Source organism: Bacillus rossius, chromosome 2, assembly GCF_032445375.1.
Source record: "Bacillus rossius redtenbacheri isolate Brsri chromosome 2, Brsri_v3, whole genome shotgun sequence".
NCBI classification, from domain to species: domain Eukaryota; kingdom Metazoa; phylum Arthropoda; class Insecta; order Phasmatodea; family Bacillidae; genus Bacillus; species Bacillus rossius.
The window spans coordinates 125990188-126134366 of record NC_086331.1 but is presented as its reverse complement, the minus strand read 5'-3'; the positions used below and the strand labels follow the sequence as shown (position 1 = coordinate 126134366).

The 144179-nt window shown below is 39.9% G+C and overlaps 2 protein-coding genes across 3 annotated transcripts; both read left to right on the top strand.

Annotated features, from left to right (window-relative positions):
* Positions 1 to 34366: 34366 nt before the first annotated feature.
* On the top strand, positions 34367 to 70987 carry LOC134529789 (TWiK family of potassium channels protein 18). Its single transcript, XM_063364236.1, has 4 exons — positions 34367 to 35664; positions 63425 to 63693; positions 66445 to 66647; positions 70376 to 70987. The coding sequence occupies exons 1-4, from the start codon at positions 35226 to 35228 to the stop codon at positions 70683 to 70685; spliced, it is 1221 nt and encodes a 406-aa protein (XP_063220306.1). The 5' UTR covers positions 34367 to 35225; the 3' UTR covers positions 70686 to 70987.
* A 15168-nt stretch (positions 70988 to 86155) lies between these two features.
* On the top strand, positions 86156 to 110093 carry LOC134529783 (TWiK family of potassium channels protein 7-like). 2 transcript variants are annotated; one of them, XM_063364226.1, is made up of 4 exons: positions 86156 to 86732; positions 94706 to 94961; positions 100346 to 100943; positions 108168 to 110093. In XM_063364226.1, the coding sequence occupies exons 3-4, from the start codon at positions 100361 to 100363 to the stop codon at positions 109112 to 109114; spliced, it is 1530 nt and encodes a 509-aa protein (XP_063220296.1). In that variant the 5' UTR covers positions 86156 to 86732; positions 94706 to 94961; positions 100346 to 100360; the 3' UTR covers positions 109115 to 110093. The 2 variants fall into 2 exon arrangements, with proteins under 2 accessions (XP_063220296.1, XP_063220297.1); XM_063364227.1 differs by having other exon boundaries at positions 100325 to 100943.
* The last annotated feature ends 34086 nt before the right edge of the window (positions 110094 to 144179 follow it).

Below are 144179 nucleotides of genomic sequence, written 5' to 3'. Positions count from 1 at the left end.
ATAAGTCCAAACATAGCTTTATTTATAAAATTATTTTACTTGAAAATAGCCACAGCGAGTATGTATATATAATATATAAACAGGACTGGACCCAGGGATCCACCCAGACCCACCCTTGTGGCGGCCATGTTTCGATTACATAAAAACCGTCTATTTTTAGATACATAGAGGTAAATAACTATACACTGGCAGAACAACGTCTACCAGGCTCTGCCAATGATAGATATTATTCTGCACGCTTGATATTCAAATTCAGAAGACAATAACTGTCTACATCCCTTCACCCTGAGTTCTGCCCGGGCAACGGCAGGTACTGCAGCTATCTCTTGATATTTTGATTGTGCGTTTATGTTTAAAGAATGTAAACACAGAAAATGTCCTTAAATTTACCAAGATACCCGAACATTTATGAATATTCCTGGGTGATTTGTAAACATTGTTCTTCGTAGGCTTAAGGTGAATTTTTTGACGTGACAACGTCTAATAAATCGATGAACGCTAGCTGCACGCACGAAAAAGTGTCCCGTAACGCTCATTGTTCCGTAACGCTGTGTTCCGTTACGCTCACTGTACGCTTGCGCCGCATCTATCTCTCTTCCACTCGATTGGAACAACCATCGATTTGACTTTTTCGAGGCACATTGAACTTGAAACACTCCCATTCGTTTCCTATTTTTGTTATAATCGTCCTATCCTTAACAGAATAACACAGATTGGAAGAGTTAAATAGCAAACATGTATAAAAGTTATAGTTAAAATAATCTGTTCATTAAAGTAATAAACATATTTGAATTAATGAGTGCAAATAAAAGTAAATTTATCAATGAAATTGAAGATTTAATTTCACTCCTTCTTTGTATCCATACAAAATAGTGATAATTCAATAAAAATAATTCAATTTTATTCATAAAAGTATGCAATCATTTCATCAGTGTTTTGTTATGACGTTGTCACGTTGAACTATCGTTCGTAAACCGACTTTACAGACAACCAATTTTTTTTTATAGTGCAGCGATAGGAGCAAACTTTGTTGTTGCTACTTAGCTGTGTAAATCTGTTATTGCGATGTATCATTGCGATTTTGATACATTTCTACGTTACGTAGCTCACCAGTTGAATTCCATTAGAATTGTTATGGGTAGAGAAACTTTTCTCATAAAATGTATTACCAGAAAAGATGATCCATGCTAGTGGTCTAGGCGCACAGAGCATTTGTTGACGAGCATAACGATACGGAAATTGGGTTACAGTAACATATCAACCCTTCTAAATACATTTTCTCTATGAGCCAGCAAGTAGTGGATTTCCTAAGCTGCGTGACCGCCTGGAAAGAAACACAGAATGATGAACCTAACTATCTTCTACAAATAGAATTGTTATACATAAAATACCTGGGCGTAAACGCCCGATAAACAAATGGCGCTGCAACTCTTTCACAAGTTAGAGCACTCTAGGTTGCGGCCTAAATTACCATTTTCTAAAATAAATAAAATCGAATTCAAACTCTACACTGCGTTCCCGCCTTACTTTCCAAAGGAACAATTTGTACTGCTTTCAAACTAACAATGGCGAAAGCTCGATTTCAAATAAATATTATCTTCACTCACCGTAATAAATTATTACCTTAGTGATTCCACAACGTAAAACGAGCAAGTCCATTTCAAATAATATATACGATTCTCATTTCAAACCATATGTACATAAATTGACGTTTTATATTAAATTATAAATTTTCTTATTTACAATGTTTATTAGCGGATATTATTAAGGCTATGTTCGTGGGTGACATTATCTCACTGACACTTAGAACCACTCTCACGACGTCACTTGCCCCAGCGGCTGCCTGGACCGAAGCGACGACCTCTCTTGGACGTTCCTCCCGTCATGCGAGTTGTCCCTGAAGCTGAAAGTGCTGGTTCAGGACAACACCCTGGCCACTCGTCCTCCAGCTCGCGACTCCAGGAACAGCTGGCCTTCCAGGGACAGCTGGCACTCGAGGGACAGCAGGCACTTCAGGGACAACTGGCACTCAGGGACAGCAGGCTTCCAGGACAGCTGACACTCCACGAACAGCAGGCCCTCCAGGGACAGCTGGCCCTCCAGGGACAGCTGGCACTCAAGTAACTGCTGACACTCAAGGAACAGCTGGCACTACAGGAACAGCAGACCTTCCAGGGACAGCTGGAAATCAAGGGACAGCTGTCACTCCAAGGACAGCTGGCTCTCCAGGAACAGCTGGCCTTACAAGGACAGCTGGCCCTCCAGGGACAGCTGGCACTCAAGGAACTGCTGACACTCAAGGAACAGCTGGCACTACAGGAACAGCAGACCTTCCAGGGACAGCTGGAAATCAAGGGACAGCTGTCACTCCAAGGACAGCTGGCTCTCCAGGAACAGCTGGCCTTACAAGGACAGCTGGCCCTCCAGGGACAGCTGGCACTCAAGGAACTGCTGACACTCAAGGAACAGCTGGCACTACAGGAACAGTTTAAACTCCAGGAACAGTTGGCACTCCAAAAACAGCTGGCCCTCCAGGGACAGCTGGTACTCAAGGAACATGTTGCACTACATGAACAGCTGGCCCTTCAGAGACAGTTGGCACTCCAAGGACAGCTGGCACTCCAGGGACAACTTGTACTCCAGGGACCGCTGCTGCTCACGGATTGCAGGACACATTACTGTTTCACGCGACGATCTTTGACTCCGGCTGCAACTGGGAGATGCTTTACAGACAGATCCATCTGTTGACCTCTCGTTAGCACAGGGATAGGTCTAGTACGGTGTGTTACATTGTCGTATCAAGTCCCGCTTGGCTGCCACCTATGCTAGATAGAGTCCTTTCCCCCTTTCCTGGCTTGTCTCGCTTCTTGAACCGGACACTCACTGCTTCACGGCTAGTCGACGACGAAGTCCCTTGCTCGCTGCTTATTCCAGTGGGGACCGAGTATGCTATACCGTGTACCTGCTCCAGTCCTCACGGAGTTGGACAGCATGAATCCGGCGGGCAGCCGCGCGTAGCACGCACCCGTGTGAACTACCCTCGTCACTCCTCGGTGTTGCTGCCGACTGCCGGCCCAGTCTTGGCCTTGTTATACCTGGTGACAGTGAGATACAATCATATCCAATGGCTGCATTAACAAAAATCAGTAATGCGATCGTTTATTGGCGGGTTGCTCACCCGCCAGGGATTGCGAGTGTATCTTCTGCGGGCTGCCTACCCGCGCAGGGCAGCAGCTGTGTCTTCTGCGGGATGCCTACCCGCGCAGGGCAGCAGCTGTGTATTCTGCTGGCTGCCTACCCGCGCAGGGCAGCAGCCGTGTCTCTACGGGCTGCCTACCCGCGCAGGGCAGCAGCTGTGTCTTCTGCGGGCTGCCTATCCGCGCAGGGCAGCAGCTGTGTCTTCTGCGGACTGCCTACCCGCGCAGGGCAGCAGCTGTGTCTTCTGCGGACTGTCTACCCGCGCAGGGCAGCAGCTGTGTCTTCTGCGGACTGCCTATCCGCGAAGGGCAGCAGCTGTGTATTGTGCAGGCTGCCTACCCGCGCAGAGCAGCAGCCGTGTCTTCTGCGGACTGTCTACCCGCGCAGGGCAGCAGCTGTGTCTTCTGCGGACTGTCTACCCGCGCAGGGCAGCAGCTGTGTCTTCTGCGGGCTGCCTACCCGCGCAGGGCAGCAGCTGTGTCTTCTGCGGGCTGCCTACCCACGAAGAGCAGCAGCCGTGTCTTCTGCGGACTGTCTACCCGCGCAAGGCAGCAGCTGTGTCTTCTGCGGACTGCCTATCCGCGCAGGGCAGCAGCTGTGTATTGTGCAGGCTGCCTACCCGCGCAGAGCAGCAGCCGTGTCTTCTGCGGACTGTTTACCCGCGCAGGGCAGCAGCTGTGTCTTCTGCGGGCTGCCTATCCGCGCAGGGCAGCAGCTGTGTATTGTGCGGGCTGCCTATCCACAAAGGGCAGCAGCTGTGTCTTCTGCGGACTGCCTACCCGCGCAGGGCAGCAGCTGTGTCTTCTGCGGACTGTCTACCCGCGCAGGGCAGCAGCTGTGTCTTCTGCGGGCTGCCTATCCGCGCAGGGCAGCAGCTGTGTCTTCTGCGGACTGCCTACCCGCGCAGGGCAGCAGCTGTGTCTTCTGCGGACTGTCTACCCGCGCAGGGCAGCAGCTGTGTATTGTGCGGGCTGCCTATCCGCGCAGGGCAGCAGCTGTGTCTTCTGCGGACTGCCTACCCGCGCAGAGCAGCAGCCGTGTCTTCTGCGGACTATCTACCCGCGCAGGGCAGCAGCTGTGTCTTCTGCGGGCTGCCTATCCGCGCAGGGCAGCATCTGTGTCTTCTGCGGGCTGCCTATCCGCGCAGGGCAGCAGCTGTGTCTTCTGCGGACTGCCTACCCGCGCAGGGCAGCAGCTGTGTCTTCTGCGGACTGCCTACCCGCGCAGAGCAGCAGCCGTGTCTTCTGCGGACTGTCTACCCGCGCAGGGCAGCAGCTGTGTCTTCTGCGGGCTGCCTATCCGCGCAGGGCAGCAGCTGTGTATTGTGCGGGCTGCCTATCCGCGCAGGGCAGCAGCTGTGTCTTCTGCGGACTGCCTACCCGCGCAGGGCAGCAGCTGTGTCTTCTGCGGACTGTCTACCCGCGCAGGGCAGCAGCTGTGTCTTCTGCGGGCTGCCTATCCGCGCAGGGCAGCAGCTGTGTCTTCTGCGGACTGCCTACCCGCGCAGGGCAGCAGCTGTGTCTTCTGCGGACTGTCTACCCGCGCAGGGCAGCAGCTGTGTATTGTGTGGGCTGCCTATCCGCGCAGGGCAGCAGCTGTGTCTTCTGCGGGCTGCCTATCCGCGCAGGGCAGCATCTGTGTCTTCTGCGGACTGCCTACCCGCGCAGGCCAGCAGCTGTGTCTTCTGCGGACTGCCTACCCGCGCAGAGCAGCAGCCGTGTCTTCTGCGGACTGTCTACCCGCGCAGGGCAGCAGCTGTGTATTGTGCGGGCTGCCTACCCGCGCAGAGCAGCAGCCGTGTCTTCAGCGGACTGTCTACCCGCGCAGGGCAGCAGCTGTGTATTGTGCGGGCTGCCTACCCGCGCAGAGCAGCAGCCGTGTCTTCTGCGGACTGTCTACCCGCGCAGGGCAGCAGCTGTGTATTGTGCGGGCTGCCTATCCGCGCAGGGCAGCAGCTGTGTCTTCTGCGGACTGCCTACCCGTGCAGGGCAGCAGCTGTGTCTTCTGCGGACTGCCTACCCGCGCAGAGCAGCAGCCGTGTCTTCTGCGGACTGCCTACCCGCGCAGGGCAGCAGCTGTGTCTTCTGCGGACTGTCTACCCGCGCAGGGCAGCAGCTGTGTATTGTGTGGGCTGCCTATCCGCGCAGGGCAGCAGCTGTGTCTTCTGCGGGCTGCCTATCCGCGCAGGGCAGCATCTGTGTCTTCTGCGGGCTGCCTATCCGCGCAGGGCAGCAGCTGTGTTTTCTGCGGACTGCCTACCCGTGGGCAAGTTGCAGGAATCCATGGTTTAATATATGCAATAGGAGATAATCCGAAATCGGCAATTTGGATTAGAAATGAAACTCTAACTACGATGTTACTCTCCGGCATTTCTAATGAACATCATGTTTGCATGATCATGCAGATGAGGATGATGAAAATATACGTTATCTCATCCTATTTTCAATTCTCAGATCCTATTGAAGTACATATTGATAAGCTTAATTCAATATTGGATACAATTGGACATGAAAATATAATAATTGGTGCAGACACAAATGCAAAATCTTCTTTTTGGAATTCACCAGTGAATGACGAAAAAGGTGAGATCATGAACGATTTTATCATGGAAAGAGATCTATATGTTATTAATGATGATCCATTAACAGGAACATATCTATCACCAGCAACTAATACTGAGACTTTCATTGATGTGACATTGACTGATAACAACATGAAAGAAAGAGTCAATGAATGGAAGATTCATCTGGACAGTTCAAGTGACCACAGATTGATGACTTATGAAATCCAATTGCAAAGAACTGAGATGCCTCCCATAATAATAAGTCCACGGTACATACATAAGAACGCGGATTGGAAGAAGTTTGATGAATTAATAACAAGCAAAATAAATGAATTATCACATGAAGAAGATGTATATAACTCCGCAGAAGCACTCGCCATGAGATTAACAATTATATTACAGAATATCTGTGAGAAATGCTTTAGGAAACAAACGAAAATTATTCCTGGAAATCCCTGGTGGGATGTTGAATTAGAAGAAACTAGAAGAGATCTGGAAAGACTAAGAAGAATCATGAAGAGAGCGGCAAATGGATTTTATAAACTTTTAATTTTACAACAGTACAGAATAAGGAGAAAGAAATATAAGAAAGATATTTTATTAAAGAAGAAGGTATACTGGGAAAAACTTGTCCTTAACAAGGGGAATATGGACCCTTGGGGATATGTGTACAAGGTGATGGCTGGCAAAGTACGAAGTTCTTTTGAAATCCCTGGGATGATGATGGCAAATAGACAAATTACTGACATTACAGAAAATTTGGAAACTATTCTACATGATTTACTACCTAATGACAACCCAGATGAAGATACGAATATTCAAAAGATGAAGAGAGAAGCGATGAAAGAACTGCCTGATACAGAAGACACAGTTTCTTTCACCATCCAAGAGCTTGACAAGATCATTAAAGAGTTAAAACCACGAAAAGCACCAGGTAAAGATAATATAACAACTGAGTTAATTTGGCGAGCTTACCCTCGAATCAAGGAAGTACTGTTACATCTGTATAATTTATGCTTATCTTCAGGAACATTTCCAAAAATATGGAAGGAAGGAGTTCTCAAAATCATATACAAGGGAAATGCTAAGGACCCGAAATTAACTAAGTCATACCGGCCTTTAACTATGCTGCCTAACATGGGAAAAATTTATGAGCGGCTCATTAATGCAAGACTAACAGCTTATTTGGAAGTAATACAGGGAATAGATAAACAGCAGTATGGCTTCAGAAGAGGGTATAGTACAGAAAAAGCGCTATACGATGTAAATCAATATATTAAAAACCTACAAGAAAAATATGTGCTTGGAGTGACGATAGATATAGCAGGAGCATTCGACCACGCTTGGTGGCCTCAAGTATTATGGCGCTTAAAGAATCTTAACACACCTAAGAACCTGTATGCCGCCATAAGGGGCTTTCTGCAAGATAGAAAGTGTGAATGTCGATTGGGCCACATAGTTGTGGAAAAGAAGCTCTCCATGGGCTGTCCTCAGGGTTCAGTCCTTGGTCCGCTACTATGGAATATAATATTTGATGAGCTTCTGAAAATTGAGTTACCAGTAAATAACATTATATATGGCTATGCAGATGATGGCTTGCTCATTATACCCGCTACTTCACGCTACGAATTAGAGCAGACAGCAGAAATTATTCTACGCTCTATCAACACCTGGGCAAGCAGTGTCCGACTTCTTATATCATCTGAAAAAACTGAAGGCGTATTACTAAAGGGAAAATTACATAAAGACAGACCACCTTTAATAAGATTTCAAGAACGAATAGTGAAGATAAAACAAAAAGTTAAGTATCTAGGGGTACAAATCACAACGGGAACAGGATACCAAGAACACATACAAGAAGCATCACAAAAGGCCCTACTGTTAATGCAAAAAATAAGGAGTCATAAACCTACAAATGTAGGATTGAGCACTAATACTATGACAACACTGTACAATGGAGTATACCTGGGCATACTTACCTATGCTTGCTCAGTCTGGTATGAACTACTACGCAATTCACATGTAAGAAGAAGGTTAAACTCATCCCAACGAACAGCTCTAATTGCTGTAACAAAAAGCTACAGAACTACGTCTTTAGAAGCACTGCAGGTTATCGCTGGAGCCTTACCTATAGACCTACTAATACAAGAAAGAGCAAAAATTGTGATATTAAAGATGAACAAGGAATACACTGCTTCAAAATATCGCAGAATCCACATAGAAAATATTGAAATCTGGCAAGAAAGGTGGCGAAACTCTGACAAGGGAAGGCATACACACAATATATTCCCTTCAATAGAAGAACGGATGAAATTTTCATGGATAAGTACTGACCACTACACTTCACAATTCCTAACAGGTCACGGGAATTTTAAACACAAATTAAACTCTTTTAACTTAGTGGAAAGCCCTATGTGCCCTGTGTGCATGGAAGAAGACACAGTAGAGCATGTTCTAAATGATTGCGTTAAAATAGAAGACATACGAAACAAGTACACAAGGAAGATGGCTATGGAGGATGTTGATATTAAGGATATTAATCAAATTGTGAGAGATAAGAAGACTTATGACATATGGAGAAATTACACCTTTGAAGTATCCAAGAGACTGGAGCGTTTCGATAGTTGGATGCACGAACAATCTCTGATGGAAGATCTGCTTTCCGATACGGAATAACTTACTACAGAAAAATAAAATAACTCTTTGAATCTCCTACACAAGTTTCTTTGGCTGTTCTTCTTGTGTATAGTGTAATCGAACAGCCGGAATATTATATCAAATTAGATAAATGAACTGAAAAGAATTAATTAAGAATAAGAGAATTAAAAATATACACCAGATCTCTCTTTGAAAATAAGAATAAGAATTATGACAGAATAACGCCCTGGAAACCTGTATAAGCAAGCTAAAAGGATATGAATTATTATATAATATAAACTGTATTATATTATATAATATATATATATGTGTGTTAAAAATATAATCATGTGTGCAATAAATATAAATAAACTACTCTTGCAAACCTTATAAAAAGGATTATATCCAGAGTAGTCTTTAAGTAAACATACATAATCTATAATATGATTATTTTCTATAAAGCTACAAGATAATCTGCCTACCCGTGCAGGCTAGCAGCTGTGTCTTCTGCGGACTGCCTACCCGCGCAGGGCAGCAGCTGTGTCTTCTGCGGACTGCCTACCCGCGCAGAGCAGCAGCCGTGTCTTCTGCGGACTGTCTACCCGCGCAGGGCAGCAGCTGTGTATTGTGCGGGCTGCCTACCCGCGCAGAGCAGCAGCCGTGTCTTCTGCGGACTGTCTACCCGCGCAGGGCGGCAGCTGTGTCTTCTGCGGGCTGCCTATCCGCGCAGGGCAGCAGCTGTGTCTTCTGCGGGCTGCCTATCCGCGCAGGGTAGCAGCTGTGTCTTCTGGGGGCTGCCTACCCGCGCTTAACTTACAACCCGCTTGATTAGCTTCAGAAATATGTATTTTATAATTTTAAAAAAAATGCCGCCTTTTCACCTCTTTTGCATTCTAATATAGAAAAATGGTAAAGTTTAAAAATACGATATTAATTCATAATTGTAAACGTTATTCTTGCTCAGATTTTTACCTTCATCATAATCTGCTTGTATGTATGATTTGTTGCTGTAAAAACTAACGTGCTCCCGTTTCACTCCTTTGGAATTGAATCACAAAAGTTTTATTATAACTTTGCGTAATTATTTGTTTGCGTTACTTATCATAAGTTTCCTAAATCCAGCTTTATTTGCGATTGAGATTTTGTTTTTATGATAAAACAAAGCTTACTCCCTTTTCACACCCTTAAAAGACGAAATCCTAAAACCCGAAAAATGAAAATAAAAAAAAACAATTCGTAACTTGTTATGCTTGTTATCATTCTAAATTTCTGACCCTTAGAACTAGTATATTCGGAATTTTCCTTTTTTTTTTTTTGAACCAAACTCAAACCCATTATGTCCCTTAGGGCGCAATCTTGCATATTATTAAAATAACATTTTTTAGTTTAAATATTTACCATTAATTTAAGTCTTACTTAAGTAGTTGCTGTGATAAGATTTTTTTTAATAATTGAAAACTTACCTCGTTTTCACCCCCATTTATGGACGAATTGTAATAATTGCCAAAAATAAGCAATACGTAAATCTATAAGAAAGTTTTTTTTAGTTTCTCACTTCTGGATCTAATTGAATTGGAAGTGTTGGTTATTTGTTTTAAAAACACAACTTACGCGTTTACCAAACTTAGGGTTTGAAATTCGCAAAATGGTAAAATAGTGGTGGGTAGTTTTCGTATATTTATTATTGGCACCCAATAGTTATTACTCTTGATTTAATTCGAAGTAAAATTTATTAATCTTAAAACCATATTCACCCCTTTATCACCCCTTAGGAATGGAAATTCGCAAAATAGTAAAATAGTTGTTGGTAGTGTTTGTGTATTTATTATTGGTCCCTAGTATTTATATTTTGTGCTTTGATAGATAAGGAGAAATCATCAATTTTATTCAAACCATATTTATTTACCTCTTTTTCACCCTTTAGGGGTTGAATTTCGCAACATTGTGAAATAATGTTTTGGTAGTTTTCGTATGTTTATTATTGGTACACAATATAATTTATTAACTTAAATTTAATTCTCAGATATAATAATTATTCTTATAACCATACTTACCCTTTTTCAACCCTTATGGGTTGCATTTCGCAAAATGTAAAAAATATGGTTAGTAGTTATCGTATGTTTATTATTGGTACCCAGTATCATTAAACACAATTAATTAAATTCGGAAATATAATTATCAATCTTTAAAACATACTTATTCCTTTTTCACCCCTTAGTGGTTTAATGTCGCAAAATATAAATATATTGGTTTGTAGTTTTCTCATGTTTATTATTGGTACTAAAAATAATTTATTACGCTTACTTAAATACAGAAAAATAATTATGAAATCTAATATAATACTTGCCCCTGTACATCCCTTAAGGGATGAATTTCGCAGAATATAATATTTTGTGGTTGGCATTTTTCCGAAGTTAATTATTGGTACTAAATATCTTTTCTTTAGTTTAATTATTTTCAGAGATATAATTAACTATTTTAATACCATATGTAGCCCTTTTTAACCCACTTAGGGGCGGAATTTATAATTATATATAGCTTAGATTTTAAGTTAGCCAAAAGCCTAACTAATAAAAAAGGTTTATCTAAATCCGCCAAATAGTTTGATTTATGCTCGAACAAACAAACAGGAAAAAAATTTGAAATCTATATTTCTGAGTTCTCAAATATTTAAATAGCCATTTGCAATATTTTTTATCATTTCATCCAATCTACGGAATTTTTATCTAGAACAGTTTTATTATTAGTATAGACGTTATTTCTACCGACAAACTCCAGGTATAGGTACATAAAAATGTTTTTTATATGTTGCAATTAATAGAAAAAATCATTGTATACGGAAAATTAAGCGTCTGGATAATGTTTGAATAAATTAGGTTTTACAACTGCGCGAAACTTTTCGCTATCGTAAAATGATTTATTTGAAATAACAGGGGGAAACAACACGCCAGAAAAATATAATGGTGTCAGTCGTTCAGTGTTCCATCTAAAGTATTTTCACTATTATTTGGGATGAAGAATTTCCTTCTGTTTAAACCCCAAAGGCATAAATCAGCCTTAAGAATCCCAAAAGATCATAGTTTTTAATTTATTTAAAACTTATTACTTTAAGATTAACTTGTAGCCGAGTTTTTTTCTTCGAATTCGGGCTCAACATATTTACACAAATTCGAACACACTTAGGTCAATTACTATCACATTCGCAAGAAGATTTAATTGTTTTCATTCTAAATATACTTTCTATTTAAAGTTTCTCTCCAAATTTCAATTAAACATTCTACTATAGACGAGCAGTAAAATGATATCGATTGAGCAAGATCCAGTTCTATCAAGTTGGCAATACAGTGAAATATTACCGAATGTTAAGCTCTCTCTAAGGTTTTGACGTAATTTTTATCGAATATCTCCGACAGGAAACAATATTTAAAAAAAATTATTTATGTTACATAAACAGGATTTTTACATATTAGCAGAGTCATATGTGCTTCAATAAATTTTTGGCCAACCGGTAACACTAATGTAGCATGTACATCATATGTACATCAGAGTTAAATAAAGGGAAAAATAATTACAAACTATGTCATGTACGCCCGTATCTAGTCGATCGATTTTTTATACGGTAAAAGTCTCTTAAACACTTTCAAAACTATATTTCTCTGTGAGAACCATTAAATATAATTTGTTAGTTATATCTAAAATATACTTTGAAAAAATGTGATGTGTTGTAATAGGACAAATTAGATGGGAATAATGACTAATGTACTAATAAAAAAAAATAGTTGTCTGTAAAGTCGGTTTACGGACGATAGTTTAACGTGACAACGTCATAGCAAAACATTGATGAAATGATTGCATACTTTTATGAATAAAATTAAATCATTTTTATTGAAGTATCACTATTTTGTATGGATTCAAAGAAGGAGTGAAATGAAATCTACAATTTAATTCATAAATTTAATTTTATTTGCACTCATTATTTCAAATATGTTTATTACTTAAACGAAGAGATTATTTTAACTATAACTTTTATACATGTTTGCTATTTAAATTCTTCCAATCTGTGTTCTTCTGTTAAGGATAGGACGATGATAGGAAAAGTAGGAAACGAATGGGAGTGTTTCAATTTTAATGTGCCTCGAAAAAGTCAAATCGATGGTTGTTCCAATCGAGTGGAAGAGAGATAAGCGTACAATGAGCGTAACGGGACACAGCGTAACGGGATAATGTACGTAACGGGACACTTTTTTGTGCGTGCAGCCGGCGTTCATCGATTTATTAGACGTTGTCACGTCAAAAACATTTGAAAGGACAATTACAGCACTCATGTGTACAAAATTTACAATTAAATTTAGGCTGTTCACAATGTTAGTGTTTGCAGTTTTAAAACTGGGAAATTACTCATGAGTTATTTCCACGTGTGCTCATCCACAAAGATACTTCCACGGGGGGGCCTGCACTAAACATGCGGCGGGTGTGTTTATGCCACTTCCGTCTGCAATGTAATATACAGACCAGGCTCCAGAGGTGAGCCGCCGACGGAACGCATTATTCATCAGCCGCTCGGCGGAGCAGGCGTACACAATCCGTTCGCAAGTCGACGCGATCACGCGTATTTCCAGATCCACGCAAATAACCAGGTCTGGGCAGAGCGTCGACAGTTGAGCGCGGTCCTACACCGCCCTAGCACCTTCCTCTCGGCGTCAATTGAGCCTTCATCGGTGCTACTGAGTGAGCCAGCCGAGAAGTCACTGGGACATCACTTCCTCGTTGGTCGCGAAGCACGAGCTAAGGGCGATCTTCATCGGTGCTACTGAGTGAGCCAGCCAAGAAGTCACTGGGACATCACTTCCTCGTTTGTCGCGAAGCACGAGCTAAGGGCGATCTTCATCGGTGCTACTGAGTGAGCCAGCCAAGAAGTCACTGGGACACCACTTCCTCGTTGGTCGCGAAGCACGAGCTAAGGGCGATCTTCATCGGTGCTACTGAGTGAGCCAGCCAAGAAGTCACTGGGACACCACTTCCTCGTTTGTCGCGAAGCACGAGCTAAGGGCGATCTTCATCGGTGCTACTGAGTGAGCCAGCCAAGAAGTCACTGGGACATCACTTCCTCGTTGGTCGCGAAGCACGAGCTAAGGGCGACCTTCATCGGTGCTACTGAGTGAGCCAGCCAAGAAGTCACTGGGACACCACTTCCTCGTTGGTCGCGAAGCACGAGCTAAGGGCGATCTTCATCGGTGCTACTGAGTGAGCCAGCCAAGAAGTCACTGGGACATCACTTCCTCGTTGGTCGCGAAGCACGAGCTAAGGGCGATCTTCATCGGTGCTACTGAGTGAGCCAGCCAAGAAGTCACTGGGACATCACTTCCTCGTTGGTCGCGAAGCACGAGCTAAGGGCGACCTTCATCGGTGCTACTGAGTGAGCCAGCCGAGAAGTCACTGGGACATCACTTCCTCGTTGGTCGCGAAGCACGAGCTAAGGGCGATCTTCATCGGTGCTACTGAGTGAGCCAGCCAAGAAGTCACTGGGACATCACTTCCTCGTTGGTCGCGAAGCACGAGCAAAGGGCGATCTTCATCGGTGCTACTGAGTGAGCCAGCCAAGAAGTCACTGGGACATCACTTCCTCGTTGGTCGCGAAGCACGAGCTAAGGGCGATCTTCATCGGTGCTACTGAGTGAGCCAGCCAAGAAGTCACTGGGACATCACTTCCTCGTTGGTCGCGAAGCACGAGCTAAGGGCGACCTTCATCGGTGCTACTGAGTGAGCCAGCCGAGAAGTCACTGGGACATCACTTCCTCGTTGGTCGCGAAGCACGAGCTAAGGGCGATCTTCATCGGTGCTACTGAGTGAGCCAGCCAAGAAGTCACTGGGACATCACTTCCTCGTTGGTCGCGAAGCACGAGCTAAGGGCGACCTTCATCGGTGCTACTGAGTGAGCCAGCCGAGAAGTCACTGGGACATCACTTCCTCGTTGGTCGCGAAGCACGAGCTAAGGGCGATCTTCATCGGTGCTACTGAGTGAGCCAGCCAAGAAGTCACTGGGACATCACTTCCTCGTTGGTCGCGAAGCACGAGCTAAGGGCGATCTTCATCGGTGCTACTGAGTGAGCCAGCCAAGAAGTCACTGGGACACCACTTCCTCGTTGGTCGCGAAGCACGAGCTAAGGGCGACCTTCATCGGTGCTACTGAGTGAGCCAGCCGAGAAGTCACTGGGACATCACTTCCTCGTTGGTCGCGAAGCACGAGCTAAGGGCGATCTTCATCGGTGCTACTGAGTGAGCCAGCCAAGAAGTCACTGGGACATCACTTCCTCGTTGGTCGCGAAGCACGAGCTAAGGGCGATCTTCATCGGTGCTACTGAGTGAGCCAGCCAAGAAGTCACTGGGACACCACTTCCTCGTTGGTCGCGAAGCACGAGCTAAGGGCGACCTTCATCGGTGCTACTGAGTGAGCCAGCCAAGAAGTCACTGGGACACCACTTCCTCGTTGGTCGCGAAGCACGAGCTAAGGGCGATCTTCATCGGTGCTACTGAGTGAGCCAGCCGAGAAGTCACTGGGACATCACTTCCTCGTTGGTCGCGAAGCACGAGCTAAGGGCGATCTTCATCGGTGCTACTGAGTGAGCCAGCCGAGAAGTCACTGGGACATCACTTCCTCGTTGGTCGCGAAGCACGAGCTAAGGGCGATCTTCATCGGTGCTACTGAGTGAGCCAGCCGAGAAGTCACTGGGACATCACTTCCTCGTTTGTCGCGAAGCACGAGCTAAGGGCGATCTTCATCGGTGCTACTGAGTGAGCCAGCCGAGAAGTCACTGGGACATCACTTCCTCGTTGGTCGCGAAGCACGAGCTAAGGGCGATCTTCATCGGTGCTACTGAGTGAGCCAGCCAAGAAGTCACTGGGACATCACTTCCTCGTTGGTCGCGAAGCACGAGCTAAGGGCGATCTTCATCGGTGCTACTGAGTGAGCCAGCCGAGAAGTCACTGGGACATCACTTCCTCGTTGGTCGCGAAGCACGAGCTAAGGGCGATCTTCATCGGTGCTACTGAGTGAGCCAGCCAAGAAGTCACTGGGACATCACTTCCTCGTTGGTCGCGAAGCACGAGCAAAGGGCGATCTTCATCGGTGCTACTGAGTGAGCCAGCCGAGAAGTCACTGGGACATCACTTCCTCGTTGGTCGCGAAGCACGAGCTAAGGGCGATCTTCATCGGTGCTACTGAGTGAGCCAGCCAAGAAGTCACTGGGACATCACTTCCTCGTTGGTCGCGAAGCACGAGCTAAGGGCGATCTTCATCGGTGCTACTGAGTGAGCCAGCCAAGAAGTCACTGGGACATCACTTCCTCGTTGGTCGCGAAGCACGAGCTAAGGGCGATCTTCATCGGTGCTACTGAGTGAGCCAGCCGAGAAGTCACTGGGACATCACTTCCTCGTTGGTCGCGAAGCACGAGCTAAGGGCGATCTTCATCGGTGCTACTGAGTGAGCCAGCCAAGAAGTCACTGGGACATCACTTCCTCGTTGGTCGCGAAGCACGAGCTAAGGGCGATCTTCATCGGTGCTACTGAGTGAGCCAGCCGAGAAGTCACTGGGACATCACTTCCTCGTTGGTCGCGAAGCACGAGCTAAGGGCGATCTTCATCGGTGCTACTGAGTGAGCCAGCCAAGAAGTCACTGGGACACCACTTCCTCGTTGGTCGCGAAGCACGAGCTAAGGGCGATCTTCATCGGTGCTACTGAGTGAGCCAGCCGAGAAGTCACTGGGACATCACTTCCTCGTTTGTCGCGAAGCACGAGCTAAGGGCGATAATGGCCCGCGCAACTCACGCCTCTTCGCCCTTACGCACCAGTCTTCTCACTTCTATGACCCTACCCATGGAACATCAAAGATAAACGCTTCCAACACTTCCCCCGTGCCTTTATACGATAGCGTGTTCAGAATTTTTCATACCCAAAGACGTTAAGCAAAAACACACATTTAACACATTTTTCCACTGTCCAAAATACACGTTTAACACAAAACATTTTAACGAAACTTATTTGGGCAAGTGGAATGGCTCTTATATACAGCTTCAATAACGTTATTTTTGTGTATCTGATTGCTGCAATAATTATTAATGCACAGCTTAGTCTGTAGTTTTATACTACGTAGCTTTCATTTGTTACTTATAGTACAAATAAATAACGAAAGCACAACAAACGTCAACAAAAAAATATTTAATTCTTTAGTTAAAGTTTGACGTTTTTATGCAAAAGGTTTCCATATATTATTCGTGTATAAACTAATTATTTACAGGTACTACACTCCTGTTAAATGGAAAAGCGAGCTGGTTTTATTTCACTTCGATTTTAAGAATGATGCGTTTTATTTTGTCTCAGTTGGTAAGATTTTTGCTTACAATTCCTCAAGCTGGCTTAAAAGTAAGTAAATAATTAAATTTTTTATAATTAATTCGGTAGCATTTAGAACTTGTATCTTTAAATGAACAAATTATTGCTGTGTATTATCTCGATGAAGTGACCAATTCCATGTAATATCATAAAAAAAAACTTTTTTTTAAATCAGACCCCATTTCCACTTAATACATTTTTACTTAATATTATTGAATTTATACAATAGTATAGCAGGAAAATTAAATTATTATTAAGTCAAAAATTGCAAATAATTTTTTTTATACGTGTTAAGACAACTTTGTTGAATTTTTGGCATGTGAGGCACAGAAGAAAAAATAACAAATATCCACTTTTCAGGTTACATTATTTTATATTCCACTGCTGAAAGGTTCGTTTGATTTCAGTATTTGGTGAAATTATAGCAATATGTTTATTTCCACTCATACATGCTTATCTACTGATATACAAATTATCATGCCCACTTTTGTACCTTTGGGAATAACAAACGATATGGAAGAAACTTAACATCGTGTAGAGCAGGCTTAGTTGCAGCCAAAAATGTCTCTGCTGGCCGAAATGTCACAAAAGATATTTAAATACAAATATGAAATATGAAACGTGGTCGATAATTCCTTTTATTAGAATTATTTTAAATTGTGTGATTAATTTTTACATAGGTGGTATAACACGGAAGAATTAATTTGTGAAATAAGAAATCTAATTAGTTTAAGTTAAAAAATATTTTTTTGAGCGTTATTAGGTTGCCCTTTCCTTCTAGCGCTTGTCTGGTAATTATTTATTAAGGTCTCCTACACGACGCCTGCGGGGTTTTCTGCCCGCAATGCTTGCTCGCTAAGTGACCAGTCTAACATTCAGGGGAGTAGTGATTCTGCTAAGAATAGAACTGTCTCAAAGAAGGGGGGGGGGGAAGCTACCTATTAACAACACATGAAGATGACGACATACCGGAAAGGCGGCCATTGTTCCGACTACACAGAAGAGTGTTCTAGGCGCTGCTCCGGGTATATAACCCCTGGAGGGCGAGTAACATGTTTTCGGAGGCCCGAAGGCCAACGCACCCTCCTTCCGCCCCTCCCAAATGTGCGCCCTTTAAGGGTAGATTGGGAGTCTGCTTGCAGATCTGTATAGTCCAGAGCCCCGCCTTACTGAATCTACAAGATCCAGAAAACATGTCTCCTCCACCACTACAGCTACCCGCTGGGCTAATAGAGTGGCTTCACAGGAACAGATGGAGTCCGTCGGTGCCTGCCGCACCGAGGAAGTCACTTCGCCCGTCAACGCCCCGACTCGTAGACTGCGTCACTTCGCCCACCGACGCCTTGACTCTAGACTGCGTCACTTCGCCCGCCGAAGCCCCTGACTCGTAGCCTGCGTCACTTCGCCCGCCGACGCCCTGACTCGTAGACTGCGTCGCTTCGCCCGCCGAAGCCCCTGCTCGTAGCCTGCGTCACTTCGCCCGCCGACGCCCCGACTCGTAGACTGCGTCACTTCGCCCACCGACGCCCTGACTCTAGACTGCGTCACTTCACCCGCCGAAGCCCCTGCTCGTAGCCTGCGTCACTTCGCCCGCCGACGCCCCTGCTCGTAGCCTGCGTCACTTCGCCCGCCGACGCCCTGACTCTAGACTGCGTCACTTCGCCCACCGACGCCCCGACTCATAGACTGCGTCACTTCTCCCGCCGACGCCCCGACTCGTAGCCTGCGTCACTTCGCCCGCCGACGCCCTGACTCTAGACTGCGTCACTTCGCCCACCGACGCCCCGACTTATAGACTGCGTCACTTCGCCCGCCGACGCCCTGACTCGTAGACTGCGTCGCTTCGCCCGCCGAAGCCCCTGCTCGTAGCCTGCGTCACTTCGCCCGCCGACGCCCCGACTCGTAGACTGCGTCACTTCGCCCACCGACGCCCTGACTCTAGACTGCGTCACTTCACCCGCCGAAGCCCCTGCTCGTAGCCTGCGTCACTTCGCCCGCCGACGCCCTGACTCATAGACTGCGTCACTTCGCCCGCCGACGCCCTGACTCTAGACTGCGTCACTTCGCCCGTAGACGCCCCGACTCGTAGACTGCGTCACTTCACCCGCCGAAGCCCCTGCTCGTAGCCTGCGTCACTTCGCCCGCCGACGCCCCTGCTCGTAGCCTGCGTCACTTCGCCCGCCGACGCCCTGACTCTAGACTGCGTCACTTCGCCCACCGACGCCCCGACTCATAGACTGCGTCACTTCTCCCGCCGACGCCCCGACTCGTAGCCTGCGTCACTTCGCCCGCCGACGCCCTGACTCTAGACTGCGTCACTTCGCTCACCGACGCCCCGACGTATAGACTGCGTCACTTCGCCCGCCGACGCCCTGACTCGTAGACTGCGTCACTTCGCCCGCCGACGCCCTGACTCTAGACTGCGTCACTTCGCCCGCCGACGCCCCGACTCAGACTGCGTCTCTTCGCCCGCCGACGCCCTGACTCGTAGACTGCGTCACTTCGCCCGCCGACGCCCTGACTCTAGACTGCGTCACTTCGCCCGCTGACGCCCCGACTCATAGACTGCGTCACTTCGCCCGCCGACGCCCTGACTCTAGACTGCGTCACTTCGCCCGCCGACGCCCCGACTCGTAGACTGCGTCACTTCGCCCGCCGACGCCCCGACTCGTAGACTGCGTCACTTCGCCCGCCGACGCCCCGACTCGTAGACTGCGTCACTTCGCCCGCCGACGCCCCGACTCGTAGACTGCGTCACTTCGCCCGCCGACGCCCCGACTCGTAGACTGCGTTACGCCACCCGAACGCCGCTGGAACTGAGCGCCCCTGTGCTGCAGCGAATCTCTTATCTAGGTCGTAATTAAGTTTTAGAATCATTTCCGAGCCTGAGGCGAGAGTATATTTCTGTAGGAAGAGGTTGGAAATATTCTAAGGCAAGTTTGGACTTGGCCATTTTGGGAAGACGTTTCCGTTCGTCGCAGAGTTTGTTAGACACTTACTACTGGACTTAGTGGCTGGCGACGATTATGGTTGGAGTCGTAGAGCTGGTCGCTTAGCGCTTAACGCCTAACAAATGTTTGTCAAAACTGCCAATGTTATTTTGTATTAAGAATATTATCTTCCTTGTCATTGCATAATGAAATGGGCATTAATATTAGCTTTGTATTTATATTATTGTGTAGGTGAGGACTTGTATACTAGGAGATGAATTCAGATGGCGTATATTCTTTATGATTATCTTTTGGAGTATCGCAAGCCATATTTAATGACGATCTTCCCATGTTGTTAATTGCTTTGTTTGCGAATGTATAGCGCTTGTGAGGCACGATTAGAAGTGTTAGATTTATCCGTTCCAGTGCCATCTCCAAGTAACACCCGGTACTCGCTTCAGAAGCATAGAAGTATGAAATAAAGGATTGATGAATGTCACCATTTATGATTGTGAACTGGTTCGTTATAATTTTGAATAATTGTTGTGGCAAAAGTTACGGCGACACCTTCCAGGTTATTTCCGTTGTCATCTGGCCACTCAGTGACAACATTTTATTTGGTAAGCTTTCCTTTGAGCTTCAGTGTTCTGAAAACTACAAAGACATCGCTGCTGAACTGTTCACTGCAACATTTTATTCATTTATGTTTTACCGCGTATAGAGCTTCACAAGGATAAAGCTTGTTAAAACATTTTTTTTACATAACACATAACTTTTGACACAGCAATAATTATTTTACTTACACAAGTAAGTTATTATGCAACCAAAGCCCAATAGAGAAAATGTATTTTTTAATGTTTATATACATATATATATTTCCCCTTGATAAATTTGATGTTGTAAGTGGTTGTATATCGTATCTGGGTAGAAATTGCTGTAAATGTAACCAAATACTGAAAATATGCCAAATATGTGAGCCATTGATTCTAAAAATAAATTGTTACCCGCGGAATTAATTTTTAATACTTTTCTTCTACAAGTTTCTTGCAAAAAAATAATGCAACATATGTGTCATAGATTGAAAAAAATTATGTTCAGCTATGGACCAAATAAGTTCAATTTTTCCTTCCTGATGGGCTAGTCTAGAAATGTATTTATTTGATAATAATTTATTAAGCATACAAGAGAATTTGTGTTTGATTTAAAGTAGGAAGATTGCTTGCGGTATATACCAAATAGTAAAATAACATTCATTTCATTCATAGGGTTTGTCCACGTCCAAAGTAATAAATGTGTTCATCTTAATATTCAAATTATCAACGCTTCATACCTTTTTAATGTTATTTTGTATTAGTTTGTTACTGGGATGTATAATTTATTAAGCTTTTTGAATAATTGTAATTAACATTTTTTTTGTTTTTTAATAAATAACCTAGAAATAAGCAAAGTTAAAGATAAGTGAAGTCCTTATCATAAAGTAAATTCCTAAGTGAAAGAAAATCACCTTACATTCCTACCCGCTGTTCGTTTGAACACCAATAATATATGGACATTAACGTCCTTGGAAATTTCTTTCATTTACACAGTTTATATAAATTTATGACTTTTTAAATTGCTTTTGTTTTTTAATCAATTTTTAAACGTTTCTGTAGGCATCATTATTATGAAATAACAGAACAAACGGGCAGAAATATGTATTAAAAGTTATTAGAGAAATTAGAAAAATAAATATGGCAAAGTATATATAATGCAATAATAAAGTATATAACATAATCAAAACATAATATGCAATGACATGGTCTGAAACACGTTTTGTTGGCCTTCATGTTTCGTTCAATGGCACCGTGCACTTTACCGTTGCGCTACTGACACACATAACCTACAACTTTTTGACGTTACCTCATGAATATAATAAAGTCAGTTTGATCCCGTATTATTAAAGTAGCGTTTATTTCATGTTAAAATTATTTTAAGTTTGCGAAATATATTTCAAGGTAGTTTCACTACGAGACAGTTTCATTTACACACCAATATTTTTAGTAGATACGTTTCCCGATCTCAACAAACGCGAAAATATGAGCGAGTCCGCCATCTTGTCAGCTTTGGCTCGTGGGTGCAGCAGGAAAAAAAACGTCATTTCCCAGCATGCAACACTAGAGACACCACCTGTAGTCTGCGTCGCTCGGAGGCTACAAGTAGGCGGGAGTTGTGATGTCTCCTACCCGTGGTTATGTAATTTGAGAATACGGTTACTGAGGGAAGACTGGTTGTCATGAACGGGAGTCACGACAAGGCAAGGCTAGTGCATTTGAGTCTCAAGCCCCTGTCGGGATACAACTATTTGAGTTAATAGTACAAATAAAAAAAAATGATGGTTTTAAACCAACGTCTATCAAGTAGGCCTAAACATGACCAGGACAGCAACTACATCATTGCCCACAGAAGCCGACATTTCATAAGTAAAAGCCACACAGATGGACAGGAATAGCGTTGGAAAAATAAAAGTCGTGGTAACGGGTGAACACAGAAAGGCTTAATACAACGGGATCTACAAAATGATGTGGGCCGCAAGCCACTTGGGCGCAGCCTGAGCGGTAATTAATTATGAGAAATGTCCGGGGCTGGGCGCGCGCCAGCGCTCGCCGGCACTCTAAATAACAGGAGTGAGTCCCCTTAGCTAGGCGGCCGCCGAGATCCCGGGGGCGCCCTACTTCTGTTGTGCGGCCGCAGCGCGCGATCCCTCCGCCGGGCAGCTGCCACTGCGCTCTTGCAGGGATCCCTGCGCGTCTCATGTGCACGAGACGATCCCCCAAGAGTGGAATTCCACATTTGGGTTCGGTTCAAGGTCAAAACTGAAGAGTATCTCTGACAGTTTCAGATAAGCGCATGCGCGAGTACTAATCTTTCACCCAATGAGCAGAAGGTGAACCTGTAGACATCATTTGGCAACAAGATGGGAGGCCCCTCCCCATTGTAATCTCTTTGTTCGAGATTGGTCGAACGTTGAAGTCCCCGACCGTTGTGATTGGTCGTAATGGTCGAGACGACAGAGCTCTTTTTTTTTCCTGGCCTCCACGTTCACCTGACATAACGCCATGCGATGATTTTTTTTTCCCCTTTGGGGATTTATAAAAGATCGTGTCTACGTTCCGCCGCTACTTAATGATGTGCCAGAGTTGAGACACACAATTCAAGAGGCTATTGCTTCCATTACTCCGGACCTGTTAGCCAAAGTGTGGGAAGAATTGGATGTGTACCGTATAACTAAATGAGCACATATTGGACATTTGTAAGAAAAACTATGTTAGTTTACCTTCAATTTGATGTATGATTGTTTCAAATAGTCTAAATTAAACGGTTATAAAACACCATTGAAACTGGGAGATTATTTTTAGGGAAATCATATATATCTTGAACATACGCCATACATAATTTGTTCTGGTTGTCCTCAGGTATTGACAACCAATATGAATACATAACCATACTTGAATCAAACCAATATTAGCTGTTGCCGAATGTTAAGCACTTATATGACACGAAGTTCTGGAAAGGAAATTATTCAGAAAACTTGACGATGAGAGAATCGCAACCAGAAAAGTAAATATTTTGGTTTGTCTGTGTGACACTGTGTTGACCGGTGTTGTTTGTTTCTCTGCATTTACTGTTCTGGTTGCAACTGTCTTGTTGTCAAAATATTGTGTTTACTTGTGCTGTCAAATTTATCCAAGACGTTGTGTTGAAACAGTTACCAATGCTTTCTGGAGCCACGTTGATATTTGCATCTCCCCAAAACGACTGCAACTTTCATTAGGCTATAACACTGTTATCAGTTTTTCCAGGTAAATACTGTGCGCGACATTAGACAAAAAACATAACTCGACCAATCGTCTGAAAAAAAAATATTGATAGAGGTTTGAAAAATCTTTAAATACAAGTATCATAAAGTGCTTGAGTCTTAGTGGTCTCTTGTTTTAACGTTTTATTAAACAAAGGTTTTAAATGTGAATAAAATTTTTTGATTACATCAAATTCTTAAATATTAAAACTAAATGGTATTCTCTTGCTGTCGCGCCCATATGTGTAACAGAATCTTTCAGACAGATAAATAACTAACATGTTAAAATTGACAAAAATTATTTCCTTAGTGCAACACGCTCAAACCAAAAAAACTCACAAAATTCGTAAGGGCTAAACAGTACATGGTCTGACAAGTTTGCGACCAATTATTTGTTTTTCTATCTTTTGAAGTTTTATGATAAAATCATAGCATTTTACAATATTTTGCTTGATGTGTGCTTACTTCTGTCAATAACTACTTTAAATTTTTAAGCGTTTTACGTTACCTAACTCAATTTGTATTAATAAGTACCTAACAAATGTTGAATGATTTTATCACGGACAGTATATGTATATATTAAGACCAAAGGGTTATTTAAAATAATATTACCCTAACTTTTTATTTTTTGTTATCATTTCATTCAGATACAACATTTAGTTTTCCAGATACAATTGTTTTTAATTTTTGATACGTATTAAAAACCTACATTTTTAAGTTTCTAAAATGTTGTAAATACTAAACAATTTGGATTTTTTTCAGTATAAACTTTTTCCCAGTATTTTAAGATGTGTGAAATCATTTTTAAAAAGTGAAAACGTTCAAAAAATTTTGTTTACATAAGAAATTATTTTTAATATATTTTGAAAAACATACTGAAAAAACCGTTAAGTGTATTTGCAGGTTTAAGTGTAAATATAAATTTTGTCGACAGAGCTTGCGAGACCGTATAGGCATCAATCAATAGCTTGTACAAAAAGCTACGAATTGATGTCCATAAAGTCTCGCTATCTTGCTCTATCAACAGAGTTTGTTATTTTATTAGGCTAACATTTTCCTTGGTAAAATCTTAAAACTACTTCGCCCCCTTTATACAAATAAAAAAATTGATTCAATGTGTTGCGTCAGAACTAAATATTCCATTATATGGATTGATTCAAAGTTCACATTGTTAATAAGAGCTGACTTTATCCACCAATTATTTATATGAGTTCATCAACATTTTACTCTAAAAGAAAAAACCGTGATGTATTTTAAGACTGTGTGAATTTACTGTTGAGCATTAAAACTGCAACAAGTTTATAAGAGATGATCAAAATGTTTCCATCAACTTCCACACTCCGCCACTCACTTATGTACCACGTGTAGCTGTACGTGACTGTACACAGCTGTCTTTGATTACACAGGAAAAAATTGGTTGTCTGTAAAGTCGGTTTATGGACGATAGTTTAACGTGAGAACGTCATAACAAAACATTGATGAAATGATTGCATACTTTTATGAATAAAATGGAATCATATTTATTGAATTATCACTATTTTGTATGGATACAAAGAAGGAGTGAAATTAAATCTACAATTTAATTGATAAATTTACTTTTATTTGCACTCATTAATTCAAATATGTTTATTACTTTAACGAAGAGATTATTTTAACTATAACTTTTATACATGTTTGCTATTTAACTTCTTCCAATCTGTGTTATTCTGTTAAGGATCGGACGATGATAGGAAAAGTCGGAAACGAATGGAACTGTTTCAAGTTTAATGTGCCTCGAAAAAGTCAAATCGATGGTTGTTCCAATCGAGTGGAAGAGAGATATATGCGGCGCAAGCGCACATAGAGCGTAACGGGACAGAGCTTAACGGGACAATGCGCGTAACGGGACACTTTTTCGTGCGTCCAGCCGGCGTTCATTGATTTATTAGACGTTGCCACGTCAAAAAAAAATTGTATTTTTACAATAGATTCTTTTGGAAATAGTTTGTAATACCACAATAAACATGTTGTAAACCCGTGGTTATGGTTATTTTTGCATTAATGAATTACGTTTTTCGAGACAACATTGATTATTTTTAGGCAAATTGGCGCATATTGTTATAATTTTAATACTTTTTTCATTCTAGCATAATTTTTTTAAACCATGGAAAAGATAATAGAATAGTCAATCATTATATTTTATTTTGTTATATTCTGATTATTTATGAGCGCAGTTAATACTGGGAAGATGTTCAGGGAACGGTTTACGAATAACTTTAAATATTGGAGGCGCTAGGACAACATAAAACATAAATGCCAGGGTAAGAATCTTAACCCAGTATTACTGCAAACACTATTTTGTATTCATACAATTGTTTTCGTGTAAATGAACAAATCTACAAATCAGAAATTTCACATGAATATTGATATTCCATTAAAAAAAATTATGTTGTTCTATAGCGGGATGCGTGATATGATGCATTCCTTTGGCAGAGTTATTTTTTCATCCATTCCATAAGCAATAAGCTGTTCATTGTAAGCATTTAGTTTGTTGAATCACGCCGTTGGTATAAGGAATAAGACCTATGTTTTTATGACATGTGTACGGAATTAGTACTCTGTATAAACACATTAATTTAAGCTTATTCTCTAGTACTTTCATGTAAGCAAATGGCACCTAGAAAAGTCATATAGTTCGCCCATTACTATATGTATCCGGAAATGTCGCATATTTATTTTGTGGCATTGGAGACTGTAGTACTTCGGGCATTTGCATTAATTTAAGAACTGAACCGCAGTTAGATTCACACGTCCTTCCACATCCGCGTGACACTATCAGCAGGAGAGGGAATGAATTTCTTTTAGCTAAAATCGCGAGAAGATTCTCACAATAAAAAAGGGGTTGTCTGTAAAGTCGGTTTGCGGACGATAATTTTACGTGATAACGTCATAAGAAAACATTGATGAAAAATTGCATTCTTTTTAATTATCTAATATTATGTACAGTTTTTGCAAATTTAATTTAAATAATTTGTTTAAATATAATCACGAACAATTAGTTAAAAAATCCCGCCTTAACCTGTTTGATATTATCGAAGATTTTCTCGCTCGGTGGTTGGCCGGTTCTTGCACGCTCGGTTCAGGCGGAACGTGACAATTTTTCGTGCGTGCAGCTGGCGTTTATCGATTTATAAGACATTATCACGTCAAAATGGGAATATATATTTACTTTACGGAGTACTTTATATTCTCTTTGAAAGATTTGTGCAATGGGAGTGCATGACTTAATGTACGCTTTTGGACATACGCCATTGCTAAGCACATGTATGTCTGAAGAAGAAAACTATAAAAAACACAAAAGACAAAAACACAAACTAAGCAAAAAATTGCCGTTGTCAACAGGATATAGACACCACATAATATTCCATTACAGTCGCACCTGTGTTTTCGTACCATGTGCGTCTCTGCCTGAGGACGGGAGAAGATAGCAGTTCCCGAAACGTCGCTTGTTTCTGTTTTAGAAAACTATTGTGTTTGTTTCGTCTTTTCATTTTGCTGTGTTTTTGTCTCGTTTCAACTGTGGTGCTGAATTTTTTTTTTGGTTTTTTAATATTTTTGTGCTGTCAACATTTGTGGGGGCTTTTTCGTTCTGTTAGTCCATTTTTCATTGTTTTTCTTTGTTTGTTGACCATATTCCTGTTATGAAATATTATATGGTGTCTTTATCCTGTTGACAACAGCAATTTTTTGCTTAATTTGTGTTTTTGTCTTTTGTGTTTTTTGTAGTTTTCTTCTACAGACATACATGTGCTTTAGCAATGGCGTATGTCCTAAAGCTTACATCAAGTCATGCACTCCCATTGCAGAAATTTTTCAAAGATAATGTTAATGCAGAAAATCTTCAACTGCTTGTTTCCAGTTATATCAGCCAACTGGACTACACAAGCTTGATAGATGGAACGCTAATACCTAAATCATTCGTCTGGTGTATATCGATTGCTCTCCATTATCTTTTCGTTAGCCAAATCAGAAAATATTTTTCTCCAATATGCTATAAAGTAAAAAATTAAATAAATTTTTCCTGTAAGTTTGCCATTCCTGTAATCGACACCAACAGCTTCAATGCATTTTCCAGCTCTACTTTTGGCAATCTTGATATTATTTTTTAATACTGAAACGTTTCACTTTTCTTTCGTTAAACTCTAATTAAATAATGTTCTAACAGCTGTGATTTTTTCACATTTCTAACTCACGAATATATATATTTTAAGAAATCGGAAAGGGTACCTTTCCAGTTTCTACCCAGCTACACTACCGCCACCAAAAGTATGAAAGGTACCCTTTCCGAAGGGATACAATTCTATCGTCCCCTGTGAAGTCACGCCGTTTCTTCTTGATTGTTGCGGGGTTCAAATGCCTTAAGGATTGCCACGCGCACTTCGCTCCCATTTTGGAAATTAAAGAAGTTCTAAATGCTGTTTGAGTGTGCTTTGATATCGAGTGAAAACGTGAAAGCCGGTAGTCCTCTGCACAGTCCAGTCGACATCGTTTGTTCGTCGGCTGCTGACGTTGCGTCAAGTGTTTGATGAATTGCACGCGTTTCGGTCTTTTCTGGTTCAGCTTGTTAGCCATTGGCAACAGCTCGTGGGCGAACCAGACAGCGTCTCGCCCAATTATAGCGGTAGTCGGAAGTAATGGGTGTTTGAAGCTCCGCGTTTTGCCAAAGACATTCGCGGTCTAATCCTGTTTCTCACGATTAGTACAGAATAAGACTTACGTGTATTTCGCAAAGTATTGTAACTAGAGACCTGAAAAATTCGCGGATTCATTCGGTGATAGGCTAGAATTTAAACACATATACCTCTTAGATAATTTTGCTATTGGCTTACTGTTCATCTGGACGAATCTCAACCAGTTATAAACCCTCAACCAAAGAAGGATCGAATCACAGACAAACCAGCTGAGACGACTTACAAGTCGACAGCCAATGAACTGGCGTTATTTTCTCGAGTGTACAGGGGTATGTGCAGTCTATCCTGAAGGCCATTGAAACCGCGAATTTTGCAGGTCTCTAATTGTAACATATTTTCACACGTATGGGTGAACGACGTATTTTTGAAGTGAAACTTATTTGCTGGAAGGGCTACAATTTTCGAGCGTTACGAAAATTCCGATCGCACGAGGGGCATAGTTAGGTGCGTGGTGGGGTAACCGGTAGAGGAGCATACGGCAAGGGGAGGTAGAAATGACGCAGCATACTTGCACACTTGCATACTTGCACACTTGCACACTTGCAGACTTAACACTTTCAAACTGCGACCTCAGCCAAAGAGAATTTTTATACCCAATAATTAGAAACCCGGAAATTTCGCGGATTCATTTAGTCGCAAGCTAGAATGCAAACCTTCACACTCTCGCACGGTGTTCATGATTGGCACGCAGTTATCTGGACACGCCCCTCTACGACCGTGAGCCAATGATGTCCAGCCAGGAGAGAAGTAAGCGAATCAGGTAGTGCCAAATAACAAGGATAAAAATGTTCCCACTAAGAAATCAACCAATGGGAAAGTAAACGTGGGTCGAGCACACCTATAACTTTGAATTCTATCCTGAGGCCAGAAGAATCCGCGAATTTTCCGGGTCTCTACCAATAATTAGAGACCGGAAAAATTCGCGAATTCATTTCGCGATAGGCTAAAATACAAATAGTTATACCTCAGTGCTGCCTCTTCTATTGGCTCACAACTTACCTGGATGACGCTGGGCCAATGAGAAACACCCAACCAAAGCTTTATCGAATCACAGGCTGCTACGCTGGGACGTCTCACAAGACAGTAGCCAATGAGTGGGTGACATTTGACCGAGTGTACGTAGAACTATCGAGTTCATCCTGCAGGTCATTCATTGGACCCGCGAATTTTTCCGGTCCCTACCAATAATAAGTAGGGACCGGAAAAATTCGCGGATTCAATGACCTCTAGGATAGCCTCCATTATCCTCTGCATTTCTCAAGTAAACACGCGTGTTCATTGGGTAATAAATTGTGAGGCGTCTCCACTGGGTAGCTCGTGATTCGACGCTTCTTTGGTCGATAGTCTCTCATTGGCCCAGAGAGTTCCAGTTGAACTGCGAGCCAATAGCAGAACCAGCAGAAATGTACACAAGTTTGAATTTCAGCATACCACGAAATGAATCCGCGAATTTTTCCGGTCTCTAATAATAAGCAAGAATTTTCAGTTTTTTTGCGCGTCGACAACTTGTACACGTTTGTAGCTAGCCGAAGCTATTTTGAGGCCACCGCGTGCGTTCATGAACACAACGGCTTCGTTCTTCTTGGCCCAGACAAGTGCAGAACGAGCTTCGTTTGCCAATAAAATCCAGTAAGGAAATAAATGTTACGGACATAAACGACGTACGTTGGAAACCTAACAAACAGTTAAATGTTCTCCAGATAAATCAACATCACCGGTCCATTAGGAACCCGCGAAAATCGCGATATTTATTGGCAACAGGCTGTACCTCAAAACGGTACACGATTTAACGGGTTACTAACCATACCCCGAAAAAAACATACAGTGCAGGTTAGAGTTAAAACACTGTAGCATTGTCTGTGTTTCGTGATCAGTTGAGGTTATTTCATGTTCATGTTTACTTTTGGTACACAAACCTTAGCCATTCTGTGTGGAATAAAAAGCGTCCTGAATGGCCTGATGAATAGAGACCTGTAAAATTCGCGATTTCAAATCCCTAAAGGATAGACTCCATGATACTCTATGCACTCGTGTAAATTACATCTGCTGATTGGTTACCGACTCGTAACACCTGTTGACTGGAATGATCGTGATTCGCTAATTCTTCTGTTAAAGATTTTTCATTGGCCCAGAGTCCTTCAGATAAACTGTGGCCCAATCACTGAAGCAAAATAATGTCAAAAGTATTAGGACTCTATCCTATCGCGAAATGAATCCGCGAATTTTACAGGTCTCTACTGATGAAATTTTTACTTTTTGGTCTTTTTCCACATTCTGTACGTACACCTTGCCTTCAACATTGTTTAAAGAAAGAGCTTCATCATCCATATTATTTTTAATACAATTTAACAACACATGATGTGTTTCACACGAGGATAACAGAGTGAGCCAACAATCAGAACTGACGAGTATATGATCGCAAATAAGGACTCATAGACAGCACTGGACATAACGCCACATCCAAAGCCGACACGCTTGTACTTCGATACACACGGGTGACGTCCCAGGGGTACAGGGCGGAGTGCAGTTAAACAATAAAGGTGTAGAGGAAACTGTCATGTAAAAATAATTCAGTATTGCCAACATATGTAAACAGGCAAAAACAGAATTAAATTTCTTTCTCCTGCAGTCAAAAAAAATAATATTAATATTAATGTTGTATATGGATATGGCTAGTTTTGGAAACACCCTTGGAGAATACGCAACCAAAAGAGAAATGGATAAGGCACATTTGGTTTCTACATTTCAGACATGGATAAGAACGGTTTTGGAACATACGCAAAGATGGATAAAACAAATTCTGAAAAAAAAAATTGCACTTTTATAATGGATTATGACTGAATTAAAACAATATATTTGCTCAGAGATATGAAAATATGAAAGAAGAATTTCAAATTGTAGATATCTCATTCCTCATAGATTTTGTGTTAGGCGAGTTTTGCGATTGCACTCAAATATTGAGGAAGCGGTTGTCCAAAATTCAAATACGTGTATCTTCGTGCCGGTTCAGCTATTGGCTCACAGTTTAACAGACCGTCCAGTTGAAACGCCGAACAGCACAACAGTCAATGAACAGGTGACATGGCCCAACTGTGGAGTCTATCCTGGAGGTCATTATCCCGCGATTTTTTCCAGAACATAGAAATAATGAGTTACGTTGTTTTGAAGGGAAAATGTACCTTTGCAAGTAATATTTTAGTGGAATATTACTCATACATACAGATCTGCAAACATTCGCGGTATTATTTGGAGACTATAAAATAGTCCCTTTATATAATTGAATAATGTGACAGTAGCGATTTATATAAATACATTGGTTTGTTCATCTATGAGTGCATAGAGCCTAGAAGTTAAATTTAATAAATAAAACACTCCCTTTGTTGATTTAAATGTTAAAAGACCTCTTACAGTACATACAATATCAATAGTGAAAAAAAGCTGCCTGCTCACGTTATTTAGTTAGGGGCATGCATATTTCGTGAAAATATTCCGAGTCTAGCTGAAATCATCGTCTGTGTTCAGTGATTCAGTTACATTTACTCTGATTCTGCTATTGGCGCACACTTTATCTGGAGGACTCTTGGCCAATCAGAGACCATAGAACAAAGATGCATCGACTCACGGGCTAGCCAATCGAGATGTCTCACAAGTAAGAAGCCATTGAACAGGACGCATTTCCCCCGAGTAAGCAGAGGATTTTGGAAGACAACCAGCGCCTAGACATGCATGTTGGCAGGTAGTCTCCGGAAGGTATCTTTGCAAAAAGAAAGACGACAAATGGACTGGTTCGGTGAAGACGGGCAGTGGTTCTCTCGGCCGGAGCAGATCTCTTGACCCCTGGCGCGGCGCCAGCACAAACACTGCAAGTGCCGCTACACAGGCGTCTCTTGGAGTCCGGTCCCAGCCGTAGCAACGGCCTCTCGCGCTCTTGCCGACCTCCAAAACACTTGCTTTGCATTACACCTAAAGAAAACAATTGTATTCCGATTACTCAAAAAGCGTTGTTTCGCATCTTTGCATTCGAGCTAAAGAAAATTTTTATTCCGATTACCTTATAATCGTTCTTTTGCATCTTCGCATTCGAGCTAAAGAAAAAAATTGTATTCCGATTACTCAAAAAGCGTTGTTTCGCATCTTTGCATTCGAGCTAAAGAAAATTTTTATTCTGATTACCTTAAAATCGTTCTTTTGCATCTTTACATTCGAGCTAAATAAAAATTGAATTCCGATTACCTTAAAATCGTTCTTTTGCATCTTTAAATATCTATAGTTTAAAAAAAAGCTATTTAATTTTATAGAGTGTCGAAACTATCACCTTCATTGTGGACTTTTATAAGAACTATTCGAAAGGGTGGTCACACCGTTACACTTCATTTTTTTGAGCAGATTTTCATTGTTTTACGCGCGTGTTTACTTTCGTGATTTTTGTTGCTTGATGATTTGAATATTTTAATTGAACTCGTTTATAAAGTTGAAAATAGGCCTTAGAAGATTTTGTGTATGAGTTGTGTACAAAAAAAACCTTCCTGAAACGAGAGGCAATTGAGAAAATAACCAGAGTGTAATGCGAGGGTTATCAGTAGAGACCGGAAAAATTCTCGGATTCATTTCGTGATAGGCTCAAATTCAAACATGTGTATAATTCTGCTGGTTCTGCTATTGGCTCGCGGTTTAACTGGAGCTGTCTGGGCCAATGAGAGACTATCGACCAAAGAAGCGTCGAATCACACGCTACCCAGTGGAGACGACTCACAATTTAGTAACCAATGAACACGCGTATTTACTTGAGAAGTGCAGAGGATAATGGAGGCTATCCTAGAGGTCATTGAATCCGCGAATTTTTCCGGTCCCTAGTTATCAGCCTTAGTCACGACCCGTTGTGACGGCATGTTCTGCCCCTTACTTCTGTTGGAAGGCCACCACAGCGCCCTCACAGAACAGCGTCAGTTATATTTCGCACGTGTGTCGGTTGGTGTTATGAAGCGAATAAAAGTTTGCCAATGTTATTTAACTACAGTAAGCACGATATAGTTTGAAATTTCAACCACACGATCATTCTTTATGAAATTTTCTTTATGTGTGTGTGTGTCAGGATGTCTTAATGATCAAAACTGACGTTTAATTCAAACGACAATTGAGGCTATGATTTTTTATTGAAGTATTTTAATTTTTTTTAAATTACGGTTTCATGTTTTGCTTCGGCAATTAACACCTATAACAAAAAAGAATTACAAAAAGAATTCCAGCTAAAACTTAAAATGCTGAAACAAGAAAATAAAATTACAAAAAAAAAAAATAATTATCCATTTATAAGTTAAACCAAATAAAAAAAGTCATGTTTTTGGACAAAATGGTTAATTCAACAAACACATGAATCATTTATCCCTGTCTGTAGACTGTTTAAAAATACGTACCTAAACGATACGAGTTGGTTGTCCGACATATTCGGTGGTTGCAGAAGTCTCACGGGGTGAAACGAAGAAAATAGGTTGACTTTATGTAAAATTTTGGACATACGCCATTGCTAAGCACTTTTTCTGTAGAAGAAAACTAAAAAAATACCCAAAAGATATAAACACCACTTAATATTCCATAACAGGAATATGGTCAACAAAAAAAATGGATTAATAGAAAGAAAAAATCCCCACAAATGATGACAGCACAAAAATATTGAACCCAAAAAACATTCAGCACAACAGTTCAAACGAGACAAAAACACGACAAAACGAAAAGACGAAACAAAAACAATAGTTTTCCAAAAGAGAAACAAGCGACGTTTCGGGAACTAGTTTTTTTTTTTAGTTTTCTTCTACAGAAAAAGTGCTTAGCAATGGTGTATGTCCAAAAGCTCACATCAAGTCATGCACTCCCATCGCACAAATCATTCAAAGATAATAAAGTAGGTTGGATGACACAATGTGGTGCGTGTTTCAGGAGCGCGTGATGTGTGCCGGGATGAGGCCGTGTGGTCCGTGTGTTCGCAGAGACACGGCGTGTCGCCGCGGGCAGAGGCCGGAGAAGTGTGATGTCTCTCCTCGTTGCAAGAGTCCCAGCATGGCGCCTCGGGCGAGACCTGCGCTCCGGCTAGCCCCCCACGAGCGCCGCGACCTAGCAGCGACCTCCTGGTCCCTGGATCTCGAGTGCGGCCATGCGCGCCGCGCGAGCCGACACCAGGCCGCCACGACCGGACAAACCTCACGGAGCAACTCTGCCCGAAACAACTCTCCCGCTGGCAACGAAGGAAATTTTTCCCCAGACAAAATAGATCCAAAAACTTTTCTTACTTTCAGAATTCACAACTTACTGACAATTATTTTCTCAACGGTAAGGGACATACATGTTAACTATTTTGTTTTCTGCAGAAGAATTTCAGGAAAGATACTAAGGAGGGATTACTCAGAATATATTGTCAGAGTGCCGATATTGGGTTGCTGGAAATGGAAGATTTTAAGACATAAGTGTGAAACTGAACTTGTGCATATCGCTGTAGGAAGTACGGAACCATTTGTGATCAGAAACTATTATAATTACAGTGTTTTTTATATGTGCATATTTCTTGGCAAAAGTACCCGAAGAGGTTATCCGCACAAGCACACTTTTGCGCGGACAAAAAATCGTGTTTACATAAACTCAAAGGACCGTTGTTTCTCTAGATACCGTTTTCTAATATCTAAGTTAATGAACCGGGTAAAATATACTTCAAGTGGATTTTTACCTTCTGGTAAATCAGACTTACGGGGTCTCTGCAGAGAGATAGTTGTTGAACATCATTGTGAGTTGTTTACGTTGGCATTACTTAGTTCGCTAATAACGTTTGTTGTATTCTCATTACTACCAGGAACTCACAAAGTGATGGTGTTTCAGTTCGCAAGCACAGACACCTGTTCTTGTTCTGCAGAACAGTTGAGAAGTATTGGTCTCCTTCGCATTCGCGTGATCGACTATGGAAAGGCGGCATGTGAGGAGACGTCGCTACCGAAGTCGAGAGAAAAACTGGACACAAAAATGCAAAGATTATTTGAGGCATTTCGTAGCGTTTATGTTCAGCAATGTTGGAATAATAGGGCTGGTCGTCAGTTACACGATTGCAGGTGCTTTTATTTTCATAGCCATAGAGAACAGAAAAGTGATCGATGGTAACGTGATGGTGATGAGGGAAAGAGAGATCTTAGCAAAACACATGTGGAAACTGACTTACGACATGAATGTGTTCAACGAGAGTCACTGGAAGAAAACCATGTTGAGTGAACTCCAAAACTACCAAGAAAAGGTTGTGGAAGCTATTCGCCTTGGGTTTGATGGCACTGACAACGTTGGAGAAAGTTTCCAGTGGACTTTCCCTGGAGCATTTTTGTATGCACTCACCGTAATCACCACTATTGGTAAGATTCTTTTTTTTATCTTAACTTATAATTTACTCAAAAAACCGTGACTTGTTTGGTTGTTGACAGCTTAGGTTGTATGGATATATGCACTAACATATACAATATATGATAGATCTTTCAGGTGGACATTAGTTTTATAATTAACAATAGTTGTACTCTACCGCTGGTATAAATATCTGATATGTTTCCAGTAAAGCAAAAAAAAAGTGATTTTCCTGTAGGTGCTGTATCATAAAATTGTACACCTTTATTTAACTTACACTTTTTAATTTAATAAATTATGCAACTTGTTGAGTACTCTCAAGAGTAATACAGTTTTAACCAGTGTGAACGAAAATAACCATTTTTATGTTTTAATACAGAAGTTAAAGCTAACTCCTATTGTTTCACAGATTTCAGAAACTACTGTAACACATATAAAATACTATAAACAAATCATCATTTGAGTCATTAAATTCATGGTTGAGAAACCGTTTTTCTCTGGTCCAGTTGCGCCTTCTTTTAAGTGATGAACTATTCTGAGAGAAATCTGCAAGGTTCTTTTGGTGAATCATTCAATCTGTACGTACCATCTACTTGCTATTCTAACTCTTGGATCGTTTCCCGTCTACCTTTCCTTGGACAACTAGTTTCTCGAGATTATTTTTATCGCCATGAATCACGTATTGTAAAACCCGGTATCTCCAAACGGGAGATTGCCTAAGCTCATTTTTTTTTCTGATTTTAAAATTTGGATGTTATATCCTATAGCTATTCAAGGTTTATGCATTATTCGTGGCCAGTACATATTGAAGCAATTTAATATGTTTATATCTTATGTCTTCGTGGTCAACGATTCTACACAATACAGGAAAATACTGAACATTGAAGTTTCCGTGAGTGTTTTTTTTTGTCTGCATGTTTTGTCATAGGCTTGTCAGAAAAATTTTTTTAATGGATAACCATTGTCATACAGTGGTAGACGTTGCGTTCACTTCAAAGTTTCCAACCTGTGTCAAAGGCTAGGATTTCAAAGCAGTGTGAGAGTAGCACGAAACTCCCTTTTATTAGGGAAACGGAAATGTAGATCTGGCTGTGATTATTGAGAGGGAAAATAACATTTAATAGAGGAACACATGATTTAGCGGCAATCTAAAATTTAATATTCATATGGAATTATCATCTGCCCGTCAGGCACAGTAGTGTAGGTAGAGCGCCTAACAAAGGTTTAAGACCACAGGCTTATTTAAAATAAAATAACCCTTGTTTTTATTTTTTTTTTTAGTTATCATTTCATGAATCTGTTGTGAATAGTGCAGATCATGAGACACACACACACACACATATATATATCCTAAAGACATTGCAATACGACATTTAGTTTTCAAGATACAATTTTTTTTTAATTTTTGATACTTATTATAAAAACCTACATTTTTAAGTATCAAAAATGTTGTAAATACTTAACCATTTAGTTGATTGCGGTATCAATTTTTTTTCCAATATTTTAATATGTATGAAACCATTTTCAAAAAAATAAATGGTTGAAAAATTTGCTTACATACAAAAAGTTTTTTTTTATTTCAAAAAATTATAGGTGAAAAATATGAAGTTTTTTTGCGGTTTAGGTGTAAATATAAATCTGGTCGATATAACCAGCGAGACCGTATAGGCACCAATAAATAGCTTTTACAGAAAGCTATGAAATGGTGTCCATAAAGTTTCGCTAGCTAACTCTAAAACATTTATATTTCTATTTAAAAGTGCTAATATAATTCATTTTTTCCGTCTATATTTTTTTAAAAACTAAAAAAAAATCTTATTTAAAGAAATTGTTAACCTTTTTATTTTTCAAAATGATTTTATACATCTTAAAATACTGGGAAAAAGTTTATATTGAAATCAAACAAAGGGTTTAGTATTTACAATCTTTTTGATACTTAAAATTGAAGCATTTTATAATAAGAATCGAAAATAAAAAAATTTGTATCTTGAAAACTAAATGTTGTATTGCAATGTTTTTAGTATAGATACATGTCTCATGATCTGCACTGATCAAAAATATTCATGAAATGATAAATTTAAGAAAACTAGAATAATTTAATTTTCAATATGCCTGTGGTCTTAAACTTTTGTTAGACACTGTATGTTCACTCGAGCCTTGGGTTCCGGGTGTATTGTTTGGTGTCGGTTTCTTGGATTGTCTTGGATGACCTTGACTTTTCCTTTAAACAGTATCCCTGGTTACTTAGTTGTTTTGAATATATTTATTTGTGATTTTTAAAAGACAACAGAATTTATAAAGGTTTTAAACTTACAGCCATTTTGGTTTTTTGTATGTATTTTAACTGACAGGTGTTTTATTTTTAACTTCGATTTATTTTGTAAGATTCAATTTTTTATATTGCGTATATAATATGTTAACTTTTTTTTTTTTTTTTTTTAGTAATTTCATTTAAGTTGGTAGATGAAAACGAAAGACTGCCCGCTCTGTGTTTTGTTTCTTTTGCCGTGCTATCGCCCGCGGTTACGTCATCGGAGAACAGCTGTCTAACGGCGCGAGGCGAATTCGCCCGACACACGGAGCCAGGGAGACCTAAGATGCACATCAAGTTCTGCCATTCCCGATTACACCCGAACAATTCACCTTCAGCCAACTTCGGGATTTGTTTTATTTTTGCGTAGGAAAAATGAATTCAAGTATTAAAAGTGGTCGGTTAGGTTAGCTACATGAAAACACTTTAAAACACTATGGACGGTTAGTTAGGTTAGTATAGCTACATTAAAATAAACAGAGAAATATAAATATATATATATAAATAAACCCGAGGATGGCCGAAGGTTCGGGTGTAATCGGGAATGGCAGAACTTTATGTGCATCCTAGGCTTCCCCACGGAGCAAGCGAGAGAACCATAGAACAAGATAACTAAAACCATGTTTTGCGCGACATGTAACTCTATCTGTTGGGTGAGACCGTAACTGCTAAAAATAACTACTTGACGACTAATTGCTAAGTAACCGAGATTGAAACTGGCGTGAAAAACATAATGCAGTGTTGTAATTTAAAAAAGCATGTTATACATAAATAAGTAGTAGATGCAAACTTACTGGTCGGCCACAACACAAAATATGTGACTACTAAAATAAATTGGAATAATTTATTTTCATAAGCAAATTAAAAACCTTAAAATATATTTTCTAGCCCTTACACCACTTATTGGAAAGCTTAATTTTAATGAAACAGATATCTTATTTCCATAAGCAAATTTGTTTGCAGAATTGTTTGCCTGATAAAAGATAATGCATTAATTCTCACAATAAATATAACTATGTTAGTAATATATTATGAAAGCTACTATATAGCAGGTGGGCTCAAAAATACTTCAAAAAAATTGGTTGTCTGTAAAGTCGATTTACGGACGATAGTTTAACGTGACAACGTCATAACAAAACATTGATGAAATGATTGCATACTTTTATGAATAAAATTGAATCATTTTTATTTTAATAATAAAAGAATAAATACTTGAAATTATACTAGTAATCAAATTTTAAAAATGCAAGAATAATGAACCTTTATTGCCGAAATTGTTGTTGTAATAAGCAATGAAAACCACTTTTCACTTCACTTTATAAACAGTCGAGTGGAAGAGAGATAAATGCGGCGCAAGCGTACATTGAGCGTAACGGGACACAGCGTAACGGGACACAGCGTAACGGGACAATGTGCGTAACGGGACACTTTTTCGTGCGTGTAGCCGGCGTTCATCGATTTATTAGACGTTGTCACGTCAAAAACTAGGTCTCAGTCTCGGTAATTAAAGTTCCCCCCCCCCTGTCCCACCTTTCCAGGAAAGAACTGAGCTAGCTGGCGTTGTGGCCTGGCAGAGAGAGAGAGAGAGAGAGTGTGTGTGTGTGTGTGTGTGTGTGTTAGACATTTTTATTTGAAATTATATAATACGAATCCAAATTACTTTACGAAGAAGGCTTGCATACAGGCGAAGGTTTCAAGTCGAATCAGCGTGCGAAAGCTAAAGCATTTAGATTTGCAAGTTGAACGTAGAACCAGATGTTGTACGAATGAATTGCTGTAAGTATTTTGTGGTTTCTATCAAATGTTTTAAGAAATGAACTTTTTTTAATGAAATTTGTGCGCCACGCGCTAAGGTTAACCGTGGCGCACGAATGCATGCAGTCATGAGGCAGTAGCTGATGATTCATAGTTAAGCTTTAGGTAAACACTTGTGGAAATGGATTTCAAATATATTTTGCAGAACTATGTTGGACATGGGTTTTGGCTGTAGAAATGTAAATTTTTTTAGGCGGTAAAAACAAGCTAAATGTACACTCACACCCTGGACGAGTCTAGAAAAGTGTGTGTGTGCGCGCTTATATATATGTGTGTATATATATATAGGTGTGTGTGTGTGTGTGTGTGTGTGTACATATGTATTACAAAGACTGGAGTATGAAAATTAGATTTGAAAGATTTTAGTTTATTTTAATATTTTAATATTCATTCACATTAATAACTTTCTATTTACTTTTTAAATTTTTTAATGTATTTAAATTGTAATGGAAATATTTTGTTGTGGGGAAAATAATAATATAATTCAGCTCAACAACGCCGGCGTTGGGTTGTATATTTTTTAAGGTAGAGTTTTAATAGTATTTTATATATTTTGTAGATTTTAATATAAGCATTACTTCCTAGTGTTAAATTTCTCAGCGGTAAACAAATCCCGTTTTGAGGAAAAAATTTCCTGTTATAGTCTTCAAAAATGTAGGACGCTCTAAAAATTCTGTAAGCGGCTTAAATCTCCTTTAAAAAAAATTACAAATGTAAGCCGCTGGAACTGTACTTTGACCTCATTTGAAATATGGTACCTAGAGAAAAAAATTAAACACCAGGATTCCATTGTGTCTTAAAAACTAATAAACGTTTTTAAAAAATAAAAAGTATTAAAAATAAAAATGACTTACATAATCGAATCCGGAGTCCTGGTATATATTACCAGTAAGAACAATTTTTTTAAAATCTTTTACTTTCTCTACACTATCTACGAGGCAGCTGACCCCCACTACTAATTGCAAGTCATATATTATTTCTACCACTATCACGCTACGGCAGCAATCTTGTATCAACCATGTCGCTTTATTAATTACCGGCTAGTGCTTACTTACTAGTTACCATAACGCCAATTATTGTACTGTCTACCGTACGTCGAACATATTGGCCACCATCTTAAAAATTCTTAATCATCGTCCAAACAATTCTGAAAAAATCGTTAAATCGTAAAATAATTTACCTATTATTGTATTTATTGATTTGATCGATCAAATCAATCAATTCAGTTTGATCTTTGGCTGGAGCAAATAAAAATATTAACTACAATAATAATTATTATATTGTATATCGCCTCAATGTAACATTTTACAATTAACGTCTAGGTTCCGGGTACAGAAATTAAAACAAACATAGTTTACAAACATTATTTATTACGTAAATTATATGCTACTACAAGCAACAGAGGCTACACATCATCAACACTTCCTTCAGTTCCATGTGATTTTGAAACCAACCCTTTGAATGCCTTGCAATGCCTTTTCAGGGCACCTTTCGTGTGAAACGTTTTACCACATGTCACACTTGCAGCGTACTGGAGCCGGATTTCGCGAGAAAAACGGTTCATGGCGCTTGCGCATTCCACAATGTACGAAAGTATTACCACAGTAGATGAAACAGTACCCGAGTGTGGACGATGATAGCGTAATCTATTCGTAGACGATTATTTCGGTGCCATTGCCGGTACTGTAGACAAACATGATTCCTCACACGAAGTCACTACACTTCTTTAAGTCTCTTCTGGTGACAAAACTGTAATCGGTAATGTCAGTGCAGATGCAACCGAAATCTCCTCAGACATCGACGTCGCTGCTTTTGAGGTCACGTCTACCAACGAAGTTGTAGATGCTAAGTCAGACTAGACCGAAGAAGTTTCTACTGCTGATATTACAGATGTCATCAAGATCCCATCAAGATCTTCGTCATTGATGCTACTGCTGCCATCAGATATGGTAGTCTTGATGATGAAATAACTAAGTAGAATAAATGCCAAGAGAGTCTATCCATGCTCTTCCACAAATAAAGGTGATCTGAGAGTCACACTGAAGTCAAGGAATTTATTTATACATCCACGCCCGAAACCACGTGACTTTTTGGCCTATCACATTTCTATTTGTAGCTATGAACGACTTGTAGGTATAACATACATTACTGGTCATTTTGTGCCATTGGCTACATTTTTAACCTGTTGTGGCAATGTTCAAATATGAGAGGTCAATCTTAAATTTATACAAAATTAAATATTTTATTGAAATAAATAAATTAAAGTGTTTTTTGTCTCACATATTATACCAGTGACTGAGAGTATGAAAGTGAAGCCCTGGTAGCAAGAACCTCAGTTTACCTGTATCTTTCGTAGAGTGTGGATCGTCTGGTTAACTAGCTTATGTATGAGTTCAGTGACAATGCTTGAGAACTTAATGGCATCTTTACCATCAGCTGCAGTGACTTCAATGATCAAACCGTCATCCAAAGGATATGTTCCATTACCAAACTAAACCTACTGTGGAAATGCCATAAACGTGAATGTGTGTGGCTGTGGGAAACACCGTTGTTATATCCCTGAATGTATTACATTCCAGTGCAGCATGTGTTGTGGCAGTTTATCCACTATGAAAAGGTATTGTTGAATGTTCATCAGGGCTAATTGTAACCTACGTGACAAGGCCATTACGTACGTGTTCAATGCAAAGTGCCAATAAAAATGTACGAGTGTCAATTTAAGGCTTTAGAAAAAACTCTTTACGGTGTAAAAAAAAATTTGGTAAAACATTTAGTCGTCCTGATCATCTAAGAAAAAAAAGTCAAATTAAGTAAAGATACAAATTGACAAATGATACGCTCGCCAAAGACAAGTGGTGTGGATAAATATATGCATTGTCTTCATTGTGACTCTCAGTTAACATTTCTTTGTGTAACAGCACGGGTAGACTCTCCTGGCAGTTATTCTACTTAATTATTAAAATCATCGTCCACATTCGGGTACTTTTGCATCGACTGTGATAAGACTTTCGTACATCGTGGAAATCGCAAGCTTCTTGAACTGTATTGCTCGCACAATCTGACTCCAGTACCTCACAAGTGTGAAAAATGTGGTAGTCAATTGTCACGAAAATATGCCCTGCAAAGTCTTTGTATGACATGGAAAGGACTGGCTTTAAAATCTGAAGGATTTTATGTTGATTTTCATCCTCTGGGCTGGTAGTAGAATATAATTTATGTAATAAATAATGTTTGTTAAAAGAAGATGTTTTTATTTTTTGTACCTGGAACCTACACCTTTATGGTAACAGCTAAATTGAGGTGATATCAAATTTATTATTTGTTTTTGTGCCAGAAGTTTTTTTTTTTGGACACGACAAAGTTTAAATGAAGACTGTAATCGATAAAATCAATATGTTAATAGGTTAATTACTTTGTATAAAAATTGAATCGTGGTGTTTATTTTCACTCGAGGTATCATATTTCAACTGAAGTCAAGGTCTAGTCTTATCAGCTTGAATTTACATTTTTCTTTTATTACTAAGCTATTTTGTAACATTTAAAGCCTCTGGCATTTTTGAGACCTGAAACGGGGAAACTATCCCTCAAAATGGGTATTTTTCCCCGAAATAAGGACATTTTTGTCAGTTTGAGGATTTTTGAGTTGTTTATCGAGGACTTTTGTGGAAAATATGGCTGGCATGACGTCACAAATCCAAGATGGAGGCTGGTTAATTGACATGCGCCACTTAACATAGCCTTAATCCTGCACCAGACTCGCCATGTACACACTACTGCAAAAAAATTTAAATGAGAATAAAAGGGATTTCATTTGTTTAGTAATTTTTTCTTAACTTGAATAACGAAATAATAATTAAATAGCAAGTTTGTTACATTCTTTAAATCATTCATACAATGGGGAATTTTGATTTAGTAGAATATCTTGGACATAAACAATTGGAGTTTTTCACTGTTTGTCTTGAAAAAAAAACCTTCTGGTAGGAAACTAGGTGTGTTCGTCCGTGTTGTCGTTGTGTTATCTTTAATATCTGTTGTTCTTCATCGATGTGTTCGTATATTTGCTGCGTTGTCCAGGTTATGTTGTCTTCATGCATTTACTATTATTGTTGGAACTGTGTCGTGGTTGTTAGCTCACTGTGTTCGTCTGTGTTGTCATTATTTTTTCAATGACTAAATTCCTTCCACAGAATTCTTGTGCTGTCTGATATTTAAGTTTAAATGTGTTCATATGTACTATCGTCGTTGTGTTGTTCATAATACCGGTTAAGGTACATCGTTGGGTTTAACTGTTTGACTGATTGGGTTTGTTCTCGGTGGGTTTGTGTTTACATTATCTATATCTTAGTCCGCGTTCTTGGATCTTCTCTAATGACAAACAGTGCACAACTGAGGTTTGTTGTTTTGTAAGTGTGTACGTTGAAGGGAAGCCTAAGATGTACATCAAGTTCTGTCCCTGCCCGAACACGCCCGAATATTCACCTTCGGCCAACCTCGGGTTTATTTATATATATATTTTTATTTCTCTGTTTATTTTAATGTAGCTATGCTAACCTAACTAACCGTCCGTAGTGTTTTAAAGTGTTTTAAAGTAGCTAACCTAACCGACTACTTTTAATATTTGAATTAATTTTTCCTGCGCGAAAATAAAACAAAATCCCGAGGTTGGCCGATGGTGAATATTCGGGCGTTGTTCGGGCAGAGACAGAACTTGATGTACATCTTAGGCTTCTCGTACGTTGAAGGTAGAAATATTTTAAGAGACCGGAGTTGGACCACTGGAGTGTTGGCCGGATGCAGCGAGGCACAGGAGTGAGTTGCGGGCACGCGGTCGCCTGTGGCGCTCCCAGCGGCGGACGGCGGAGTTGCACGCCGACTCAGAGGAGCGGCTAATGAGCAAAGAAGCGGCCCGACAAAGGCGCCACATGAAAGCGCACCGCGAGCGTTGCGGGAGGCACTGGTCTCTTTCTCTCTCTCTCTCTCTCTCTCTCTCTCTCTCTCTCTCTCTCGTCGATCCGCACAGCTCTACTTCCTCGGGCGCGTCGCAGGAGGAATTCAAACGCGCGACGGAAGCTCAACAGGTTGAAAGTCCAACGCGCGTTTGCGTTTGTGCTGTAGCCACGGGCTGGATTCGTCAAGATGGCGGACCCGCGTGTGGTGACAAGCACCAGTATATTTTTACTTACTTTCGTGTACACTTAGCCAAATATCATTGTGAAACTATCCTGGAGTACAAGTTGTAAACTTGAATAGAAATAACAAGACGATCGCAAATTAAAAAAAAAAAAAATTAACTTTAATTTAGTAAAAAAAAAAATTTTTTTGGAACAAACATGGCGCTGAAGATATTTTACACAAGTTGGTTTTCTATAGCTTTGCGCTATCTTCCGTGGTGTTATTTTTTGAACTGAAGGCGCAGTCCAAAAGAAAGATTAAAACAAACAAGTATAACTTCTAACAAGTGCACATTGTTTTTTTGATGCGACAACGTCTAATAAATCGATGAACGCCGGCTTCACGCACATAAAGTGTCCCGTTACGCACATTGTCCCGTTGCGCTGTGTCCCGTTACGCTCATTGTACGCTTGCGCCCCATCTATCTCTCTTCCACTCGATTGGAACAACCATCGATTTGACTTTTTCGAGGCACATTAAACTTGAAACACTCCCATTCGTTTCCTACTTTTCCTATCATCGTCCTATCCTTAACAGAATAACACAGATTGAAAGAAGTTAAATAGCAAACATGTGTGAAAGTTATAGTTAAAATAATCTCTTCGGTAAAGTAATAAACATATTTGGATTAATGACTGCAAATAAAAGTAAACTTAACAATTAAATAGTAGATTTCATTTCACTCCTTCTTTGTATCCATACAAAATAGTGATAATTCAATAAAAATGATTCAATTTTATTTATAAAAGTATGCAATCGTTTCATCAATGTTTTGTTATGACGTTGTCACGTTAAACTATCGTCCGTAAACCGACTTTACAGACAACCAATTTTTTTTCCAAAGAGATACTTCTTTACAACCGATTCAGCATGTAGAGTCATCACCTCGAAATAGTGCAACGCTCTGTAGTGCGGAGAGGGGAGACGAGTAAAATAGAGACTCAGACAACTGTAAGAGACTTTGAAGGTTTTCGTCACAGTGTTTGTTACACAATGTTTGACTAGGTAATTCAATTAAGTATAGAATGTTTTATAGTGTGTGGTCTTATGGAATAGTTTGATTTATAAAATATTTTTGATAATATCATTTTTTTAAATATTTCTGCCACTTTTAGGTAAACTTATAGCATTTTATATATTTTTTAAAATTTGTATGGAGTTTGATTTAATTATTAGTTTTTAAGAGAATTTAAAATTTTGTGTATACCTTAAATTTTTTAAGCATTTTTGGCTGTCAGCTACCAGATTCCTGTCGTTAGACGGCCTATGCCGACATACTTGCCTTCTTCAACTCTGTGCCTTGGCGGCACAGAACATTTCCCCGCGCTCCACGTGGCTACTTACTTTCCACCAACGTTCTGCACACGATTCCTTTCTTGCACATACGCCATTGCAGTTTTGCATGGTTTGCCGTTGAAAAAAAATTCGAGAAGGCAAACTAAGATATAAAAGACTAAATCAGCTTGGACAAACAGATACACCCAACGATGTACCTAAACAGGTATTATGGACAGCACAGACGAACACATTCATATTTGAATATCAGACACTCGACCTTAAAAACAAAAGGAATGTCAATGACTACATAGGATTCTTAAAGAACACCCCTTAAAGCGGAATTGCATTACTTCTTAGTAAAATGTTGTACAACTGACGATTAAAATAAGAGGTATATTACTGGCTACAACAAAATGTGAAATAGGGGAAAGTCTCCTATATTGGACCAGTTTCCATAATGTTGTAATTTTGTTGAATCAAACATATGATTTCAAGAAAATAATACTTGGTTATTATTTAGTATACATTTCTACAACATAATATAAAGATAGAGTTTAAAAACACTTATACATTTTGTGGGAAAAAATATTTTTCCAAGACCCTGCAATTGGTTCAATTTAAGCAACCGGTTTCTTAAATTGGACCACTGGTATCTCTAATTGGACCACTCATACAATTATATTATTTATGTCTGTAAGAGATATTAAATTTAACTAAATTGTTTTCAATTCTCAAAATGTTCATAAAATACATTTTAAAGTGATACTCTTAATGTTAAATAGATATTAAAATACTCTAATGGTTAATTTTCGCGTTATCTTCAAAACACCCTTAAAGTTATATTCTCAATTTCTCTTAAAGACACTAGAATGTATTAAATTATATTTTGTCCTTACACTGACTACAAAAATACTTCTTCACTCCTTTCTTGACACCAGCACATTATGAATGTACACATGATTTACATTTCATACACTGGATCATGTCTTCAATGCTTACCTCTTCACAAAAATTGCAGAACCATGTACTTTCACCCTGGCTTTTTCTTTTATGTTTTACTTCCTGTAACTGGGTAGGAGAGCGCAACCTTTTTGATGGGCGCACTCGCTTCTCATTGGCACTGATGAGGCTGTTTTTGTACGGGCTTGCTGTTAGCTCACCTGCTATTCCTGCACTTCTTGCCCTCCCCTTCTTTCTTTCAACCACTGGGTCAGGCGATATGTCACTGAGTGTAACTTTTAAAACAGCTGTTCTCTCTGGGGCCAGGTGTTTGTCACTAAGTGCAGCCGTATTTGCTACTGGAGCAATAGGCCTATCTGTAGACGAAGTAGAGGGAACTGAATCTGGTCCATTGCTTTGGTTTAAAATATCTGATGCCGTAAAATGTTTGTCACTAAACACTGTGCGGTCGATTGGCCATACTCCTGATTTTCTGAAACCATTTTAAGCTGTTGAAATAACCGCAGCTCGTTCGTACGCTTCTCCCAACAGCCGGGTGTTGCAACAGCCCAGCAACTTGGAACATGGTGACAGTGGGCCCAGGATGGGTTCTCAACCATTTCTGCACAGCTTGATCATAGTAGGTTTGTAGGGACTTGAAGAAGGCTACGTCAAGTGGTTGTAGTCGATGTGTAGTATGAGCAGGAAGCTGTAAAAGTATAACACCATTGCTTCGAGCGAGTACTAAGGCTTCTAGATTCTTGCTATGAAAGGAACCCATTTAGACTAATAAGTATATATTTTCCCAGAGTAATTAAATACTGTTCTATGTTGTTTCAAAATAAGAATGAGTTTTTTTTTAAGTTTCTTTAAATGGACCGGTCCAAATTAGGAAACTTGAAGCAGTCCAAATTAGGAAACTCGGCCATTTTTACAAGTTTTATCCCTGAATTAAATGAATGCATAACATTTTTATATACTAGGCATCTAATTGAATTGAAAATATGTGACGATTACGAATATGTATAAAAATCATATTAATAAGCTTACCTTAGTTGGTAGTTTTATCTTAGAAACACTCATAAAATTTTACTTTCGTTGAACAGAAAACACGTTTACCGTCACACACTACAGCCTGCGTCCATTTCAGCGCTCACAAAGGAATGAAGGGCTCGCTTGGGCAAGTAGTTCATTTTGACGCCGGTAGATGCCACCTCATTCCAAAAACGTGCTGGATAGACCTGTGGTCCAATTTAGGCGCCGGTCTAATTTACGCGACTTTCCCCTGTATATATGTCTACAACCTTTATAGAAACAAATCTAAATTAATTGACTGATTGTGAATTAAGACGTTACTTACCTGCAACGTTTAATAATTTTAAATATTTATTCTTTTTTATATTATACTGTTTTTAAAAGCGTTTTTGTAAATATAAAATACAATTTTTTTAGAATAGGCGCACTTCTAAAAAATTTCAATAAAATGTTGAAATTTTAATTTTTGTGATACTCACATTCTATTTGCTGACTGCCAAACAGCATTGCGATATTTTAAGCAGTATAACAAAATTTCTCTGTTTTGAACAGTTGATGCGATTAGGTTAGCTACATTTCAAATGCTGTAAATGTTTGATTAGTTTAAATCATTGATGTTTTCCGGGTATTCAAAGATACCACTTTTGCGAGTTTTCAAATCTTTATATAAATTAAAATTGTATCATGTTTCACAAAATGGTTAACATAACAATAGTATTGGATATAGGTACAAAAATTCAGGTTTAAAGTTAAGTTGTATGATCGATCTTGTGTTCAAAGATTACAAAAACTTGTTTCGACTATGAATACACTGTTTTAATACAAATATATGTGTACGAAACAAGATTTCAAACGTCCATTGTAATACAAGGGAATTTGAATTGCGCGAGCGTTCTTCAGGCTGAGCCGCTAGGGTCGCTGCTGTCGGGTGTTGCCAGTGTTCGCTGTGTTAAGGGGTTGCCTCCCATTTCAGGTCAGGATTTTATATTTACAGTAATTACAGATGAACTTGTAGACTTTTTTCAATTGTTTAACTTTCACGAAATGAAAAAATATATACCGAGTATACTTTTTGCATAATTAGCTGCCAAAGTTACATTTTTAACATTTTTGGGTTGTACAAATAAGGAGAATTTAATTGATTGCAGAACTGAAACTTTTTAGGTTTAACTCCAATGCCACTGGCTACTTCTAGATATGGTTTGCATTTCTATCACAAAAACTCATTTCATGTTTCTTGCTGTCAAAATCGTAAAAAAAAAAAAAAATGAGAATTTTGAAATGCCAGGTAAAATTAATTAATATTTTCTGAAAGAAATTCAAACCATTTCTTGAAGTAGCCAGTGGCATTGCAGTTAAACCTAAAAAGTTTCAGTTCTACAATAAATTTAATTCTCCTTATTTGTACAACCCAAAAATGTTAAAAAATGTAACTTTGGCAGCTAACTTTGCAAAAAGTATGCGCTGTATATATTTTTCATTTCGTGAAAGTTAAACAATTGAAAAAGTCTAAAAGTTTATCAGTGATTAATATAAATATAAAATCATGTCCTGAAATGGGAGGCACCCACTTCAAAGGTCTGTGTCCCACTACAGTATTTGGTATTAGTGTATATCATGGCCCCCACAAGGATGGGGCTGGGTGGACCCCTAGGTACAGGGCTCAGCCCTGTTTATTTTTATCTCAGTGTGTGAAATAACTATACATACTAGCTGTAGTTATATTAAAATTAAAATTATTTTATAAATAAAGTTTGGTTTGGTCTTATAAAATAGTAATCATAATTATACCCTGTATTTTCATTTTAAATAACATTCTAAAAATAAATGTAGGTAAGAAATAGCCATACAATACTAATGTAGCATAATTTTGGTGGGGGGGGGGGGGAGGGGCGGCCGTGGTAATCGAATGCGAGGGCCCTGGTGTAAAGACGGGAAGCATCATCAAGTTCTGTCCCTGCCCGAACACGCCCGAATATTCACCTTCGGCCAACCTCGGGTTTATTTATATATATTTATATTTCTCTGTTTATTTTAATGTAGCTATACTAACCTAACTAACCGTCCATAGTGTTTTAAAGTGTTTTAATGTAGCTAACCTAACCGACCACTTTTAATATTTGAATTCATTTTTCCTGCGCAAAAATAAAACAAATCCCGAAGTTGGCCGAAGGTGAATTGTTCGGGTGTAATCGGGAATGGCAGAACCTTTCGTTCATCTTAGGTCTCCCGTGTGAAGAGTGTTCGCCAGCAGTGGAGCCGCCGGCACGGAATCGAGTTTCCGCTCAGTAGTTCCGGCGACCGGCGACAGGGCGCAGCACCGGCCTCGCTCGCCCGGCGGACGGAAGCTGTGATTGGCTCGCGGCGCGGGGACCAATCACTCCTTCATTTCCTGTCTGTTTCATTTCCTGTCTATCGGCAGCAAGCACACACAGGAGGAAACACGTTTTTGAAACCAGTTGCAGAAAATGTAAAATTCTACAGCGTATTTATGCTGCATCTCTGCAAAATTGTTTTACAAGGTTTCCGTAACCTGTTGAAACACGTTATTCTAAATCAACTGTGATGTCTCAGGATGGTTCACTCCTTTGAGAGAGTTTTTAATTAACGCTTTCGTTTCTGTTGCTTACTTTCTTGGCGTTTACCGGGAGAACGAATTTTTTAGTTTGACATGGCTAAATATGACGTCATAGTGGCCATGTTTGATGACCAAAATTTGCCAAACGGTTTTTCGTAGAAAAATTCAAAAATTCCATTTTAGAGGGAAAAATACGGAAAAGAAATCAATAATTCGAAATTCAAAATGCCTCAAAATTTTAACCTCTAAAAGAAGGAAATATACCCAAAGAGGCTTAAATTAAAAGAAAATATTTTCATCATGGTGTCCTTGGTTCAAAACCCTACGAGGGTAAAAAAAAATGGCGATAGGTCCTGCCTCCTCGGAGGCAACTAGTAGACTGAACTCCCAACACTACTAACAAGTCATATATTATGGCTAGTATGAAGTCACGTCCGCCATCTTGGATCCAATTCTTTGTTTACGTCTGCTGGAGGCTGCTATCTTGGATTATGACATCTCAGCCGCCATATTGGGTTCAGTACATGCTACTAAGAGTGTTACGTAGTGCACACATAATCTGCTAAATTGCACTGCCACCATCTTGTTTTCAATACTCGATACTAGGAGCACTCCTACAGACATCATCAGCTAGAGGGCGCTGCCAACATATTCGGTTAATTTTTACCCACTAGAGATAGTCGCCGCTATCTTGAAAATCTGTATTTATTAATGTAGAAATTCGGAAAAGTTCCAAAAATCATCAAACCAGTTCAAGAACCAAAACAAACATTTTTTAACAAATTAAATATATTACATAAACTCTACACTACTACAGGAATCTAATCAAGATTTAGTTGGAATTGGCTTGAACTCCAATCCTCGATCGGTTTACTTACATATTCTTTTTCTTCCTTATAGATACTGTGTTTAACAGATGGCTTCACATCTTCGGAATGGTAAATGGGTTCGAACGGTAATGTTTTCCACGAAATACCTATTATCTTACTTTACCTGTAATTAGGTTTGTATTCATGTCTGTTGTACGCACACGAGTCTTCAACGTAATCCGAGAAGTCGAAATGTGAGCAGGTAGTTCAACAGTAGTCACACGGACTTTACCGTACATTTATTCATAAAAAAATGCGAACGACATATCACAGTAGCTGCAAGGATGTCTAGTCCATGAAGAGGATTAGGTTCGAACCATCCTGAGTTAAAACAGCGACATTTTAGGTTACAAGCATAAATACACATTTTTGTTACAATGTATTTTATACAAGATTTATGTTATGTGCGATGTCTAAAATTTGTTTATTAATTCTATAACTAACAGCATCCAAGAATAATTGTGGCAATTGTTGCTCATTGAGATAAATTAACAATGTTGCATTATTGTTTTGAGGGTTGGCCTACTGGTTTCTCGTTAATTTATCTCAATGGATTCTGTTGGTTACAGAATTAATAAACGTATAACACATTGTAAAAAGTGTGTTTAAATTAATTATTTTAACTATGCTTGTAACCCAAAACGTCACCGTTTTAACTCAGGATAAGCTGTCTGCTTCATAGAAATAACTTGCATATTTAGAACGAAAGCTTTTTTAAATGGTATTTAGGGGCGTTATGGAAAAACAAACGCAAGGAAATTTTCATACCCATGTGTATGAACATAGAACCTAACTACAATAATAGTATAATTAGCTAGGCTTCGTAACGTAAAAATTATATTGCGCGGTTAATAAGCTAAAGTAACGTGGTTCACAACACCGCAGTGGAAATGTTTTATTCTTCAGATTACTGGAACATTTTTTATCATATTGCTATAATAAAAATAATGACGTTTCGCATACGTAAAACATTATGAAAGTCCATTAATACTTCTTACTACATATGAAACAAATAGTATTTTTTTTCGTTTTTATTGTGAATATTAGTGATATGAATATTTTATAGTATAACGGAAGTAAATATAAATTAATAAAAATAATTTTTGTTACGAAAAATATCTTGATTAAAAATAAAATTGAAAAATATCTTGATTAAAAATAAAATTGATAATTATTTTGGCAAAACTCCGTTCCCCCGGAGAAACCCCCGGAATGGCCACCGCATGGGGAGCCCAAGAAAATAAACGGGCTCCCCATTTGGAAGCCACCTGGTAGGTTTTTTTCTGTTCCACCCACCGTTTCTTTGGTAGCCTGACTTGTTACAAAGGATTGTATTCATACCAGAGAAAATGCCGCCATTTTGTCTGGGCAATCCGCCTTGGAGGAGCCGGGGCGCGAACCCGGGTCCTACAAGTCACAAGGCAGGCGCTCTACCCCAGAACCAGAGTGGTAGAGCGGATACTTGCAGTTTTCTTAACACTGACATGATGTTATTCCACGAGTGTACTGTAGTTATTAACACGTGTTTATTCCTAGCAGTTGTAGGATATTTAAAAATACACGTTAGCGAGTGTTTTGAAGTATCGTGAAGGGGAAGGGGAAATCCACCTCACTTTACCTCAATGACGTTAACAATAAGAAACAAAAAAAAACTATGGCCCTTGTAAAGGGACAGGCAGAGTGCCAGACGTGTTGTGTAACCTCTAAAGAAATAAGCGTAAATATCAGAAATACAAAAATACACAATTTTATTATTCTTTAAATCAAGCCCCATATGAATATAGAGGGGAAACATATAACAAGAATTACGAAAGAAAGAATTACGTAAACAGGTACTGATGAGCAATACAAATAGCCAATATACAAATGTTATGTGCTAACGTTATTTAAATCAAGCAATAGCAGGTAGAATGCTGTCTGTCCGGACGTGAGAGGTGCGGCGGAGAAAAACGACAAACGCCCCGACGGAAAATGGGTCGAAAGCAAAAAACAAATTCAAAGAAATGCACAAGGTGAAACACACTGGCAATGCAAACCAGGAAATTACGAAGCAAATTCGGTGTCCAGCAAACATTACTTTATGAGGCCAAAAGGAGGCAAGCCAAACATGACGCAGAAGGCAAATTACAGAATTATCAAGAAAAAAAATGTAAGACACCGACCAGAGAACACCTCGTAGCCATGCGTAACACGGCGCGACGCCGAAGCACCCCTCACGGCGATCGCTCCCGGAACAGAACCGAACGAGCAAAATAATTACACCCCTATATATAAAAAATGCAGATGGCGCTAGTGTCGCACTCAGTAGGCCTGGAAGGAGGCGCCTACGTCACGCGGACGTCACAAGGGAGTGCGGGAGGGGGCTGTAAGGGGAACGAGGGAAGGGGAGGAGCCGGCGGGCCTCTGAATGCCGAAGCGCACGTTGCAGTTTTATTACTCGCCAGAGATGTTGTAACATCTAACTTCGGTAAACAGCAAATTCATATGTTATCATGTTGAAAATACACTAATAATACAAGACAATTTTTTTAAATAATGTCGAGCGTGATAAATGTGTTTTCAACTAAACCCGTCACTAGCATTCGCTGCCGGAGCAACTACGTCTACTATCAAATTATACACATTTGCAGAGCTAAATTTTAAAGTATATAATGAAATCGCTCCAATAAAGCGATAAAGGTATGAAATCTTAATATATATAAATCTCGTGTCACAATGTTTGTCCTCAATGGACTCCTAAACCACTTAACCGATTATAATAAAATTCGCACACCATGTGCAGTTCGATCCAACTTGAGAGATAGGATAGTTTAAATCTCAAATTATAGTCGCAATTTTAATTTATTGCGATTTATAAAAGCGAAATACCACTCACTGACTCACTCATCACGAGATCTCTAAAACTATACACCCGATTGACTTGAAATTTAGCATAATTATTCATTTTGTGATGTAGACGCTCACTAAGAACGGATTCTGCGGAAATCCGATCCCAAGGGGAGTTTCGGAGAGGGTGGGGGGGGGGGGGGGGTAATATATCAAAATTTCCATTTTTTGGTAGGAAATCACCATGGCAACGGCTGTTGCTTTGTTGATGCTTCATTCGTCTCTATGACAACGACTATTTCATTGTTAGTGCAGTCCTCATCACCGTTGAAATTTAGCTGGTATCTAAATATCAAAAATTACCCTTTTTTTCAAGTATTTATATTTTACAGACTTGAAACTTCACAGTAATGTTCCTTATGTTACGCAGGATGACATTTTCCGAAAATTAGATCCCATGGGTGGTTAAAACAAGGCAACAGGATTTTGCATTGTTCATGCCTTCTGCGTCTCCATGGCAACGGGCATCGCGCGGCAGTGGCGTACCCACAAGGAGGGGCAAGTATAATGAGCGGCGCAAGCGTGATCTGCCTGTAGACTGCCGTAGCGAAGTACGGGTACATCAGTTGTATGTTGCGTGCACGAGTCGGGAAACCATCGGTGCTATTCATTTTCTCTCCGGTACATTATACAGCATTGTAATAAATTTTCACTGATTTTTTTATTATTTACCATTACTGTAAATGGGTGATGTGGCTTAATTTTTTTCCATTAGTATAGCCGTGCGAAGCCGGGTCGGGCAGCTAGTAATTCTATAAATTTTCCCATGCCGTCCACCATAGATGTCAAATTTCCGTTCAGTTCACCAAATCACACCTATTAAACGCCGTATGCCGAGAGCTAAGATGTTGTGTTTATAAAATTTTTAAAGTATTGTTACGATTTACAGGGTTCGTAAAGGATAGCCCAATTAAAGATTTTATTACACTACACAGTTTTATTGATGGCCAATACATATGTCACTTACAATTAATCTTCTAAAATGGCAAATAATCAATTGTACTTAAAAATGTTGCTTCCTCAGTCACTCGTTTTTACACACCGCACACCTCGCTGGGCCGCACCTCTGGCGCAACTCTCGCCACAGCACCCCTCGTGGACCTCCGTCGCCGCACTCCACCGCCGCCGACGCACTTGCCTTCGCCGAGGATCCGCCCGACGCCTCGCTCGGAACTTCGCTCGGGACTCCGCCGCGCCCGCGGCACTATCGCCTGGAACTGAACTCTTCGCCCTGGAACCTTCGTCCAGGGACTTCGCCACTCTATCGCCCGGAAACTCCGCCGCGGGAAAACTCCCGACTCCACTCACTCCCTGCCCTGGAACCTTCGTCCAAGGACTTCGCCACTCTGCCGCACCCGCGGCAATATCGCCCCGGAAACTCCGCCGCGTGATAACTCCCGACTTGAACTCACTCCGAGGCCGACGTCCTCGTCTTATATATCAGCCCAGGCGCCTTCCAGAAATCACGAGCTGGTTGGGGCCAGTCGCGTCACTCCGCGCCAACCCGACGGTAGAAATCTCTCGAAACACGTGTCGGTGACTCGCGTAACTCCGCAGCTGTCAGGTTTCGGATGTAAAACAAACAGCGCCGCGAGGGGAGCTGAGGGCTGGAGGGAGGGGAAGCGGCGACCCAGGTGCGCGCGGAATGTCTCATGTTGCGCGGCCACGTGATGTCAGCCAGCTGTGCACCTGCACGTGTCGCGGCCTTGCTCACGTTCGTAACAGTATAGTTATATAAGTGAGGTTATATTTCCATATATACAACGATGTCAGGTTGCTTGTAAGCTTCCATTGTCTCTGGCAGCTTTTTTTCATTAGAGTGTTTGTGAGGTTATGTTCCTGTAATAACATTATTATTTTATCAACAAAAATAATAAATTATGATAAACATGTTTCAATATTTATTAAAATTAATACACATTTATGTTAATATTGATTACTGAGTGTTTATTTGAATTATTGTTTATTGCATTTATAGTTTACTAACCATCATTTTATTATGTTATTTATATTTTTTATTATTTAGACGCAATATAAAATATAGCTTCTAACGCAAGTACATACGTATACGCATCGATTATTTTATGATTTTTTTTTATTTCAGAATACAAGATTGGTTTTATGACTGTCTTTAATTTATTTGATATGTAATTTATTTATACTAAACTCCATTTAAACGATTTCACTGGCTAAAATTGATGTATGTTAAGCTGTGATGAATTACTTGGCCCATGGTAATGACACAAATGAGGTTTGAAGTATATGTGTGGATGTTTACACATTGCAATTTCTGTAAGCTACCTTCATCACAAAATTTTCTGTAACTTAACCAAAACAAAGTAAGTGTTTCACACATTTATTTTTAAAAAATACACAAATAGGGGAAAGTCGCGTAAATTGGACCGGCGCCTAAATTGGACCACAGGTCTATCTAGCACGTTTGTGGAAAGAGGTGGCATCTACCGGCGTCAAAATGAACTACTTGCCCAAGCGAGCCCTTCATTCCTTTGTGAGCGCTGAAATGGACGCGGGCTCTAGTGTGTGACGGTAAACGTGATTTCTGTTCAACGAAAGTAAAATTTTATGAGTGTTTCTAAGAGAAAACTACCAACTAAGGTAAGAAATTAATATGATATTTATACATATTCGTAATCGTCACATATTTTCAATTCAATTCGATGCCTAGTATATAAAAATATTAAGCATTCATTTATTTCAGTGATAAAACTTGTAAAAATGGCCGAGTTTCCTATTTGGACTGCTTCAAATTTCCTAATTTGGACCGGTCCAATTAAAGAAACTTTTAAAAAAAAACTCATTCTTATTTTGAAACAACCTTGCTGACATTCATAGAACAGTTTTTTTAATTACTCTGGGAAAATATATACTTATTAGTCTAAATTAGTTCGAACGAGCTGCGGTTATTTCAACAGCTTCAAATGGTTTCAGAAAATCAGGAGTATGGCCAATCGACCGCACAGTGTTTAGTGACAAACAATTTACGGCATCAGATATTTTAAACCAAAGCAATGGACCAGATTCAGTTCCCTCTACTTCGTCTACAGATAGGCCTATTGCTCCAGTAGCAAATACGGCTGCACTTAGTGACAAGCACCTGGCCCCAGAGAGAACAGCTGTTTTAAAAGTTACACTCAGTGACATATCACCTGACCCAGTGGTTGAAAGAAAGAAGGGGAGGGCAAGAAGTGCAGGAATAGCAGGTGAGCTAACAGCAAGCCCGTACAAAAACAGCCTCATCAGTGCCAATGAGAAGCGAGTGCGCCCATCAAAAAGGTTGCGCTCTCCTACCCAGTTACAGGAAGTAAAACATAAAAGAAAAAGCCAGGGTGAAAGTACATGGTTCTGCAATTTTTGTGAAGAGGTAAGCATTGAAGACATGATCCAGTGTATGAAATGTTAATCATGGGTACATTCATAATGTGCTGGTGTCAAGAAAGGAGTGAAGAAGTATTTTTGTGGTCAGTGTAAGGACAAAATATAATTTAATACATTCTAGTGTCTTTAACAGAAATTGAGAATATAACTTTAAGGGTGTTTTTAAGATAACGTGAAAATAAACAATTTGAGTATTTTAATATATATTAAACATTAAGAGTATCACTTGAAAAAGTATTTTATGAACATTTTGAGAATTGAAAACAATTTAGTTCAATTTAATATCTCTTACAGACATAAATAATATAATTGTATGAGTGGTCCAATTAGAGATACCAGTGGTCCAATTTAAGAAACCGGTTGCCTAAATTGAACCAATTGCAGGGTCTTGGAAAAATATTTTTTCCAACAAAATGTATAAATGTTTTTTAACTCTATCTTTATATTATGTTGTAGAAATGTATACTAAATAATAACCAAGTACTATTTTCTTGAAAACATATGTTTGATTCAACAAAATTACAACATTATGGAAACTGGTCCAATATAGGAGACTTTCCCCTACACATTAGTTTAAGGCATTAAGCATTTTCATTAGCGAAGTCTTTAACATTGTACGGACTGCCTCGTCGACTTTGGGCGCTGTCTCATCGATTCTGGTTGCAACTGGTTCGCATCTCTCGGGCTCAGGAACACAGGTATCCTACTGGACATCTTCTTCAACAGTACCTTCGGCGATGACAGTCTCGGTTGAGACATGGACGACGTCTGCGACTTGGCTTTGACTCAGTGCTTGTTGGAACAGGATCACTGACTGAACTACGACGAGACGCACGTCGTCGTCGCATTGGCATCTGCATAGATGCGTCGTAGGCCGCAACAGGTTGCAACACGTCCAAGTTTGGCGTTGTTGCACGTGCAGACGAAGCGACTACCTCTTCTATGCCAGCTGGAAAGATCCTGTACGGTCTTGCGTGATAGACGACACAGTTTCCAAGTTCTCAGCAATCTAGCAGCTGCTGAGTATTTACGTAGGACACAGTAAAGAGTGAAAACCGCCAGCGCTGAGCGCCTCCATCACAGGTTTCCGTGTGTGTGCGCAGATACCAAGCATCCCAGTAGCTGCACTCCACACTGCTGAAGCCAGGTCTTGCGCTCACGTACACGTTGGCCGCAGGCCCCCCACATCATTCTGTGGGCCCCGTTACTGGAGGTCATAATGATCCCCCCCCCCATTTTTTTATACTAAAAAGATTTTAAAAAAAATTTGGCTTCTATGTATATTGTTTTAGTTGTATTAATTCTTAACCTTAATCACTAATTTTTTTCAAACACACATTGAAACTAGTTTTAAGTCAGTGTTTAGATTGTCAACGTAAATTAATGTTGAATAATGACAAATAAATGAGTGTAACATGGAGTCACGTCGGATGTTGGTGGTTTTTACTCACAGTTGTAGATTCAGACACGTTCTGTACGCACAGCATATTCCGAATCATATTACTCTGGTGTGATATTTCGTCGGTAACTAAAATTAGGCCTGATTGTTTAATTGTTTTCCATGATTTATTTTAAAATTATCTACTTTTTTTAGTTTTAATTTGTTTCTTCTTTCCTTCGCGGGGCCCCTAGAATCACGCCGCCCCCCCCCCCCCCCCCCTAGACACGCGGGCCCAGCACCGGCCATGTGGGGGCTCTGGTTGGCAGGATGAAACGAAAACATCTCCCCTTCTTGCAGGCCGGACGACAACTGAAGGCACGAATCATTGCACGCATTTTGTATACGTAGGCTCTGCTCACACTGCGAGTGCCATTTTCGCGTTACCCGTGAGTTTCTAAGGCACACACTCGTTCAAACTTGTCGCGTGGCTGCTCACCATACATTGCACTGAGATTGGGCAGGGAAGGACAGCCGTAGTCGGTCTGCAGGTCCACAATTTCTGTGGCTCCGTCGGAAAACTTGCTCAGGCATTTATTCCGTTCAGGTCCGGCAACGTAAATGATGCCACGCGGATTCTGTTGTAGCAAATCATCTAGAGTGTTTTTCACTTGGTGGTACGGAATTTTACCATCGTCCCAATCCAGGCCATGGTTATATTTGCACAGTCATTCGTTCTAGCGTTTACGTTTATCGTCCAGTAGTTTCCAGGGATACGGAAGCTGGAAGGTGCAATTTAAAGTCCTGCCGTCATCCTCGTAAGTGAAGGCCATCTATCTCCTTTAGGACGAGTCCGTCTTGGCTCTGGAAACCTTGCAGGTTGCAGTACGTCATGACGCTATCAATGCTCGGCCATAACTAAATTAATCTTGCAAAATACACCTGTATTTATAAGATGATTTCCACAAGCTTGTCTCGGCAGTTGTACGATCCATATCGATCGTGAACTATTACACAAAAAAACGTAGGTTTTTTGGCGGTCATTTTGTTTTTAAAACTGTAAGTTTTGACGAATTCTTTGCAAATTTTTGGCAAATTAAAAATGCCAAAGTCGAAGGTTAACGTCATCTAAGAAGCCCGCGGTGACGTCATCAATGATGGCGGATTACGACACCACACATCACACACCAGCACCAGTCCCAGAAGTAAATATTATATACCGACTATTTACATCAATTGGTAACCACACGAACTAAGTTCAGGGAGCTAAGGGGGCGTTCAAGTATTACGTAACAAAATATTTATGAAATGATTGCGTACTTTTATAAATAAAATTGAATCATTTTTATTGAATTATCACTATTTTGTATGGATACAAAGAAGGAGTGAAATGAAGTCTACGATTTAATTGATAAATTTACTATTATTTAATTCATTAATTAAAATATGTTTGTTACTTTAACGCAGAGATTATTTTAACTATAACTTTTCTACATGTTTGCTATTTAACTTCTTCCAATCTGTGTTATTCTGTTAAGGATAGGACGATGATAGGAAAAGTAGGAAACGAATGGGAGTGTTTCAAGTTTAATGTACCTCGAAACAGTCAAATTTATGGTTGTTCCAATCGAGTGGAAGAGAGATAGATGCGGCGCAAGCGTACAATGAGCGTAACGGGACACAGCGTAACGGGAACAATGTGCGTTACGGGACACTTTTTCGTGCGTGCAACCGGCGTTCATCGATTGATTAGACGTTGTCACGTCAAAAATATGTTTGTAACTTGACAAACGTTTGCACAGTTGCAACAAATACTTGAGGTGTTCTTGTACTGTGCAGCCAGGATCTCTGTGCCCGTGCCCCGGCCAAGAACAGGCTTGTCTGTGTCTGGGAGGTTCAGTGTCGGAGTGATGTGTGGGCCGACTTGAGCGCCGATACACTCCGGGACACAGGGCTTCGAGCCAGACCCAGTTTATGGAGTAGCGACCACTACCTCCGCCCGCTCCGACGCCATGCACTTCTATCCCAGGACGTGACACCCCCCGGTTAAGACCGATCTGATGCCAAGAGGATTACGACAAACACACATCTTGTTATTATCTTGAAACGCAACATTCGCTCTAGTTCTTACGCTTGAAACTGTATTCAGAACATGAAAGCCAACAAGCGCGAGAAAAAATAAATTAATTAAACAGGGGTTCGAAGTAGCCCGGCTTCTGGTTTGTAACCGTGTCCTTGGCAAATAATTCACCGACGTTTCGGTCGACATTGCAGTCGCCATCATCAGGGAGCAGTTACCTACTCCTTGATGGATGGCGACTGCAATGTCGACCGAAACGTCGGTGAATTATTGGCCAAAGGACGCGGCTACAACCCAGAAGCCAAGCTGCTTCGGACAATGACCGTGAAAGACTGCGAACATTATCAACAGGGGTTCCACCGACGGCGATTAAAAACATTTTAAAAAAATGTACACAACTGCGTGAAAACTTTTTCATCTCGATGAACTGGAGCGTGACTTAATGTAAGCTTTGGACATACGCCATTGCTAAGCACATTTATGTCTGTAGATAAAACTACAAAAAACACAAATGACAATAACACAAATAAAGCAAAAAATTTCTGCTGTCAGGATTTGTTATTTTGATTTATTTGTTTTGTTGACCATATTCCTGTTGTGGAGTATTGTGTGGTGTTTATATCCTGACAACAGCAATGTTTTGCTTTATTTGTGTTTTTTGTAGTTTTCTTCTACAGACATACGTGTGCTTAGCAATGGCGTATGTCCAAAAGTTTACATTAAGTCATGCACTCCCATTGCACAAATCTTTCAAAGATAAGAACTGGAGCGTGTTTTTCAACATATTTCTCCGCGCCCTTCAGTGAGTTGGCGCTACGGTAAGACACCGGACTGGACTCGGAATCTCCTTGGACCTGATACCGGAGTCCCGTGTTTATCCTGATGCAGTTTCGGGTGTATGCCGGAACGTCTCCTTTTGGCAGGTCATGGCCGACTTCTTCCCCAACTCTTACCTGTCCAGTGTTCGTCAAGTCTTTCATGACCTCGAAGTCAACGACACGTAAAACATAACCACGCTGAATTTTTGACGTGATAACGTCTTATGAATCGATGAACGCCGGCTGCACGCACGAAAAATGGTCACGTTTCCGCCTGAGCCGAGCGTGCAAGAACCGGCCAACCCACCGTGCGAGAAAATCTTCTATAATATCAAACAGGTTAAAGCGGGCTTTTTAACTAATTTTTCGTGATTACATTTAAACAAATTATTTAAATTAAATATGCAAAAAAAAACTGTAAATAATATTTGAAAGTTAAAAAAGTATGCAATTTTTCATCAATGTTTTCTGAAGACGTTATCACGTAAAATTATCGTCCGTAAACCGACTTTACAGACAACCCCCTTTTTTTTAAAGTGTTTTCTTGACCTTTGAACATCCACATACCAATAAAACGGCAAATATAGTTTACGGTTAATTTTTTGTCGAGTATAACACGAATAGTTATAGAACTTGTAAAGTCATAATTTTTCAGCACCAGTTTGTAAATTCGTACAAAGATCAGATATGAAACTATTTTAGTTTCCTTTTCTGCGTTACTCTAAAATGTAAATATTGCTCAGAGCCGTGTTTATTTTGTATGGCGAGCAACTTGGAAGTTAATTTTTAACTCCATGGAGACATATAGTTGCATCAATCACAGAGTAAAGTATTTGAAAACATAAATTATATACACATGCATAATTTTAATAAATACTGCCAATATTCTAAATCAATGTTCTTGCCACTTCTGTTTCTAGTAAAAATTGTTTTCATTTAGTATTCGATTTTGTGTAAGTATTTTTCCGATTGAGCTTCAGCCATACGATTACAAACTGATGTGTTTAAAACTGCACATTTTACTCTTAGTCCACAATAATTCTTTACCTGACTGTAAAAATTTCACTTGACAGACCGATATTTCCTCGATCAATAAAACCATTTTTAAAGATTCCTTTGTAAACTAAAATTTTCCTCTGAATGTAAATCAGAAGCAGTAATAGCGAACAATATATCAACTTGGAATCGTTTTGTAACTGTAGCGTTGCTTTGCTTGCAGGTTATGGCAATGTGACTCCCAGAACGGAATGGGGCAAACTCACCACGATCTTGTACGCCATTGTGGGGATGCCACTGTTTCTGCTGTACTTGTCCAACATTGGGGACATCTTGGCAAAGAGTTTCAAGTGGACGTACGCGAAGATATGTCTGTGCCGAGGCTGGGGCACGTCCAGAAGAAGGGGCCTGAAAGCGAGGAGCTATCCTCAGCAGAAAGAAGAGTCGAGAATGCCCACACATGACTTCGCCAGCACTGAAAGCAACTGGAAGGTAGTCAAATAAACTTTTTTCTTTCGAAACACCAACAATTTAGTTTGATATATTTCTTTGATAAACAGCTGATGACTTTTGGGTTGTTTTTTTTTTTTTGGTGAAAAAGGTATTTCGGAATCTATGTGTGTGTACTCACACTCTGAGACTCTTACTGAACCAATTTCAGTAGAATATGGTATTAAAGATAGGAAGCCTACGATTCACTCATCCTTCTGGACATACCCGAATACTCACGTTGGCAAGCCTTCTTTTCACAGACGTGAGAGCCAAACCCGAAGTTCCTCGAAGTTCATGCTCGCTTTTTTTTTCCGTACCACAACAGGTGTATTTATTTGGGGCAAACCGTTTACATGATTTCACAGTATCTTTAATGTAGCTATCCTAACCAAATCAACCGTCCACAATGTTTTAAAGTATTTATAATGTAGCTAACCTAACCTAATTGACCATTAGTTATCATGAGTTGTATATTTATTTACAATGAACAAAAAAACGAAGATGCTCGATCGGGTATGTCCAGAAGGACGAGTGAATCGTAGGCTTCCCATTAAAGATTGGGTAGGGTATGAATGTAACCAACGGAGGCTAAGTGACTCGTGTATTGGTTTATGGTGTCAAATGTTTTCCTTACAGGAGACAGGGTGGGTGGCGTGATGCGGTGATGATGATGGGAATGTGGTGGGTGCGACAGCCCAGAGATAAGGCGCATCGTGGCGATAGCGTGAGGCGGATTGTCGAGGAATTGTGGGGAGTGGGGGAAGGATTATTGATTTCAGAAGCTGACACAGGCAAAAAGTGTTTGGAGTTACGTGGGGGTTACGTAAAGCAAGATGTGGAGGTAATTGGAAAACCTAGGTGTGTTTCGAGATGCCAGTAATTTTTCTCTTTTGTACTTTTTAGTAATATAGAAAATCACAAATTCCGTGCGTCTGCCGAGTGGAGTGAACAGTGGACACAGAGCGCGCATTCTATGTAATTCGAGGAGAACTAGGAGAAGTATTTACATTTCAGAAGTTTCGTAGCCGCGGCCCGCGTGTACAACACAAGTAATTGCACCTGGCTTGTTTCCGTGTGTATAGTTGGTTCGATTGATAATTGATATACTGATAGTGTTATGAGCAGTTGAGCACATATCTGTAACTCGACACGATTGGAAAACACATTTTTTTTTGGAAATAATACGGGTTTTTGTAAGTATGTATTATTTCTGCGTGTAAAAAACAAAATAACGTTAACCCTAATGGTGGTGCCAAGGCACCTGTGGCACCTACCGTGCGCACGCCTATGGTGATTGAGTATTGTTGACGAGCAAGCATTCGAGATTTGAAATGGAACTTCGGGCATACATTGGCCCGAAATAATTTTCAGCCTGTAAACATTTCTCATAAATTGGCATGAGATAGAATCATTATTCTTAATAGGTGGAATATAGTGGTAGCTGCTTATGAAAGTTAGGGGAAATGATCGGTTCTACATATCGTTAGAAAAATCCGACTTGCATATACGATACATGGCACGAAATTAAATATCTGATCAGCTGATGAGACTTCTCTGATGAGTAACTGTTTTCCAATACAAGCGGACCATACTGCATTGCGCAAGGTTTCAATATACGAAGTAGGACATTATAACTGCCACGAGTGTGTGATATGCTAATAGAACTATTATAAATAATTGTACACGATATGCGCGATCGCCATAGACACAGCCCTGCATGTGGTATTCAAAGGACTGCACCCTAACAAGTACATTGGTGTTCATTGATAGAAGTTACAGTTAATGTATGGAATTTCCAATGAAGAATGCGTTTAAAATAACGAATAGTACTTCGTGGTTTTAGATAATTAGATATTTTTAGAAACCATTGAATTCCGACTCCAGAGGTTTTTTTTTATTGCAAACAGTAAAACAGAGGCGTAAAAGGTAGATTTTGTAAACATACATAGACGATTCTTGTGAGATCGTGCTCGAAATAAGTTACCTCAGTGCCCGTATTATTTTAAGATACCTGTAAATTTACGAAGTTGACTAGACAATTTGTAACCAGTACGCTTCGTGATTTTAAAAGGGCTCGAATAGTTTCACGATGCGAAGATGGATCCCATCTCCATTGCGGACACGATAGTCGTATAACAATGGTTTCACATAACCGCACGTGTAGGAACGTATGAAGTCTAGGTCAGGCGAGCAGGCAGACCAGAGGGGGCGACTGAAATGCTGCCCCTTGGAAGGACAGCCCTTCAGGATTTTTCTGACAGTGGTTAGTTTGTAAAGTGACCTAACCTAACCTAACCTAACCTTACCTAATCTAACCTAACCTAACCTAACTTCACCTAAACTAACCACTGTCAGAAAAATCCTGAAGGGCTGCCAATCCAAGGGGCAACAATTCAGACAACCTTTCAAAAACACCACTGTCAGAAAAATCCTGATGGGCTGCCCATCCAAGGGGCAAAAATTCAGACAACCTTTCAAAAACACTACTGCAAGAAAAATCCTGATGGGCTGTCCTTCCAAGGTGCAAGTTTTCAGGATTATTTAAACACTTAAAGAAACATGTTTTCAGAAATTGGATGGGCTGCCCTTCCAGTCGCTGTACAAACAAACCATTGCCAGAAAAATCCTGAAGGGCTGCCCATCCAAGGGGCAACAATTCAGCTCCCCCGACCAGAGTATGCCAAGAGCGCCCACGGTACTTTATGGAAGTTTTCCCGAGTGGAAGACCCTGAAGCATTTGTGGTTTTCCAGGTTGACTACATGCCAGGTGAGATAAACGAAGATCCGAACAGCATTCGCCTGGAGAGAGTGGCGTCGGACGGCCTGAGTGCCGACGACGACGACGCAGATGTGGAGGGCGACACCGAGAGCAGCGAAAGCGCCAGATACGACCAAGAGTACGACCCTCAGACTGTCACAGTTCCTCTGACCCTCTGCTTGGCCGTCATGGTCGGGTGAGTGTGCGCTGTAGCCGCCTAGGTTTTGTAGTTTGTGGCTCTTCGTTGGCAGTTCCAAGTTTTGATCCAGCCTGACAGTCTCAACAATGTTTTTGACGTGACAACGTCTAATAAATCGATGAACGCCGGCTGCACACACGAAAAAGTGTCCCGTTACGCACATTGTCCCGTTACGCTGTGTCCCGTTATGCTCTTACGCTTGCGCCGCATCTATCTCTCTTCCACTATATTGGAACAACCATCGATTTGACTTTTTCGAGGCACATTAAACTTGAAACACTCCCATTCGTTTCCTACTTTTCCTATCATCGTCCTATTCTTAACAGAATAACACAGATTGGAAGAAGTTAAATAGCAAACATGTATAAAAGTTATAGTTAAAATAATCTCTTCGTTAAAGTAATAAACATATTTGAATTAATGAGTGCAAATAAAAGTAAATTTATCAATTAAATTGTAGATTTCATTTCACTCCTTTTTTGTATCCATACAAAATAGTAATAATTCAATAAAAATTATTCAATTTTATTCATAAAAGTATGCAATCATTTCATCAATGTTTTGTTATGACGTTGTCACGTTAAACTATCGTCCGTAAACCGACTTTACAGACAACCAATTTTTTTTTTTTTTTTGGTTCAGCTTTTGGTAACCTTCGTTCGCTGTATAAACAGTGAACTTACTGTGTAATTGCTCAGGAAAAGAACACAGTGCACTGATCTACGAGGCGTAGTTGGCTTTTCGCCAGGTTTTGGTGCTGTGTTTTTCTGCATTCGAGTCACAGGCCTGGCTGATGACTGTATCGTTTGAAATTGACACTCAACAGTATTACATGAACTCAGAACAAAATCTGATGGTGTTTATGCTGTGTTGTATAGAGTTAATACTTTAAATTCTCCGAGCAATTATAATTTTTAAAGGTTATTCGACATATGGGGTTAAAATGTTTATTCTTGACCTATTTTTTTTTAATACAAAGCATTCTTATCAGTAACTAGCGACCCATCCCGGCTTTGCAAGGATGCGATCTACTAATTTGGCATATTTTAGATTTAATAATAAGTACTTATAAGTATAAAGCTTTTTAAGAAACCGGTATTTCAAAAATTATACACATATCAACACGTATTGATAACATAACTAAAGAATTACTTCGTAATCAATATTGACAGCTTTTTTTTTCTCTTAAGAAAACACAAACAGATTTTGTTTAGAAGTCACACTCGACGAAGTTGAGAAATATTATTCCGGAGACACAGACTAACCGACAAAAATAATTAGGTAACTATTAAATAATATCATGCTAAAAATAACGAGTTGATGTACCCCATATGGTATGGTGTTAGTGTCAATTTTAATCTAAATAGAATTTCTAAGGTAAATATCAAATTTAATTTGCTAAGCATTAATAATTTTTCGATAAAAATATCTTCGCAAATAACTTATTATTTTGTTTACAAATTTTTAAAGATAAAATTTCTTCCTGTGTATCATCCTTAGGAGACAGAAATATGCTATTGCGAACATTTCTGTAAGCCTTTTTAAGACATACCATCTTGAAGCATATTATTTTGATGTAAACGCCTTAAAAGAGTCATTAAAAACATCAAGATTTCTTTGCTAACTGTAATTAAATATGAATTTATTATATACATAAACTTTCCGCAATACATTCTCTAACTGACGGTGAAAATCACATCAAAATCCATTGTGTAGTTTACAAGAAGCAAGCGAACAAACAGACGCAGATAGCAGAAGTATAGCTCGGTTCCTCCGGGGAGAGAGTGTCGGCGGTGTCGGCCACCATCTTGGATTCTGAAGTCACGGAGGCCATCTCGGATGACCTTGACTTTTGACCTTGACCTTCAAAATCTACCAAAAATGACAACATTTGGCAAAATCCACCGAAATTCCCAGTTTTTTTTTTTTGAAAAAAAAAAAACATTCTGCCCAAAAATATAAAAAAAAATAATATAAAATTTCATTTTCGAGGGGGAAATCCGAAAAAAAAAAAAAATTCGAAAATTTGGAATTCGAAAACCCCAAAAGACTTTTCCCTTAGAAAACACAAAATGTCTCTAAAGCGGCTTAACACTCCTAAAAGTAAGCCGCCATAAGCTGCCGAGGCCATGACTTTGACAATTAAGATGTAATGGCCACCATTTTGAATTATGATATCATCGTTGCAATTTTCGTTACGGCCGCCATTTTGAAAAAATATAAACTCATTTCAATACAACTTTGCTTTGAAAAAATATTAAGTTTGTCTTTATATACATAAAAACACTTTCTTATTTTTATGTACACCCTCTAATAATAAACTTTCAAAACATGTTTGAGTGCGCGAAGTGTATCGATTCTTAAAGGCATTCCTTGTTTATGATTATGGTGTCTGAATAGGCCTCGAAGCTATTATTTTTTATATAGTTTTGCACTCCATTTATTGAACTGAATTTTGCTTTTTAAAAAGAATATTCAACTATAAACCGTAATGCAATGCAACTTTATATGGCTAGAAAAAATTGATTAAGTTTTCATTTTTTAGAGAAATTTATCAATTATCTTACAAAAAATAGTAATTATTTGTTCTTTCCAAATGTTGAACCATTGAACATTAAAATTTTTAAATATTTATAGATTTCTCAACTTTTGATATGCATTTGAAAGCCCTGATTAGTTTTTGTTTTCAACCAATAAACCCTTTAAATAATAATAAAGAAATTGCTCTTATGTTTTCTTAACGTAATCATTTAAACCCTGGTAATGTTTATGGTTGTCCTTTTTTAATGTGTACACTTATTGATAAGTTTGCAAATAAATTTGCTGTATTTAATGGAAAATCGCGGAATATGCCTTAAAGTTATTAAGGGAGGGATTGGCTGCAGAAAATAAAGCTTACAATATGATTGCTTCCAAATTTTATCAGATTAAAAAATATACAGCGCACAATTAAACATAAACATGCGTTTTTCAGCAAAAATTTTTTTATTATAATTTACTACATGATGATCTCTTAGATAATTTTTTTTACACTTACACGCCATCATAGAAAATTTCGTCTTTCGATAGTTTCATATTATAAACCGTTATTATTACCCGTAAAAGTAAAGACAAAAAAATGGAAAATCTATTACAATATGTAATGAACAGAATCATTGTGAAATAGGTGCCTTTCGTTTTCTCTTAAGTGACCAAGTTCTGGAAATATATTTAATTTAATTTGATTCTAGTTAATTTTTTTAAATAATTTTCTTAAATTACAATTAATAAAAAATGGTCCCTAGTATTTATGTTCTTCTTAAACAAATGTATCATTAAATTTATTTTGAAATATTTGGTTTACTTTGACATTGATATTTCTTTGGAATGGGAATAATTTTGCTTGTGACAGGAACTTTAAATTTACGGCAATATGGTTAACTTTGTCATTAACAAAGTTATTCCACTATTTAATTACATCATGAGCTTGATTTTACTGTAAATGAAATGCCGAACAAAAATTTTGCGGGCAAGGAAACCATTTTGTCATTGTATCCGTTGAAAAAATTGGCAATTGTATTAGTAAATGAGAGGAACGGCTTCTTGAACACAATATTTCACATGATAATAAATATTGGCCTTATTGAAATGAAGGGTCTTTTGATTGTTCAATCGTATACGTAGTCGATATGCAATCATTTTTTTTTTTGAGAACCAAGCTGAGTTGCGGTGGACTTTTGTTGCAGATACGTGTGTTTCGGCGCCGTGTTGTTTTCCGAGTGGGAAAGTTGGAACTTCCTGGACGGGTCATACTTCTGCTTCATCAGCCTCAGCACCATCGGTTTCGGGGACATTGTTCCCGGAGACAACATCTACAACAAGGGCATCGACCTGAGCTTCATATTCTGCTCCATGTACCTCATGCTGGGCATGGCCCTCATCGCCATGTCGTTCAACTTGATGCAAGAGGAGGTTGTGCATAAGATGAGAACCTTCGTCAGGAGACTCACCAACATGTGCAGTTGTCGCCGGAGGAGAACTAGGGATCAAGGGTAGAAAAAAAACCGAGTTAAAGGAAAAACCGCGTGTGTGTGTGAATACATTTGAACGTGGCGGAAAAAATCAATTACACTGACAGTTTTCAAAGCTTTGTAAAAGATTTTTCCAATCAGAAAGTTTAACGAATTGTTAATCATGGTTACTTAAGATGACAAGTAGTATATTTCATGGAATTGTACTGAAATAACTGTGCATTATCAAAATGATAGTTTATCCTTTATTTTGTATTTATATAAGACTTTTCAAACTGCTGTTAATAAATAAAGTCATGCTGAGAACATTGGTTTAGTTTAGTCGGTCACATAAAAACCACCACAATATTTTGTTTGCCAGTCTGTATTTCCTGCTTGTTAGGTATTCCAAACAAGTTTAATTAAACTTATTTAATTAGTATATCAAACAGAGAACTCCTTACACATTTATTAATAATCAAAATGACGTAAAAGTGAGGAACCATGACAACCGTCAATACTAAGCTATGCCCTTGTCATTTTTATCTGGTTTTGTATTTGAGTATTTGCTTTAGAGTGCTTAAAAATTGTTATTTCTTGAACAAAGTTTTAAATTAAAATTCCGAACAAATACTTCAAGATGCGCGGTTTTTTCTTCGCAGAAAAAAAAGTATAAATTAAATTTTTATCATGTATGTAAATTCCCAAATGTCGAACGATAATGTTATCAAATGATACACGGGTGAATACCTACAACATTAAAATAAAAAGACAGTGAAGTGAAATTGTATTGATAACACTCATGAAACTGAGTTCCCTCCCACATATTTAAGGCAAATTTTTGTTCATAGTTTGAATATTTACTGTCACTCGAAACTTACACTTTGGTTTCATTATTAATCCTCAACAAAAATTATAAGTACTTTAAGGTGTGAACATAATAAACACATTTAAACTAACAATTGACTGCTATAACATATTAGATATTGATTATGATAGTAATGTTTAAGTAAAGAAAAAAAATATTTGTATCATTAAAAGTGGAAATATTTACTATATGACTCAACTTGAATATCAAAATACGTAGAGAATAAACATTAACCGTAAAAATATTTGAAATGAGAGAAAAAAATTTTGAGATCACATGATGTGCCAGCAAAGATGGTTTACCTTTAGTAAAAACAAACCAGTAATGAGTGAAAAGGTTTACCTATACAAATAACCTTCAAACGCAGGCTGTTCATCAAGTGATGTGTGCTTGGTTTTAAATACTTATGCATTCGTAATTTAAGGAAAACGAAACCTTTCTCCCACCCCAAAAAAATGTGAATATGCAGAGAGCCAGAAAAAAAAAGTTATTTTACTTGCTAAACATCCTGTCTTAATCGCTGTTTCTGGGGATTCTGTGAGTTCCAATTCTTCACGTGCATCTTCTTCCACTTGTTCACTTGAGTAAACTTAGTGAAGACTCGGCCCCCGGTGAACAGCAAGAGCGGGGGTCGGCAGACAGCAGGCGGCTCTACTCACGGGACTGCACGGTTCTACTCAGGGAAACCTTCTTTTCACAGACGAGAGAGCCAAACGCCCGATCGTGCATCTTCGGGGTTTATTTATTTTGGACAACTCATGATAACTAATGGTCAATTAGGTTAGGTTAGCTACATTATAAATACTTTAAAACATCGTGGACGGCTGATTTGGTTAGGATAGCTACATTAAAGATACTGTGAAATCATGTAAACGGTTACCTAGCCCTGGATAGCTACACATTAAAAAGTTATTTGCTAAGCAACCTTCGGGGAACTTCGGGTGTGGCTCTCTCGTCTGTGAAATGAAGGCTTCCCCTCTACTCAATGCGCCGCCGCAGCACAAGAAACAAAAGCCGAACGAAATCAAACGGCCCAATCACAGCGCTTGTCCTCGACCTGCGCTCGCCCCGCCCCTTCACCGCACTCGCCATAATAGTTTAGATTTCTTGTTTTATCAGGAGAGTTCTACTAATGACTATCTTTTATTTTGTTTTACATTTACGTGTTATTTTCTTCATAGGTAGCATTTATTTTTAATACCTTGTGTTGAGTTTGTGGATACGAATGTGAGCGTGGAGTCCACCTACGTCTTGCTTATTATAGTATAATTATATATAGGAAACATAATTCTCTTCGGCTGGGGCCGCAGATAAAAAAAAATGCAAGTATGCGAGCGCTAAATTATGCTATTAGGCAAATATGCAAGTGTGCAATCGTGCAAGTAAGCAAGTATGGTGCGTCAATTTTTTTACCTCTCTCCTGCCGGTTCCCCCACCCCGCACCTAACTATTTCCCTCGTGCGATCGGAATTTACGTTACGCCAGAAAAATTATAGCTACCCTCAGCAAAGAAGTTTCACTTCAAAATATTTATATTTTGTCGAGATTTTTTTTATGTTCGGAAATTCCCATGTAGATGCAGACACAATACATGTCGCGGCTGTCTAATAAATTGTAGGATCTGTTCACTTAGCGTTTGGCACGTGCAGGTGTGGGGCGGGTGAACTGACAGGGGGTGTGAATGGACGACTGTGCGTGTGGAGCACGTGAAGACGTGGTGGTCCGTATGAGCACCTGCCGGCGTGGAGAGCTGTCCCGTGTCACGTGCCGCCGCTGGACAGCTGCAGGTGTGCCGACCCCTGGCGCAGGTGGCGGGCGGGTGGTCTGACAGGGGGTGCGAATGGACGACTGTGCGTGTGGAGCACGTGAAGACGTGGTGATCTGTGTGAGTTCCTGCCGGCGTGGAGAGCTGTCCCGTGTCACGTGCCGCCGCTGGACAGCTGCAGGTGTGCCGACCCCTGGCGCAGGAGGGGGGCGGGTGGTCTGACAGAGGGTGAGAATGGACGACTGTGCGTGTTGAGCACGTGAAGACGTGGTGGTCCGTGTGAGCTCCTGCCGGCGAGGAGTGCTGCAGGTATGCCGACCCCTGGCGCAGGAGGGGGGCGGGTGGTCTGACAGAGGGTGAGAATGGACGACTGTGCGTGTGGAGCACGTGAAGACGTGGTGGTCCGTGTGAGCTCCTGCCGGCGAGGAGTGCTGCAGGTATGCCGACCCCTGGCGCAGGAGGGGGGCGGGTGGTCTGACAGAGGGTGAGAATGGACGACTGTGCGTGTGGAGCACGTGAAGACGTGGTGGTCCGTGTGAGCTCCTGCCGGCGAGGAGTGCTGCAGGTGTGCCGACCCCTGGCGCAGGAGGGGGGCGGGTGGTCTGACAGAGGGTGAGAATGGACGACTGTGCGTGTGGAGCACGTGAAGACGTGGTGGTCCGTGTGAGCTCCTGCCGGCGAGGAGTGCTGCAGGTATGCCGACCCCTGGCGCAGGTGGTGGGCGGGTGGTCTGACAGGGGGTGAGAATGGACGACCGTGCGTGTGGAGCACGTGAAGACGTGGTGGTCCGTGTGAGCACCTGCCGGCGAGGAGTGCTGCAGGTATGCCGACCCCTGGCGCAGGTGGTGGGCGGGTGGTCTGACAGGGGGTGCGAATGGACGACTGTGCGTGTGGAGCACGTGAAGACGTGGTGGTCCGTGTGAGCACCTGCCGGCGAGGAGTGCTGCAGGTATGCCGACCCCTGGCGCAGGTGGTGGGCGGGTGGTCTGACAGGGGGTGTGAATGGACGACCGTGCGTGTGGAGCACGTGAAGACGTGGTGGTCCGTGTGAGCACCTGCCGGCGAGGAGTGCTGCAGGTATGCCGACCCCTGGCGCAGGTGGTGGGCGGGTGGTCTGACAGGGGGTGCGAATGGACGACTGTGCGTGTGGAGCACGTGAAGACGTGGTGGTCCGTGTGAGCACCTGCCGGCGAGGAGTGCTGCAGGTATGCCGACCCCTGGCGCAGGTGGTGGGCGGGTGGTCTGACAGGGGGTGTGAATGGACGACCGTGCGTGTGGAGCACGTGAAGACGTGGTGGTCCGTGTGAGCACCTGCCGGCGAGGAGTTCTGCAGGTATGCCGACCCCTGGCGCAGGTGGTGGGCGGGTGGTCTGACAGGGGGTGTGAATGGACGACCGTGCGTGTGGAGCACGTGAAGACGTGGTGGTCCGTGTGAGCACCTGCCGGCGAGGAGTGCTGCATCTATGCCGACCCCTGGCGCAGGTGGGGGGCAGGTGGTCTTACAGGGGGTGTGAATGGATGACTGTGCGTGTGGAGCACGTGAAGACGTGGTGATCTGTGTGAGCACCTGCCGGCGAGGAGAGCTGTCCCGTGTCACGTGCCGCCGCTGGACAGCTGGAGGTATGCCTTCACTGCTGTCCCCTACACACGTGACATAAGGTAACTTGTCAACTGGCTGCCTTTCGCTGGCTCTCACGGTCAAAGTTACTAAGAGTGTCCGTAAAAACATTTCCCAGTATATAACAATTTAATTTAGACTATTTTTAACAATCAAACATCAAATTGAAGGTAAACGAACTTAGTTTTTTTCTTACAAAAGTCCAATATGTGCACATTTAGCTATACGGCACACATGCAACCAAAAGTACAATTCTTCCCGAACTTTTTTTTACCACGTCCGGAGTAATGGAAGCAATATAACTCTTCGATTCTGTGTCTCAAATCTGGGAAATTATTAGGTAGCGGCGGAACGTAGACACGAGGTTTTATGAAGCCCTAAAGGGAAAAAAAATCGCTTGGCGTTATGTCAGGTGAACGTGGAGGCCAGCGAGAAAGAGCTCTGTCGTCTCGACCATTACGACCAATCACAACGGTCGGGGACTTTGACGATTAAACTTTAAACGAAACGCACGTTAACTGAAATTACAGGTTCGCTCTTAGCAAATCGCAGAACACAAAATGGCTCTGAAAGCGAAAAAAAAAAAAAAAAAAAAAAAAAAACAGCAAAGCAGTACTAGCGCATGCGCTTATATAAAACTGTTTAAGTTTATGAGAGTTTATAAGAAACTTTTATCAGCTCGTTACCCGTATATATAATACTAGCTTCGTTGTTCACTATGTCGTGAAAACTGGCCAAGATCGTCGTGAACATAATATCGTCGTCTCCATTCACTGAAAGGTATTTTAGAAGTTATCTCTTACTTTTATTAAGTGTCACTGTTCTTGCTTTCACAAAAAGAAGCGCACTAGCAACGCAGACGAATGGCGGGCTTCAGTCGTTTCAGAGGATACGCTTTGTCCCGGTCGTGACAAAGAAATTCCCAACTTTTTCTGATTTAAAGCCCCGCGCAAGAAATAAATTCAAACAATATCTTCACAGCTCTACGAATAGGAACTATGCAGAAATCTTCATTCTGTCTCGATAGTTTTCAAGTTCCATCTCGAGCGAGAAAGACACTATGGTATATTTCGTACAATGACGATAGTGATGAATGGTTTTGAAAAGTACAAACTAGCAGTCTTGGAACTTTCAGTATTTTTGATTGCAGTTTTGCTATTCGAAAATAAAAACCACGGGAGACACACTACATAATAAAGTTGCATTTTAGTTTGGTTGAAAAATTTTATATTTTAAAAGTTTTTTGTGAGCTGAAGACGAAGTAAAATACAGTAATGAAGCTTGTATGCCTCAATTTTTTCTGCTGCATCATCGTTAACGGTAATAAATCAGGAACTGTTTTCATGATTGAATTGGCATCTGCCAAACACTCGCTCTCTTAAGACTTGCTTCACAAGGGGCGATGTTTTCAGAATGAGTTCTATGCAAATCCTGATGCAAACGCAACCTCTACCTACCGTTCCTTTTCACTCCAGCCAGCAAATTACGTCGGCTCTGACGCAACTCGTTTGAAGCTCATAGTTTCCTGTAAAACCACTCATGTATTCCCAACACGTTTCTCTAATAAAAGAGCGCACTCATAAGTCGACTAAAGTAAAAAAAAAAAGTCACAATTTAACGCACATTTGTAGCGCTACATGTAGGATAGCAGAATAAATTGTAATTTTTTCAGACTGCTTTATGTTAAAGAAAGAAACACTTCTGTAACTAAGGAAGGAATATTCATGACGCCAAATTTTTTCAAGCACGTTTTAAATCTAATTTATTTATTCCTTTCCGTGGAAGCTTTAGTGTAAATTGTGTCTTTTTTAATTCATTATTATGTTTGTTGGGGTACCAGCCATTATTAATAACAAAATTTGAATTAAATTAATTTTTTTTTATCTAGCAAGAATTAAAAATTGTTTGATTCATAAACATGACAGTTGAATAATGGAAAATAAGAATTGATAGATATTAAGACGCTTAATTTTTTTATCAAAGTCAGTTTCAGAGCAGTCATCTGTATAGTTAATATTCTGAAATTATTATCATGTTTTAGTTATAATAAATTTTTTAATGATATCCTTCAAAGAATAAGACACTAAAGATGCCTTTTAAATAAGTTATTTTTGTTGAGATTTAGGCTATAGATTAAAATGTTTGTATTTTGTTTTTATTTTCCAACCGGTATCTAACTTATTCGCGAACAATTGTTTTTATTTAATATAACCAAATGAATTCATTCCAAATTATTATAACAATTAGCTTAAACGATTTCTTAATATATATATATATATATATTTAATATCATTTATATTTGCAGTTAACGATGCATATTAAAGGTGCACTTTACGGATAGTCAAAAACTGTAAGATATTTATTTGATTTAAACTTTTGGTGATTATTGCATATTGTTTCGTTTATAGCCTGAGTAATATCCAAATGCTAAACAACACCTTAAATTTAAAAAAAAAATTGATAGTCTTCATAGGAACATTTATATTTAATTATTTAAGTAAATGGATGTTAATAACTTAGTAATTTGAACAAAGGTGTGTAATATTATACTTGAGTTGAGATTATTAGGTATTAGATTATTCTCGTTGGCAGTAAAATTTTAATATTTACGAAGCGTAACATATCTAACTATTTGCATATAATTTGAGAGTTTATGCTGAACTGATTATTAAGGACTTAATCAAACGATGTAAGTGTCAAAAAATTATTTTTAGTATATGAAAGTCTTAATAGGATAACGTGTTAAAATTATCAGCTGGGAAGATCAAAGTTAACATTGAGAAAGAATATTCATGTCAGAAGTTGGCTCCACGATCCTTTGTTAGGCAGGGAATAGAGCAAGATGCAAGGATGGGACGCGACAAGTCTAGACACGCCACTACTGAATTGAGCACGACGTAAGGAAGGGACGTGGCAAGTCTAGACACGCCACTACTGAATAGAGTACGACGTAAGGATGGGACGTGTCAAGTCTAGAAACGCCACTACTGAATAGAGTACGACGTAAGGATGGGACGTGTCAAGTCTAGAAACGCCACTACTGAATAGAGCTCGACGTAAGGATGGGACGTGGCCATTCTAGACACGCCACTACTGAATAGAGCACGACGTAAGGATGGGACGCGGCAAGTCTAGACACGCCACTACTGCATGGAGCACGACGAAGGATGGGACGTGGCAAGTCTAGACACGCCACTACTGAATAGAGCACGACGAAGGATGGGACGCGGCAAGTCTAGACACGCCACTACTGAATAGAGCACGACGTAAGGATGGGACGCGGCAAGTCTAGACACGCCACTACTGAATAGAGCACGACGTAAGGTAGGGACGTGGCAAGTCTAGACACGCCACTACTGAATAGAGCACGACGTAAGGATGGGACGCGGCAAGTCTAGACACGCCACTACTGAATAGAGCACGACGTAAGGATGGGACGCGGCAAGTCTAGACACGCCACTACTGAATAGAGCACGACGTAAGGTAGGGACGTGGCAAGTCTAGACACGCCACTACTGAATAGAGCACGACGAAGGATAGGACGCGGCAAGTCTAGACACGCCACTACTGCAAGAGCACGACGTAAGGATGGGACGCGGCAAGTCTAGACACGCCACTACTGAATAGAGCATGACGTAAGGATGGGAGGTGGCAAGTCTAGACACACCACTACTGCAAGAGCACGACGTAAGGATGGGACGCGGCAAGTCTAGACACGCCACTACTGCAAGAGCACGACGTAAGGAAGGGACGCGGCAAGTCGAGACACGCCACTACTGCAAGAGCACGACGTAAGGAAGGGACGCGGCAAGTCTAGACACGCCACTACTGCAAGAGCACGACGTAAGGAAGGGACGCGGCAAGTCTAGACACACCACTACTGCAAGAGCACGACGTAAGGATGGGACGCGGCAAGTCTAGACACGCCACTACTGAATAGAGCATGACGTAAGGATGGGAGGTGGCAAGTCTAGACACACCACTACTGCAAGAGCACGACGTAAGGATGGGACGCGGCAAGTCTAGACACGCCACTACTGCAAGAGCACGACGTAAGGATGGGACGTGGCAAGTCTAGACACGCCACTACTGCAAGAGCACGACGTAAGGATGGGACGTGGCAAGTCCAGACACGCCACTACTGCAAGAGCACGACGTAAGGAAGGGACGCGGCAAGTCTAGACACGCCACTACTGCAAGAGCACGACGTAAGGAAGGGACGCGGCAAGTCTAGACACACCACTACTGCAAGAGCACGACGTAAGGATGGGACGTGGCAAGTCTAGACACGCCACTACTGCAAAGAGCACGACGTAAGGATGGGACGTGGCAAGTCTAGACACGCCACTACTGCAAGAGCACGACGTAAGGATGGGACGCGGCAAGTCTAGACACGCCACTACTGCAAGAGCACGACGTAAGGATGGGACGTGGCAAGTCTAGACATGCCACTACTGCAAGAGCACGACGTAAGGAAGGGACGCGGCAAGTCTAGACACACCACTACTGCAAGAGCACGACGTAAGGATGGGACGCGGCAAGTCTAGACACGCCACTACTGAATAGAGCACGACGTAAGGTAGGGACGTGGCAAGTCTAGACACGCCACTACTGAATAGAGCACGACGAAGGATAGGACGCGGCAAGTCTAGACACGCCACTACTGCAAGAGCACGACGTAAGGATGGGACGCGGCAAGTCTAGACACGCCACTACTGTATAGAGCATGACGTTAGGATGGGAGGTGGCAAGTCTAGACACACCACTACTGCAAGAGCACGACGTAAGGATGGGACGCGGCAAGTCTAGACACGCCACTACTGCAAGAGCACGACGTAAGGAAGGGACGCGGCAAGTCGAGACACGCCACTACTGCAAGAGCACGACGTAAGGAAGGGACGCGGCAAGTCTAGACACGCCACTACTGCAAGAGCACGACGTAAGGAAGGGACGCGGCAAGTCTAGACACACCACTACTGCAAGAGCACGACGTAAGGATGGGACGCGGCAAGTCTAGACACGCCACTACTGAATAGAGCATGACGTAAGGATGGGAGGTGGCAAGTCTAGACACACCACTACTGCAAGAGCACGACGTAAGGATGGGACGCGGCAAGTCTAGACACGCCACTACTGCAAGAGCACGACGTAAGGATGGGACGTGGCAAGTCTAGACACGCCACTACTGCAAGAGCACGACGTAAGGATGGGACGTGGCAAGTCTAGACACGCCACTACTGCAAGAGCACGACGTAAGGAAGGGACGCGGCAAGTCTAGACACGCCACTACTGCAAGAGCACGACGTAAGGAAGGGACGCGGCAAGTCTAGACACACCACTACTGCAAGAGCACGACGTAAGGATGGGACGCGGCAAGTCTAGACACGCCACTACTGCAAGAGCACGACGTAAGGATGGGACGTGGCAAGTCTAGACACGCCACTACTGCAAGAGCACGACGTAAGGATGGGACGCGGCAAGTCTAGACACGCCACTACTGCAAGAGCACGACGTAAGGATGGGACGCGGCAAGTCTAGACACGCCACTACTGCAAGAGCACGACGTAAGGAAGGGACGCGGCAAGTCTAGACACACCACTACTGCAAGAGCACGACGTAAGGATGGGACGCGGCAAGTCTAGACACGCCACTACTGAATAGAGCATGACGTAAGGATGGGAGGTGGCAATTCTAGACACACCACTACTGCAAGAGCACGACGTAAGGATGGGACGCGGCAAGTCTAGACACGCCACTACTGCAAGAGCACGACGTAAGGAAGGGACGCGGCAAGTCTAGACACGCCACTACTGCAAGAGCACGACGTAAGGAAGGGACGCGGAAAGTCTAGACACGCCACTACTGCAAGAGCACGACGTAAGGAAGGGACGCGGCAAGTCTAGACACACCACTACTGCAAGAGCACGACGTAAGGATGGGACGCGGCAAGTCTAGACACGCCACTACTGCAAGAGCACGACATAAGGATGGGACGCGGCAAGTCTAGACACGCCACTACTGCAAGAGCACGACGTAAGGATGGGACGCGGCAAGTCTAGACACGCCACTACTGCAAGAGCACGACGTAAGGATGGGACGCGGCAAGTCTAGACACGCCAGTACTAAATAGAGCACGACGTAAGGAAGGGACGTGGCAAGTGGCAAGAGCACGCCTGCCAGGTGTCGGGTTCGCCCCCTCAAGGCCCAGAGCTGCGCAGGCAAGCACGACGCGCCGACTCTAAGCGCCTTATCGATCCCCATCTCGCGCACACTTCCTGCTTGGCGGGCGACGCCCGACTCACTAGGGCGCGGACTGAGAGCCGAGCTGTGCTTACAACTGTCCTCCCCTTCCCAACCCAAGCCTATTATAAAATCCCCTAAATTAAGACTACAGTACCCTAAATTAAACGTGATAAAAATTTACAAATCGATATTTTTGTTTTAATTGTCGATATTTTTTTATCGACCAGGAGCCGTTCTATTGATAATGAAAAATAAATTTTATTTCAGAAGATTTTTTTTGAATAATTAGTGTTTATTAAAGTTGCACAAAAAACTTGTTTTTTTTTTGTTGACATTATTGAATTTACTCTATTAAGTTCAGTAATCCGATAATAAAGCATCACATGCTACTTTTTGTCATATTTAAGTTTCCTTTCACGCTACTATCTAGGTCGTTAGGTTGGAGACCATGGTAAACAGAGAAGTTTTATATTTTTCATGAGTTAGGTGAAAAAAAATTCTAAGTCAAAGAATTGTTTATTTTCTCCATGAAAATTACCCTTAAATATGTTTTCCCCCATAAAATTCTTTTTTTTTTAAATTTCCAACCCCACATTTGGTAGTAAAACCCTAAAGTTGGCATCACTGTTGCCCAGGCGATATGGTCTAACCCTCGCTGGAGTGTCTCGTGCTCATCGACTTAACGTTTCGTGACGCTTCCTTCAAGGAAATGTTTTTCTGTGTAGAATTTAATGTGCTGACAACTTTGCAGTTTTAATTTGTCTTCATTTGTGAATATATTTCATATTGTAAAGGATTTAAAATTAATGGTTACCATAAGTGAAATATTTTTTAAGGTGTTCCACTGAGTCCGAAATTTTTCTGAAGTTAAATTCTTTACAGTTGGTAAGATAGGTTTAGATCAGAGCGTAATGATCAAACGAAAAGTGCCACACTCAAGAGTGGGGAGCTCTAGGTTGAAGAGGGGGATGGTGAGTGGTAATCTATACTAATATTATAAAGCTGAAGAGTTTGTTTGTTTGTTTGTTTGTTTGAACGCGCTAATCTCAGGAACCACTGGTCCGATTTGAAAAATTCTTTCAGTGATGAATAGTACATTCATCGAGGAAGGCTATAGGCTATACTATATTATCAATAACATTAGGGATCCTTACTAAAAGTCCAATTTAGAATCAAATGCGTTGGAGGGGGATAGATACAACATGCAGTACACGTACGAAGTGTGTGTTGACAATGCTGCAGGCGCTAGAAGTTTATTTCCTATTGCCTATTAACATTGTTGCCACGCACTAGATGCCTTATCATTCTTAATTTTCCCATACAAGTAAAAAACACCCTTGTGATATTAACAACGAAGCAATCAGTACCCTCATAAGAGTTCAATTAGTATTTAAATACTTTTTATCACTTTAAATCGCAAACCTAAACTATTGTTTTTTTTCCTCTCTCTGTGCTTAATTTGTTTTTTTATTGCCCTGTTTTTCAAGTATATATATTTTACAGAGTTGAAACTTCACAGTAATGTTCCTTATGTTACGCAGGATGACATTTTCCGAAAATTAGATCCAATGGGTGGTTAAAACCAGGCAACAGTGGGTACTTTGTCTGCATGAGAACAGGATTTTGCATTGTTAATGCCTTCTGCGTCTCCATGGCAATGGCCATCGCGCGGCAGTGGCGTACCCACAAGGAGGGGCATGTATAATGAGCGGCGCAAGAGTGATCTGCCTGTAGACTGCCGTAGCGAAGTACGGGTACATCAGTTGTATGTTGCGTGCACGAGTCGGGAAACCATCGGTGCTATTCATTTTCTCTCCGGTACTTTATACAGCATTGTAATAAATTTTCACTGAATTTTTTTTTATATTCCATTACTGTAATGGAAGATGTGGCTTGATTTTTTTCCATTAGTATAGCCGTGCGAAGCCGGGTCGGGCAGCTAGTAACATATATAGTGGAGAGTCGGACAACGGAGGATTCTTTGTACGTATGCTATTATAATTGGACAAATGTAATGTGTGTCGAATACTTCTAAACATCCTCTCCCTGTTTCTCCTAACGCAGATATCATATACTACCCCCTTCCCTCCCCAGGACCTTCTCAGGCCCCCAAAATTTTTAAAACGTATTAAGTACCTATATCTTTTTTTTTTTAACAAGCATGAGGAATTTATCGTTTATGAGAGGTGCAGTGGTCAGTGTAACGACCAATATTTTACAGTTAATTCAAACAGTGTACTCTTCATAAAGAAACAACATGACCAATAAAAGCTCAACCAGCACTAAGACTTATCACGTGCTTCAAGCCATAAGAGCGCCATGCGTTACCACGCACCTCCTAGCTGCAAGAGCGCCACGCCTTACTATGCACCTTCTAGCGACAAAGTGCCACGCCTTACCATGCTCCTTCTATCTACAAGAGCGCAACGCCTTACTAAGCACCTTCTAGCTACAAAGTGCCACGCCTTACCACGCACCTTCTATCTACAATAGCGCAACGCCTTACTAAGCACCTTCTAGCTACAAAGTGCCACGCCTTACCATGCTCCTTCTATCTACAAGAGCGCAACGCCTTACTATGCACCTTCTAGCGACAAAGTGCCACGCCTTACCATGCTCCTTCTATCTACAAGAGCGCAACGCCTTACTATGCACCTTCTAGCTACAAAGTGCCACGCCTTACCATGCTCCTTCTATCTACAAGAGCGCAACGCCTTACTATGCACCTTCTAGCGACAAAGTGCCACGCCTTACCATGCTCCTTCTATCTACAAGAGCGCAACGCCTTACTAAGCACCTTCTAGCTACAAAGTGCCACGCCTTACCACGCACCTTCTAGCTACAATAGCGCAACGCCTTACTATGCACCTTCTAGCGACAAAGTGCCACGCCTTACTATGCACCTTCTAGCGACAAAGTGCCACGCCTTACTATGCACCTTCTATCTACAAGAGCGCAACGCCTTACTATGCACCTTCTAGCGACAAAGTGCCGCGCTTTACTATGCACCTTCTATCTACAAGAGCGCAACGCCTTACTATGCACCTTCTAGCGACAAAGTGCCACGCCTTACTATGCACCTTCTATCTACAAGAGCGCAACGCCTTACTATGCACCTTCTAGCGACAAGAACGCCACGCCTTACAAAGCACCTTCTAGCTACAAAGTGCCACGCCTTACCACGCACCTTCTAGCTACAAAGTGCCACGCCTTACCACGCACCTTCTAGCTACAAAGTGCCACGCCTTACCACGCACCTTCTAGCTACAAGAGCGCAACGCCTTACTATGCACCTTCTAGCGACAAAGTGCCACGCCTTACTATGCACCTTCTAGCGACAAATAGCCACGCCTTACCATGCTCCTTCTAGCTACAAATGCCTTACCGCGTACCTTCTAGTCATTATGAGCGCCACGCCTTTCTGCTCGCCTTCACTGGAAGGCCACGCCTTAGCGCGCGACCACCCACTAGCCTTTTTTAAGCAAAACTCACGTTGTGTTTCACGGCAAACTGTTGATGTCGTCGATACTGCTTGGAAAGCACATATCCATGCAAACTGTATTAACCCTGTTAAAAAGCTCATAACAAAACAATATTTTTGTTATTTATAATTTTATAAACATTATAATATATTTTTATTTTTTAGTTTTATGCATTAATGTTTGCAACAATTCTGTATCAACCTTAATAACCAGAGTTTTATCTTATTTTCCAATGGAATAAAGAATCAAAAAAACAAAACAAATATAACTTTCGTGAAAATGAGTTTTTGTATATAATGGCCTAGTGAAAGTGAAATGAAAGTGTGTTTAGGCAGAATTGTATTCCGATAAATAGTTTCGAATGAACAGTATCAATATTTATGTGCGGCCTGCGTGACGAATGTTTTGTTTTGTTCCCTCCATATTTGCACGACAGGTATGGCGCGTAACGTAGGGGGGAACGTGTCGATGATGAAAGTGATTGTTTTGCGCCGCTAGCTGTGGACTGACGTGCGCGCAGCCGCACCTCGCGCCTGCGCAGAGCCGACCGCCGGTCGAATGCCTTTTCGCACCAGAGTCTAGCGGCAGAACCGCTACTTCCTGCAACTGGCTGCAAATGCCGAGCCTTTCCGAAGTTGGCCGATCGGGAGCGCCTACCCCCTGGATGTTTTTTTTTATTTTTACGCGCGCGTTTTTGGTCTCCAGTATAAAAAAGCCACACAGATTGTTTAGTGGATGGTTGGTTATATTAGGTAAGTATAGCTACATTAAAAATACTGTAAAATCATTTTATGGTTGCTTAGCGAATAACTTTTTAATATGTAGCTATCCAGCGCTAGGAAACCGTTTACATGATTTCACAGTATCTTTAATGTAGCTATCCTAACCAAATCAACCGCCCACAATGCCTAATTGACCATTAGTTATCATGTCCTTACCTGAAAATTACAAGTTGCGTAAAATCGCAAAGGAATATGGGGCGTCCCGAGAATATTATTTGTGGAAGGCAAAGACTTCCTAGATTTTATACGGTATGAAAAATATTCATATCCACGAAGTACGTTTCTTCAATTAGGTATTTTCCTCTAAAAACAATTACAAATAAATACCGTTGCCTTGTTTATGGTCTTTCCTTTTAACAACACCTCCATATTTATTTACAATGAACCAAAAAAAAACCGAAGATGCACGATCGGACGCAGTAGCGGATCCAGAGGGGGGGCTAAGGGGCTCAAGCCCCCTCCAAAAGCATCTGGGTCCACTATTGTTTTAGTGTTTGCCTTGATAAAGCCTAGCCTCAGCTGGGTCAAGCCCCTCCCAAAACCAAAATCCTGGATCCACCACTGATCGGACGTTTTGCTCTCTCGTCAGTGAAAGGAAGGCTTCCCGTTGCGTGATCGCGCCGCCGGCCGGCCCCGGAACGAGCGTGAGCGGTGCGGCGTTTGCAGCCAGTTGCAGGGAAGTAGCGGTGCTGCCGCTAGACTCTTGTCTTTTCGCGCCTGTATCGACTTGCTCTCCCCGCGCGGCAGCGCCCCTGGCGGCCGGCCGAGCAGGCTGCGCGCGCGAGCAGTGCTGAGTCACGCCGGCCCTCGCGACAGTCGGCTCGTTCGCTGTCCCGCCCTTTGTTCGTTTGTTTGTTTCTTGTGCTTCGCCTCCCGTCGCGCGTTTGTGAGTGACGGGGTCGTGACTTCCCCGTCGTCCGAGTGCGTCTTGCCGGTCGCGTCGCCTGTTCGACCCCCAAACAACGGTTACGATTTTTCCTCCCCCTCACGCCGTTTTTTTTTTTTTTTTTTAACTACATTAAGATCCATTCCGAACTTCAATACGAAAAACGGGTTGAATTGAAGCCAACATCTTTATGAACCACGATTCAAGTTAATACACGGCTCAATTTTGTACATCCAAATACAAAACTAATAAGCGTTAAAATAGTTCGCCCGGAAACAAATGAGAACGTCGACAAATGCCGATATGGCTGGAAATAAACTTCGGTTATCATCACGAGAACATTATTTTGTGTGTGTAAAGTGTGACTGATGGCAAGAGAAATCACGTTTTCTCTGGTTATCCCAAAGCTACGGTAGTAAAACGCCATTTTTGTGACCTGTCTTTGGAAGGTGAGTGACCGTTGTAGTTTTTTTTTCCTCCCCCTGGTTAAAAAGCAATGTTCTTGTTTTCGCTGTGAAAAGTTTGAGACTTGAGTTTCCTGCAACTCGAGGGGTTGTTCAAAGATGCATGGCTCGCGGACAAGTGACTGTCTCGCTGACCTGTGCAAAAATCGATGTTGCGAAAAGCGCGACTCTGGCTACACAATACCTAACACACACCCAATATTTCACTCGTTCTTGGTAAACCCCTAGATGTGTGATTCGAGTTGACACGTTTCGTGACTAATATTTTCTCTCTCTTTCTCTCTCTCTCTCTCTCTCTCTCTCTCTCTCTCTCTCTCACTTGTTAAAAACTAAACTTTAAGGGAAAAAAATTCAGTTGGCAATTTAATTATTTTAACTATCGGTTTTGTGAAAAGGAATTTTAATTAAAAAAACAAAGTGAACACGACCCAACGCTATTTCAAAATGTATCTCACTGTTTTAAAAAACGCTTAATTTATTTTTTTATTTATCAAATATAAATATGTTTTGGTAGGTAACGTAATAAAATATTAACATGAAATATATTACGGACATTATAAAATAAATATTTTTCATTACTGCGTTTTTAGTTTACGTATTAAATTATAATTTTACACCTACGTTTCTAAGTATAAAATTGTATCAGTAATTGTATTACCTATTCTTCTAAAAGAACGCGACAGCAAGGATAGTCTCAAACTGCCATAATTTTGTACTTAAACGAAGCCTATTTTAAAACTCAACACAATGTTTAATGTGTCTGTATGTTCTACTTGGGCGGGCAGATTAACTTTACACTTACGCAGGTGGGATACATGTACTGAGATCCACCGCTGTAGCGTACAGTTAGCTGTCGTGTGCAATTATGCTTTGCAGTTTTGCAAAATTGTAAATTAAAAAGAAAATCCCAAACTGATGTGTAACACTTTAAGTACTGAAAAAGTCATATCGAAGTCGTGGCATTGTATAACCACAATGAGTTTTAGCGAGAAAGTAGGGTTGATTTTAACTGTCGATCACTTACAACGAATTATATTTTCGAATAGTGGGTAGCCTTCTTGAATTTGTGTTTGTCAGCATGGACACGGTACCATTCTCTTAATTTGTGCAAGTAAGTAGTGTTTACTCGCACACATAAACACACAAACAATTTAGCTATTTAAATACCTACTTGTCAGATTGAAACATATAATTTATTACAACAACGAATTAAAGAATCCTGCGTTTAATTAATTTCTTTAGTTTGAAATTTAAAAAAAAAGTCATTTGTATGAGAGATTATATAATTACAAAGGCAGATCTGAAAATGGTTATAGCTGTATACCCTCCCCCTCTTTATTTTTCTTGTTAATGATTGATTTCGTAACTATTTGCAAAGCTAAACATTTATTTGCAAATGTAATAGAAAAATGTATCAATTCTTTAAAACTTATACAGTATTTCAATGCGTTATTGTGGTAAAATAAATAATGAAAATTTACTTTAGGCTCTGTCTCACGCGCCATTTTGGTTCTCTCACTTCCATGGTATGCTGTTATTTGAGTGTGTCTAATCCGTTGAAGCAATTTCACAGTTCGAAAATAGCGTTTAGTAAATATCTGGTGAGATAATGTATGGTCCAATATAAAATGCAAAATAAAAAAATCCACAGTGAATAATTTACAGGAAAAGTCCCTCAAATAATAGTAATGAAAATAAAATGAAATAACTAACTGGTGTGAGATCAAGCCCTCGATGTCATTTAATTTACGGTTTCTTTAAAACGGAAGTGCACCAGTACCACTGACGTTTTAGCAGCCAGTTTGGGAAGTTCCTACCTCATGAAGGTAAAAAATACAGATCACTTATTAAGGTATGCTTATATTTATGCTTATAGCAGTGTCGGCTCCAGAACCAGGCGATGCATAGTGCTCCTCGGTTAGCAACACCCCGCGCCAACTATCCTACTACACCGACGCGCCTGTGAACTTAAATGCTTGTCTTTTAATTGTAGAACCTTATAAAATATACTATGTAAACATAACTTATTCGGATTTTAATAACGTTAAATTAATCTTTATTGTTGTACATTTTTGTACTTTCAATATATAAATAAATTAACAAAACCATCGGCACAATTAAAATTCCTGGTTGGTTGTAAAACGTTGTTTTAAAGAGATTATTTTACCAATTTTTCCAGGGACCCCTTTTTCTCTGGTATAGCAACTCTTTCAAATATTAGGACCTCGCAAAAAATAAATGCCACTGGTATAAAAAAAGCTTTTAAAAAAGATGAGCGAAATCCAGAATTCCCAACAGATTACTTATGGTAAGTATATTTTCCAATCGCTGTGACACATTACAAAGTTCTTCACCAAAGAACACGAGGTACTACAAATGACATAACTTAATTAAAAAAGAAATAAGAAAATTTTACGAATGGCTGTTCTTATTTTTGTTTGGCATTAACAATGGGAGAAGATATATCAACGTAGAATATCAGACTATGTAGAAGCTGGGAAAATGTGTATTGTCAAAAAGTATAGATAAGCAAGAAAAAAACTTATGTAACTAATCAGTAGGGGCAGGCATTTTTCGCTAAAAGATCTGAACACTTATTATACTGTAACAAGGTATAACCGCACCTGTGGTTTCTGCCTTGTGATTGGCGGCCGTCTAGCGAGAGAAGTCGTTGCCTTATTTGACCGGGCCACTCAGGACACGTTTACTTTCGCGATGCATTACTGTGATTGGTGTTGTTACAATCGATTTGTACCTGAGAGAAACTCGCCCAATCACGAAACACAGTCGATGCTATAGTGTTTTAACTTTCATCTAGTCTCGAAATCTTTTCGCGAAATCTGCATGCCCCTACTAATCAGTAAATTTTGTAAACTCTTGACTCATGTTGTGCTTTGCTTTCGTACGGTTTGTTCTGCATAAAATATGAACGCAAAAAATTCGTGGTTTTTCGCAAAGCTGTCTCGTGGCAAACAATAAATAAAATTAGTCATTTTTGGTCTACTATTTACTCATTTAAAATTAAATCCAATGCATTTAACGAGAATTACACCGATATTGGAGACTTAAAAGAGTCTAAATATTAATTTGCGTTTGTATTCTTAGCTGATATGCTGTTGACTATGGACAGACTGTCTCTTAAAAAATGTTTATTTTATGCTACCACTTTCCATGCTTGCGATAAAATTATAGGTTACGTGAATATTTGAAAATGGGAGTTTGTTATTTATTGTTGGTTCACATGTACATCTACATTTTTTTTGTGTATTATTTCTTTGAAACTATCGACGTTCCATATCGAGGTGATATTTCATTCCTTGATCAGTAACAAACGGTTGAAAGCTTTGAAATTTTTGGGAAATCTTAAGTTAAAATTTTTATAAAAAATAATATTTACAAAAAAATATACACTGGAAAATGTGGATGTGAATGTAAAAACAATGAATATTTTACTTTAAAGTTTAAAAATAACCTTACATATGAAAAATGTATATGCAAGCATAATATTATATATATATATATATATATCAATGTCTCACCAAAATTTAAGACTATCCTATTTATTGTGATAATATCCACATCAATTTATTTTTACCTCAAAAACCAAATTACATTTATGTGTAACCTTAAGAAACTTTTCGTCTGTAATTTATATAATCCTTGTTACCTCGGACTTCTAACACACTCGGGCAATTTTCAACTTGTTACTTATTCCAATTTCTTCAACATGCGCCATTGCAGTATTGCACTGTCTGTCATGGAATTGTCGACATTCGGAAGCTCTTCGTATGATTCTTGCCTTGGGGAATTATTATTCGAAATGATTTCATGGACAAGAGTAAACGCCATTCTTATTACAACTGTCTCTTCGACAACCCACTATACTTGTCAGTGCTGTAATGTTTGCTCACTATATTTCTTACACGGAATTCTCTTGGCCGCCTAGACTTGTAACATTTGACATCAGCTGATTCTCGCTTGTTCTCCGTTTGTCCATGTCTTTAGCTTTGATGTCTATTTCTGTTACAACCAGTGTGAATTAGCGATGGTGTTTGCCATGAAATTAATTTAAGTGCATAAGCTTCCATATGAGATTTTTCGCAATTTTTTTTCTGATCCCTAGCACTGGCTAGTGTCCCGTGCTTGTAGGCACACATATGCATACCAATTTTGGTCACTTATCACTGTAATCAAAGTTCTCTCATCCTAATTTATATCACTTAAATAGTCGGACACACATTCATGATTGCTTTGAAATTGGTCAAGTAATAGAGAGATTTTTACCCTTAGGAAACCGATAAAAACTTTCTAGGACTCTCATTTCGAACAACAGTCTGATAGAACAGTGTCACCGGTAGCTCGTGTTATTTAGTGCTTAGGTATGAAATGTCATAAGTAAGGAAATAAGAGTGGATGAAGAAATCCCCCGGAACTCTTATTTGTTTTTACATCTTTCTTAACTTATAAATATATTTAAAAAATTACTGCAGTACATTTTCACTACATATTTTTCCAAACATAAACTACTTATTTTTTTACATTTCCAAAATCTCCAAGACAAGTTAATGATTTGCTGAACTATTTATATTGTATCCTCAATTTACATTTTTATTGTAATTTTTGTAGTAAATTTTATCGAAAGCTCAGAGCCGAAACATTTCTATCAAATATCAGCAGCTGGTCTGAAACTGTGCGTGTGTCCTGTACGTCACCATTAATGGGAATGATGATGAGTTGCTTTAAGCCCATAACTGGGTGTCCTAGCACAGGCAACGTCATGGTGAAGACGTGGTGACGTCCCTATGCTTGTTGGGGCTGGATGATTCTGCTTTGGTTTACCATTGCCTTCCGCGGGACGAAGGTGACAGGCACATCACACACACCCAGTCCTGAAGCCAGGGAGAGGGTTCGGAAAACCCTCCTCTCAGCCGGGAATCGAACCCCACCCCTTGGCCTACCAGCCAGGCTCACTAGCCAGTAGACCAGGGGTCGACAGCCCGTGGCCCGCGAGCCACGTGCGGCTCTTCTCACGGGATTGCACGGCTCTACAATCAGCCACTTAGGAGTACGAAAGAGAGAAATCAAATTTGATATCTCACCATAAGTGGACGGCTGCAAAAAATAATGCCTAAAATAGCGCAAATCATGTCTGATACGTAGAATAGTCTTCTTGAAACCTATGACACAACAAAAAAATAGCATTTTCTATTATAACAATATTTGGCTCTACCTATTCATGTGATCAATTATTCTCTAAATTGAATCTAAAAAAAAATCAAGAAATATATTAACCGACGACAACTTGCAATCATGCCCGAAAATGAAAATAAGTAGTAGTTACTTGCCAGACATAGCTAAGCTATTGAAAGCGATGCAAGATCGCCGTACCAACTAAGTAATAAATTTTATTAATACTAAGTGTTTTTTTTTTGTTTTAATAATTAAATAATTTAGGATTTCTTGTTTTATCAGTAGAGTTCTACCAATGACCTTTAAGTGTTTTTTTTTCTCCTATGTAGAATTTTTTAAGACTTTATATTGAATTTTGTGATTGAAATATGATATTTTCTAGTTTTATATCGTCTTAAAATTCCACGTAGATACAAAGCAAATACATCTGATGGCTCTCTTAAAAATTGTAGACTCTCTTCACCTCATATTTTGGCTTATCTCACTCGAAAGTCTGCCGGGACCTGCTCTACACCAAGCGGGAAGACCAAAAGTGAATAAAAACTGGACATTTTACGCCTGAAGAGTCAGCAACACGCCGACCAGCAGTGTGTTGCACGTCTGGGACACTAGGCGTCGACTGCTGACATCCGGCAGTATCATGGGTAGGGGCAGGCATTTTTCGCCAAAAGATCTGAACACTTATTAGACTGCAACAAGGTATACCCGCACCTGTGGTTTCTTCTTTGTGATTGGTTGCCGTCGGCGAGAGAAGTCGTTGCCTTATTTGACAGAGCCATTCAGGACGCCTTTACTCACTGAATCACTGTGATTGACGTTGTTACAATCAATATGTACCTGGGAGAAACTCACCCAATCACGAAACACAGACGATGCTACAGTGTTTTAACTTTAATCTAGTCTCGAAATCTTGTCGCGAAATATGCATGGCCCTAATCATCGGACCTTCTCAACTTGCAGCAAACATTTTATAGGACCATCGCTCACTATGTTTCAACTTGTATCCGTCTGGGTCCAGTACAAGCACATGGCGATTGGAATCTCAGTACTCGCTGTACGTTGGAAAATATAACGTTACACAGTCGTAATGTACAAAACTTTAACAAACGGCCAAATGTTAAAACTGTCTAGAAATGTACAGCGAATCCGTGCTAAGATGTTTCTCAAGTTACTCAGAAATGTATACTTTTTTAACAGCGAAATCTTATGATTAGGGGTACAAATGTATGTTTTTAAGGACGTGTTCTGAAAATGTTTTTCTTGTGTGCCACGCCTTGACACGCGCAGCTACCAGCGACTCTGTTCGCGTCGACACAAGTTGATCCCCGACGTGTGCCGGCAGCTTTGTGTGTATTGCAACAGTGTTTCCTCGAGTATGCGATATTATGTGCCACTTCTTCTATAACTACTTATAAAGTGAAACGATATTTTGGAAACAAATAATATATTTGTTGCAGCAGTATTTTGTGTTATTTTAATTCTGTCGTTAAATATATAAAGTAGTAAACCTTTTTTTAAATAATTGCTTACAGCAAAGACATTTTCTTTAGTGGGAAATATTAACCTTTTGACTATTGTAAACGATATGCATAGGAACAACATCCTGAAAAATTTCATGGTTAATCATTGTTACATGTGGACTCTGAATGACAAGTTGAATGCATTAAGGACCAAGCTGCAAAGAAAATGCACGTCCAGTATTATCAATTCGAGGGAAATTAAATAAACCATGTAACACGTGCTTAAAGTTATATCCTACTGCAAAGTGAACACACAAACCGAACCTGTGGGATGACTTACTAAGTGAAATGCAAGATTAATTTGCATAATGGTTGATGCACGTAACATAGATATCCCTATCTTGTAACGTGGTCTAATTGCTAATCAATACTAATTAGTACCGGACATCTCGTGGACATTGAGATCATCCGACACGTGTGATGGGGGAAATTACGAGATGGGCCTGTGACGTAATGCAAGCTCCCATCAGCCGGTTGCAACACACACCACCTTCCATACTTGTTAAAACCTTCTGCTAGACCCCGCCTAGGCTTTTATACGGATTCCCTTGGTGGAGCGAGGGATCAGACCATTCAACCACAGCAAAATATTTTTAATTAAATTTGTAAAAAAAATTATGAATTTTTCTTAACCTTACTCATTCATTTTTTAAGTGAAACTTTTGGCCTGGGGGGCTGGGGGGCCTACAATTTTCAAACGTTACGAAAATTCCGATTGCATGAGGGGAATATTTAGGTACATGGTGGGGTAAACGGGAGAGTAGACGCAGGGGAGAGGTAGAAACGACGCAGCGTACTTGCACACTCGCACACTTGCACACTTGCACGCTTGCATACTTGCATATTTGAATACTTATACTTGCACACTCGCATACTTGCATATTTGCATACTTATACTTGCACACTCGCATACTTGCACACTCGCATACTTGCATATTTGCATACTTATACTTGCGCACTCGCATACTTGTATATTTGCATACTTATACTTGCACACTCGCATACTTGCATATTTGCATACTTATACTTGCACACTCGCATACTTTCGCAGTAGCGTAATTTAGTGTTTGCATACTTGTATTTTTTTATTTGCGACCCCAACCAAAGAGAATTATATTTCCCATACCTAATAATGTTATAAACAAGAAGTTTCACTTCTGTCCCGCGTGTTTTATAATGTTTGTCTGCACATGCTGTTTGTAACAGTACCTAACTGTCGAGACTAATTCAGTTGTGCTCGTCCAACAGGCTCAGCACGAGTCGCCAAAGAGGAGACACTTTGCTTCCTTGAGAAGAAGACATGATCCAAGTTGTGAGCTATGGATTCCCACGCAAGTCGATGTGCAGCTCTACCACGCAGTGCCCGTGTCAGTCACATTCATCCACGGCCTTTGCGTTCCGAACAGAAATATAGCTCTTTGACAACCAGCTTACGAAAATGCTACGTACTGTTGCATTGTTTACAGGATTCAAAGGATTGTTGCAAGAATTTGAGGCAATCAAGGTAAGTCATTTAAATAATTCAGTACACTTAATTTAGTCGAAATATCATACTGTTAAATTCGTATTACTTGAATGATATACTCTGTCGTACCGTTTACATATTTACTTTAAACGAGGTATGTTAAAAAATTTACTAGTTCTGTGTTAGGTTAGTAGGAGAACTTATTTGGCACTAGTCTCATTCTGTGTACTTGGTATACATCAACAGGGCAGTAAACGTATTAAGGATGATTTTTTAATGAAAACATTATTTTTATTCCAAACAACAGTATTTAACTTCATATTTTCAAATAAATTTTACAAAACTAAAACTTACATACTAATTTACCGCCTGGTATGTCAGACAAGAACTTCACTGAAGTCAGTAAGTAATTTTCATGAGGCAGCTAATCGAGATGTGTTTCGGATGTGAAACTTTTTTGACTATCATTTTATGCTTTGTCATCTTTTATTGCCGTATATTATTCTAAAGCTGCTTTTATTGTCCTTCCCTGTAATAACATGACTTTCCTCGTCAATGTGACGGTCTGTGTCAAAACTTCTGTATGAACCAGCAGGTATGTATAGGCGAGAACCCCATATTAACCCACATGAAAAATCACGTAGCACAGAAAATGCCGTTTAACGAGAGATATATTTAAAGGTGTTTACTCCACACACACGTATAATTAATGTGGTGGCGTATTACCACTGTACAGCGGAGGTTGCTGTAATCAAAAACAGCATTTATCTTTGTTGTCAGTGTGGAGAGCCTGAAATTTTTTTTCAGGTAGGGAGATAAAATCAGTCCTTAGCTCAGGATAAATTAATTGGTTCGTAATTTAATCCTATGCATTATTAAGTATGCTACAGTGATACTGATCCTCACCCAATTACCTGAGTGCACAAAGGGCAGTCATCCCAATTCATTATTGACTGGATCTTTGAGAGGATTGTCCCATCTCAGAAGCACGACAGCTTTAATATGGTTTTTAACCATCGTCTCCCCTCGCGTGAGGTCGTCAGATCGTCGCTGTGCGCACGCCTTGTATTGCCGTCTGCTGCCTTGGCTGGCCGCGAGGCAGCCCCGCTCCTGCGAGTGTCCGCTGTGGCGCACAGGGGCGCCTGGCAGTCTGCAGCCCGCCGGGCGCCGGCGCGTGGCGGGTTGCCTGCTCATCTGGACCCGAGTGCGCGCGCACTGGACTGCTCTCCTGCTTCCTGTTTCTTCTGCAGTCAAACAGGAACCTACTTCTGGCGCCGGAGAATTCAACATGATTGACTGTTACCGTTTCAATTTTTTTATGAAGATTGGCAGACAAGAGGACTGGCGTCCAGGGACTCTCTAGGGCTGGGGGGTTGCGCTAGGCAACTTTCGGAAGACATCGTGGTGGCTCTTCGGTCGTCGCCTCTCCTTATTCTCTTTAACCTCCTCTCAAATAACTTCCCCTCCACCCCACCCCTCCCCGGAGATTCGCGCATGCGCACTTGTGTATTGTTCTGCTATAAAACCCGAGGACAAAACCGCCCCGACCTGAATTTGGCCATCTTCAACCAGTACGTCGGCGAGTGTCCCAGAGAGGTTACGGGTGAGTCATGGCAAAGTGACTGTATTTTTTATTGGTGGTGTGTAGTGGCCGTACCTTAACTATGTAAGTTGAACTTTGTCGTTTTTTCCTTCCTAATTTAGTTTTCGGCCGCCATTTTCCAAAATTTTGGTTCTGGTTGACTTGCGAGTTTGGCTGCGTGCTGTGGTTTATCTTGCCAAGACGTTCCTCGAAGCTCCTCCTGGATGCATTCCAGAGACTTTGAATATTTCCTAGGAATGCTGTTACACTCTGAGTGTCATCCGCTTTGAAATTTGTGTATATTTTTTTGCGATTGACGCAAAACTTTGGTGATTCTTGAATTTCTCTACCCTGTTTGTAACACTTCACTGTGAGTGCTTGGGCGTGTGATTATTTTTTTATATTTACACTCTAAATTTGTTGACGTTTACGCTTTTAGTTCTACTTAATCATGTTTAATTGTTTTCCTTGTAATTTCTGAGTTAAAGCACAATATGTATGGTTACCCCAAATTGTTCTTTGATAGTTTTGCAATTTGGGCTTTACATTTTAGTTTTTTTGTGCGTGTGTTAGGTTTTGAACACGCTTTCGTATAGCTGGTGTATATGCTTTCCTACCTTATGGTCTTGGGAGTCAACTTACCTATTTATGTTTGTTTTTGTGATCACTCTTGTTTGCTATCAGCCCCGCTGGGCTTGTAAGTTTTTAGAGCGCAAAAATTGTTAAAATAGATTTATTTTATTGTCCTCCAGTACCTTAACTTTATAAGCCGTGTGTACATTGAATATTATTTCAGTGGTTTGTGTTGGCTAAAGATGTTGTTTGCTGCCTTGCGGACTAGTGATTTTATATGCATTGTTCGGAATAAATATCTGTTGTCTTTTGAATAATAGGTTTTCTCATAATAAAATCTTAATTTTAAACATTTTCATGCTCGTCTAGCGTCTCGGTACCATAACCGAATTTTCTTTCCACTCTGTGTGCGCCATATCCTTAGCGAGACTTGAACTGTGTTGGCAGCGATTTCGCACGTCCACACTTCAACTCCTTCAGGTATGGACCAAATCACAGATATATCAGCATCAGAGCCAGCTCCTTTCTTTGAATGAGACTAAGTACGATTATTTTTAATAAATAGCTTGGAAAATGTCTCGCTACACCACTTGACGTATTAATTGAAATAGAATTGCTGATGTTTGTTCATGTTATTATCGGCCTATTGCTACGATCTGTTGCGCTTTGCTTGTAAATTTAGGTTCTCGTATTCTATAACTATTTTAATAAGCCGGATGTAAGAACCGAGAAAAGGTTATACGATGAGTAATAAATAAACTGGAATGCTGTTTTTATTTTTTAAAGTGTTTTATGAAAATGAGTGTAGGCAAATATTCATGGTGTTTTCGCAGAGATTTTGCTTCGTTCGAAAAGCAAATTATCTAAACCAATGAATTGCGCAATATTCCACAAAATTAACATATTTGATAGCAATTTATTTACTACAGGTTTGAAATATATAATAGTTCTACAAGAGCCTTTAAACTCAACTCCTTTATCAGTGAGAAATTTTTACAGATAAGTTTGTACATTAAAATATGATTTTTGCCACTTCAGATTTTTTTGCTTCCATTTCTTGAATTAATGTCTTGCAACTAAAGGTGATAGTCTATAGCAGTAAGGTTTAACATTTTTGTCCTTGGAAATATATGAGATACATCAACCTCTACGTGATTGAATAGTTCACATCCACACAGAGTGGTCATAGAAACACTAATTTATTCTCAATTCAGAGTACGTTATTTCAAACAGCTCTTATTTAATATCTTAATTTTTTCAGGAGTTATTTTATCAGTTGGTGTTGACTGGATATAATATTTTCATTAGATTCGTGCAGAATTTTGGTGCTATCTTGAATTAAATTAGTTTTTCCTTTCCCCAAGATTATGATTATTGTGACATCTAAATAAAACGTTCACTTGCTTATACTTTTTAATTAATGACAGAAATATATTTTCTTGGAATGGTTCTTGCAATTAAAAAGGTTGATTCAAGATCTAGTTTTGGACATACGGCATTGCTGATTACATTATATGTTATAAGAAACATCAATAACAGACAAGAAAGATAAATATGCAACGACACATAAAACAAACCAAAATCAGGTGATGTCAAAAAAATTTAAAACATAGACAGCGCAGAAAATTCCGTGGAAGGATTTACTCAAAAATTTATTACAGCATAGACGGACTCAGTTAACAACGACGCGACGTGTCAATAGTAGCAAGAAGATTTAGATATGCCTTTTCAAATACGTCTGTTCAAAAGCATCACGATTAAACATAATAGCTGAAATTCATGTTTCGTCCTTTTGATTTAAGATTGTCAGACTTACGTTCTCTAACCATATGTTGCGTTGTGATTTAGGTCTGCAAGAAGGAATTTTGAGCAGTCTTATCTTCGAAATAATGTACCCTTTCCAAAATCATAAGTTTGTCACCTATGTAGCTAGAGCTATATTTTTCTGTGACAACTAAGCTAAAAATTAAAAACAATCTCGAAAAATATTTTATACAGAAGCTGAATAATCAAATAAATAACATGCATTTCAAATAATGTAAAACTGTTATCATTATTTTCAAGTAAGTATTAAATATTTTATTTCACTCTTTAAAATGTACCTACTATACATCCGCATGGTGATCCATAATTTTTTTCGTTTTAATATGTAATTTCCAAAATGGTTGATGTGTTTTCTTCCTTGTATCTTGTCTTTCTGTATTACTTCACGTTTTAGAATTCCCGTTTTTCGTCTCTTATTGCATTGTGTATCACTGTCACTGCAAATCATTTTATATTATTTTTAATTTTAATAATTCACTTGAAATACATTTTAGGCAATAAAAAATACAGTTCAAAAGGCCATAACACAATAGTCAGAATATATAGAAACTCTTAACTAACGGCTATTGACGGTGGTGCCTCGTGGTGGTAACTGGAGTCACTACTAGTACAGAGCGCTGTAAAAGGCCATTTGTCCGGAGATGTGGTCATTTCCAAAGAACTGTGAAGCGGCTTCTTCTTGTTGGAACGATAAAGAATATACAGGAATTTCCTTTATACAAGATACATGATTCGACATCACTAGAGTGCATCCACACAAAAAGTGAGTTAGTGAAAAATGGGAGATGCGTTATTTTCCAGCAGACAGATTTAAACAGTACTATATGTTGACTGTTGCAAAAAAAATATTTTAAACACAGAACTTTCAACAGGTTTAATTTTTTTTATTTGCTGCGAGATGTAAATGTATGAGCTACAGAAAAAAAAAACATTTTAATAATACGTATATTTCAATTTTACCGATGCATTTTTCATTACATCACCATGTAGTTTTGGTGGAATTTTTTTTTTGTATGTGAAACAACAAAAAAAAAGAAAAGGCAGTCGGGGACTGTCGACAGAAGTGAAAACTTAAAAATTGGTTTTTAAATGTGTAATATAACATCATTGCTACGTCAAATTTACGTTTAAAAAAATGATTTTGGTATTATATCACTAGCATTTCGGTGACTCGAACCCATTATTTGGATGGTGTTATGCACAAAAATGAGTTAACCAACAAAAAGAAAAAAAAAGTTACTGAAATAATTGTGTAGGTAAAATGACACTTTTAATTGAGCTAAAAAAAAAAAAAATTAACAGACATTCCTTGGTACCATGCCATCTTGCGACCAAACATTCAACGCAGTCGACGCGGCTGAAGAAGTGTTCACTGTTGTCGCGAACCCGCAAGGAGAAGCAGAAGAGGTGTGTAGCAGTGTAGTGCGGGTGGGCGGTGTCGCAGGAGCACTGAGGCGCGATGCTGAGCGACGGGCGCGCCTCGCCGCCCTACAGCGACTACCACTTCAAGCCGGCGGCGCACAAGCCGGCGCCGCCCGAGGACCAGGCCTGCTGCCGCCTGCGCTGCTGCGCGCAGCTGCCGCGCAAGCAGCGCCGGCGCAGCTGCAGCTGTCCCTCGGGCGCCGCCGCGTCGCTGCTGTCGAGCCTGGGCGTGTGCGCGCTGGTGCTGGCCTACACGGCGCTGGGGGCGTTCACCTTCATGGCCGTGGAGGGCGGGCTGAAGCAGGCCCCGCCCCCCGCCCGGCACGCGGCGCTGGGCGAGGACCTGCGCTCCAAGACGGTCGAGAAGCTGTGGAGCATCACCGAGGACCTCAACATCCTGTACAAGGACAACTGGACGCGCCTGGCCGCGCAGGAGGTGCTCAAGTTCCAGGACACGCTCGTCAAGAACCTCAAGGGCCACGTGAGCGGCGGCGCAGTGGTGCTGAGGAACAACGGCTTCGCGTCCGGCGGCGGGGCTGCCGTCTACTACAACCACCAGCACCACCGCTGGTCCTTCTCGTCCTCCTTCCTCTACTCGCTCACGCTCATCACGACGATCGGTGAGTGGCGCGTCCGTCCACAAAGCTGGTCCCGCGCGATTCAACAGTTGTTGCAACTTGGAGAATGTTGAAAGCGCTCAGTGAGTTCAAGGCACGCGTAGGTTGTTCCCCACACGTGTGTGCAGCAACGCGTGCGTCACAGGGACATGCTGTGTCGAAAGTGAAGCCCGCCAGAAAGCGACTGGCGAAGACGCGCACCAGATCCCCGCTGACGGCGGGACTCCTAGCGCACAGCTGTCCGTGCGCTGCCGAATTCCAGGAAATAACGCGCGCGCTAGCGGCATGCGTCACTCGGCGCTACTGCTCGCGCTTGAAGCATTCCTCAAATTGAACAAAAAAGTTGAATCGTGTGGGACCACCTTCAAGGGGCCCTCACACTGGCAAAAAAATTTTACTCAATATTTTGAAGCTGTCGTGTTTGTACAAAAATATTGAGAGTGTGAGGAAATATATTGCGCAAAAAAAAGGGTGTTCAATATTTTGTGGAGTGTTCAAAAGTTTTCTGAAAGTTTAGAAAAGTTTTGCGGACCCGTCAATATTTTATAGCACGAGAGTGCCGTGTGAGGGGGCTGACAAAATATTGCACAATATTTGTGTTTAGTGTGAGGGGTCCAGACCATTCAATATTGTTGTACAGAAATGAGCTCAACAAATTTGCGCAAAATATTGAACGAAATTTTTGCCAGTGTGAGGGCCCCTGAAGACAATGGCGTGTTCATGGGGAAAAAAACTCTTCAGTGATCCTTACCACCTTAAAATATCTACTCGATGATGAAAAGAAATCACTCAGACTGGTGAGGATAATAAATTTTGGAAAATCTACAGAGGAAATACACTATTTACAAAATTCGCATGCTTTTTCACTTACAAAACTTCAGAAAATGTACGTATTTGTATGTTAATAACATAAAATAATGGGATGCCAGGCAACTGATAGAGCAACAATAATAGTTTAATTTTTACAAATGGCATTAACCACACTATTAATTAATTTATTCAGAATTTATGAATGTTCTTATGGAAACTATGAATATACATTGCCGTTCAACTGAGAAACCATTTCCGGATTTCCTTCGAGATTGTACAAACTGGAGGGCTAAAATATGCAAATAGTCACATTAAATTGATTTACAAGCTGCTTGAGTTCATAAATTAAAAAAAAAAATCATTAATTAATTTCTGATACTCTCTTAAAGTAAACTTTTTTATGTTCCAGATATTCTTAAGAAAGTTATAAACATTAAATTTGCTATTATATTTTTATGTGTAAAGTTAATGACGTTAAATTTAACATTCTTTTAAAGATTACTTGTACAATGTGAGGTCAAATTCGTTTATATAAGTAAAAACTTAAGTTTAATAACATGAAAACTTAAAGTAATTGTAGGGATTAAAGAAGACAAACAATTAGCATTTTTCACGCAGAGTTGCTTGTTATTAGCTTGTGAGGTATCCTATTTGGAGCTATAGGTTTTTCCTGAATATAGGTATGGCTGACTGGTACGTAACATGTTATAGGGTTAATACTGTCAACACCAACGTCCAGATTCTATGACGATAGATGATGAAAGAAATACATAGTACAAAATCAGAACTAGGTATACAACCTATTTTTAATAATAAATTAGTGAACAATCCACTGTGTTAGATGTTACAAAATAGCTCATGTTTTTTTTTCTAAAATTTCCTATTTAGTTATGTGGTCGTTATTATTAAATCAGTTTAAAACTTCGCGACCATGTCTCCTATAAAGTCAACAGAAAAGTAATATAGGCAGAAGAGTGGCTAAATATTCCATAGAAAAATGCCCATCTCTGTCAAGTTATAATGGCCTTTCAGGCTGTAGCTACGGCCCGATTCATCCTAGACACCAGGGTTGCAAATAGGAGTTAAGTACTATCGTATATTTAGATAAGCATGTGTTAGTTAACCATCACGTTAAAACTAAAAGGTACAGATGCAATTCAACGAAAATATTTTTAAAACAATCTATTAAAATTTATCTTGCAGAAATATTTGGCTGATTTTAGAAGCTGCGCAAGCATACATGACACGATTATATTATATTAGCCAATAATACGTTTCCAAAACATTTTACTGCACATATGATGCTTTGATACATACTAATGAGCTATGTTTCGTCAGTGAGGAGGATTTTTTTAAGAAATTTGTTTCATAATGTTCTGTTTGATAAAATACAGGTTAAAATAAACATCGAAGAGATGAATAGACTTTAGTCTAGATAGAGTTTCGTAATTCGAGGCTTACAATCTGACCATTTCTTCAGACAATACACTGAATCCAAATGCTAACCTTCGCAAAAGTTAAACAGTAATGTCTAAAACACGTTGGTTTTGTACGACTGTCTTGTCTCTCTCCCTCCCTTTTTTTTTTTTTTTTTTTTTTCGCTTTTCATTCTCTCACCAATAGGAGAATACCTTGATGACGGCGCCGAGAAGAGCGAGTATTGATTGGACGAAGCAGCATTTACCAGGATTGCGAAACTGAAATATAGTTATTTCATACTCATTTGTTGCATCCAGTGTGTTGCTTGAAGCTGATTATATGACCCAAAACACCGCGCTCGCTTATTTGTTCCTACCGGCAGTTTTACTAAGGCCGTGTCCGCTTTGGTCTGAATTACATTCTTACACGTAGCCTACTTGTTCCCGGCAGTGACATCACAAGGGCTGCCTGAGCTGTTGGCAAAGTATGCCAGGATGTTAGTAGTCAACTAATCCGTGTGCTCCTCCCGTACTTAAAATCAAATAAACGTCATCTTTTTTAAAAACGTTTTGTAGGTTATGTTTGATGTAACATTTAAGTAATCCAGCACCTGTTAAGTATTTATATGTTTTTGATTTGTACTCTAAACTTAACAATGTTAAGTATCAGACAATTTTATATGGCAGTTCCAACAAATACATGCACATGTCGACAGAAACTGCGAAACAACCCGTCCGGATTCGTTAAAAACACGCCACAAGGGCAAGGTCACAAGTAGACTACTGCCTACTAGAATCGGACAAGGCTGTAGTCTTTTATTTTTTTGTGACACCCATGTATTTTTTTATGTTTTGAAACAATAACGTAAAATTTTGTTTACCCAGATCGTCATTATTATGTCGTTATTTTTTTTCTGTCTTCGTTGCAGTTTTACTGTCATTACTATATGTGATGTGTTAACACTTCACACATGTTTGAAATCTTATTCGTTACTTGTAGCATTTACTCCGTATGTAGTTTCCAAATACTAGAGGTTCCACGCCTATCTATCTAGTATTTTACTGATTTGAGTTAAATGGTAGAATGTATTTACAGATGATTGTTTGAATATAAACAGTACTTGTTTAAATAGTGCTTTGATAATATTTTTTGGAATAATTTAATATGTTCATTATTATTTCAGTAATATTTGACGAAATATATTTCAAAATATTCCCTGTAAACTAATTAAAACATTTAAAATATATTCGTCAAGTCACAGCAAAGTGTTAAAAAATATATTCTTCATAGACATTCATAAAATTTAGAAGCCTTTTTTAGTAAAATATCTGGTATTTTGCACAAATGTAACGTTAATGTGTTCTTTTTTTGTGTATGTTCTAGGTATTGAGTGTAAGGAGTAATTACATTTAATATCGTAATAAAAACTGATGCAATTGTGAATGAGCAAAAAAAAATTTTTCACCCCTGCTTTGGTTTAAATACAAACGTAAAATATCGGCAGGTTTTTTTTTTTTAGCTTATTTACTCTCCAATCCCATATTCATGAAGTAGCTACACAGCTTAGTCTCCCACAAGGATGGGAAAACAAACTTATTATCAAATATTGTAATAGGGACAATATGGTAAACTTGTAGCAAATACTGAGACAAGTGATGTCAGCAAACCTGGCGGTGTGGAGCGTACCTAAGTTTTTGTACAATATGTGTTTTAAGTGCGTGAGACTAGTTACATTAGTGGCATCTAGAGTCGTGGAGTAGAAAATAGCTAGAAAGCCATGCGCTTCGCCAATGCTAATTGGCCAGAGTTTCCCATATTGTCCTATTACGATATTTGTTATTATGGATATAAATCGATTCATGTATTCAACACATGGGGCCACCATTGGCGCAAGATTTTCCAAAAGGACTGTGATCTAATTGAAACTGCATATAAAGAGTTTATTTCCAAGTGGTATTGAATAAAAATAAACTTTTTTTAAAATTAATTAGTGTAAAAGTGTCTTCTAAGGCAGGTCATATTATAGTCTAGTATTGACAACGTTGCGGCGTTTTCACTCGGAGTGGCATGAGAGTTATAACCTCAACATTAGGCCAACTGCATCCACAATGACACTCATATGAGGTGCGTTCCAAAAGTAATGACTGATTTTCAAAAATGCATATTTATTGAGAAAAAAATTACAATTAAATGTTTGTTCCTCAAAAGTATGACCTTAGAGAAGCTATAATTTTTCCACTCCTCGTAGCAATGGACGAAGTCAGTTTCTGTAAATCTGCAAGAGCGATCGTCACTGCTTGTTGAATGTTTTTCGATTGTTGACCGTGGTGCCTTGAGTACAGAACTCTTTGTAAACCACTCCTTTTATATCATAAAACAAACTCAACATCGTTTTCACGCGTGATTTATTCATGCGCGCTCCATCACGAAAACGCACCCTGCCACATTTCCCTGTCCATACGCGAGTTTTCGGCTCAGACAAACGTACCCACACTTCCACGGTCACCCTACAGTCAAGATCTGCCTCCCTGCAATTTTTTATTTTATTTTTCCCAAGCTGAAATTGCATTCTAAAGTGGACTCATTTTGGGACGAATTATGAAAACTTTCAACTAGCTGTGACGCGCAGACTTACAGAAACTGACTTCGTGCATTGGTGTGAAGAGTGGAAAAAACCTCTGGAACCGATGTAGGTATAGCTTCTAAAGGATCATGTTTCGAAGGAGATAACATTAAATTGTAATTTTTTTGAATAAATATGCTTTTTTTTAATATGACAATCATTACTTTTGGAACGCATCTCGTATTTTTGTAAAAGGCGTTTCATGTTGGGTTCATAAATTTTGTCTTGAGTAGCTTTTGGGCATGGCCCCCACATTCGATTACGGGCCGTGGACCCAGGATGGCAGACAACCCCCCCCCCCCTTGTGCTACATTATAATTGCATGGTTATTTCTTACCTACACTCTTTTTAGAATGTTATTTAACCTGAAAATACAGGGTATAATTATGTTTCCTATTTTATAAGTCCAAACTAAGGTTTATTTATAAAATATTCAAAATGTTTTTTTTTCTAGTTTGTAAATGATCATAATAGTTAAACAGTTAAAAATAAACAGGGCTGGGCCCTGGACCCAGGGGTCCACCCTACCCCACCCTTGTGGCGGCCATGCCTTTGGGTAGAGTCTATATCTTTATAAGTCTATGATGGAAACCAACCCCGTGATTCCTGAAGTGATTGTGTGAAGCAATGGACAGCTGGGACAATCTTTGTTTCGCTCATTAATACATTCGTGCGTTTGTGTTTGTTTAAAGGGGGTGCCTCCCATTTCAGGTCCAGATGTTATGTTTCCAGTAAATACAGATAAACTTGCAGACTTTTTCAATTGTTTAACTTTCACGAAATGAAAAATATATACAGCGCATAATGTTGTATAATTAGCTGCCAAAGTTACATTTTTAACGTTTTTGGGTTGTACAAATAAGGAGAATTTAATTTATTGCAGAACTGAAAGTTTTTAGGTTTAACTGAAATGCCACTGGCTACTTCAAGAAATGGTTTGAATTTCTTTCAGAAAATATTATTTAATTTTACTTGGCATTTCAAAATTCTCAAATTTTTTATGATTGTGACAGCCAAGAAACACGAAATGAGTTTTTGTGATAGAAATGCACACCATATCATGAAGTAGGCAGTGGCATTGCAGTTAAACCTAAAAAGTTTCATTTTGCAAAAAATTGAATTCTCGTTATTTGTACAACCCAAAAACCATTAAAATTTTAACTTTGGCAGCTAATTATACAAAACGTATGCGTTGTATATGTTTTTCATTTCGTGAAAGTTAAACAATTGAAAAATTCTTCAAGTTAATCTGTAATTACTGCAAATATAATATCGCACCCTGAGTACAAGACTATCGTAACTCATAAATCAGTGCAACACTATCACAACTCAGATGCCATAGTCTTGCACATATTCTTATATAATGTTTTCCAGAATGCAACGCTACATTATTTGCCATAAGTCCCGTAAAAGTAAATATAATATTGCGATAGTCTTGCAGTGCCTAGATAATGATATTTTCCTGGTAAAAAATATCTCAAAAACTCAATTTTTTGAGTTACGATAGTCTTGTACTCAGTGCGCGAATTGAGCTGAAATGGGAGGCACGCCCTTTACTGTGGTGTTTGTAGTCCGCAGGGCCGGCGCGTCCATACAGGCGAACTAGGCAACCACGTAGGGCGCCAAGTAGCTGGGGGCGGCGCAGCACGACACATAACAGCTCATATAATATGTTTAACGATTATTGAAACTAGATGAAAATGGATTTTTGTTACAGTTTGGAATGTTTATGTTGATATAAGTAATTATTTAAAGTCCACGGTGACCTGTTTATGATTTTTTAATAAGTAAAGAAGTAAAAAAAACACACGCTTGCTTTCATTTGATTGTTGACAAAATCTTAGGTTTACGTGATGTATTTTGAGGCAAGGGAAAATTTTTTTTGGGGGTGTCCGGCGGGGGGCATTAAGAGGCCACTCCAGTGTTTCAGGGGCACTACGCAACCCGCGTTAACCTCATAAGATTCAATGCTATTTTCATTTTTCTTATAACTTATTAACTAATATAGATTTCGAAATGATGCTTGCTTGATATGTAAGACAACGATGCTCTTATCAAAGCCCTTTTCTTCAAAACCGTGCATAAATTATGGTTCAAACCTAGACAATACACTTATGCATATTAGTAAAGATTAGTATAAAACCATAATTTATGCACGTTTTTGAAGAAAGGGGCTTTGATAAGAGCATCGTTGTCTTACATATCAAGCAAGCATCATTTCGAAATCTATATTAGTTAATTAGTTATAAGCAAATTGAAAATAGCATTGAATGTTATGATGTTAACGCGGGTTGCATAGTGTCCCTGAAACACTGGAGTGGCCTCTTACCTTGCAGCGGGCCTGGTAGTCCGGAGAGGTTATGTTTGTCTCGCAGGTTACGGCAGCGTGGCTCCGCGGACGCCGTGGGGGAAGATCATCACCATCGTGTACGCGCTGGTCGGCATCCCACTGATGCTCGTCTACCTGTCGACCGTGGGCGACGTGCTGGCGCGCCACTTCCGCCGGATGTACGGCCGGCTGTGCGGCGGCGGAGGCGGCGGCAGGAACAAAGGCGCCGCGGCCAAGCTGAAGCTGCCCCCGGCCGCCATCTCCACCACCTCCGAGAGCTACCTCAGCTCCGGCTACCCCTCCTCGGCCTCCAAGTCGCACAACAGCGTGTCGTCGGACGGCCCGGCGCTCAAGGTGCACCACATCCCGCGCAACATCACCGGAGACTCCCTCAGGGACGAAGCCACCAAGCTGGACTGCGGCGGAGACATCCTGGCTTCTTCGGCGTCTTCCTCGACCGGCCTGGAGTCCAACTCCAGGCACCACCGCCACTTGCGTCCGCACGACGAGGCCTTCTACCCGGAAGCTGTTCGCGTGCCGATATCATTGTGCTTGTTGATCATTTTACTTTACATATGTGCCGGGGCGTTTCTTTTCAACAAGCTGGAAAACTGGACTTTCCTCGAAGGGTCCTACTTCTGTTTTACGAGTTTAGGTACGATCGGGTTCGGGGACCTGATTCCGGGACTTTATCACAGTTATCAGCTTCAGTACCAGCTGTCGGGTTCCGCCGAGTCGACTGCTGAGCAAGCGTCTGTATTTGCTTCTTCGGCGTATATTTTGGTTGGCATGGCTCTAATCGCAATGTGTTTTAACCTCGTGCAAGATGAAGTTGTGATCATAGTGCGTCGTTTAGGCAGTTTCTTTGGTGTGTCTAGCTTCGCCGGGTCTAACCCTAGAGGAAATGGAGATGATGAAGATATAGTGATCGATGTGATTGATGGGGAAGGGATAGCGATGGCTGTTGTTTCGTCATCAGCAACATCATCCTGACATAACGGAGAAAACTTAAAGTATCGTGGGGGTAAAGATCCTATTTCAGTGAGTGGATTGGTGGGAGCGGAGGTGTCTGGTGGGAATGAAAAAACGCTACCGTTAAGCCAAATATCAAACAAAAATTTAACGCCTACGATGATAACGTACTCGCAACAGCAACACAACAGTTTGCCGAGAAGAAAAGTTGACACCGCCAAAGCCTGTGACGTTAAATGCGACAAGGTCGTAAACTCGCCTTTCAGACACGATTCCGGGGTGTCGCTCGGAGGTATCGGCAATGCCGAGCCTTTGGTGGAGTATTTTGTGCCGCGAAGCGCCAGTGAGTTCAACCTCGCCGGAGTGGTGAACGACATGGTCGCCGCCCAGACCACGCTGTGCCCCGTGGCTAGGCCCTCCTCAGCTGCGTCGGTGTTGAAGAACCCGGCGGGACACAAGCCCGCGGCCAACTTCACTGCCAGCTCCCTCCGGCTGCGAGAGAAGATAGTTACATTCGAGGACGACCACGCGGTGTCTGCAGATAAGGAGGCGAGCAGGAAGAACGCAGTCAATGGGGGAGCTCTGGAAGATGTGTTCATGTGACGGTTCTGGGCAAATGTAACACTGATCTTTTTAGCACCTGACATCGAAAACTTAAATCATGTTAAAGCAAAATCAATTCTTCCTTGCGATACATTTCAAGAAAGTCAGTGCATGTTTTAATGGTTTAACCAGGACTGTCTTCTTTGCAATGTTAGCATTACTGAGTCAGACATTTTTACCTGCCATTAAATAAAATAATAACGTTCGAGAGAGTTTTGTAGACTTGTTTATCATTTATTTCTTCTTTTACAGAGTGAGCTCTTTTGACTGAGTACTTTCTGGCGTGAACTTTTAATGGAACACAATGTTGAGAGAGTAAGACAGCGCTGTGTAAAGTTATCTATTTATTTCAAAACTCTGTACTCTGAATTTGATAAATATGTCTGTTTATCTCGCACTTCCACTTAAAACTCAGCAACCTTACCCAATTTTACTATTTTTTTATTCTATACATTTACTATCAACAGTTATATTATTAACTTTCTGTTTCAAGATTAATAAAAAGAGCTTCCAACAGTTTTTGCAGTGAGATAATACTTCAACAGAAATATTTTGAAACGTTATAGAAATAAACTGCAAAATGGAACTCCAGATTAATAAAAGTCACAAAACAATTAAAAAAAAAGATATTTTAAAGAAAATCAAAAATCTTACTGTCATTCTGAAACACTCAGAGCGGTTCTGCCTACCATCTTACTGACTCCGAAAGCATTAATGCTCGACGTAGAAATTGAAACTACATTTAGACTATCTAGGTCGGCAATAGTAAACCTTTGTCAAATTTTACATGTATGGAATTTTATTTCTTTTTTCTCGCAGATAGAATTTTATTTTAAACGTGATATAAATTTAAATATTTAAAATTGTAATGGTAAGTAACCAAACAGTTAATAATTGAATCAGGAATTTGCAAAAGGTACCAAGTCCAAGTAATTAGATTGTTGGGAAACAATAGAAAACATATTACTGTCGACCTGGTAATGAAACAGGTTATCAGTAATGGATCAATTGAAAGTATAGTGTGTGTGTGATGATTTTAAACGTAATTCACATATATACACTTTTGTCTGAAATATATTAAAAATCAATAAAGTTAGTGGATTTGGTAATTTTTGCAAATGAAGTATCATTCATTCAAACAATGGCACATAAAACATAAAGTTTTGGTTAGATAATAGTACAGTGTTGGTATATTATAATGCAAAAATTAATAACATGATACACAAAAACATATTTTACAACAAAACCACCTGATACCATTTACCCATAAAGAAATGTTAAGTATTAAATTTACACATCTGAGAATGCATAGTGTCATTGGTATAGATTAGTGGAACCTTAGTACATGCTATTGAAATAACTACAAACAACATGAAAACAGATCCTTCAAAAACAATAATGTAAGTCATAAACAAAATAATGCACTTGTGGCATACATGGGCATGTCTGTTAGTCTGTGGCAGGCCCATGTAGTATATTGTCGTAGAATGTGAGAGCTTCATCATGAACTGCAATGTACCGCAAACACTTGTGAATGCCTAGAAGTTTTGTTTTTTTAATTGGTAAAGTTCTATTTCTGTAAGCTTTGTTTGTAGGCATTACAATGTGTCTCAACTGTCCTGGGAGCTGGAGATGAATGGTATGATAAACCAACCCCTGTAGCTGTTCAAATACTTCAACAACACCTTAATGAATGAACATTATTATAATGTCCTGCCCATGTTCATTAACAAAAGATACCAAGTCCAGAGATTGGTATCATCAACAAGTCCTGGACTTGGTACCTTTTGCAAGTTCCACATATATTTACTAGTCCGTTTATTGTATTTCTTATACAGGACTTGGTTCCTTTTCTTGCTGACAGCAAAGAGAACACTTTGGAGATTCGGAATCTCGTATAACATGAATTTTCTCAAAAAGTGGACTTGGTACCTTTTGCAAATTCCTGATTCAATTTAAAAATATTTGTTCGAGTCAGAAGCATAAACTGGCGGCATTTTCAGTTACTGTTATATTTTTATTCTGAAAAATATCCAAAAGTATTTCTGAATAATTATTTCTAAAATTAAAATGTTTTAAATTTAGAATTTTATTGAAAGCCACAATAATCGGTGTCATTTATCAAAGAAGTAATTTTTCATACTAAAAAGTAAATGAAATAAGTTGTAAATGTTAGCTATTCTCTTAAACAATTAAAACTTTACTATATACTTGAATTTATTTATTATTAAATGTCCTCCAAAACATGATATAACTATATTTGGATTTATGGTGCTAATAAATTGATGGTTTAGTATGGTTTTAAACAAGGTAACTTTCAAACATACAAAAGGATAAATAGAATGCCGCAACACACATTCACAATATTGGTTTTAAGAACGTGTGAATTTACCAGTTTGGATAATCTCAAGAAAAAGTTGCATTTCGGGCAATATTGTCACGCGCGTTTACAAATTTTAAATAATAGAATAAATAAAATAGTTAAATAAATATTCCATCCCTTGTAAATCAATCAAATCAAATGTCAAATTAAATCCATCGAAAACTATATCAAGGTTTCTTTAACTTCTTTGGGAGGTAAATCGTAACTCTGAACATACTCCCTTTGCCTCAACTTATAATTTGCGAAAGGCATTAATTACAATTCCTCTTAATTTAATAACATACTTTAATGTACCTAGGATCGAAGTGAATAGGTTCGTCATCCCGTACAGGATGTCAGGTGAGAGATTAACTAAAGGACATTTTTAAAAATAACTTAATTCTAAATTAAAAAAGATTTTATTTGTAATTTAAAGAAGCAAAATCAGTCTTAAAGAACCATTTACATATCGTGATTAAAAATTTCAACGACAACAATCTCTTCAGTGCTTGACTACTGAACGACCATACAAGAGAGAGAGAGAACTTCACTCAGCTCTTCACTAATCCTTCCGAATACATTACACCATAATTTATAATTAAAATTAAAACAAAGATAATTCAATACTCACGTTTTCCAATAAGCAGAACATTTCTTGATCTCTTACTTTAAAACCAACGTAGGGGCCTCTCCTGCCATTGACAACCCGAACGAACATTACACTTCCAAACTATGACTCTAAAAACTCGTGACCCCTGACGAGAGACATAGCCTCCGCCTGAGTAAGCTTAAAGACGAGCTACATTACGATCTAACGGACTCGTTGCCACTGGAGAGAGGCATAGCCTCCCCCTGAGTGAGCTAAAACACAACTCCTACATTCCAAATTAAAACTCTAAACGACTCGTTACCTCAGACGACTGCCATAGCCTCCGTCTGAGTGAGCCCCGAGATAACACTCACTTGCGCTTCAATTCGCGCGTACCGCCGCGCCTGGCGTAACAAACGCTGGTTATTGAAGCCAAACTTACTAAACAACTGACCAGGACAGCTGAGAAGGCTACCCCCTCTACGCAGACATGCAGGCCACACCGGGCGGGATGTTACGACAGCGCGCCCCAGTAACTGCGGCCCGTGGCTGCGCCTGCGCGCGGCCGAACAAATGAAAAAAATATATATATTGGTTGTCTGTAAAGTCGGTTTACGGACGACAGTTTAACGTGACAATGTCATAACAAAACATTGTTGAAATCATTGCATATTTTTATGAATAAAATTGAATCATTTTTATTGAATTATCACTATTTTGTATGGATACAAAGAAAGAGTGAAATTTAATCTACAATTTAATTGATAAATTTACCTTTATTTGCACTCGTTAATTCAAATATGTTTATTACTTTAACGAAGAGATTATTTTAACTATAACTTTTATACATGTTTGCTATTTAACTTCTTCCAATCTGTCTTATTCTGTTAAGGATAGGACGATGATAGGAAAAGTAGGAAACGAATGGGAGTGTTTCAAGTTTAATGTGCCTCGAAAAAGTCAAATCGATGGTTGTTCCAATCGAGTGGAAGAGAGATAGTTTCGGAGCAAGGGTACAATGAGCGTAACGGGACATAGCGTAACGGGACACTTTTTCGTGCGTGCAGCCGGCGTTCATTGATTTATTAGACGTTGTCACGTCAAAAACAAAAGATGTGCAAGCCAGCAGCGCGCCGCGCCGGCCCCGTGCTCCAATTACATGGTCACGCCACTTGCGCCGACTAGTGAACAGAGCAGCCAGCCCAGAGTCCCATCATTTAAGTACCCAAATTTGATATAAAAAACCCTGCAAAATTTCGAACCGCGCCAGTATAGCAAGCCTCGTACTGAAATGTTTACATTTCCAAAGCAGGAGACATCACGCAATAACTTAACTAGACCCTATTTTAGACAATCAGAATTGCATTTCACAATACCATATACAAAAAATAATAGAACTTACCATAGTTTAACTCTTCACACATATAAAAAAAATATTTTCCTATTCTCCAGTTACATTTGCAGTACAAATGATTGCATTATGTAATTGGTTTGTATGCATGCAATAAATTTCATAGGGCCCAGAAAAACGTTTTTTGTACTTTTACAAAAGATTCCTTTAGAAACCAGTTGCCAAGAACTAGTTAATAATACCTTCTGAAAACTGTTCTAAATTGTACAACACATTGTGTCGTTGATTTTTGCATAGCCTATATGGAATACGTTTTTGGAAATAATACTAAAACTGTCGCGCTTACAAAAATTAGCAAATAGTTTCAAATTTTAATAGGTGTTTTGTACAAGCATAAAATTTTATACCATAGAAATTACAATAGAATATTCCACAACTGGACATTATTGTATTTCATTATGCTTATTAATATGCGCGTCAAATTGTGGAAAGAATTGTAAACCGTTAACTGAATTGTGGACCTAGTATTATTGCAAAAACATTTTTTGTAGCAGAACAGTTTATTTTATGTAACTGTACAAATTTACAGATATCTGTGATTTTAGATGATTATTTCAGTTCCATTTACAAAAACAAATTACAGCATGGTATGGAATTCGAATAATTAAGTAATTATGTTAAATTAAAAATACAGAATAAAAAAATAGTTTTAAATGAAATAATAAGCAGGAAATTTTATAGTCAACAAAGAGAGACGTTCTGAACAAAATTATCGAACAAAAAATAATATGTATGGATAGTAAAACTTTTAATACTCAGGTCTTCTTGGAGAAGTTATACTAGATCTGGCTGAGCCGCAACAAAAAAGGTAATAATAGTTCCTATAAAATCTTAGTGGCTTCTATCATATGAAATGAATACGGTATACAAAATGGCGTGATTATGAATCTCCTACCAACTACACCATGCTTAACTATGTAAGTAACACGAAGCTTTATTACTTAAATATATATTTTGTGAGCGTTTTCGCTTATGATTATTTTATTATAAGTTTGTCCAACTTATAAATTTCTGACAACTATCTAAACATTTCCATTTAATTTAAATAGTTCAATTTGACTCTAATCTAACGTGGCTCAATAAACTGAATGACTATATCTGTTGTAACTGGTAGTGCGTACTAGGAGAGAATATAATTTCTCTATCAGTCACCAAAATTTAAGTTTCTCAGCTAGATATTCCCAATTTTGAAGGTTATGCTTATAATAAAATTAAGTGGAAAATGTAAATGATATGTGGTCTAACTTGTCACTCAAAGGAAGAACATCCACGAACGAGTGTGTCTGAGATAACTGTAAAATTAAAATAAATTATAAGCTATTGTATATGGAATATATTTTCTGAATTTGGTTCACATGTGTTGACCCAGCTAAGGGTTCAACTTCTGTCATCAGTCCTAGGTGTAAAAAAATGCAAGGAATTTCTCTAATTTGTGTTATAAATAAAGTTTTACAATATTTCAGTGAATATTGTTGCATTACAGTAACGTAGAATAAGAAAACAACGTAATATTAGTCGGACCAGAATATGTGGAAGAAAGCAGTCTACAAACTTGTTGGCATCGCAATGCATTAGTAATATATTCCCAAACAGTTTTCGTTGTGACATTCTGATATTTATAAACAAGCCGCACAGGCCACACAAATTATCAAATTATATTGCATTACAGCCAGTCAGATCACTTTTGAATTCTTGCTTATTATTTTCGTTGGGTCGAGAAGGCATTAAAATAAAATGAAGCTACTTGTGGCTTGTGCAGTAATTATTTCAGTCAGCCCGGAAGTATTATGTATAATAATGTTCAAGTTTATGAGTGCAAGTGTTACGTTCTTTAAATGATTTATGCAATGGGTAATGTTTATTTGCTGCGATTGTTTGGACATACGCCATTGCAGTTTTGAACTGTTTGTCATGGAAAAATTCCGAAAATAAAAAAGATAAATTAAAATATCAAGATAAAAAAATCACAGAAAACCAGACTGAATCAGCTGATGTCGGACAAACGGAACCTACGATGAAACCAAACAAGTATTATGGACAACACAACGACGACAGCACGGACAAAAAATGTTCAACCTCTAAATATCAGACAGCACATGAATTCCCTTGAAGTAACTTAGTCATGAAAAATAATATAACAGCACAGACTAACACAGTGAGCTAACAACGACGAGACAGATTAAATTAAGGCAGACAACAACGACTAAACGACCCGAAACGTCGCAAATGCTGTCATTAAACCTGTGTTCGTTAGACCTATCGTCGTTGTGTTGTTTCTCTGCATCGTTGTGTTTGTATGTTTGCTGTCTTCTTGGCTGGAAAATAAGAAAAAAATAAACACTTACCAAGAATTCAAATTCATGTGAGCTGGAATGTACTAAAGTCTTGCTGGTTTTACTGGTTGACTAGTCCTCACAAATGTTTTTGATATTGTTGATAATGAAATTTCATTTTTTCTTAGTTCCGATGACCTCCAACGTAGTCTGTCAAGTGTCAACCCACAACTTGGTTGGTTCTCTGGCACCATCTGTTCGTCTCAAACCTTTCCCTGACAACCTGGCGTGGACTTCTTCGGTACAACGAGGGACTGAAGAGCAACAAATAGCTGATAGCTACCACAACGAAACGCATCATCGGAAGTTTCTGAAACTATTTTCGGTCTTTTATTTTTTTGACACATAAATCAGGTACACATCCAACATTTCAACAAATAATACCATTTCCTATTCATATAGTTAAGTGATGGCCCACAACCCAAGAATCTGGATGAACTAACATGTTCGATATTGGTAATGACAATATTCAAAAGACAATTTTGGAGGGAAAAATATATTGAAAATTTGGGCTGCTGATTGGATCGACACATAACAGCGCAGCCGGTATGAAATTTATGAAATACCCCATCGCAATGTTCTAAGATGGATTTATTTATTTGACGATGCAAATGCAAGCGCAAAGGGCATAAAACAAAGTTGATTTGTCAAGAACGTAGTGGGATTAACAATGCTTTGCAAAAATACAGGTTTTTTTTTCTGGTTTGTGCACGAAATAATTTCATAATTTATTCTAATTATATTTTCATTTCATGTGTCGTTGGCACCAAGATCTTTGGAGAAGAATGCATGCAACTTAACTCGAGCAAACACAATAGGGCACGGGCCATGGTCCTATGTAAGGAACATTCAAAAGCATGTTCCTGCAATGATTTCGGGAGAAAAACCACGGAAACCCATCGCTGAACATGCATTCCTCCCGATGTTACAGCATCTGGCCAGCTCTTGATAATGTGTGTACGTGCTGATAATGTAAAAAATATTACTTACAAAAATAATATAAATTTTCATTTAAAAACATTACTTTACCCATTTAAATGAGTGGCATTGCTTTTGGCGGGAAATAAGTACCTTAGCAGTCGACTTCATGAAGATAATAATAGGTGTTTAGCGTTCTTAATGCATTCCGTAGATTTTCCACACTTTACATCAAATTATTGAAGACACTTTCTTGTACACATGTTGCAGTTTCGTTAGTAAATAATACTTAAAAACATACTTTTAAATATATTTTCCGCGTTCAAGAATGTAGTAATGTACCTGAAATCTAGCGTTCATTCTTTGGTTACAGTTCCAAATCTCCCATTTGTGTATTCAAGGTAAGTTGGTTTATGAGAAGAAACCCCTGGGTTTTCTGGCATAAGGCGCTGAAAGTAATCTAATATCATTTAAAATAAATATTAAAATATATCCTTTTTTAAAACATTGCTGCTATTTCCGAATCCTTATCTCTAAAGGAAAGTGAAAAGGAAAAGGTCAAATGCGAAGGTTTGCTCAATAAAAGTTTATTTTTTTAAATTGTCGAAACTGCGTGTTAAGGTGTAGTGTAGTTTGGATTCATTGTGAGCCATGGTCGGCTGTAACAATATGTAACTTTAAATACTTGAAAAATAGCATTTTATACAGAAGTTTGTTCTTTGACAGACTCCACGTTTATGTGCCGGTGCTGGTCTTTACATCAGAATTTTTAACACTTAAATGAAATGCAAAATTAAAGTCTCTTTCTTGCGTAAATTCGTTAACGATTATTTCCTGTTTCTCTATATAATATTTTAATACAGTTTCCAAAGCTATACAAAAAAATTAAACAAGTTGACTCTATCTAAATGGTATTTTTTTTTCTTAAAAACTGTCCATACATTTGGTTTTTTATTTTGACGTGACAACGTCTAATAAATCGATGAACGAAAACTCATTGTCCCGTTACGCACATTATCCCGTTACGCTCATTGTACGCTTGCGCCGCTTCTATCTCTCTTCCACTCGATTGGAACAACCATCGATTTGACTTTTTCGAGGCACATTAAACTTGAAACACCCACATTCGTTTCCTACTTTTCCTATCATCGTCCTATCCTTAACATAATAACACAGATTGTAAGAAGTTAAATAGCAAACATGTATAAAAGTTATAGTTAAAATAATCTGTTCGTTAAAGTAATAAACATATTTGAATTAATGAGTGCAAATAAAAGTAAATTTATCAATTAAATTGTAGATTTCATTTCACTCTTCTTTGTATCCATACAAAATAGTTATAATTCAATAAAAATGATTCAATTTTATTCATAAAAGTATGCAATCATTTCATCAAAGTTTTGTTATGACGTCACGTTACACTATTGTCCGTAAACCGACTTTACAGACAACCAATTTTTTGATGTTGCAGACATCTTAGCTTTCGGTGTATGGCATTTCGTATGAGTGATCTCGTGAATAGAACGGAAATGGTGCTGCCATATGTGGGGGATGGGGTGAACTAAACTTCGCAAAGCCAAAGGGAAACTTTATAGGATTAACTGTTTAGTGAATTTTTTTTTCAAAATAACTTTACCATATTTACGTATATTTTTACCAGTCTATATTTCTATATAATTATTGTACAGCGGAATTGTATGTTTGTTTCCAGGAAATCAACTAAAAAAATTTGGTTGTCTGTAAAGTCGGTTTACGGACGATAGTTTAACGTGACAACGTCATAACAAAACACTGATAAAAATTATTGATCCAGAAGAAAAGGAAATATCATATTCGGCCTGAGACTGAGCCGTAATAGGTTTTTGCAACCAAACCATTTAGGCATTAAAAATATTATATTCTTTGAGGAAGAAATATTTTAATTTTTCTTTATTTTGTATGATAAAATCTACCTCTGCATACTTTTATGAATAAAATTGAATAATTTTTATTGAAGTATCAATATTTTCTTTGGATACAAAGGAGTGAAATGAAATGTACAATTTAATTAATAAATTTACTTGTAATTGCATTTATTAATTCAAATATATTTATTACTTTTGAAATGTTGCGTGCGCAGTATTTATTTTTACAAGTACAAAAAAAAAATATTTGCAGCTACCGAGATTCGAACCGATAACCTTTAAAACTGAGAGTCATCCATACTGACCACACGGCCACGAGACCATATTGAAAATCATTGTTTCAGATGATATAAATTAATAATGTTCCACGCACCAATTTTGTTTGAATTTCTTTTAACTAGCATATTCTCTGTTGGACTCGAAATATTTACACGCTCGTGGGCTCATAACTATAATACGGTGTGTGATTTAGTTGATCAAATAAATACCTCATGACAAATAATTACCAATTGGTACTTCCGTAGTGGGACAATTTTTCGTGCGTGCAGCCAGCGTTCATCGATTTATTAGACGTTGTCACGTCAAAATTGTACGACTAGTTATACAAATTATATTTCACTGTTATGAAATTACATAATTAATGCTGAACGAACAACATAAGAACACATAAATTTGTTCGTTACCGAGGTTAGATGTTACTGCACGTACTGCACGTGTTAAGGACACACGAAACTACAGTAAACTCGTGGAATACCATCATGTCAGTGTTAAGAAAACTGCAAGTATCCGCTCTACCACTCTGGTTCTGGGGTAGAGCGCCTGCCTTGTGACTTGTAGGACCCGGGTTCGCGCCCCGGCTCCTCCAAGGCGGATTGCCCAGACAAAATGGTGGCATTTTCTCTGGTAGGAATACAATCCCTTGTAACAAGTCAGGCTACCAAAAGAAACGGTGGGTGGAACAGAAAAAAACCTTCCAGGTGGCTTCCAAATGGGGAGCCCGTTTCTTTTCTTGGGCTCCCCATGCGGTGGCCATTCCGGGGGTTTCTCCGGGGGAACGGAGTTTTGCAAAATATATATATTTTTTTAAAACCAATATTCTTATTTATTTTAGTTAAACACGTGGAGTATAATTTATTTTCATAGAAAGTTTATGCTGAGTGGAAGGTAAGCTTTCTGTGGAGAAGGTATCTCGTTAAGCTTGATTTAACATTATAGTATATGCTGTAATGTCAAATCCAACTGTACCTGATACTAGTGCCAAGTTTTACTTCTAGTTGGATATTGTAACTATAGGGTAATTTATAGGAAAATCTTTCTTGCTAATTGTTATTATTTTTTATGTGTGCTTTGAACAGTAAATTTAAACTGACGAACACGTCTCTCAATTCTTTTACATTTTAAAAATAAATTGGCACTGTTTCGTGAATTTTGCTTTTATTTAGATGACAAAAACAAACAAAAATCCTACCTAGTCAATGAAAAATATTTAACTTGTTTAATTATTTTCAGCGTAAATGTTACTTTCAAAACGGAAACCAATTTCACATACTTGCAGTTTTTGATTCAGGAATCTCCTAAATATTTACATTATCTATGGGTTTATTCTTGATAAATTTATGTGATCAGCAGAGCCAAATTGACTTTTTACATTTTTTTTATCCTTGCTTTCTAAAAACTAGCCATTACTTACTAGACTTACAGACTGAAATATACTAAATTAAAGAAATATGTAAATTAATGAAAAAATATATTAACTCTTTCCTACCACTTAGCTATTGTTGATAATTTGTAACAAGATTAATTCTAAATAAATTTTCACCTCGCATCGGTAATATTTCCAATTTTTTTTAACATAAACCAAAAATTATGACAAGACTTTCTTTGATTCTTGAAGCCTAAAATATTATTTATACTAGGAATTACTTACTACTTAATAAAACAATATGTTTGAAAATGTTCAGCGAGTATTACGACAGTTTTCATAAACTTAAAGATGTTAACAAAATTGACGAAGAAGTAGAATAAAGTTAGAAGAATTAAAGTTACCATATTTATTTTCAACTCCAAAATTGACTTCAAACGTGATAAAATTACACGAAGTACAAAAGGCCAATAATGCAATAACGTTTAATAAAACCCTCTAAAACTATATAAATTACTAGATAAATTCACAGGCAAAAACTATCGTGCATGCTTAATTAAATCGTGCAAACTGATATACTAAAATTCAGACTAAAAATCATAGATCACAGACATTGCTTTAATAATCAGTTACATAAACTTCATATGCCCAGCATAGTAAATATATATATATATATATATATATATATATACATTTCCGTTTAAGAAATGTTTTTGGCACACGCATAAATTGATTTTAAGTTATTTATTTATTTAGACTTTAGTTTGATTCCATTAAGTTGTATACGCCTTCTCTTACACTGAACCATTTAACATAAACAACTTATAATAAGTTGCAAACATAAAATTACATACTAACAAACAACAAATTATAGAAATTACTTATGAATCATCTACCATCTATACATCTATGTTTAGTTCTGACATAAACAATATAAAATAATGTATTAAATATAAAAAATTAAGATATGATCAAATACATACCTAAACCTTATTCAATATTATTTTTAAAACAAAATACTAACATAGAACATATTAAATGTGATTTTAGATAGAAAACAAATATTAAAATATAACTAAAATTTCTATAATGATGTCATTCTCTCAAACACTCGCACGCACATTCATTCTGTATTTTCCTTGGTAACGTGTCTGTGAATTTAGAGAGCCAAGTTTTTAATAAGTTTTTTGAATATCTCGGCCGACCGTTGGTGTCTACCCTGGTCCAGGCTGTTATCCGGGGGAGATGCATTGTCTGTGAAGCATCTGGACATTGCTTTGGTCTTATGCACGGGTATTTCAAGTTCACGACTTGATTTTGATCATGATTTCTTAAACCACTTTGAAAAGGAAAAGTTCTGCCAAAAGTAACAAAAATATTGTAAATTTTTTTCCGAACAAATTTTTACAATATTCGTCTTTAACCAAGGAAATTTATTTTTAAAAAAATTGGCCAGGAAGTGTTTCACTTAAATAAAAGTTATTTCCTTTTGAAAGTTTCGTAGTTCAAAAAAAAAACCCGAACAAACCGTGGGGACGTTAAATCTTCAACGGTGGTCTGTAGTAGGGAGAGCGTAGGGATACTGTGACCGATGTAAACATAGAAATGTAAACACCGGCCCCAGTACCCCCATGGGCGCCGCCATCTTGTTTCATGGGCGCCGCCATTGTTGTTGACATTGGTTACCAGGGCGCGCCGGTAGGCCGCCATCTTAGTTCAGCCTTTAGTTACCGGAGCGCGCCACCGTCGCTCCGAATGTGGGAATTGTATACAAAAAAACCTGGGCACTGGGTGGATTCGATCCCGGGGACGCACCAACATCGTGGTTACGAGGCGTGCGCCTTGACCACTAGACCAGGGAACCTGATGAAGTATGGGGAATTAAATAACGAACATATGCTTCAAAGAAGCTATGCCTAAAAGAAGATATGTCTTTAAAATTTCGAAAAGCAAACCCCCCACCCCAAGTATGCTTAACCGCCATGTCTTTAAAAAAGTATGCCTATAGACCCCACCACTCCACAATCGCCGCCATGTTTAAATTTCGAAAAATATGCCTATAGACCCCACCACTCCACAACCGCCGCCATGTTGTATGCTTAAAACAATTGACGCCATGTTTAAATGCAAATAATATAACTATAAACCCCCACCACTCCACAACCGCCATATTTAAATATGCTTAAAAGAAGCTATGCTTAAATTTCGAAAATAAATAAAACACCGCTATGCTTAAATAATACAGTCATTCTAGCTATGTCTATAAAACCCCACCCCTATAGTAGCTATGACTAAAACCCTCCACTACGAGTATGCTTAATCGCCATATTTAAATTACGAAAATAAATAAAATAACGCCATATTTAAATCTAAAAAAAAACACAATCATACTAGCTATGCCTAAACGGTTAACTTTCGAAAACAACCACCATGCTTAAAAGCCCCGCCATACCAGCTATGACTAAAGAAACATAACCTCAAAATCCCGCGCAGAGAGAGCGAGATGTTGCCTGCTGGAGCGTCACTCGTAAACTGCGCAATTATAACCCCACACATCATAATATAAGCATAACAATGTCTTTAAAAACAACACTGTGTGTGTGCAACACGCCAAGTAATAAGCATAGTTACTATTACGTCGAGTAAAATAAGCATAGTTAAAATATTGCGTAAACAATGTACAAACATATTTAAATTTAATAATATTTTTACAGGTCAATGAGTTAGCGCCTTAGCGTTAAGTAATAAACATATTTAAAATAAGGGGCGAAGACCCAGAAAAAACAACACCGGAACACACCCCACCCACCCCGGCGACATGTAACGAAATAAATGTCGTTTAGGGAAGCATGTTCTCACACCGGGGGCCGCGATGCGTCTGCCGGAACCTGTTGACAAGAAAGTGTTTACCGATGCGGTGCGTGACCGGAGGGGGGAAGGTGACTGCAGATGACTTGTTGACAAAAAAGTGTTGACCGATGAGGCGCGGACCGGAGGGAAAATGAAATCTCCACTCCCAGACCGCGAACGCTCCAGGGGGCAAAACAAAAGCCGGAGGGAAACCTACCGGATAACATCACGGTAATTAACCCAAGTCTTTACGGAAACGGGAAAACCTTTCCACGACACTAGGAAACGGTTGCCACACTTTTTATGAATTTTATTCACTAAATAAGTATCGGGGTACGCAGTTACCTGAATCTCAGGACCATAAAACCCGCCTTTAATTTCATTACCGTCCAAATCACTCAAATGAAACACACGTGGAAAATTATTCATAACTCTGACCACTCTGAAAACTTCGTGCGACCACCTGGGTTTGAATCCCTTCTCAAACACTGTCTTGTGTTTCGATATACGTACGTACGAACCCACGCGAGCCTTTAACCGTCTAGAATCTATTTTCTTAACATATCTGTAAACAGTTTGTAGCAAAGAGTTATCCCTCACAGCATTCGGAGCCATGCCTATAGTGCGGTGGAACCTATTATTGTAGACAGAAAGTAATTTCGGTAAAAGTGTAAGCCACTTATAATTTCCTTGCGCCGAGAACTCACGGTAAAGCATATCCTTTAAAGTCCTATTAAAACGTTCTACAACAGACGCCTTGACTTCGCTATAACTAGAGTAGTGATTAATTGCATACTTTTGCATTAAGGCATGAAAATGTTTATTGTAAAATTCCGCTCCAGCGTCGCTTTGAATATTCTTAAAACTTCCCGCCTCATGTAAAATACTCTTCATGGCCGCGGTGACTAATATTCCCGTCTTTCGTTTAACTGGAACCGCATATGCACGTTTGCTATAGACATCTATAGCAGTAAGGATGTACTTGAAACCGCTATTTATCCTGCTGTACGGAATCATCTCCACCAAATCAATCTGTAATAAATCGCGAAGCCCATATGTCAACACACGTCTACGAGGAAAAATCCTGCGAACTCCGCGATGCAGTTCATTAGAAATCCCACGTTGTGCGACACTCATTTTATGATATATCCAGCTTCCTTCAACTCTTCAAGAATAGATATCACCTCGTTGCTATGTCCGGTATGGCCAGCAGCTTGCGAGGCCATTAGTAATCTGAGGCGAGCAATAAGTTGGTTCGGGTTGTCCCAATAGATAAATTGTTTTGTGCGTTGTAAATCCAATGTTTTTTGTAACAAGCCACTTCCTCGCTGAGATGAGTCAATATTCGGAAACAATCCTTTAATGATATCAAACTTTGCATGCGTTTCGCTTTTATATCGTTTTGTCGTAGGATCATTTTTTTTATAATAGGCATTTGTAATATCTAGTAAATGTCCGTATTGTTTTAAGGCAGAATCGGAGTAGGTGTGCGGCACTCGGCGGAACAATAATTCGAATAAGCCGGGAGCAGGCTGTATCAATTCTTCGTTGACGCGAATTAAATTATTATCGTGAAAAAATACTTCCGTATCCCCTAAGAACCAATGGTTGTTGCGTTTATAGAGACCGTAGGTCCCATCACCCGAGCGAAGGTTGTAGCTCCGTACGTAAGACTGTAATTCACCCAAGGAATCATTCATAACATTGCGACGTATACTAGTGTCAGAATCATAACCATCACTCATTACCGGTTCCGGCTTCACATCTGAAGACTCTTGTTTCGGAACAATATCACGTTGCGGGATCACAAACGACTGTCCAAGACTATCCAAACGCGAATTAACAGACTTGAACATTTCCTGATTAATCGCATCCCTCTCCATTCGCGCTCGCTTAGCCAAAATATATTTGGCACGTATGTTCCTTATGACATGATCTAAAGCCTTTGCCTCGGCAGACATGACTGAAGATAACCATACAGCATAAAGCCTTTTTATATACAAAATGTCTAAGTTTTAGGAGGCGGTCTCTGAGGTGTGGGCCGCTTAGCAACAGTCCTCGCAGTCGATGCAGAAACCAATCCATCAACACCATTCTTAACAACACCAATAGTACGAGCCAATTGAGAAACACGTTGCGAAATGTCAGCGCCACTAGCGGTAAGTTTCAATATCAGTTCCGCCAAGATACCGTTTACCTTTTCTATAATCGCATTCTCAAATAGATCGAGTTTATTCTCCAACAAAGTAACATACATATCACACAACTTCGTTGGCAGTACCGACAGACGAGAATTGATTTGGTCCACAGACCGCTGCTCCTTCACCTCCATATTACGTAAAAACTCGATAATACCAACCTGCACATCCCGTACATTGACTAACGACAAATTGAGCTCCGTAAACCGCCGCAACAGCTCCTCCATCACCGTGCGAGTGATCACACTCGCGACCGAGTCGATATAATGTTTACTCGCGCCATCCCCAGCATCCTTTGGCATACCCACACGCTTTAAACGTTTTCCGCCCAAATCGCAATTCCCATCAAGATCGCGAGATATACACGAGTCAAGCTGACGTTTCAGAGGACCACCTCCAAACTTTGATACGCTGTAGGACATCCTTCAATGACTCGCAACAATAAAATGATCAAAACCACAACGATACCTGCCATTAAGTAAAGGATAATCCTTTACGATAACAAGAAAACCATGTTCATTTTTCCAACACAAGAAGCACATATCCTTAAACGCGCGAAACTCCATATCACTGTTTACATGATCATCGTAGGCATGTCGCAAATTAAGCATATCCATGCGGAAAAGCACGATAACATTCGCATTATCACGAAGCAAATGTTTAGGTATTCTGCCATAAGTTTGACCTAGGTAAAAACAATCAACATGTGCGTGTCGACCCATAGAAAAATACTGTTGTATGATTCCTTGTTTCTCACACATTATATCGTCAAACACAAACACTGAATTGGCCCTGGCCTCGCTAGGAGGTACCACATCAACATTTTCCGTATACGGGAAAAATCCCAAACCTTCCACCGCTCTAAGAACCGTAGCCAGCCGTTTATACTTTGGTTGGTGCAGCGATTTTGAATATAGATACACATTCTCGAACCGAAGACCGTTCGGTTCCTCGAGTAAACTAAGTAGGACACACGTTTTTCCGCATTCGGACGGACCGACAATTAAACATCTTATTGTCGAAGGTAATAAAGAACCATGCCGCGACTCGCGAGCACTGGCTTCATCAGCCTGTGTAATCCGCACAGGCAGCGACTCGCGCTGTGGCACTACTTCCATTACGCAACTAAACATAAAACTATAAAAACAGCGTACTTATACCAACTCGAATCAGTATAGTGTTATGCGTTGTACACGAAAGAAGGTAAAAAGAGGTGGAGGAATAATAAACTCTGTTATTAACAAGCTGCCAGTAGAAGTACATCTGCCAGGATATAATTACTGCGGTCCGGGAACGAAACTCGCCAAGAGGCTAGCACGCGGAGATACAGGAGTCAACTCCCTTGACGAGGCGTGTCGTCTGCACGATATTAGCTATTCTAAAAGTAATAACCAAAGTGACAGACATATAGCCGACGGTATATTAGCGAACAAAGCCGCACAAATAGCAAAGAACCCCGCAACGAAATTCGGTGAAAAGATTGCAGCGTGGGGAGTCAATAAGATAATGAGAGTAAAACGTAAGATTGGCGGCGGTGTCTCAACAAAGAAAAACCGCGCGAAAAAAGGCGGGCTACTACCTTTCATTTTCCCAGCGTTGGCAGCGTTAGGCAGTCTGATTGGCGGAGCGGCGGGTATAGCCAAGACCGTGAACAATGCACAGCACAATAGTAAAATGCGGGCGCTTGCAAAAAACGGTTCGGGCCTATACCTGCGTCCCTACCCAAAGTCAGGGGGAGGGGTCAAGCGGAGAAGAAGAAGGAAGAGGGGCGGGAAAAGGAAATGAGGATACTGAGTAACCTGCCAAAGCGAGCCCTTACCACCGCAGACATAAAGACAGCAATTAGGAAATTAAAAATTCCACATTTTAGAAACGTGTTTATGAAGGATAAATTACCCACAAAACCATATCACAACGAGAGCGGTATTATTAATTTAGATACGAGTAAGGGGCCCGGAACGCATTGGGTAGCGTATGCCAAGGCCGGTCGTACGGCTCGGTATTACGATAGTTTTGGAGACCTTCCGCCCCCTTTAGAAATGCAGCGATACCTGAGAGGCTGCAAAATAACATATAATTACGATAGACAGCAAAAGTTAAACTCATTCAACTGCGGACACTTGTGCATAAAGTTTCTCATCTCGGTATATAAGAGAACCGGCTTCGAAAGAACATGTCCATCACGCTAATACTAAGTGGAAACACATCGGAACTGTGTTCAACACACTTCCCACCGATCGACGTAAGTGATGGGTTATGGCAGCTCGCTCTCGTGGATTTTACCGTATACAACTCCATCCCGAACGTGGACGAAAACAACCGGATGTTTAGGTACAAGCTGAAGAACGAAGAGATGACGCGAGAAATTAAATTACCTATAGGTTCCTACGAAGTCTTAGACATTGAAACGTATATTAAACAACACCTACCCACAGACGTAATGTTTTCGTTGAAAGGTAATCCAAACACTCTACAATGCGTATTGCACAGCAATGCACAAATCGACTGCACCGGTGACTGTTCCCTAGCCCCGATGCTTGGATTCGAACCGGAAGTCTACGAGGCGAATAAAATTCACGAGTCGACCCAGCCCGTAAACGTGATGCCGGTAAACGTGATTAGAATCACGGCGAATATTATTGGCCACAGCTTCCTTAATGGAAAACCAAACAGTACGATACACGAATTTTCCCCGAACGTTCCTCCAGGATATAAGCTCAGTGATACGCCTCAAACACTCATTTACAGTCCGGTTACCGTGCAACAAATACGAGAGTTGGTTATTAGAGTGGTAGACCAGAACGGTAAATTAATCAACTTTAGAAACGAGGTGATTACACTACGCTTACATTTGAAAAAAGTATGGGCGTAAGATACTTTGGTTTGCATAAAGGGGCGGGGGTGAGCAAGCATAGAGCCAGTACGAAAGCAAACATCAAGCGGTTAACACCTGCCAACGTGAGGTTCCTAGAAAAATTAGGTTTCAAAGTATTTCCAAATGGAATATAGTATACTCGATGTGCAACAATCACCGCAGTTTGACGATGCAGTCTCAAAATGTGAAATGCACACGTACAAACCATACATTGCGGGACCGTACGAGCCAAGCTCCGAGATAGTTATAGCAATACAAAACTCTGACGTGTATACGCACATTGCTAAATCGTTTCTGCGAATTCGCGGTGCATTCACGAAACCAAACGGGCAGAAACCAGACAATGCAAAAATCGTAAACAATGGTATACTGCATATGATAAATCGAATATCATTCGAACTTAACGGTGTGACAATCGACGAGGTACGTGAAGTTGGAATTGTGACAACTGTGAAAAACTATTTATCGCGCACGCGTGATGAAAAATCCGTAAATAAGATGGCGGGATGGTGTCCGGACGGCGATTACAGTTTACCACTTACAGCGCAAGGCGAGTTTGAAATATGCGTTCCGTTGAACCAGTTGCTAGGCTTTGCAGAAGACTATAAACAAATATTAATAAATTGTAAACAAACGCTCGTTATAATTACCGCAAACAGTTATATTAACGCTATAATGGACACAAGCGATCAGCCACAGCAAGTGACATTAAGTTTGCAATCTATCGACTGGCTTGTTCCGCATGTAACGGCAAGCCCCGCCCAGCGCACACGGCTGTTGAAAATGATTGAAAAAGGCCGCGACATAGATATGGCTTTCAGATCGTGGGGAGTAGAAGTTTACCCGAGTTTACCACCATCACAGAGCGTCAGTTGGGCTGTAAAATCTAGTTTCTCCAGCGAACGCCCTCGTTATATAATAGTGGCATTTCAAACCGGCAGGCATAATGTTCTAGCCGCAAACAAATCTAAATTCGACCATTGTAATTTACAAAATATCAAGGTCTATCTTAATTCCGAGGCGTATCCATATTCGGACCTAGCAATAAACTTTACGAATGGATACTACCTACTTGCATATAACATGTACTCGGACTTTCAAGCGAGCTACTACGGTAGACTAAATACGCCTCTACTTGACCCGGAGGGATTTAAAGATAAGGCCCCGCTCTTTGTATTCGACGTGTCACGTCAAAACGAAAAACTGACCTCAACCGTCATAGATTGTAAAATAGACATTACCGCAGCAAACAATATACCGCCGCTAACACAGGCATACGCAATTATTCTACACGATAGATTAGTATCGTACAACCCGAGGGATCAAAGTATTAAAATAATGAGCTAAACGCGATGTATGTTCAGTCGTGTCTCAGCCGCCATGGCGAAGTGTGTTAACCTCCAAGGCTTCTTCTCACAGCACGGGTTTATCGTTAAGGAAGTTAGCATCGCAGACGCGGAAGGGAACGTGATTACGCGCTCGTTTCAACCACCATTTGCGTGGGAACATTTAATTAGAAAACATCAACAAACAAACACATGGCTCACCAACACCTTCCACAATCTGAAATGGGAAGACGGAATATTTCCCTACACAAGCCTACCAAACATATTGACGGCGCACCTCAGTGGAACTATAATGGTCGCCGGAGCTGAACAGAAACGTTGGCTAGCTAAACATTGTCGCAAACATGTGCGCATAGTGGACGTTCAAAGTGAATATGGCTGCCCATCATTAAAGATATTAGATAAAACGTACAGCAACAACCGCAGAGGCACAAGACCGGTATCGTCGCGCCACAACGCAGCGCTGCTCAGAGCATGGATGGTTGAAAACATTGCCGAGAGCAATGATAAGGCGGAAATGTCAGAGGAGGAGGGGTAGGCCTCAAGGTCACCGCAAGCGGCGAGATGTCGGTATAAATATAGCTCGGTGGTCCAGAGTAAACAACATCCCAATGCCTTCGTATCTAAATACCCAAGTAACAGATCATGCAATGAACTGTTCCGAATACCGTGATTGCATAATACAATTAATTATTCATCTGGTAAATATTGTTTTAAATAGACACGCAGGTCCGTGCGTGAACAGTTGTGCAGAAACAGTGACGGTGTAAAGATGGCTAGCTTTAATCCCCGGAACACGTATCCAGATGTAACTCCAAGCGTAGGCAGTGTAGAGTATAGCGAGTGGAGTCAGGGCACGTTGAGACATGTTACGGAAGAATGTGACTCTACCGTGCACTCGAAACATATACACAACCCAAGACCGGAAGACCTGCCTCTAGAAGTGATTCCCTGCCCCGGCTTCGGCGAGTGCTGCATTAGTATGCTACGCACCGATACAACTCTACCCGCAACAAGTGAAGAGGTCTACGCACACGCCTTCGAGACGCAGCCGCCATTGCCCGCCTGCAGCCAGACTTCACCGCCGCCGGTAGAGCCGAGACGCCGACGCCGCCCTTCCGCCCGCAGAGCGCGGGGCCTCGATGAGGGCGACCTGGGTCCAGCGGTGAGCAGTGATGAAAGAGTGTTAGACATTGCCAGAACCGCACTGCGCAAAGTACTTACAGACCTTTTAAAGAAAATATAATTTATTTTATGCGTAATGCCATTTATACGTAGTATTGTTTGCAAAGTAACTTTCACACGTAAAATTGTTTTGTATTATTTTATACGTCAACATTGTCTTCAGTGTAACTACTAATGTCAATGTAATATCTTTATACGTAACTTGTTTTCACGTTTTGTATTATTTTATACGTATCATTGTTTTGTTTTATTTTATACGTCAACATTGTCTTCAGTGTAACTTGTATATATAAAAATTGTTTATACGTATTATTGTCTTCGGTGTAATATCTTTATACGTAAATTGTTTTTTCAATGTAATAAGTTTGTAACTCTATTCCAACGGGTGTGGGCTATTAAAAACAGAAGAAAAAATGTCTCGATGTATTTTTCATTCTACTTGACCCTGACAACCACACTAATGTGTTCACTCGTTACCATGCAAACCACATAAATATTATTTAAAAAATGTCTTCACACTTGACCTTGCTAACCACACTAATGTGTTTACTCGTGACCTTGCAAACCACATAAATATATTTTTAAAATGTGTTCACACTAAATTTTGTCTTAAGACGGAAAACGTCCGTGTGACGTACGTGTGGTGAAAGTGTGTCCAACCCGGACTGACCTAGCTGGGCATGCATAAATACCGCCGTCTGGAGGTGATTGCTTGCATTTGATGTCGGCGCATGCTACGTGAGGTAAGTCTCATCCGCTAGTGTTAATTCTACGTCTCTACACAGTCCCTCCCGCTGGCTGGGCTGGGCAGGCTCCCCTCCCCGACTGCCGGCTGGGCGGACTCCCTCCCCGACCGCGGGGCGGGCTCCCCTCCCCAACTGCGGGGCGGGGAAAGGCTCGTTGTCATGACAACACGGAGCGGAGGGGAGTACGCTCAGTCGCGTTTACGGCGCGCGCAGAGTAACAAGTTCACAGTCGCTCAGTCATGTTTACAGCGACACATAGCTTGGGCTTCACTCAAGACCCTTTCCTTTAATATTAACAAATGTTTATTTTATGTTTCCAGAACATTATTTGTACCGCTGAACGTAACTTCCCGTCTATCCCCTCCTCGCCATGTCTACTCCCCCCCAAGGCGAAGCGACCCCGTCCCAGTGAGGCTTCCACGTCGGGCACTCGCGACAGCGCGCGGGCGTCCGGGGTGGAGCCGCGTGAAGCTGGCGACTTGCCTCCCCTGGAGAGTGTTATCTTGGACTCCGCTTTTGCTAACCGGATAGTGGACTTTCGGATCGGAAATGATGTTGAGTCTATTGATCCCGATTTGGACCGGTTTCTACAGAGATGTAGGGTTCCCTTTCTGGCCTTAACTTCCGTCTTGGTACGCCCTTTTAAAGTCTACATTTCACTCTCGGCTTCATTTGTTAAGGAATCTGTGGAGGGAGGCGAGAGTGAGACATTTCATTTTACAACCCACTCAGCCGCGGTAATGCTCTCTGATGAGGTAGGGGAAATCTACGATTCAGTATTCATTCCGGAAATCAATAGGAACGTTAGCGAATTCGCTGCACGTGGCAGTGGGTGGGCTCTACAGCGATTGATTAACATGGATGTACATGTTTCAAGCTATAGGGCGTTCACCGTTGGCGCGCCGCACACGAAATTACCGACGTTTTTATCCAATAGGAAAGCTTGTGTTAATATTGAATGTCCCGAGCAGCATTGCTTTCTGTATGCCGTTATGGCAGGTGTGATGCCGGCGGAAGGCAATATTAAACGAGCCAGTTCGTATCCGGATCCACTTGTGGCTTTCAATACGTCTGGTTTGAGTTTCCCGTCCACTCTCCATCAGATTAAGACATTCGAGAGGAACAATAATATTTCCGTTAACGTTTATGCTTGCGTAGACAGTAAGGGGAGTATTGTTGATGAATGTTTTAGTGGCAAATCTGTATCCTCTATCCAGCCTCTTCGCGTATCCTCTGAGCGAAGAGCGAGACATGTAAATATTTTAGCGATTCGTTCTAATGGCGCGGCAGAGCACCTACACTTTGTAACAATTAAGAGTCTGTCCAGATTATTAAATTCACAACTGTCCCGAGGTAATTGTAAGAAATGGATTTGCGAGCGCTGTCTTCAATACTTTACAAGTGAAGACAGGTTAACTTCACACACTATTCTCTGCAGCCAGCATCAAGCGGTGCGTTCCTGTTTCCCTACAGAGGAGAATAAATATTTACAGTTTACAAATATTGCAAAACAGGATCGCCTCGGCTTTATTGCGTACTGTGACACCGAGTCATACCTTAAGCCGATATCCACCTGTTTACCCGGTGATGAGACATCTAATACCACACGGGTAAACGAACATGTACCATACGCATGCAGCATTTTGTTAGTGTGTGGATACGATAGCTCTTTGACCAGGTATGTGCAATTCGAGGGTGATAATTGTATTGCTGAAATGGTTGCCGAATTAGTTTCAATGACAAAGTGGGTATGTGATATTTATTCAAAGACCGTTCATATTAAGACGCCGACTCCAGCCGTCTCTGCAAGGCTTGCGAGTCAAACACATTGCCATATCTGTAAGAAGGTATTGGCTGGGCAGAAGGTGCTCGATCACTGCCATTTGACTGGTGAAATACATGGTTATGCCCATTCGAAATGCAACCTGGCTTTCAGGATGCAAAAGAAACAGCTTGTCGCGGTATTCCATAATTTGCAAAATTATGATGCCCACTTTTTAATGAAGCATTTAGTTTCGCGGCGGATTGCACAGCCGGACGGCTCCTTTGTTGTGGAGAATCCCGGCGAGGTCAAAGTATTAGGCGTAACTCTAGAGAGTTACAAATGTATTACTAAATACATACCCGTCTCAGATAATGCGCAAGGAGGCGTGCGCGCTGTGCGTCTTCGATTTATTGATTCACTTAACTTTTTAAATTCATCTCTGGAAACTCTCGCTGGCAATCTCACACCGGATCAGTTGAAACTCACCCGTTCAATGTTTCCAGATGACGCACAGTTTCAGTTAGCTACGCGTAAAGGTGTGTTTCCCTATGACTTTGTTAAGTCTAGTGAGCATTTGCAGACTGCCTCGCTACCACCAAAGGATGCGTTCCATAACGTAATGAGTGGCACGGACGTGAGTGATCTGGAGTATACTCACGCTCAAAGGGCTTGGGACGTATTCCATTGTGCCACATTGAAAGAGTACGCACTTAGTTACCTTAAGGTGGATACTTGTTTGCTGGCCGATATATTCGAGTCTTTCCGTTTCGTTTGCCTACAGCATTATTCGCTTGATCCCGCACATTACATTACCGCTCCCTCGCTCGCATGGGATGCACTTTTAATTAAAACCGGTGTGCGTCTTGAACTTGTGACCGACCCGGACATATACCTCTTCCTAGAGTCTGCCGTTCGTGGAGGTATTACAAACGTAAGTCGACGTCACGCGAAAGCTAACAATGTGTACATGTCCAGTCACGACCCGAGCCTTCCGTCTTCATACATCTGTTATTTCGATGTTAACGCACTGTATGCTCACACAATGTTGGATAAGCTTCCTGTGGGTAATTTCCAATGGGTTCCCAGGGATGAGTATACGAGTTGGGATTTCAACACCATTGACATCGATGGTGATACATCATTTTTCGCGGAAGTAGATTTGACCTTTCCCGATGATTGTCACGATCGCCTATCAGATCTGCCTCTGGCCCCTGTGAATGGCGTACCGCCAAACGGGCGTATGAGTAAATTACTTTTAACTCTAGCGCCGCGTACTAAATATATTGTTCATGCTACATCACTGCGGCACTACGTTCGGTATGGGGCGGTCATCGGCCAGGTTCACCGCGTGCTGCGGTTTGCGCAGGCGGCCTGGATGAGGGACTATATAACCTTTAATGCTGAGCGTCGTGCCCAGGCTGCGAACCCCTTTGAGAAATCGTTTTTTAAATTACTGTCGAACTCGGTTTATGGAAAAAGTTTGGAAAATACGCGAAAGCATAAGGATATACGCATCGCTTCCCGATACGATTCCATTTATGGGGCGGCTGAGCTGATTGGTCGTCCGACATTCAAGGCTCGGCGAATCATCGATGAGAGTTTAGTCCTCATAGAGATGCTTAAAGGGACGATTACCTTTGATAGACCGTTGTACACAGGTGTCGCCATTTTAGATTTATCAAAATTAGTCCTCTACGATTTCCATTATAATTACATGCAAATTAAATTCCCTCCACAGTCTCTGCATCTCCTGTACACGGATACGGATTCGTTAATTTACCACGTTGTGTGTGACGACATTTACGATTCGATTCGCCCCGATTTAGCTTCCCGTTTCGATACATCAAATTATGCTCCAGGTAATGAGCAACGCTTCCCCTTGGTTAATAAGGGTGTAACGGGGGTGATGAAGGATGAGGCCGCTGGCAATGTCATCACGGAGTTTGTTGGTCTTCGCCCGAAGCTTTACGCGTTTAAGATGGAGGACGGTTCTTCTACGCGTAAGGCGAAGGGAGTCAAGGCCAGCGCACTGCGTTCACTCCTGTTTCCTCAATACTTGGAATGCTTGCTTCAAAATTCACGAGTTCTCGCGACCCAACACCATTTCCGATCGCGAGGCCACACTGTGTTTACGGAGCGTGTGACCAAGGTAGCATTGTCTTCAGGAGATGATAAGCGTTGGCTTTCTGAAGACGGTGTCAGCACTCTACCTTGGGGACATAAGGACCTACGCCTTTCCCCGGACCATGATTAGCCCTTTCCTAGTGTTACGTTCAGCTATGCTGTCGTCTCCGAGTGATGGGGTGGCCTAGCGCTTCGATCCTCCCACCATTGCACGTGGAGAATAACCTATTGGTATGTCACAATACACAAGTAATTTATTTTTCTCTTTAGAAAAAGTTATCTATTTTACACAAGTAATTTTATTTTACAAATGTTAACGTAATTGTTTACGTGTTTTTTAAAGCTAAAATGGACTTAACGTAATTTTAAAGTTAGAATGTCTTTAACGTAATTTATATAATTATTTTTTAAAAGTTAGAATGATCTTAACGTATTTTGTTTCAAACATGTAATTTAATTTTACACATGTTTATATAATTTATATAATTATTTTTTACAAAGGCTAATTGTTTTCTTTACAAGTCTTACCGTAATTTATTTGGTTTTATTTTCTCTTTAAAATATCTTAACGTAATTTCTTTTACGAGGTGATTTATACAATTCTTGACGTATTTTTTTTTAAGTAGAATGTCTTTAACGTGTTTTCTATTTACAAGTCTTAACGTAATTTCTTTTACACAACTAATTTATTTTCATGCATTTTACACAAGTACTTTAATTTAATGTTAGAATGTCTTTAACGTAATTTATTTTCTACATGTACTTTACTTTTATTTCTTTTACACAAGTAATTTATTCAAATGTTAACGTATTTTCTATTTCCAAATCTTGACGTAATTTATTTTCCCATATTTATTTTCTCTCTTTACACATTTGGGGTATGCTGTAGCTACTGCGTATGTATTGTTCTGCAGATCTCCCCAACACGAGATGGCTGTAACAACTTGCGCTGATATGTCGGCCCTTATACCCAAAGAAATCGCCGAGATGTTCTTTACGGAGGGAGGGCCGCAGCCACCGCGGGAACGTGAAGGCCGCAGCGATTGCTCGACCGCGCGTCGAGGGATTTGTAGAGTTGGCGGGGCCTTCGGGGTTGGAGTTGTCTGCCACACATGTGTTATACATAAAGTAAAATAAAACCAACATTCTTTTTTACCCGTGTGTTGTCTACGTTATTTCTTTTTTCCACCTCTGTGTATTCCTTGTGCTTGCTCCTTTCCAGTACGCAGCGATAGCCTGACCTTGCTCCTCTGTGGTAAACACTTTCACTCTCACCCAGCAGGTATACACCGCCGGCGCACGCTTCCAGCATGGCGTTTGAACACATTGGCCGAGAGCCAGTTACTACACAATGTTTGTAATAATTATATTACATTTAAATATTCTTAATATTATTAAAACTTTTAACTACGCTTATTTTACTCGACGTAATAGTAACTATGCTTATTACTTGGCGTGTTGCACACACACAGTGTTGTTTTTAAAGACATTGTTATGCTTATATTATGATGTGTGGGGTTATAATTGCGCAGTTTACGAGTGATGCTCCAGCAGGCAACATCTCGCTCTCTCTGCGCGGGATTTTGAGGTTATGTTTCTTTAGTCATAGCTGGTATGGCGGGGCTTTTAAGCATGGTGGTTGTTTTCGAAAGTTAACCGTTTAGGCATAGCTAGTATGATTGTGTTTTTTTTTAGATTTAAATATGGCGTTATTTTATTTATTTTCGTAATTTAAATATGGCGATTAAGCATACTCGTAGTGGAGGGTTTTAGTCATAGCTACTATAGGGGTGGGGTTTTATAGACATAGCTAGAATGACTGTATTATTTAAGCATAGCGGTGTTTTATTTATTTTCGAAATTTAAGCATAGCTTCTTTTAAGCATATTTAAATATGGCGGTTGTGGAGTGGTGGGGGTTTATAGTTATATTATTTGCATTTAAACATGGCGTCAATTGTTTTAAGCATACAACATGGCGGCGGTTGTGGAGTGGTGGGGTCTATAGGCATATTTTTAATATTTAAACATGGCGGCGGTTGTGGAGTGGTGGGGTTTATAGGCATACTTTTTTAAAATATGGCGGTTAGGCATAATGGCGGTTGTGGGGTGGGGGTTTATAGACATATTTTTCGAAATTTAAACATGGCGGCGGTTGTGGAGTGGTGGGGGTCTATAGGCATATTTTTCGAAATTTAAACATGGCGGCGATTGTGGAGTGGTGGGGTCTATAGGCATACTTTTTTAAAGACATGGCGGTTAAGCATACTTGGGGTGGGGGGTTTGCTTTTCGAAATTTTAAAGACATATCTTCTTTTAGGCATAGCTTCTTTGAAGCATATGTTCGTTATTTAATTCCCCATACTTCATCAGGTTCCCTGGTCTAGTGGTCAAGGCGCACGCCTCGTAACCACGATGTTGGTGCGTCCCCGGGATCGAATCCACCCAGTGCCCAGGTTTTTTTGTATACAATTCCCACATTCGGAGCGACGGTGGCGCGCTCCGGTAACTAAAGGCTGAACTAAGATGGCGGCCTACCGGCGCGCCCTGGTAACCAATGTCAACAACAATGGCGGCGCCCATGAAACAAGATGGCGGCGCCCATGGGGGTACTGGGGCCGGTGTTTACATTTCTATGTTTACATCGGTCACAGTATCCCTACGCTCTCCCTACTGTCTGTAATGACAAAATGGACGTAACTTACTTGGCCTAATGTAATCGACGCCATTCAGTCAGTGTGCCCTGCCCGCACGCACACCATAAAGTGTGCCCCACCGCACACCACCCAAGCGGCCCTGGTTTTCATGGCGAAGCACATACTTCGAAATTCTTCACACCGGCATTCCCGCATTTCGCTTCGTGACAGCTGAGCGCTGTGACGTCACCACGCTTCACCGCGCCCCTAGCGGCACTCAACGTAACCACTGCGGCGTAAATACACAGTCAATAGGATTAGTCTCTTTACCTACCTACGTTTACGTAGCAGCAGAAAAAGAATTAAATTTACCTAATATTTCTTTAAAATCTATATTTATTTTTATTTATTATAATTATTTGAGTGCCTACCAACAGTCAGAGCCTTTAACAGGTGGGCAATTAACAAATATTACAAAAAAAAAATAACAATAACATACACAAAACACAATAAAAAGTGACAACACAAACATAAACACATGACAAAAGACACTTAAAAAAATAAAATAACTAAAGTTGTCAATTTTAAATTAATTCATTATCAATGAAATAACAATAATTCATTATTTTCATCAGAAATTATCTTAACTTATTATAACTAATTATACTATAATAAATATTTAAAAATTATAATTGCCAGTATCAGCTGAAAGCAGTTTAAAAAACTTGACAGAACTAAAATCCCCTAGCTTAAATTAACAGTTGAACATCAATGAAACCTAAAACTGTAACTAAGACATGCGTAGTAAAATAACATTAAAATTATTGAATGGCTAAAAAGTTAAAAACGAAATAAATTATAATATTTTCCTTAAAATTTTAAAACCATTAGAGTCAAATGCGTACCGAAGACCAGGATCACAAAAATATAAAAATCGAATAAAGAAAATGAGCACTGTTTTTTTTTAACTATAGGCTTGTAAAGTTATAATATCCAGCAAGCATTTTACCCTGTTTGGCACAATGTTCCAGCGGGGGGCATTAGTTAAAATGACAACCTGGGTATAATTCAGCAGCCTTATAGCGTTTCAATCCAAAAAAATAATATAAAAAAATTTTCAAAAACGTTTTAAAATCGGAAACGTTCCTAAACTGGGGAAACAGTCACATTACCGTACCTACTAGAAAATATTGAAAGATTTCTTCTAAATTTAATTTACTTTGATGTTTCTTAAAAAAATCGGTCAAAGTCTAAAATCAATTCAGTTGATAAAATTCAAAACTGATCCACGGTTGAACCTAACCACCCGTTCTGTTGCCCTTTCTCCAGCGAGGGTCGCATTACATTTTAATAATGTGAATCGAAATAATTGTTATGGAAACATAATTAATAACAATTAACTGCTCGTTGGATTAATGTAAAAAAGTGTTAAATTATAAAAAAAAATTAATTAATAATATTATATATTTATGTTATATATTATATTTAATTGTATATTTATAATTATATTTATACATTATATATTTCAAATTATTCAAATTATTATATATTTCAAAATATTGAAGGTAATATATTAATATATATTATATATAATGATATTTATTAATAATATTATTTAAATTATATATTGATTATAATTTATATTATCTAATATATTTAATATTATATTTATTTATATAACTATGTAACTATATATTTCTATGGCCTGTGTACAAGCTTCGGGGAAATATCAGCATAACAATTGCGTCGACCCGCCGTCGTATAGACCACACGACGACCACTGGCCGGATTCTCTCTGCTAGTGGTCGACAATATTTCCCCGCAGGAAGTATAAGTGAGTGACGCAACTTCCATCACCACATACCTGCTTTTCACTCAAATGTCCACGACGCACATCACGCCAAATATCTGAAGTCCACAGAATTTGTCTATAAGGAAATTGACAACTATTTTGTGGAGAAAGAACATTATCTAGGTAAGTAATTATCAATTTATAAAAAAGTAGTGTTAAGAACTTTTCCCCGATAATTTTCGTCAAATACTGCCATAGGTCAAGGATAGTTACATCACAGTTTGTTACCATTTACCATAGTTTAAAAAATGTGTTCAACAATATGGCTGGATTTCGCGCTTAAGAGATGGTTTCAAAACTTGTGTGCACAAGATACTCCACTTCAAAGCTCAGCATACTACTGTACAATCAGTTAAACCATTGCTGGGTCTTAATTCCAAAGAAAAAAGCTTCAAAGTGGAATTTTGACACATAAGAATGTAGTGGTAAATAATGCACGCGTGTGATGGGTCGTGTATTGATTTTGGGACTACGCTCTCTCCCATTATGCGAAAAGTTTTATTTTAACATACATAATAAACAAGAAGCGATTTTGACTGTTATGCTTTAGTGCATAAGCTCTACATGTATAATATAATTTTTTTTTAAATTTTAGAGTGATGCCCTATCCAAAATTGTGAAAATTTTTAATGTTTTTGTATATTTTATTTTGAAATAGGTTTTCACATAATAATACCGAAGTTCGTGGTTTGATAAATACTTATTACAAAATTTTACATTTTATTTTGCTCAAATCACTATCAACCGATTTTGGTTTTAGTTTAAACGATTTTCGGATATTTTTAAATAGCAATGGAACAAATTTACTACAAGTAAATTTAACCCAGAATCGAGAAGGAGTCGAATGCTCTGAAATGAAATATGGGTTTTAACCGTAAACTGCACTCCAATTGGGATGCTGAAGGGTCAGGTGCATGAAATGAATCAGTCGTGTTACTTTACTGAGTCAGCCACTTATCTTTGGCAGTGTAAATAAGCTGGGCACAAGAGGACACTGTAGCATGCCCTTGAACTTCGGCCACTCAGGACGCTATGCTCGCTATGTGGGCGATGTTCGCTATGTTGGCCACGTCACCAGGTGTTTGATTAATTCACCTGGTGGAAGCAACTAAAACTGCCATAATTGTGAATGTTGACACAAATATGTTTCCAAAGCTAGATCCTTTGCCAAGTTGAGCTATGAAATACAGAATGTCCATAATAGAATATCCCATTTTCAATGGTATATTATAACAGTTAAATATGGACTATTTACAACACATCATACATAAAATTAATGGTAAACTAACTTATTTTTTCTAACAAATGTTCAATATGTGCACCATTAGATATACGGCACACATCCAACCTAAAGTCCAATTGAATCAGGAATTTGCAAAAGGTACCAAGTCCACTTTTTGAGAAAATTCATGTTATACGAGATTCCGAATCTCCAAAGTGTTCTCTTTGCTGTCAGCAAGAAAAGGAACCAAGTCCTGTATAAGAAATACAATAAACGGACTAGTAAATATATGTGGAACTTGCAAAAGGTACCAAGTCCAGGACTTGTTGATGATACCAATCTCTGGACTTGGTATCTTTTGCTAATGAACATGGGCAGGACATTATAATAATGTTCATTCATTAAGGTTTTGTTGAAGTATTTGAACAGCTACAGGGGTTGGTTTATCATACCATTCATCTCCAGCTCCCAGGACAGTTGAGACACATTGTAATGCCTACAAACAAAGCTTACAGAAATAGAACTTTACCAATTAAAAAAACAAAACTTCTAGGCATTCACAAGTGTTTGCGGTACATTGCAGTTCATGATGAAGCTCTCACATTCTACGACAATATACTACATGGGCCTGCCACAGACTAACAGACATGCCCATGTATGCCACAAGTGCATTATTTTGTTTATGACTTACATTATTGTTTTTGAAGGATCTGTTTTCATGTTGTTTGTAGTTATTTCAATAGCATGTACTAAGGTTCCACTAATCTATACCAATGACACTATGCATTCTCAGATGTGTAAATTTAATACTTAACATTTCTTTATGGGTAAATGGTATCAGGTGGTTTTGTTGTAAAATATGTTTTTGTGTATCATGTTATTAATTTTTGCATTATAATATACCAACACTGTACTATTATCTAACCAAAACTTTATGTTTTATGTGCCATTGTTTGAATGAATGATACTTCATTTGCAAAAATTACCAAATCCACTAACTTTATTGATTTTTAATATATTTCAGACAAAAGTGTATATATGTGAATTACGTTTAAAATCATCACACACCCACTATACTTTCAATTGATCCATTACTGATAACCTGTTTCATTACCAGGTCGACAGTAATATGTTTTCTATTGTTTCCCAACAATCTAATTACTTGGACTTGGTACCTTTTGCAAATTCCTGATTCAATTCTTCCCATACTTTGGTTAGCACGTCCGGAGTAATGGAAGCAATAGCCTCTTCAATTCTTTGTCACAACTCTGGTAAAGCATTAGGTAGCGGCGGAACGTAGACACGATCTTTTATAAAGCCCCAAAGGGGAAACATCGCATGCGTGATTTCAGGTGAACGTGGAGGCCAGCGTAGAAGAGCTTTGTCGTCTCGACCATCGGCGGGTGTTTGAACGTACGTCGAACTGAAATTACAGATTCACAATCAGCGAATTGCGAGAAAACAACAAAGCAGTGCTCGCGCATGCGCTTATCTAAACCTGATTGAATTACTCTTAAATTGTGACCTTGAACCAAAACTCTGCAACGCTTACAGTTGGTAATATTAAAATTTATAACTGGGGGATTCTCTTATGGACATGCTGTATAATATGGAAGCTATATCAGTAAATTTGTGGCTTGATGTTTGTAAACATAAAAGCCAGATGGCGGGGTGCAACCGCTCTTATCCGGCTAAGACCTTCGGTCCTGGAGTGTGTGGAGTCCTGAGGTCGTGTTCCGACACGGCCACTTGCTCCCGGCCAGAGCCTCGCAGTAGCACAATCAGACTGCACTTCATGACGCCCCCGGCCCAATCATTATGTTCCATTTTCCGACCAGCAAACTGATCTCCTGCTCGGGGCTATTACCATTCTGTTGCGCTTCCTAACCCCTCGAGGGACGACTGGTGCACACAAAAAAACTGCCCCCTCTGCTCGCTGCAGTGGCCCCCCGCCACCACTTGTTCTGCAACCCCTCCCCATTCCACCATCAACAACCCCCCCGACCGGAGATAAACAATAGTCGCGAAAGAACTGGTTTCAATGCGCTGCGAAGGTGGGGTGGCCAAATTCATCCCTTCCCTGGGGGGAAAACCTCCCGCCATCAAGTCCCGGCGACTGCGGGTCCCTATTCAGACTCCACCCTGCCCCCCCACCCAGCCGTGTTGGTTCCACGCGACAGCGCTCACGTGGTCCGCACTCGGCGCTCCGGGCAAAAACCACTCCGCCGTGGCAGCCCGGGAATACACGTTCTCATTCCCTGGGAAACCAGTTGCCAGCAAATACTTTGAGCAACGCGTGGCTATGAAATACGTTTTTCGAGGTAATAATGATAATTCTTACGAAAATTGACTCATAATCTTTCATAACGGGTGTCCATAAAATAATATTTCATTTTCAACGGTATATTACAACATCTTGATTTTAGACTATTTACAATATATCAAATTGAAGGTTAATTAACATAGTTATTCTTACAAATGTCCGATACTTGCACCTTTAGTTATACGCCACACATCCAATTTTTC

What these genes read in the sequence shown, in the direction of transcription:
- LOC134529789 (XM_063364236.1), top strand. Translation starts at nt 35,226, where the DNA reads ATGGAAAGGCGGCATGTGAGGAGACGTCGCTACCGAAGTCGAGAGAAA. An exon ending in CACCGTAATCACCACTATTG is followed by an intron (nt 35,665 to 63,424) that starts GTAAGATTCTTT and finishes CTTTGCTTGCAG; the next exon opens with GTTATGGCAATGTGACTCCC. An exon ending in TGCTTGGCCGTCATGGTCGG is followed by an intron (nt 66,648 to 70,375) that starts GTGAGTGTGCGC and finishes CTTTTGTTGCAG; the next exon opens with ATACGTGTGTTTCGGCGCCG.
- LOC134529783 (XM_063364226.1), top strand. Translation starts at nt 100,361, where the DNA reads ATGCTGAGCGACGGGCGCGCCTCGCCGCCCTACAGCGACTACCACTTC. An exon ending in CACGCTCATCACGACGATCG is followed by an intron (nt 100,944 to 108,167) that starts GTGAGTGGCGCG and finishes TTTGTCTCGCAG; the next exon opens with GTTACGGCAGCGTGGCTCCG.